General features: G+C 40.8%; 7 protein-coding genes across 10 annotated transcripts; 2 read left to right on the top strand and 5 right to left on the bottom strand.

The window, feature by feature from the left end:
• Nucleotides 1-10,702: 10,702 nt before the first annotated feature.
• lrrc32 (leucine rich repeat containing 32) lies at nt 10,703-21,917 on the bottom strand. Of its 3 annotated transcripts, none has more exons than XM_041052149.1 (3): nt 21,847-21,917; nt 17,677-17,770; nt 10,703-14,784 (listed from the first exon to the last, which is right to left on the bottom strand). In XM_041052149.1, the coding sequence occupies exons 1-3, from the start codon at nt 21,885-21,887 to the stop codon at nt 12,913-12,915; spliced, it is 2,007 nt and encodes a 668-aa protein (XP_040908083.1). In that variant the 5' UTR covers nt 21,888-21,917; the 3' UTR covers nt 10,703-12,912. The 3 variants fall into 3 exon arrangements, with proteins under 3 accessions (XP_040908083.1, XP_040908084.1, XP_040908085.1); XM_041052150.1 differs by lacking the exon at nt 21,847-21,917 and adding an exon at nt 19,753-19,946; XM_041052151.1 differs by lacking the exon at nt 21,847-21,917 and adding an exon at nt 19,847-19,927.
• Nucleotides 21,918-26,707: 4,790 nt separating this feature from the next.
• On the bottom strand, nt 26,708-40,039 carry mpzl1l (myelin protein zero-like 1 like). The gene is made up of 6 exons (XM_041051197.1): nt 39,903-40,039; nt 36,522-36,703; nt 33,520-33,730; nt 31,746-31,875; nt 29,432-29,537; nt 26,708-27,213 (listed from the first exon to the last, which is right to left on the bottom strand). The coding sequence occupies exons 1-6, from the start codon at nt 39,973-39,975 to the stop codon at nt 27,118-27,120; spliced, it is 798 nt and encodes a 265-aa protein (XP_040907131.1). The 5' UTR covers nt 39,976-40,039; the 3' UTR covers nt 26,708-27,117.
• Nucleotides 40,040-44,445: 4,406 nt separating this feature from the next.
• Nucleotides 44,446-62,827, bottom strand: rabep1 (rabaptin, RAB GTPase binding effector protein 1). 2 transcript variants are annotated; one of them, XM_041051408.1, is made up of 19 exons: nt 62,684-62,827; nt 59,906-60,034; nt 59,440-59,643; nt 58,512-58,672; nt 57,754-57,873; nt 56,818-56,953; nt 56,280-56,458; nt 55,527-55,637; nt 54,379-54,840; nt 53,854-53,958; nt 53,619-53,735; nt 51,520-51,618; nt 50,741-50,881; nt 49,025-49,214; nt 48,816-48,827; nt 47,440-47,495; nt 46,710-46,808; nt 46,001-46,117; nt 44,446-45,450 (listed from the first exon to the last, which is right to left on the bottom strand). In XM_041051408.1, the coding sequence occupies exons 1-19, from the start codon at nt 62,727-62,729 to the stop codon at nt 45,349-45,351; spliced, it is 2,586 nt and encodes an 861-aa protein (XP_040907342.1). In that variant the 5' UTR covers nt 62,730-62,827; the 3' UTR covers nt 44,446-45,348. The 2 variants fall into 2 exon arrangements, with proteins under 2 accessions (XP_040907342.1, XP_040907343.1); XM_041051409.1 differs by lacking the exon at nt 48,816-48,827.
• Nucleotides 62,828-63,636: 809 nt separating this feature from the next.
• On the top strand, nt 63,637-72,451 carry LOC121191069 (acidic leucine-rich nuclear phosphoprotein 32-related protein 1-like). Its single transcript, XM_041052131.1, has 5 exons — nt 63,637-63,804; nt 64,584-64,702; nt 68,347-68,395; nt 69,137-69,213; nt 70,849-72,451. Exons 2-5 carry the CDS (start codon nt 64,591-64,593, stop codon nt 71,433-71,435), a joined length of 825 nt encoding a protein of 274 aa, XP_040908065.1. The 5' UTR covers nt 63,637-63,804; nt 64,584-64,590; the 3' UTR covers nt 71,436-72,451.
• Nucleotides 72,452-76,084: 3,633 nt separating this feature from the next.
• vps37d (VPS37D subunit of ESCRT-I) lies at nt 76,085-105,275 on the top strand. The gene is made up of 4 exons (XM_041051839.1): nt 76,085-76,271; nt 81,237-81,408; nt 90,924-91,006; nt 96,342-105,275. Exons 1-4 carry the CDS (start codon nt 76,149-76,151, stop codon nt 96,873-96,875), a joined length of 912 nt encoding a protein of 303 aa, XP_040907773.1. The 5' UTR covers nt 76,085-76,148; the 3' UTR covers nt 96,876-105,275.
• Nucleotides 105,276-109,505: 4,230 nt separating this feature from the next.
• On the bottom strand, nt 109,506-111,784 carry kcnj1b (potassium inwardly rectifying channel subfamily J member 1b). The gene is made up of 2 exons (XM_041051909.1): nt 111,753-111,784; nt 109,506-110,643 (listed from the first exon to the last, which is right to left on the bottom strand). The coding sequence occupies exons 1-2, from the start codon at nt 111,767-111,769 to the stop codon at nt 109,506-109,508; spliced, it is 1,155 nt and encodes a 384-aa protein (XP_040907843.1). The 5' UTR covers nt 111,770-111,784.
• Nucleotides 111,785-113,592: 1,808 nt separating this feature from the next.
• Nucleotides 113,593-120,444, bottom strand: foxred1 (FAD-dependent oxidoreductase domain containing 1). Its single transcript, XM_041050742.1, has 11 exons — nt 120,140-120,444; nt 119,438-119,658; nt 118,691-118,801; nt 118,303-118,421; nt 118,038-118,132; nt 117,223-117,324; nt 117,042-117,118; nt 116,204-116,364; nt 115,298-115,427; nt 115,088-115,192; nt 113,593-114,741 (listed from the first exon to the last, which is right to left on the bottom strand). The coding sequence occupies exons 1-11, from the start codon at nt 120,294-120,296 to the stop codon at nt 114,487-114,489; spliced, it is 1,533 nt and encodes a 510-aa protein (XP_040906676.1). The 5' UTR covers nt 120,297-120,444; the 3' UTR covers nt 113,593-114,486.
• Between the last annotated feature and the right edge of the window lie 673 nt (nt 120,445-121,117).

Below are 121,117 nucleotides of genomic sequence, written 5' to 3'. Positions count from 1 at the left end.
CCTCTGTTTTTTTTTTATATTTGTGCTTCTGAAATTACTAGTTTGCAGCTTCTACGTTCTCTTAATACAACATCCAAGTCCTAATTACCTCAGAGATTTTTCTGAAAGCTTGGACATACGAAAACGTGGCACATCATAATTCCAAAGTGCTTGATAACCAAACAAATGCAGTTGCCTCATGTCCCCCAGAGTCGGTTGATCGAGGCAGTTAAACCCAGATTTAATAGAAATGGAGTTTTCCTGTTGAATCACAGTATTTCTGCCTCTCACAAGACCAACTCTGCAGCCATACAGCTGTAAAAACCTGTGCATGATTGAGTTGCATGGGTGAGGGTTAAATACTGTTCATTGATCATACAGCTCTACATCCATCAAATCTGTCTTTAATTACTTTGAACAACAGACCTTGGTTGAGGTGAGTTGTCCATTTATTTCATTTATCAAACACTTTCTGGATTGTGAAATACTACGTTGGAAATACAGGAGCTTCAAAGAGTCTAAAGCTGAGTTCCTTAAGTACAAGAGAGAAAAGTTTACATAAGTCAGGATGAAAAATCAGCAGCACATAATATTATAAAGCAGCTACATAGGATAGTGTTGTCAGTGGGTCCTTCATCAGTTCAGTGGAAAAGCACTGATGAAACCTTTAAGATGAGTGATGAAACATTTTCAAAGAACAAACACGTCCAGCTGCTTTTGACTCGGAGAGCAGCTATTCAGTGACCTGCTTCCGATGACCCTTGGTTGCGTTACACCAGGAGACAGTGTGTTTGGTGGACTGTTTGCATTGTTGTTAACTATTAAAGTCAGTGGAGCCCCATAGGAAAGATTATGGGCGTAAAGGGCCGGGAAGGAGTTTCCTCCAACATGTCTGTCATTGATCACGGGGGCCGGAGCAGCATTCCTCGAGCTTGAGTTTATTTGATTTCATTTCTTTTTGCCCTTTAGTCAGAGTGACTCCAGGCTTGAACATTTCTTACTTGGAAAAGCTCACTGGTTTTTCGAGTCACTGGTTTCTCTTGTCTAGAAAAAACAGAGAACAGTGCAGTCCATACTCAACAAAACAAAGATGTTTTTTTTTAAAAAATAAAACCACCAGGAAATGTCTGCCATGGGTCGATTATCACTCCCAGAGAGGAGCCACAATGGGTTCTTTATTGTGATTGATTAGTTTGTGTGAAATGTGAGAGTCATGAGAGTCAAACGGGTTTTCTGAGCGTATCACTTGGGGAAAAAAAAGCCTCTTTGTTGGCTTTGAGCTGGAGCTTAGGAGCCGTAATTCAGTCAAAGGTCATTTAAACCTGCATTAATTGATTTTTTGGCCACGTGGGGGCAGTGCAGCAAGCTAAAAGGAAAACATAGACATATTAACGTCTTAAAAAGTTGATATGCTGAATCAGTTGATACCTGCCTGTTTACACACCCGGCAGGTTACGGAGCAACATTAGCATTAATTTGGAGACATGCTTCTGCCCACCTGATGATTATGAGTCCAATATTCACCCTCCTTTTTTCTCTGCTTTGTTCTTAAATAACTGCTTCACTACATTCACCAGCAAGCTGCCAACTTTCTCTGTCTACCATCTGGTGCCGAGCATGAGAATGCCATTAGTTTTGTAGGTGTTTGTTTTTTTGTTTTTTTTCATAAACCAAAGAACTGGACAAATTAAAAGTTTGACTTGATGATGGTGCCAGATAATTAGTTAGGCGATCAAGAAAGTTATTTGTGTTCTATATTTAATCGTAATGCATCTAACGGTATGATGAGCTATTTCAGTCTGGATCACAGTAGTGGAACGACTGATGAACTCAGATTTTGTTTGGGAGACATTTGTGTGGGGAGCAGTTGATCTTGTGACCTCCTTATTTTTAAGATCTGGGTACAGATGACAGTGTATTTGGTGGATTATCCAGAGTAACAGGGAAAATTTCTTCGAAAAGATTTTGAATTTACTGGGCAATATCAGGGACTGATATCTCAAATCTGATATCTGGACAAATTAAACCAAAACTATTTTAACTTTTATGTAATTTTTGGTGAACCTTCCCTTTAAGATCAGTAAACATTTGTTACCTGCTGAGAGAAACTTTCACAATCCTGTCGATCTGCCAAGCAAACGTACGTTAAACTCTCGCCTTGAGCTCAATCGTAGCATAACATGAGTCAACAAATAAACTCTTCAGCATGTGCCTGGACAATAAAATGGGAAATCTGGCATGATATTGTGCTTATCTCACAGCCATATGCCCAAGGTCTTGTCCTGCTCATAAAACAAACAGCCTGACTCTAAACTGAATCAACCTGGGCTCTCAGACACAGTGTTATTGGAAAGACCTCAAAGCAGTTGGAGTAAGTTTGCCTGTTAGTTCTTTTAGCAGAAACAGCAGATGTAGGATGTATGATACCATTGTCCTGAGTGTGTGCTCTGTTTGCATTTTGTCTGCTGCCCTCCCCGATGTTCCAACGCAGGCCTAAAGCGTAACAGCTGTTTATAAGACTCAGGGTATAACAATAACAACAACAGCAGAAAGTTTAATGTAGAACACAGAGAATTAAGCATCGCGTCACATTCATGTAACTATGGAAAATAAACAGTCACCCCTGACCGTTCCCATGGTCCTTGGCGATAAATCGGGAGAGCGAGCACCGTGTGTGGGAGCACTGGGATTACTGTGGATGAATAATAGGATGCCGTCTGCTCTCAGCTCCGGAGATCATGGAGCAAGGCACAGCCAGTCACACATGCAAACACACACAGGTCACATCCATCTCCGCTGATACACTCCTGATAACGGTTTCTTGACTTGAAACACATGGAAACGGGGACTGAATCACTATAACTCACATATGAACATAATCGTTGTCTGCTATGACTTCTGAGCACATCATCTCAGTTTCAGCAGAATAATGGAAAAGATCATAATCTGAATGAAACAGTAGCTTTTTCCATGTTGGCCTAAATAAATTTTCATTGAATTTAGGGCTTCACCTAACAGTTCTTTTCATTATCAGTTGATCTATCTTAGCATGACGAGCTCGTAACTTTGAAAACTCTGAATGTTTTACTAAAGACCAAAGTTATGTCTTCAAATACCACACAAGATAAACATGCAGGAAATCATACCAACTGAGAAGCTGACGTCAGAAACTATTCGGCATATTTGCTTGAGAAAGGACTTAATATGATTTTCAAAATACTTTCCAGTTAATGGATCAATACAATATCTTAGATCAACTCATGGAATAATCAGCTAATTCTTGGGGCTCTAATTCAATTCTCTATGCTATCAGGAAAAACATTTGGTCAGAGAACTACTGAACCTGATAAATTCATTTCATTAAATTAAAAATGAATCAGAATTTTATCGCATTTCTCAAAACTCTGACACGTAAAAACAAAACTACCACCATCGCTCAATTAGTATCTCTAGTATTTGCACATTAATCTCTGAACCAGTAGGTTTTTTTTTCAAGGGTTTCAATTAAAAAGAAACTGAAGAAAAGTTTTCACTTGACAGTGAAATCTGTTGGATTACAGTGAAGGAGGTTTTATGACTGAACATCCCCTTGAAGGACAATAGTTGTTTGAAAAAACACAACAATATTTTTGTTTGTTTGCAGCAGATGTTCAGACAGTTCAGGATAAGTCTTGTTTTCCCTTTCTTCTCACTCTCTTTTCCAAAATTGGTGCGATTTCTCCTCTATGACTAAGTGACCTGCTCCTATTTTGGTCAAGGCTCTTATAAAACATTTTCTTTTATCTCAGCATGACTAACCTATGATAAACACAGGTTAATGTTCATTTATGACTCAACGCCTGGTCACAGAAGAAGGAGAGGAAAAGTGACTGAGGTCTGCTTCCAATTAAGGAACCGCAAACCCTTCCTGAAGGCCTCCGCTGATTCTATCTCTGCTCATCTCATAAACAACGAAGAAAAAAAAAAAAAAACGTGGTGGAATTTTACAAAAAGAAGAACAGGAAAAGTCTGCGGGTCAGCAGGGTGGTACAGCTGCGAGAGCTGGTAGGAGTCCGCCAGAACTTTGTTTTGGGCTACGAAGGGGTGAAGCTACAACCTGGTGTAGACACGTAGACTTCGTAGATTTGAACTGGGAGGAAACCAGTATCCCTTCGGAGGCTGAACGATCTTGACCCCACCTCTCCCTGAGGAAGAGAAGCTTCCACTACTGTCTATTTTTTTTTTTTTTTTTTTACCTTGCCCTGGAGAGGCGATACCGGGATTGAAAAATAAATAAAGTCAAAGTGTAGTAGTCTCATTTGATCTCCCAGTAGATGATTTTCCCGGAACCATGTAAGTAAGAGGGGATATTTGGAGTGTCTCAGTACTTCAGTCATTTGTAATTGGAGTTTGTCGATCTGTCCAGACATTACTCTGTGCTGGCCTCATTGGTCGCCAGGTCAATAGTCTTGCTGTTTTTGCGAGTTGGTTGCAAATAAACACTGACAGGAAGAAGCTGTCACTGTAGTTGTTTAGTCTAATATTTTTGAAGAGCAGAGTAAGTGTGTGTTTTGTCCTGCTACTGGGAACAGGCCTTACTATGGCAGTGTCAACTGGCTCAGCCCAGTGTGTCTGGGAATTATGCAACAACACTGTCAAGGTTTGGATGGGTTTATGCACAAGCCAGCTTTGGTTGGGGTTAAAATATTTACTGCATTAAGGTTAGGAGGCCTTTGTCATTGCAATAATAAACACAATCATGGTCATAGTTAAAAGAAAACTGCTGGATTTGAAGCAATAAACCAACAGTGGAAATGACTGAGGCTCTTTTCTCTGTAGGAAACAGCCTGAGCCCATGTTCAGTGCAGGAAGTCGTAGAATGAAAGTGTTTGGAGGTTCGTGTGGTGAATGGAGGTGTACCACATCAGACATTATTTTTATTATGAATCATGATTTAGTTTACCAGACCAACATGCTCTTCCGCCTAAACACAAACAGAAGTCGACAGAAGTTTGTCAACAGAAGTTTGTTTTTTTTTATGCTCAAAAGACCATTTGGTTGAAGTTGGTTGAAAGAAACCAGTGTTGCACCTTACTCAATGGATGGTGTCATAACAACATCGTGTCACTTCTGTTTTTATTCCTGACAAAGTGGAAGTTGGAAATTAAACAACCATAAACATAATTTGTAACTCCCTTTTAGAAGTTTTCTGATTTGATGCCCATCAAGACGCCATTTGTCATTGTTCTCCAAACAATAAAACAGTTCTCCGTTCTAGCACTGCAGTGGTTAAGGTTTGGTAGGTTTTTAGGCACAAACAACTCAGTTATGGGAAAGATTTTGAAAGAAAATAAGGAGTAAACATTAGTTTCCACCGTCCAGTGTTTTGTTGACCCATTCATCCACCCCAACCTCCTCCCTCTGCGGACTTTGTGGCTCCACAATGACGTCACTATTTCTTCTTCTTTTTTTTTCTCTTAACCGAAAAGCTGCTACAGACGTTTGTCACTTATGGTAAACATCTGTCGTTTTGGGGGTATTTCCTGAAACATGTTGTCATTTTTCTTGTGAGGACCGTCTTGACACACGGCTCATTGCATGGACACAATAGGTGTTTGTCTTGAGCAATGACCGTGCTGTCACTTCTCCGGTGAGGACGGTCTTAAGGGCAGATTTCCATGAACTTTACAGAGCGCATTCGCATTCCCTTGAGGACGTACGCTTTCCATTTTAGACACTCCATCAGCTTGTCTCTGGGGCCTTCATCGGGCCAACTTTGCACACAATATCTCATAAATCTCATTTCATTGGCAGGTTGCCATGACATTTGCTGTTCATGACGCATGAGCCATGATTGGAGGTTGAACGACACTGAAATTCAGTGGTGGGAAGTAACTAAGTACATTTACTCAAGTGCTGTACATTAAGTAAAGTTTAGATCTGCTTCTACTCCGCTGCATTTATCTGACAGCTGTAGTTATCTGTTACTTTACAAAGATTTTTGCATACAAAACATATGCAGATCCTATAGATTATGATGCTATATCTCTATATAGGCTCTCAGATGTGAGATTTTCAGTTTTTTCTGCTGCCGTTTTCATGAGGATCCAAAGGCCTCTGATCATAAGGATGACACTGTGGGACACTTTGCTGTAGGTCATTAGTTACGTAACATGGAAGTACACAGCAGAAGAGCTCCATTTGTTCATTAAAGCTGAGAGCAGACAATTTTCACCGACATAAACAGAGTCTAGACATTTGATTGTATTTATCAGATGTAGGAATCAGTTTCAGATACTAGATAAAAAAGGATGTAGATTACTTCTGGGGTTTCCGGTAGCTACAAACTGTACAGAGAAAAAACTTAAATAAGCAAATTCTCAATTATGAATCTAACCAGAAGGACTGCAGTTGATTTTTTATTGAATTGCAGGAGGTGGTGCCACATGGTTAATGTCTGTAAGGAGCTTCTTAAAATCTCAAGCAGGATCTGCAAATCTCAATCAAACACTTCACTGTGTTTAAACGGTTTCACAGTGATTTAGACTAAACACAAACGCAGACACTGAGACATGTTGACATTTGTGCTATGCTAAAAAAAAAAAAAAAAAAAAAAAATCGGAAAACTAATACAGTGCTTCATTATTTAGACAATAGCCCATTTCCAAGTGAATATTTTGCCAAGCCTCCATGAGATTCCTATTTCTGTCTCAGCAGTGATAAAGAGGCTTTTTTCCCCTTTGATGTAAAACAGGACAGCCCGCTGACAGTTTCCTGTACCACCCTAGTTATGGGGACTGCTGCCAAGAACATGAGGGAGAGGACCTAAATGCAGACACCACTAAACAGACGGATGATGATAATAATTTGTCTTATAATTTGTAATAATAATTTGTAATAATTTGTTTTTCTATCAAGTCTTTTTTCTATTTGGTATTGTTATGTTTATATTGTTTTGTATAAGATGTCCAATGTAACACTGTGGGCCTAGGGAGCACTGCAATTTCAAATCTTGTATATGACCTGTACGTATGGTTTTTGACAATAAAGCTGACTTTGACTAATGTGCTTAATTATCCAAAACGGTGAAAAAAACTCAAGGTTTTGCCTTGAGTTAGGGGTGTTTACAGGGGCAAACCAGGCACAGAGGTAAGCACATAAGAGGAACACAAGGATCGACACAGGAGATAAAACCAGGGGTCAAACACAAGCAGGATCAAAGGGGCAGACAGGAGCTCAGGAACAAAGGGACAAGCAAAGGGATGATGACAGCTGGTACAAAACGGGGCATAACTACAGCAGGAACAGACTCGGGCAAGAACACAGACTCAGGCTCGACAGCAGACAAACACAGACTCCAGGACGAGAACAGACAGAGGACAGGGGAGCAAGAACGGAGGAGCAATGAGGCTTATATACACACAGGTAATAGACAACAGGTGAATCACATAAGGGCAGGGCAGACAATCAACAAAGGCGGGAAACAAGACAAAGGCAGGAAGTTGCCTATGAACACATACACAAGGACCAGGGCTACAAAATAAAACAGGAAATGCAGAGCCAAACCAGGAACAGGGACCAGATGAGAAGAACAGGAGACCTCGGATGGACAGCCCAGAGACAGACAAGTAGAGCAACTTGGGAGGCCGACCAGATGAGAAGAACAGGAGACCTCGGATGGACAGCCCAGAGACAGACAAGCGGAGCAACTTGAGAGGCCGACCAGATGAGAAGAAAAGGAGACCTCGGATGGACAGCCCAGAGCGGAGCAACTTGGGAGGCCGACCAGACAGGAGGAGCCACTCTGGAGGCAGAGCAGTAGGGCAACGGTTGTGAAGGCGAGGTGCTGGAAACGTCCCTCTGAGATTTTGGTCCATATTGACATGATAGCATCACACAGTTGCTGCAGACTCGATTGGATTGAGATCTGGTGACTGTAGAGGCCATTTGAGTCCAGTGATATCACTGTCGTGTTCAAGAAACCAGTTTGAGATGATTTGAGCTTTGTGTCCTGCTGGAATCAGCCATCAGAACATGGGTACAAGAAAATATCCCCCACATCATTACACCACCAGCAGCAGCCTGAACCATTGATACAAGGCAGGATTGATCCATGCTTTCATTCTCTTCACGCCAAATTCTGACCCCACCATTGACAGTTGCAGCTCATCAGACCAGGCAACATTTTTCCAATCTTCTTTTGTCCGGTTTTGGTGAATTCATGCAAATTGTAGCCTCAGTTTCCTGTTCCTAGCCGACAGGAGTGGCCCCTGGTGTGGTCTTCAGCTGCTGTAGACCAGCTGCTTCAAGGTTCAAATTGTTGTGCGTTCAGAGATGCTCTTCTGCAGACTTTGGTTGTAAAGAGTGGTTATTTTAATTACTGTAGCCTTCCTATCAGCTCGAAGCAATCTGGCCATTCTCCTCTGACATCTGGCATCAACAAGGCATTTTTTTTCCCAGAGAATGGCTGCTCACTGGATATCTTCTCTTTTTCAGACCGTTCTCTGTAAACCATACAGATGGTTGTGATGAAAAATACCACTAGATAAGCACTTTCTGAAATACTCCAACCATCTGGCACCAACCACCATGCCACGTTCAAAGTCACTTAAAACACATTTTTTCCCCATTCTGATGCTCAGCTTGAATTTCAGCAGCTCATCTTGACCATATCTACGCCTAAACGTATTGAATTGTTGTGATGTGATTAGCTGATTAGGTATTTGCGTTAACAAGTAGTTGAACAGGTGTACCTAATAAAGTGGCCAGTGACACACGGGTAACAGACAACAGGTGAATCACATAAGGGCAGAGCAGACAATCAACAAAGGCGGGAAACAAGACAAAGACAGGAAGTGGAATAGGAAAAGATACACAAGGACCAGGGCTATAAAATAAAACAGGAAATGCAGAGCCAACCAAGGAACAGGGGATTACAAAGGAACAGAAGAGAAGAACAGGAGACCAGAAAACCAGGAACAAAAACACTGTTACTGTTGTTTTTGTTCCTGGTTTTCTGGTCTCCTGTTCTTCTCTTCTGTTCCCTTGTTACTGGCCCTACTTCCAGCAAAACAAGAACCAAAACAAGAGTAATATGGCTTCCAGGTTTGTGGAATCGGCACCTATTAAATAGGATTTCAAACTAATCTGGAGATTTAACAGCAATTCAAAAAGAACTCCAAAACTTACCCAGGGGGCTGATCATGACGACAGGTCCAAAAAGAATTCCAGCACAATCCTAGATAGCCCAACATTATCCAAAACAGCCCTGGACAGAAAATTCCGCTTCAGTGACTGTGAGGAGAGGTATGGTTAAAAAAAAAACAAACACATTTGTTAGACAGTGAAGATAAATCTTCTCATGCTGAACATTCTCAAACTAGAAGCCTTAATTCAAATATAAACACGGGTGTAAAGCAGGCGAAGAGAGCTGAGGTAGAAAGCTTTCAAATTAAAAGCCTCAGCTCTGAGTGAAAGATTGTCATCAAATGTAAAAATGAAATGGGAACTTTAAAGGCTCAGTTCACACAAAATTCAACAAATGGGCAGTATTGTTAATTTTCACTTTCACACACAAGTAAAGGATCTGCATAATTCTTCCAACACGGTAAAATCCATTTACCTCCAAATCTCACTAATTATAATGTTATGTTTTGTCTGTTTAATCAAAATGTAAAAACCAAAACATAAAAAAGACATGCTGTGGTTTAATGTGGAGTCACAGCACTTGTATGTGAAAGACTTTGTGTTGCCTGGGCGCAGTGCCCTCCTGGGGTCTCTGCTGGTTGCGTGGCAATCTCACAGAGATGATAAGACTCCAGAAAGCAAATAAGCATAATTCCCAAATTACCACACTGTACACCCACATGGTCAGCCTAAATTATGCTGGATTTGGTGGCTGTTTTCGTCACATTAAAGCAGAAGTTCATAACACGATATGACATTTTAACCTGTTTGCATTTGGATGGTCATTGGTCAGTGATAACTGTATAGATGAGGCACTGTAGTATAACTGCAAAGCTACTGTAAAATGCAAATAGCAGAAGTAAAGTATTAACTTGTATTAACTTTGCTCTTGGTAACAGCCTGTATGAGTCGCTCTTCCCATGATGTTAGACACATTTACATACATGATGACAGAAGGGGACGTTTTGTAGATATATTTATCATTAACCCGGTAGATTGTCATGTTTCAATCTTAACCTATATTTACCACGGGAAACCACCACTTTGTTGACTATTTGTGTGCAGCTTTGTGTCGGTAAGCTTAGAAATTTCCCACTTCACATGGTCCACCCAAATGCACCGTCACACAGAAACTGCAACAAAGAAGAGCACCGTCATGTTGTAATATGAACATCAACGTGCTCTGTGCAGTTATCAGCCACTAACATGATCAAATATAGACCTGTGCGTATTTTTGTGTCTGTAAAAAGTCAGAAAACAGAGAAAAAGCTCCATCACAGTTTCCAAGCGACGTCTTCAGATGAGAATCCAACTGGTTCGAATGTACAAGCACTGTACAGCATTTAATAAATGTGATTCACTACAATGTAGTTGTAAGCAGACATTTTAAGTGTTTGTGCTGATGTACAGTATTTGGCAGTTATTATATCTTCTCCTATGAAGACACATTTTATATTATCACAGCTGTACAGCAGCCTCCACAAGAACTATTATAGTCTAATATATTAAGATGAATTAAATAAAATGTAAAATAAGCAGACAATAATCAATGTTGGTGTCAGTGTTCAGAGGTTTATGTGTTCTTTGTCACACAAATAATTTCTCACACAGTGGTATGTGTAGAAAATGTCTTTCATTTGGTACAAACAATTGCTTACATTGTTTACTAAAGTCACACAAATTATTTCAATTGACTTGATAACAACAACAACAATAATAATAATGATAATAATAATAACAATAATAGTTTTACATTAAAATCCTATGAAACTGTGGATCCCAGTGTCGCCCACTACAATACAGCGCTGGAGTTCATATTCATTTATTTATTTAAAACAATAAAATATTGTACTTCTATATCATTGTGTCACAGTTATTAATTTCAGTGCTTAGGCAACCTTTTAACTTCACCCCTAATGGGTATTTTAAACATTGTCATGTCAAATCAGTCAATATTATGTCCAGGGGGAGCACCACAGGCCTGGGATCAGTACAGAAAACACAACTGTTCAAAATATCCAGCTTAGTCTTTATAGTATAAAAAAATAATAATAAATTATATCGACATATGCTCTTGGAATTATAGCATTACTCATGTCTTAGTGTTAACAGTAAGAGAACAAGATACAGAACAAGTCCCACAAATAAAGGCAAATATAAAGTGCAAACTACATAAAGAGTAAAAGGACGGCTTGGACTGCTATAAAAAGTAAAAAATAAAAAAACTCTTTTTAAGTGTTAGTGGGGTCATCACAGATGACTCCCAGCCTGCATGTACGTCTCCACTTAATCATACTTCATTATCTACCTATCATAGTGTTGTGGTCTTTAGTTTTAGCTTAAAGGAAAATTCCACTTATCTCTCTCAGATAATTTTACACTGTTAGTTATCTGAACCAACGCTGACCCCGCCCACTTTTACCTTCATTTACCCTTAAAGGAATAATTGGACATTTTGGGAATTACACTTGTGTTCTTGCTGAGAGTTATAGGAGGAGACTGATACCATTCACGTCTGTACAATAAATTCTAGCTGGTTAGCTTAGCTTAGCTTAGCTTAGCTTAGCTTAGCTTAGCTTAGCATGAAGACTGGAAACCAGGGGAGCTTGGCTCGGTCTCGGGTAACAAAACCCATCTACTGTACCACTGTACCTCTAAATCTCACTAATTAATGTCTTACATCTCATTTTGTTCAACACCTTTTGCATTCTCTTAAAGGGTAAGTTCACCAAAAACACATACTCTTTCTCAACAAACTGTGAGCGATGGGGTCCTATCGAGAATCTTTTTGAGGTACTCTCGGTTAAGGTTCCGTTCAATGTCCTGTGTTTATTGCAACTTCCTGGTTGTTGCTGCATGTGGCCAACAAACAGTCGGACACATGACCCCATGTAAAACCACAACTTTGGTTTCTGTGTGAATCAAACAAATGATGTGTCATGTGTCTTACAGTTTGCCTGAGGTGCTGGCAGAAGGATTTGGTTATCCATATCCAAATCAGTTGCTGTCAGCGTCCCCCTTTTTCCTTTATACTAAGCTAAGCTAACTGGCTCCTGACTGTAGCTTCACATTTAGAATACAGACATGGTACAAATATTCATCTGATCTTCTCACCAAGCTTTCAGCAAGAAAGCTAAATAAGAATGTGCCCCAAAAAAACAATCATTTCATGGCTGCATGTCAGCCTGCTCCATTTAGGCCGATGTGGGAGAGACAGTGATGAAGTGTTTCACTGTGGATTTTCCTTCTACATTCAATAAACTGATGTGCAGCATGTGGCTTGATATTAAAACAAAACATGAAACACTGCCATAATGGTGTGTTCAGACAGAAAGCAAAACTAATTTTCGCCTCACGTCATTTGCAGGACTTTGATCACCGAACACAGCAAAACGGTTCTGGCTTCTGTGGTTTGTCCATTTTACTTTTTCTTCAGAGACATTGTTTTAAGGCACATGTTTTGTGTCTGACAGGTGTCTCAGCCTATCAGTGAACCACTGCGCTTGTTTATTGCATTATCCAGATCACCTTCTTCCACGTTGACCAGATCTGGATTTATTTACTCTATTTAAAAAAAGATGGTAGTGGTAAACCCAAGTCAAATCTTCAAATTGTCCTTTGGGTGAGTCTTTGGGTGACACCACAGACACTACATTCATGTTTCTAAGTTGCACCTGGTTAAAACCACCAACCATCTTGTGAACAGAAACTGGAAAAGTTCCAAATATAAATTTCTTCATTGTCCTGCATGTGCACTGTTCATTCATGTCATGCATTAAAGCTCCTGTTACGCTTTCGTTTCCTTGACTGGCAACATTTAACCAGCAGCCCCGACACGATCATCACAGCTAACAAGACCAGTACAACAATGGTAATATACCCTGAGGTGCCTGATCTGTGACACATTGCCTCGGTCAACTTCTTTATGTTGACCGGCTCCGAAAAGTCCTCATGAACACAGGTCACGGTCCCGATGTCGGGAATGTCCACAGCTGAGCGCTGGACCAGGTGAAAGAAGCCGAGGTTGCTGCAGCAGTTCAGAGGGTTGGAGCCCATGTAGAGGGTTTTCAGTGAGTGCTCCAGAGCGAGCATGGTGCGGTACTCCAGGGTGACCAGTTTGTTGTTCTGCAGGTTTAAGGATTCAATGGAGAACTGTTTGTTCCACATAGGTAGAGAGGTCAACTGGTTGGTGGACAGGTCTACGTGTCTGAGACTCCTCAGCGAGGACAGATCTGTGTTTAACCTGGAAATGTTGTTTTCCCTCAGGAGGAGGTGAACCAGAGAGTCCTCGAGACCAGAGAGGGAGTCTCTGTCCATGTCTAAGCCTGGGTTCAGGGACAAGTCCAGTAACTCCAGAGGGGTGTTGGCAAATGCATTCGCAGGCAGAGTCTGCAGATTGTTTTCAGAGAGGTACAGGAAGTGCAAGTTGCAAACAGAAGAAAAGAAAACACAACCGGGAGGATCCTGCTGATTCCGGTCCGTCAGCACCGGTTCGTACTCCTTTTGCTCCAAGTTACAGATTTTCAGATTGTTCTGCTGGAGGTACAGGTATCTGATACTTGGAAGTCTTTGAAATACTTGATGGTCCAGGGTGGTGAGGCGGTTTCCTTGTAAGAAGAGCTGTTCCAGCGACTGTAGATTGTTTTCCCCAAATGTCAGACTCTGCAGTGAATTATCGCTGAGATTGATAATCTTCACTTTTGGTAGAAGGCCTTCAAATGTGATAGAAAATGAGTCAATGCAGTTATTACTCACGTTCAGGACCTCGAGGGATACTAAACAGCTGAAAAAGGACTCTGGTGTACTTTTGAGTTGGTTGTAACTCATGTCCAGGTATCTAAGGTTATGTAACATAACCTTTCTCCTCTCTTCGTGACTTCCCGAGACGTTGATGCTCTGAAGACGGTTTCGTGAAACATCCAAATACTCAAGCATGTTGGCGCTGGGGAGAAATGGAAAGTAAGGCATTTTGTTTTCACTCAGGTCGAGATAGAGAAGGTTGTACGGATGAGCTGACTGTCTGCTTTGGAAAAGCTCTATGCTGTTCTTGCTCAGATTGAGCACTTTTAAATTATAGAGATTGAAGTCTGTGATGCACGCGATTGAGTTCTTGGACAAATCGAGTTCAGTCAGATGATGCAAGGACTCAAACGCTCCGTCTTCAATCTCCAGGATGACGTTATTGTGGAGGCTGATTTTTTTCAAGGACGAGGCTCCACTGAAAGTATTTTGTGCTATTTTGGTGATGCTATTGCCGCTCAGAGAAAGGTTTGCCAGTGACGGAGAATCAGCCAGGAAATAGTCCGACATCCCTGTGTACAGCCCGTTGCTTGAAAGATCAAGTGACTCTACAGCTGTAAGACGGCCTATGCTGATTTTGGAAAGAGCGTAAACATTCAGATGATTCCTGGACAGATCCAGAACTTTTAGATCAGTCATGTCTTTGAAGAGATCTGGCTGGATGAAGTGGATCTTGTTAGAGTGAAGATTCAGACGATGGAAGCCGGTGTGGTTTGCCAGAGTTTCCTGGGTTAGTTTTTGCACCTGGTTGCGAGAAAGGTCCAGCATTTGGACGCCATGAGGAAGGTTGACTGGTGCACCTCTGAGGCTCCGATCGCTGCAAAATGCATCCATCTGGACCTACGAACAAAGACAAACACACAAGTCTGATTATGTCGGCACTCTGCCAGGATTGCCTGACCATGACAGAACACAGACCAAATGTTTAAACTGGGAAGATTTATGAGTCAGTGTGTCCGCGGCATGTTCTTGGCAGCGTGACAGTTCTGTGAGGTTTGTAATACTGAGTTATTCTAATGACGGAAAAAAAAAAACTTTTGCAATGGCTTTTATCTCTTAAAATTAATTTTAAAAGTTTACTGCTATTTAATGGCATGGCTTTCATCTCCCATCAACCCAAATAAAACCTTTACAAAAAAGATTTTTCAGTTTGAAGAAAACCTCACACCTTTTTTTTTTTTTTTTTTTTTACCGGCCCACAGTTTTCATCGACCTCTCCCCCTATTCTCCTAATAGATTCAAATATTTAGGGTATTGAGTGTAGTTTATAATTGAAGCCATATGGTCACGAGACTCTCGTGTCCAAAAACAGCTCGTAAAACTGTCTCTGTTCTCTGTTTTCTCTCTCAGGCTTGTGTACGTTTAGCTTCTTGACATATTTGTGGTTTCCTGAAAGTGGCATTCCTCGTTTCCTCGCTTACAAGCCGGCAACAAACAAACACACTGATTTATTCCAGGTCTTTTCCTTGTGACTTCTTTAAGTAACAGACGTGATATCAGTGATATCCTCATTGCCTGTGCTGACTGCAACTAAACTTGGGCAATCTGAGCCTAATACTGTAACACAGAGGTCTTCAACCTGTTCCTCAAAGGTTTTTGTTCCAACCAAACAGCAGCACACCAGACTTCACTCATTTAATCAACTGATCTCAGTCTTCAGACAGTTGATTGGTCAAATTGTGTGTTCTTTTTTTTTTTTTTTACCAAAAAAACTTTCTAACCACAGTACCCCCTTTATTCATTCTTCATGGCACCCTCTCTAAATCTGGGAAAACTCGACAGACCACAGCAACACGTGAGGTGACAGTCACAAGTGTTTAGTCACAAGTGACACGACATGTTTAGTCTCTCGGCTCATTTACTGTTCAACACCTTACAGTTTTATCTGAAAGACCACAGTGACTGTGGATTTGTTTGGATGGATTATATATATATATATATATGTTACGATGGACACGTTTCATCAAGAATTGATTATTAAAAATACAGTTTGTTGTCTTTTTATTACACGACAGCAGCATCGACAGCTTTGCCCTTGGCTTTTCTGACATCTCTACAGTTAGACGTTCTGTGCAGGTTTGGTGAAACTCCTTTGCTCGTTGACTTATCCTCACAAAAACCTGTATTATTTGAAAATCGGAAAAGTGGATGTGGGCCCTATATATTTTTGAGGGGACTTCGCTCTTTGCTTTGTCTCACTCACTGTTTCATTGTTCACAGCTGCAGCATAATTTCATTTTGCTGTGTTTTTAATTTGGGGATTTCAGTCTTTGTTGTTTATGTCTTCCCATTTTGACATGTTTGAATGTAAATGTTGCTTTGTTTTTCATGTGGTAAAACTTCATTTCTAAATTACTGTAAAAAACGAAGGGAAATAAATCCTCGGCCTGTGTTTGAGACACCCCAACGTGCTGCAGCGCTCACGTCGGGAAACCAGTGGTTTCAGGGTTTAAGGCACCAACCACGAATTGCAACATCTGTGGTTGAAGTCTGGTTGGGGAACTTTGTTTTTTTTTTTTGTTTGTTTCTCCTTCTTTTTCTTATGATTATTTTGGCTGTTTTACACCTTTACAGACAGCAGAGAAATAAAAGAGAGAAATGACATGCAACGAAGGTCAACAGGCCGGACTCAAACCAGGGATGATGCCGTTCGTGGGAAACTTAACCCAAGAGCAAACAAATACATTACGTACAGTAGACACACCACTAACCACTTGATAAAATCTGTGAAAAAACATGAAGGCGATTCTGCACTGAGCAGAATTCAGCAGCGAAACTCCGACTGATGTGCGGCTGCTTATAGAAATAGTAACCACCACATTAAACAAACATGACGCACTTTTAGTTTCAGGCTATTTTTAGAAAAGATGACTTGAAACAGAGTGGGAGCCAGTTTCAAAAGCGAGGCTCCCGATTTTTTCTTCACTGTCCATGTGACAGTCATGTTGAATTTCAAAGGATCTGTGGGAGGATTCGGACGCGTGCATTACATGTTCAAACCCACACAGATATATAGACCACAGGCAGCCACAGCTGAGTCTGTGGACACTTTTAATCACACCCAAAATCACTTGACAGTTTTTTTTGCCGCCAACTGCTACAACTCTGTAGTGATTCAACCTATAGTTACTGCATGAAAGCTCTTATGTTTTTGAATCGATAAATATTTTCAGTTTGTTAAAGGATTAAAACAAGAACCACTGCAGCCAGTTGGCATGGTGAGATAAACCTGAATCATGATTCAGTAGAAACTCCAAGGAAAAGATTTCATGGTACTATACACAATGACACACTCGAGTGACTGACTGACTGACTGATCTCTGCAGTATGGTGTAATACACAAATACTTCCAGTTTTTCTTCCAGTGAAGCCAAATAAGGTTTCATTGTTCAAAAATTAAAGCTCTGAGGTCTGTTGGCAGCACAGTTCAACAGCTAAAACTAATAAACCAGATCTGCTCAGGTCAAAAGCTTTCAAACAAACTGTCTGCCCATGGTTAAGCTCAAAATACCTCAAGCACCTGATGGATTAGGTGCCTCATCTCAGTTTCCATGAGCAACCCATAAAAATAAACTGCACCCTGTACATATTCAGTATTTATTTAACTGGAAATGTGAGGACTGTGCCCAGAAGAAGCCACAAAACTGAGAAAAACCTGAATTTAAATGCTAAAGTGTCACAATTGAACCACCGCTAGACGTGTGCAGTCTCTGTTTACCAGGCTTTACTTACAACTTGGCATGGAGGGAGGTGTCGGGGAGGACTTGCGGATGCCACCACGCAGCTGACCAACAGCGGGAAGAGCAGCTGGAAGGCGGCCATGGTGCTGCAGCACAGAGAGGCAGAGAGTCCAGATCATACGAGTTAGAAACACATGAATGCAGGAAGCATGCTAAGAGGTGATATAACTTAAAAAGGGAAGGAAGAGGGAAGTAGCCCTACCTACTATGTGACATGCTGACCTATGACAGTGCTATTTATGTCCTGATGTGCAGCACAAAAGGGGTTTTTTTGTTAATTGTATGCACATGTATACAGTATACAGCTGCAGAACTGGTACTACGGAGAAAGGATGACTAAGCAAATGAAGCAAAAATGTTTCCGTTAGTTCTGAGTAAATGTAATCGGTTCAGTTCTGTAGGTTATTGTTTGAAAACAGGAAAAACAGAGACTGTTTTGTCAGGACACGGTGAGTCATCTTTTATGACACTTGCAATTTGCGCCTCATTATTTTGCAGAAACCTACGAAAATATTTCCTGATACGTTCCCCTGAACAGAACAAAACAACATGTAACCTTGTGGGGCAGACAGTGTGGGAGTAATTAGTATCGCAGTAATGGTAAGTACCCTTGGGGATGATAAGCATGTGGAAATGAAAGAGGTACCACAAACAATTAGCGTATAGTGAAAAAGAAAAAAGAAGAAAAAACGCTGTTCATTTCAGTGTTAAAAATGATAAAAGGTTAGTTTAGGTCATGTAAAATGTTCACTACACTCTGAAGTTCCACACATTAAGACAGATTTTCTCTTATATTCTGCGTTCAATAAAGGCATTAATCATCTGATGCTCGTGAATAAATCTTAGCTCTGAGCAGATGAAGGGCACTAAAACACAGAAACATCATTTATCTGCTGCTACTGAAAAACTGCATCTGGATTTCTCTGCAATTAAGAAATAAATGTAAAAAAAAAAGTGTAAAACAAATCAAATAAAGTGGCTTCTTTCTTTTACTGATGTGAAGTCAAATACATAGGGTTTGTCACACAAATTACTTTTAAACATTTTCTATCAGATAAAACACTGTATTTGTTCATCAGCAGCCAGACAGACTCACTCTCTCTCTCTCTCTCTCTCTCTCTCTCTCTCTCTCTCCAGCAAGAAATGGTCTTCCATCTACTGTACTTAATTTATTTTGAGGTACTTCTACTTCACAATTTCAGTTTTATGCCAGTTTTTACTTCTACTGTACTTAAAAACACAATAAACGTGATAAACTAAACAAAACCTTGTCACGTTCCAGATTTCAAAGTTTAATTGAGACATTTCTCCTCTAAACTTTTCACTTGGTTTTATTTGAATAAAACAAACTGTCTGAGGCCAAAAAAGCTTAAAATTATCCAACAGTTCACCAAAAGTAAAGATAAGAGGAAGAAAAATTTAGAAAATGAAAACAAATGTGTGTCAGAACGTTGCTTTTTCTTCTTTCTTCTCGCATTAATCCACTCACAACCCCTCAGATTCATTAACTGAATTGTATATAAAGTAGTTCGAAGTGGTTTCATCTTGAAGAGCTCGAACAGTAAAATGCAGCTGAAGCATTGACGCATCGATATCAACAATCTGCTAAAGACTTGTTCTTAAAGTTAAAGTTCTTGTTCTTGTTCTTCTTAGATTCTACTTATAGTAAAATAATTATCAACTGATAATTTTATATATATATATATATATACACACACACACATATATACATATATATATATAAATCCTTTTCAGACAGGTGAATGTACACGTGTTTACAACCATTAGCAGAAGTATTCAGATCACTTAACAGCAACAATAACACAATGTAAACATACAGAGATATTGCCTGAAATATGTTCTAATCACATGTATTATATGTGAAACCCCTGCAAAGCAGTAATAATAATAGTATATTTAGAATTGTATACGCTGACACTTCTTCCACCACTGCAGTTTATAACCCACAGGAGCATCTGCTCCCACAGTCCAGTCCAGAGCCTCCACAGACCAAACCATACATCAACAGTAAGAAGCAGCACATTTTAAGACAAAGCTGAACGTTTACCTCACTTTCAGCTGATGACTATTTTGGCAGTAAGTCCTAACCATCTTGATTTCACATCCTCAGCGCGCGCACACACACACACACACCCACTCACAGATCGATAGCAACCAAACGAGCACCGCAGGCCAGAAGCTCCTCTCAGCTGACTCTTCCCTCCACATCGCACGGCTGCCGTCCAGCCATCACATCCTGTGAGAATATCCTGCATTGCTTAGCCCTCTTTCCCCCCTCCCACTGTTCTCAGGGAAATGCCTTATAAGGGGATTGGGAAGTCCAGTTGGGCCCCCTCCCCACACACACACACACACACAAACAGCAACCCCAAAAAGCACCTTTCAATCCCAAAGTTGGATGATTTCTTTAGAAATAGTTTTGATGTTCTCACATGCCAATCTCCATTTGGAATTTGGGGTATTTTAATATCTTTGGCCTCAAAGCTAAAAGTTCAAAGCATACTTTGTTCTCCATGAGTGTTTTATCTTTGAATGTGAGAACGTTTAAAAGCAACCTTTTATGGATGCATTTTTTTTTTTGTGATGCTCCACATGTCCACCCAGAGAAAAAAAAAGAAGTCAGCAACAGCAGTTATTGATGGATTTGGAAAGAAGTTGTCCGCCCATCGGAGACATGTGGGTGTGTTGAAAAATCACACATCCTTTTCAGGACTGTGGGAATAAATCGGATTTGTCATGTGGGTTTGCTGTGGTTAAAAATACTGTAAACAAACAGCACTGTAATTATAATGAGAGGGACTAGTTTACACAGACAGACAGACAGACACAGTTTTAAATGACTGTACAACTGTCTGAATGTCTAGACAGGCTGGGAAAGTGAATGAGCAAAAGTGCTCTTTGAGCAAGGAGCTGAACCTCTGACTGCTTTACTGTGCCAACATGAAACAGGAGGCTGAAACTGTGTTTCAAGCAAAGAAAATCTCCTTTTATTTAAGCAGTATTGTGACCTACATACTGTTCATGGACTTGTTTTTAAAGATTCTATTAAGCACAGTAAAACATTTTTAATAAATAATCAAAAATCCTGTTCACACGTGGCATATTTACACAGAAATTCACTTTTCCTGCCTCTTCACTGCTGATTTTTACTCTTGTTCAGTTATATATTGCTTTAATTTCCATTTCTGGCAGATTCACAGTAATGAACAAATGTGTTTGCAGCCAGTAGTGGAAGTTAAACAGTAATAACACACAGAACAAAAATGCTAAATGGAAAAATTTGCATTTAAAGTTTTAACAGTAAGTAAAAGCACAGAAGTATCCAGTATCTGGAAAAGCACCTAACGTATCCAAAAGTAAAAGTACTCATTATGCAGGATGGAGTACTGTGCTGTGGTGTCATTTTAACTTCTCTACATGAGGTTTAGTTTAATCTATAAAATAAATCACATTTTATAAACTTAAAGTCAGAATCTTCTGTAGTAGTGAAGTTACCCTTTAGACTCCATCTCACTGGATTTTCGTCACTTTTCTAGCAGCTTGATATTATTTTACAAATATGTTCACAACCAGCTGCGAAATACGTGTTTTAGATCTTTAATCTGAAAACATTTAATGACTGTATTCGTAACGTGCTGGTTTAATTCCTCTAACAACATCCTGATGACGAGACAGAAAACGGTCCCCATCTTCATCTGATACGGCTGAAAGCTCGGGTCAAATCTAGTAAGTGGACTTTGAGCTGAGACTGTTACTGTTTCCAGACCAATCAATCAACTTTGATGTTTAAACTTTAAGACAAAAGACTCAAGGTGCTGTGGATGCAGTCAGTCAGTTAACAGATCCGTCTCCATGACAACCAGTCAAATTTCCTCCAACATCCAAGATGATGGTGAGGACTGTATGAAATAGCTGAAAGCTCTGGAAAGAGGTAGCAGGTGGCTCCTGCTACCTCACGCAGAGGGGTAAACAGTACAATATTTCCTTCTGAAATTAAGCACAGGAGGAAGTACAGGTACCTCAAAATTAGACTTGCAGTGCAGTATTTAAGTTAATGCCCTTAGTTACTTTTCACCACTGTTGAAGACGAATTTAAACCATAGTAAATAATAAAATAATGGAATAAAGGAGGGAACCTTACCTGCTCTCTGGTGTCCCGTCTCCAGTTTCTCGTACTTTCATTTCAAGTTTAGTTTCACATTCACCATCATGCTTTATCAGTGGTGTCATATATACTGCTCTCTCTCTCTCACACACACACACCGCTTCATATTACAAATAAAGCACACCACATGATGCCTCCCTCGGGGGGATTGTCCCCTTTTGTTTACCGGGATTCCCGGGCTTTTTGTTTCCCTTTGCATGCAGCTCAGCATCATCTCTGAGGGCGTGTGGAGTGTTTTTCTTTTTCCAGATTTTTGTTTCCTGAAGGGAAACAGTGACATCAGTGGGATGTTATTCCAACACATTAATCAGTAATTCAATGAGGGAGGCCAGGAAGGTTTTTACGGATACAAGAGACTGATGTGCACATCTTAACCTCAGGTCAACTCTGCCCCCTGCTGCTCAGACACAGACAATGCAGCATTTATTTATTCACTTATTTTACAGGCAGCTGACTTTGTTTACTATAATTTGACTTGCTGCCTGCTTCTACATGGCTTGTATGTAACTTTACAATCATGTTTTTATGCAGTAAAAAAGTATTGTTACTTATTTTACAAATTAAACATTATAAAATGTGATGCTTTGTTAGAAATTCAACTTCCCAACAGGATATACAAGCAGAGTTGAAACAATTAGATGATAATTGAAATCTAATTGGCAAAATATTGATTATTCAACTATTCCAGCTTCTCAAACGTGAGAATCTTTGAGCGTTTCCAAACATACAGACTTGTGACCTCTTATAAAACAGAAGTGTGTTGTCGGGGCCCCTTGTCGTGTTTCAGGTGTCTAAGTTTCCCTTTAAGTGGCGAGAGGAACAGGAATAGTTTATTTTGGCGTTATCCCGACTGTTTTCAAGGACTCTGCTTAACATACAGCACATTTTGGTAATAAATACTTTAACTAATACTTATGTTTGAACGCAGGACTTTTCCCTTACTTTTCATAATGCTTTTTTTGTGTTTTGTTTTGTTTTTTGTCTTCATCTTACTAAAAGGAAAGATAAAGTGCATAACAAACAGAAAGTTCAACAATCAGAACAGATAATTGGCCAGGAATAGGTTTTATATAAAATTTGAACAGTGGATACAGAGGCGATATTATGTGTATAAAAAAATACATACAATAAAAGGAAAATAAATGAATCTTATCTTTTCTATTTTGAGCAGATGTTCAAGTTAGCTGATGAAATGTAAAAGGCACTAAATGTACAACATTCCAGTTTTAAGGACGTTAAACAGAGGCCAAGGTCATTCAGAGATGAATGAAAATAAAAATAAAAAAAAAACAAAAATCACAGGGCATTTGTTGTCTTTGATATGCAAGACATAGTGCAGATTTTACAACATAACATACCAAACAATTCTCAAATAACACACAACTATTTACCATCGAAAAACACTAAGCACGCACTCTTAAGACTCGTCATGAGTGGAAGCGAACGTCGCGGCGTTCACGTTCACTCGAAACTTTGAGACTCCACCAAACACTGCGCGTGAGCTCGGTCAAATCGGAAATCTTTCATAATTTATAGTTTACATCACGATTTCTACAACAGCACTAAACACGGCAACAAGTCACAAACAGGAGCAAAGCGACCAGCAGTGAAGGTCTGTCGGTATCATACAGGATGTTTTTTCTTTCTCGGTTTGGTGAATACACTGAGATACATGCTAACTAACAGAATAACAAACAGAAACCAACAGAAAAGACTTTAAAGACATTAAAGATAAAACGACACAGCGCCTGCATGGTCTGGAGTCAAAGCCACAGTCAAGTCAAAATGGACTGAATTAAGCTTTTCTTTAGTCCGAAGGTAGAAGGTTTATTAAAAACGTGGAGTGTTCTGAGTAGGGGAGTGTTTATAACGCCACACAGAGACAGTCTGAAATAAGTTAAAGCATAAGTGACCTGAAATAACTCGAGAGAAGCAACTAATTACATTTTCTGACAAGAGTGTAAAGTGAAAAAAAAACAAAACAGAGTTGAGCATTCACGTCCGTTACCTATAAATATTCCTGTTATAGAAAGTTAGGCATGTTAAGGCTGCAGGTTAATGTTAGAATATTTCTCTTCCTTTTTTCATCCATCATCTTTTGCTGATCGTAAGTTGTTAATTCTTTGTGCTGCGTGTTGTTTTCATTATTTTTAAGTTTATTCTTTTTTCTTTGTTGACGGACTTTGAGGGTGAGGCAAAGACACACTCTGTCGTGATCAGGTGTGTCATGAACTTCACAAACTTTTAGTCTTGTAAGGTACAAACTGTGAGCACAGCAGTGTTTAAACACACTGAAACTGGCAGCGGAAGGCAACACAAATCTACATTATCAGTGACATTCACAGTGATATAATCAACTTTAGGACAAGGAAGCAAAACTTTCTGACACAGGTTTATGTTTCTCAAACTTCTTTCCTGTTCCACTAACGGATCTTTTAGATTTAATACGAAACAAGCTCGAGACGTAACGTAACATTAATTTTGTGTTTTGTTTTGTTTTTTCCTGTACGCTCTGTTTGACCGACGAAAGTTTAATTCAAGCCATTTTGAACTAACAGGCTCAGCACTTCCTGCAGGCACCGTACACACCGGAGCGTCCAGAGACAAATGATTAAGACTAAAAAGAGAAAACACTGAGCATGCCACCAACTTCTTAGACCTCTACAGCAAACTACGTTCCTTCACTGGAGAGACATCCACAGCCATACCACACTGGAATGAGTTACAGTAAACAGCACTATATCTTACATGAGCAAGAAATATTTACAAATATTGGTCAACGTGGAAATTTACTGCATTCGGAATCACAAGCTGAAGCGGAAGGCATTTAGACTGGATGCAACACAAATATCATTCTCATAGGTAACCGAACTGTCAACAAACAAAAACATAACATAAATTTGGCTTTTAAATGCTTCAAGACAAAAGAAAATCATAATTTGGAATGCATTTTAAAGCTTACCTAATATTACTGTTCATATTAGATGTTTGGCCCATTATTTAAAAAAAGAGCTTTATATAATATATAGACGGGAAAAAAAGGATGGATATTTTCATAATAATGATTGTTATGTTAGTACATTGCATGCAAACAGTGTATTTAGCATTTCTTGTGTCCATCCAACAACTAAGAGCTTCCCTGTTTTCATAGGAGGACGTATTTCACCTCAGCTGAACATTTTCTTGTAACATGCATGTTTCAAAATTACTCAACACAAACTGCCCAGGTAGTTACCACTAGCAGCAAACTTTTTTTTTTTTTTTGATTCTTTTAAATCAAACTTGTAACCAGGCAGATACAAAAAAAAATCTCCCTGGGTGTCTTTGTCCGTGTGTTCATCTGCTCTTTAAAAAAAAAAAAAAGAAGAAGAAAAGAAATGTGGACAGACACTCAAAGGGACCAAAAAGTATTTTAAAAAAACATGTTCAACTGAGGTGAAAATGAAAAGGGAGGCAGTGTCTTTAAAAAGGTACCATATCAACATGCCAGCACTTTACAGAGAACTGAGGCATTCACAGTAACACGACGCCAGACAGGTTTTTTCTTCTGTTTTACAATTAGTTGATGAGTACCAAATTATTTAGCTCGTAGATGTTATTATAACTGCATGCAAAGTTACTGAAGGCAATGTAAAAGCTAACTCTACATTATTCGCCCCTACAAAACAAAATCACTATGGAACTGTCCAACGTGGGGGGGGGGGGGGGGGGGGGGGCAGTGAGTGAACTGTGGCTGCCGCTCGCTGTTGCACCAGCTGTGAGTAAATTCAAACGTAGCTCAGTTGGAATGTCTTTCAAAAGTCAGACTATAATTTTATAGCAACATGTTTCACCATAACAGTTAGTTACAAGGTCGATTTAAGATGTAAGTAAGTTATTTGCACCTCCCTCCAGCCATATTTTACTAGTAGTAGATGCCTGTAGTGTGGAACTGAGACTGTGCTGTAACAGAAATAAAACCGAATTTAGATGCCAGACAGACTTCACCCCGTCTTCACGGCCATTTTGTCTGTCAACGGACAAAACCGATCAGGAATCTGGTTCTCACATCGAGCGCGATCAGTCTTTACTGTGTGAGAACAGAAGCTGTATGTTCCACTCAGCCAGAACGGCTAGACAGACAGAGACTTATAAAAAAACATCAGAGGGGAATTTTCTTTGATATTTACACCCTCCGCACTCACACTGTTCATCACAGGCTACGCTGCTTCACCTGTATGCTTGGTATTTGGGGGAATTTTCCGCTGCCACCATTATGCTGTTTGTAACAGAAACTTGTCACAGTTTAGGCGTCACAGAGTTTTTCTTTCTCCCCAGAGAACTTGTTAGTAGAAAAAAAGAAAACAAATTACAACAGAGGTGACTGATAAATGAGGACAAAAGCATGCTGCATTATGTAGCCAGCTCACGTGGTAGGAAACGTCGTTAGTAGTCGTTTTTTCGGTTTTCGCATTTTATTTTAATGATGCTCTGAATAAATTGTCAGTTTCTGTAACAAAGCTTTGATTAATGTTTGACATATATATTTGTCAGATATTAGAGTACAGTCAAGAACAATCAAGTAGAGACCAGGGAAACTTTTTCAACGTATTTGAACATGTAAACATTTTCTCCTCTTTGAGACGGGACCTATAAATAAAAGTGATATGCTCAAACAAATGGAAAATGAAACTGGTGTTTTGTTCTCCTTTTCATAATTTAAATAAAGGCAAAGGGCAGATTTGAATCAAATCAAATGTTTGATTGTTCAAATGTGTTGAAAAAGAAAATGTCTCATGACTGTAGCTGTGACCGTTTGAGTCCACTTTATGTTCAAAGCTGTGTTCAGCTGGTGCAACAGCCTGCAGAGCCTTTTTTTTTTTTTTTCAGGCATAAAACAATATTGATTAAAATAAAAAATATCTTTATATGTGGAATGATATCTATGAAGGCCGCCTTGTTTTTTACTTTGTCCCTGTGTTGGAGAACAATTTCAAGGCTTATGTGATGGAGTGATGTAGTGTTCACTAGGTTGTGTCTTAGCGTTTGTGTTTTGTTTTTTTTTTTGTCTTTACAATAAAGCATATGGAGACATTATTTTATCTTATAACAGCATCATGCTTTCAGAGGACAAGAGAAGAAAAAAAACTGCACCGATTATGCCCCTGTCAAAATAATCCCACCCTTCCCAAGAGCAGCTGATAGAGAGGTCTGATACTTTACTGTTTTCCTTTTTTTTTTTTTTTCTTTTGGTCCCCCAGCTCCTCCTCAATTTTTACGAATGTCAGCGTAGACCACTGGCTCCATCTTATGGAACGAGTTTTTGCTGCCTGAGTGATCCAACTGGGCGTATATCACCGGGCCCTGGAACAGAACGAGACAAACCAAAGTGGAAAAGACACGTAGTCAATAAAAGACACAAATATATTCAGATAAATCAGAACAAGACAGAACATTCTGTTTTGACTCTGGTACATCATTTTTGAATTCATGGTTAAAGGTTTACTGCTAAATTATATATCTAGTGACCACAATTAGTAGATTTGGGAGTTTTCCAGTAGAACCTCTGAATGGCGGATTTATGCAGTTTTATGGAATTAAAGAGTTTCTTATAGAGGCGGAGTTTGACATCTAACAGCAAAAAACGCCTTCTCTTGCATATGTGAGGTGCAAAGTAGAGCTGAAGCAATTAGTTTGTTAAGCGATTAGTCGATCTGCATGAAATTAATGGGCAACTACTGTTTTTAACTGTGGGAAAATATGTGTACATGTATATTTGCACTGCATATTCAATTTTGTCCTTCAAAATTTAATCTAAAAAAGTTCCAGTTTTCACTGCTTATTTTTTTATTCCTGTCGTTTGTAAAACACTTTGTAATCTGTAAATGCTATATAACTGACCTTTATCATTATTATTATTATTATTATCAACAAACCTTTTCAGTCATTTTTATGACTCAGAGAGTTTAAAGGAACTGAAACTCCTGGTAAGTTAGGCTTCCTAAGTTATTTCTGCACAGTCGCTGCTGATGTTTGTTTCACTGATTTTTCAACAAAAGGAAAAAGATAAAAACTGACTCAACATTTTAAGATCCCATGACATGGACCCTTGAACTTCCTGTAAAACTTCAGTGGTGACTTCATGATGCACAAGTTTGTAACACAACAGTCCAACCAACAAAGTCACTGCGTGTTTTTCAAAATTCCTGACTTCCTGTCCACCCCCGTCATCTCCATTTACTTCCACCTCCACCCCACTGGTTTACTGATCCCTCGTCTACTGTCCTGCCCCTGTGGCCTGTTTTAAAATGAAATACTTTACATCACAGAAGTAATGATACAGATTCTTAGTTTTTTCAAGTGTGTCATAAAACAATAGCTCTTATACTGTATGTAATTCCTTCCTCTTCATAACAGTCTTTAAAAGATCCCTTCCTGATGAGCTTCCAATGTAAGCGTTGATGCACAAAATCCACGTCCCTCTTTCCGTCCAAAAATACATTCAAAAGTCAATAATATCAAGAGCATATCTAAAAAAGTTTTAGTCTTTTTAGTGAAAAGTTTCCTCTTCGTGTTCCCGTGGACAGCGTTTTCCTTGCTGTGCTGTGGATCTTTTAACAGCCAGTCTGAACAGGAGAACCGACACAGCAGGCAAAACGTGTTTCGATGCCAACATGGGCACCTGATTATTGTTTTTGAATTAAAAAAATTGCCACCTCTGATACACCTTCTATCTTTTACCATGGAAAAGAACTCACACCTTGCGCAACATGAGATCAGGACTGAGCAGAAGTTCTAGGGACTTTGGATGTTTAGATTCTTATCTGTCATGTAAAAATCAGGAAGGCGTCTGATCGGCTCAAAACTCATTCTGCTGAAGGAGAACGAGCCCAAACATACAGCCAGAGTCATAATGAGCTATCTTCAGAGACAAGAAGAGCAAGGAGTCCTGCAGCAGATGGTCTGGCCCCCACAGAGCCCTGATCTCCACATCATGGAGTCAGTTTGGGATCACATGAAGAGACAGAAGACACTGAGACAGACTGAATCCACAGAGGGACTGCCAAATACCTTGAAAAACTGTGCGCAATTGTGCCAGGGAGAATTAGTGGTGGTCTCGCCAAATACTGATCTGATTTACGTTTATCTGAAGACAAATTAATAAAAACTTTTCATGGCGCTGTTTTTTTTTTTGAAAGCAAATAAAATTTGTCGTGCTTCAAACTTTCATGTCGTTTGTCTCCCCGTTCTATTTCTCTTTCGTCCTTATTCCTGCTATTTTTGTGTCATTTTGACGTTTTCTGCCTCCTTTTATTATATTATTTTATGCTGCTTTTTACTTTTTCATAAAGCACCTTGTGACGCTGGTTTCAAACTGCAATATACCTAAACTCTATTATAAGTATTTTACAGGTTATGGTTTTTATGATTGATCTGAACCAAATATTCCTCATTATACTGCATCGGGGATAAAGGCGCATGTTTCCGGTGCGTCTGGACGAACAACAGGGCCACATAAACCCAACACTTTCCCAGTAAAAATGGTGGCAGCCAGTGGATTTCTCCGTCCCCCAGCTCCTACCTGTAGTGGACCCAAAGGAACGGTACACTTGGAGCCCTCCAGGCCAGACTCCACCTTCTTTCGTGGCTGCGGAACCTGAGAGCTCACGCTTTCCAAGGATGTACATCTAGTTTAGGTTTACGATTTGCCATGGTGTCGAGCAATCATTGGTGCACAGTCAACACAAATAATGGGACACAAGACAAAAATCAAACAATGAGAAATGAGCACATGAAACACTGGATGCAAACAAAGTGCACAGCGGCTCCCAGTGGTTTGACAGAGATAATGACAGCAGTGGCAGACCCTGGGAGGAGACTAGAGGTGCACCGATGGGATCTGAAGCGATATCAAACGGGTGCTGACGCAGTACTCGGTCTCAAATCGTAAAATATAGCTCACGTAAAGTTCTCAAATAGTGGCTGGGGCCTTTATTTACCAAAGTGGCAGAGAGCACCAAGCATTTATTTGAGACGGATAAGAAAAAGTAAGTGAGCCCTTTGGATCTAACTGCATTTATGTATAATTTGTCTTAAAATATGGAGGAGTTAATAAACCCTGAGCGCAGTCAATGAAACCGTGCCTCGCTGAAAGGTAGATCTCAGAAGACTTAAGGTCAAAAGCTTCTCAGAGAGTTTAGATATTAATCAGTCCACAGTCGGACAAACTTTTCATAGATGGACACGATGTAGTTCCGTGGGCGCCCAGTTAAGATGACCCCCAGAGGTACGATTATCGATGAGCTAAAAAACAAGCCCAGAGTAACAGCTAAAGGCTTAAAGGAATCACTGCAGCTGGTTAACGTCTCTGTTCGGGAGTCTAATATATGCAAATCATGGTGTGAATTGTTAGTTGCAGCGCTACTGTTAATTGATTAGTCCTCGGATTGAAAATGACATCAGAGCATCCATTAAATTATCCAGTCCACGGACTTTCGTAAAAACAGGTAATCAGTGCACCTCTAGCTAATACACTTTAAAACAGTACGTACAGTGACAGAAGCCGTTTACCTGAGAAACTCGACTTCGGCTACATGAGCGTAATAATGCATTGTGGCTACTTTGTCAACAGTCAACAAACACCTCGACCTGTTTTTGTTGACAAAACAGGTATCATCCAAAAAAAAAAAAAAAAAAAAGGTGGAGACTGAGGTGCATTAGCTTGACAGAAACAGATGAGGAGGACAGTGTTTGGTTTTGAGTGTTAGTGGAAAAGGATGATGGACAATGGCAAGACAACATGCTGGTAAGCTGACAACAAAAGCTAACTGATGCTGTTAATAGAAAGCGTCGTAGGTGAAATTAGTCGTGTTAACACAGTGTCATGGAGGAAAGTGACTGGCACCATTGCAACCAGCAACCCCAAAGATCGCTGGTTCTTCAGCTCACACGCTCAAACCATCCAACAGCCAAACAGGAGCTGGCAGCGCCTTAACGCTAATTTCAACTACTACAGCATCTCTCGCTGTTAGACATGAGCTGATCTAACTGAGATGAACGGAGCAGCTGGAGCATGTGAGGTAGACATGGTCAAACTACCTCAAACATACACAGAAAAACTAGGTCTGGTTTCTGACGATGTCTTTAACAAACATGTTAATAATTAGTAAAAAACACCAGGTCACCCAAACAGCCCGAAACACACACATACAGCTTTTTGTCCACGGGTCAAACACAGAGAGAGTGAACCCTGCTCCCATGCAGAGAGAGTTAGCAAGGTGTTACGGTTTAAATGATTAAATCTCTGAGGAAGTAAAAGATCACCAGAAAAGAAAACAGATTCAGGAAGTCTGCTCAATCACTGAGTCCACTCACCGTACATTTCAACAACAGCAAACATGAGATCATTTCATATGCATCATTCAGGAAAATTCAAATTTTAAATGTTACTCAACCTGGTTTTAACTACTTGACTTCTACGAATGAAACTAGTTAATGAGTGTTATTTTTCAATAACCAAATAGCACCACTTGTCATTTTCCAAGGCAAGGTAAAAAAAAATATCTAGAAATAAATGTCCTCTTAATACTGGAAAAGACATTACATTAAACTGACATAAAAGAACTGGCAGTAAAAACATTTATAAACTGGGTCTGGTCGTGTCACTGACAAATAAATTAATGAAAACTTATGTCTGCTTACAACTGCATTACAGAGTGTTAGAAACCCGTTATTAAATAATTATATGCTGCTTACAAATGTACAACAGGAGGGTTAAAGTAAAGTGTTACCAATGTTCTTATAAACCTCAAATTTCTTTCTGAATCCCATTAATTACTGCAGTAATGTTAATGTCAGTAATCAGCGATAGTGGAGACAAGTAAGACGGCACTCACCCTTCATACTCATGGCGGTTGTGAAGCACCCTCATGACAATGCAGGCACCTACAGCGATGATGATGAGCAGAACTAAAGTACCACAAACTGCTCCGATTATAAGGGCAGTGTTGGTCTGAGGAAGCGATTCTGGACACAACAAACACAACAGAGACAAAAACATCAAGTTGAGGTTTCCAGCAACAGGAAAAATTGCTGCTGTGCAGACGTGTAGCAAAGAGATTTTTAATCTTTCAAACTGATTTCATGTGTTCATCTTTTAAACTGCTCATGATTTTTTTTTTCAGCACAATTTCAGATATATCTGATATAAGTCTGATTTATTATTTTAATTTTAAAATTAATTTAAAACATTTTTAAATGTCTTTCAAAACATATTTTTACGGTCTACAGGCATAAAGCAGGTACTGTGTGAAAGCCCCACGTCAGCACTTTAATTTGGGTTTCTCAGCTTGTCTCCACATGCAGAATAAACAAAACGTAATAAATAATAAAATCGACAAAACGGTTTTAGTTTAGTTCATGGTCAGGTGTGAGGCATCCTCCCCCTCCCAGTTACAATCCACAGCAGGGAGTGTCACTGAGACCTGGCCATCCGGCAATAACAACAGGTCTGTGCGGCCGGAAAAACTCCAAGGAAAAAAAGGAAAGAAAAAAAAAAGTCGTACTCAAACATATTTTGACAAACACACAAATGTGTTCTTTGTTGGTACTGTACTGCTTTCTAGACACAAATGGCTGATACAGAACAAACTCCCACCTGGAGGGCGGAGCTACAAGTGGTGAGACAAAAGATAACAAGCTGTCACATGCACAACATGAATCCAGAGGGTTTGTATCAACATCAGCTGAAAACAAGAATGTGTGTGTGTGACTTCTCTGAGCTGGTACAGGTTTTATATTTTGGGCTCACCAAGTTTGTGAGGAATTGAAATGTTGAACGTTTCATTGGCTGGAAGGTGTGGGTTAACTTTTAATATAGCCCAGGTGAAGACAGCAACATTTAGGCTTAGCTAAAGACGATGGAGCCGGTTTTATTTGTGGTTTTGTAAATTGACTTTAAGGCTTTTTAATACCCCTTAAAGGTCTTTTTTTTTTTTTAGGGAACTGAAACCTTGTTTGTTCACAGATAACATTTAGTTCTGGCAGATGTGGGTCTTTTGTTTCATCTGCCTGATGATCAAGATGTGGAGACGACTAAACTGAAACTGTAAAACGGTTTAAAGGTTTTAAATCCTTTTTGGTTTACAACAAGATTTGAAGCGTGGTGCAGCAACATTTCAAGATAAACCAGGTTTTCATTAATCCTAAGTGGTGCAACCCACCTACTATGCCCAGAACAGCACCCATCCTGTCAATTACATCTGATCACAGTTAACAAATTATAAACCTTACAGTAAAAAGCCACATCGACGGGGAACCGTTCTCTCTTTGCCAGGAAACAGAACAGATTCAGCACAATGAGGCAGACCGCAGGGTCAGACTGCTCTACACAGTGTTTTCTAACAAAGTCCAATCAGCATGTGTGTCTGCTGCACGTGCACAGAGTCAGTGAGTGGGTGAACACAGCTGACAAGAGTCTGGTCAAGGCCACAGTCCTGCTCATACTGTACCAAGAAGCTGGTGCATTTAAGAAAAACAACATCTTTGTGTTCCTCTATTTCTTAACACGAAGGCTCAAACGAAATACTGATTTTCATCATAGAAATAAAAAAAAAAGAACAATAAATACATTTAAATCAGAGTTCAGTTGATTTCAATGTGAGAATTCACCTTTCAGAACGACCCTGAGCTCTGTTCGAGCCGGTGTTCCCGATACGTCCGGTGGGTTCTTCACGTCACAGAAGAAGGTGCCGTTGTCACTGAACTGAGCCGGATTCAGCTGTATCGAGACGTCCCTCTTGTTGACATCTCCAATAAACTGCACTCTGTCTTTGAACTCATTTGTCCCCGGGAATCCTTTCCCATTGGAAAAATAGAAAATCTACAAAGGGAAGGAAAACCAGGTTAAACTGTGTCCACTGGAAACACAGAAGCTTAATGTGAAAACGTCAAACTAAAGCAATGTTGTTAGATGTTATTAGAGATATAAGCCGGTAAAGAGTTAAAGTCTCTCAGAGGACACGTGCATAGTGCGTAGTGCTGGAAACCAGTTCAGAGCAGACCTTTTTTCTGCAAAGAAAATAACTTTAAACTTCCCTTGATGACTTTACAATTTAATTTTTTGGACAAGAACAAATATATATGTTATAATTGATGCTTTTCTTGCTGTATATCACAGTAAACTGAATTATCTTTGGGTTTCGATTTTATTTGGTGGAATAAAGCAAACCTTATGAATGTTTCATCTGTTATTTTGACTTAATCGTTTTAGTCTCACTAACCGATGATAAACTCTGTTAGATTTGCACAGACCAATGTCACAGTCAAAACAATCGGACCTTATGGAGCTTTTTCATGGCAGACATTTAGACTTGTCAGATGTAAAATAACATTAACAATGGCTCCGTTTCATTCAGCTGTGTGTCAGTAAGACATGACAATGTGACAGTGAACCAGCATGAACAATACCAGGAATTGTTCTAACGTGGAGTCACGGCAAAGCATAAAAGTCGACTCACAGGGCCCATTTTCCATTTTGTTGCGGAAAAAAAAAAAACCAACGTCACAATTTCTTCCCTCTTCTTCGAACAGGTTCGGCGCTGTGCTGCTCTACGCTGCATTCTCACACACCTGCTGCTGCCGAGTAAGTGAGCTGAGGGTGCCGTGGTTAAAAATAAAAACATTTGATTTAAATATCCTCCACACTAATCTGGCTCTGGTTCATTCACGGAGACAGAAGCCAGAGTTTTGGCGGAGCCGTGGCCTTGTTACTTTAAGCTGCGTTCAGCTGCGTAAACAGAACTCTAAAGGAGAAGTGATTTCTATTGTAATAATGTGTTTCCCACAGCATGAGAATAACTTTACTCAGCAAAGCGATTCGATGTAACTTTCACATTACAGTAACAGGGAGAACATTAAGAGTGAAACTGTATTATTCATGTGCCTGATACCGTAACAGAAGTACAGTGCACATATCCACCTTTTCAGATCCTACCCGCTTTAATTGGTCTGATTCAGACCACACTGAGAAAACATTCATTCATTTTTTCCCAATACACACAAGATAACTAATACCACTGCAGCAAACAACAGAAAAGTGTTTTCTTTGTGTGAAAACTATCTGCATCCACAGTAGCATTTCCATGTTGTTTTCTCAGAAACGTCAGTCCACAGCGACACACCTGAACAACACAAAAAAAAAAAAAACGGCTAAAGCTCTTCTTCTTTGTCAGCCGTTCAGTTGGCAAACAACGGCTAACATCTGGTAAGGAGTGAGAGAGACGCAGCCCGGCCGACCAAATCATTATTTCATGGTCGTGACACTGTCTGACAAGATCAACGCAAATCACAGATGAATGGCCACAGCTGTGCTGTACAATCGGCTATGTCATCATTTAAAATGTGCGACCACAGAAAAAGCTGGAGACATAAAGTTGTCTTTTTCACTTCACTGCCACACAACAAAGTGAGTCTGTGCAGGCTGCAGACAAAGTCACAACAAATCCAGGTCAATAAAAGGCTGTATTCAGATTAAAATGATCCCAGAGAAAGTTGGACTGCCACACGGCCCCTTGTCCCTCGCTGGACACTTTTCCCTCTACACGCTGAGACTTTTGGAAAAGTTTAGTTTTGGGGGGGCTAAAACTGTTTTAGTCTGGTCGGAGAGAAAAAGATGTGTTTACAAATCTAACCAGCTTAACGTGGACACACTCCCAAGTGTTGACTGCATGTGTGTGTTCTGGCTCAACTACTCTGCAAATTCAAAACCCTGCGGCTATGTCATTATGTTTATGGGACATCACAGCAGACAGGTAGGCCCCCGCCCAGCTTGACTGATCTGTAAACAAAAAGGAGAAGGCCTCCACACCCCACAAACCCTTTGGATTCAGTGCAGCAGGCTTTGCTCTTTAGCAAGAGGCTCTCCTCTTTAAATTTTGATCTGAGTGTACAGTAATTCTCATTTTTTCAGGCGCTTGAGGGCCCCGGATTAGTACAGGCTAATAAAATCACAATCACTCGTGCAATTATTTATTTTCACTGGAGCTGAGACAGTTTTAGCAGTTACGTCTTAATTGTTTGAAAAACACACCAGTGATCAGTCACCGGCTTCATAAATTCGTCTTGCCAAAAACAAATCAATTTAGTTGCTGTGAGTGGGCAACTCAAATATAAACAATGTATGGAAACAGTGCAGCTCGCATCTGAAACCCAGTGTTTACACAGGGCTCTGTGTTGTCAGTCTGTGCTCTCAGAATATGAAATAAACAGGAACACTAAAACAGATCATACGATAAAATTATAGCGCTCGAGTGAGACTGAGACACAATAAATACACAAAAGTAAACACAGCAAATATAGAAATATACAGAGCTAGAGTTACACAAGGTAGAAGAAGCAGTAAGCACAAAAACAACACACAAATAAAAGAAACCATTAAACGTGCAGAGGATTTAAAGTGCCGTTAAAACTGTTTCTAATGTACAGTGCTTCAGAAATGAAGCTGTGACCCACTGTATGCTGAAACCACGTCGTCACAATGAGCACAACCCCAGAGGAAGAGCTGAGGCCTTTCCTCGTGTGTGAGTGCAGATAAAACAATCGCAGGAAAACATCCTGGAGCTGTGGGAGATCTTTCAGGAGCGGATACCAGACACAGGCCAGCGAGGACTTACCACGTACGGAGCCTTGGAGAACTGATTGTCGGGCTGACTCGACTGAAAGCTCCAGGTCACCGAGGTGGTGCTGCTGACTACTTCACTGCTCTTAAAGGTGCATCGAAGGGTTCCCGTGGTGCCGTTCTGCATCATAACTTCAGGGTCGGCAAATATGTCGATTGCCCATGTAGGTTTTGTGACTGGAATGAAAATAAGTTTCCCAATTTAAATTACAAGTGTGAATGCACAGTGGTCTAGTGGAATGGGACACACTGTGGGGAATACTTTACAACAGAACGCAATACAACATCACTGTAACGACAGCCTCTCAATATTATAATAGCCCTGCATTAAAACAGCACAGTGGAGCCGTTTTAATGCAGGGGTGTGTGTTGTTAAGGGACGGCTGAGACCATGAAATATGATCCAGGGAGTCCGGTTTGAGAAACAGATTATTGCATTTAAGGCTTATCAGACACTTAAAACACTGCACAGCAATAAAAAAAAAAAAACCTCATTAAAATTCCCAATGACTTTGTAACTACTCTAATGAGCAGAGTCTGAAGCGTGTGGCTCGTGTCATATCTTTAGATAAGGATAGACGTTTTTAGAAAAATGACCTTATGTTGCTGTTAATTTAATATTGCTGTTTTTTTAGTGGCCTTTGACAAACACCATTTCCCATGAGGCCAAGACGGTTGCAGGCTAAACGTCACGGCTCGGAATAAGTAGTGAGTCCATGAGCGAGTTGAGGGATGGATTGTGATTATTAGTCTTAAAATATGGAAAGTAACCCCCCCCCCCCAGGAGACAGGTGAAATAAATGCTGAGTGTGAGAGATTCTTTTTCTGCCAAATGACTAATTAATTCATCGTTTCAATTCTAATTAACAGCTCTCTGACACAGTCTAATGGCGTTCAGCAAGAATGAAGGAAAAAAGGTTCACAAGTGTAAAAACTGTCTGCACAAGTTAAAAATTCATATGCTTGAATTATCTATGAGGGCGCTGAGGTGTGAATTCATCCCCTCCAAAAAATAGCATTAAGTTATTGTAGCAGAAAGAACTGATGAAACACACGAAACACACACACGAGCATGCACATGCAGTAAAGACGCTGGGGCAGGGGGCTGCCTGGTGAGGCGCCCGGGGAGCTGGGGTAGATCGGTGCCTTGCTCAGGGGCACCACAGCCACGGTCGCAGAGGGAGGGGGGGCACGTCTCCTTCACCACCACCGTATCCGTTTTTTTTGCGCTTGGTCGAGGGATCGAACCCACGACCCTCTGTGTTACTGTGTCCACCCTTTATAATAAGTGACTATAACAGGTAAGCCTGCAACTCATGATTACTTTCATTATGTTATTCTCCCCATAATTTTCTGAGTGATCATTTAGTGTATAAAATGTCAGAAAATAGAGAAAAATGTTCAATAACCTCCCAGTGCCCAAGCTGACGTCTTCAGGTGTCATGCCCTGTCTGTCACAGTGAAAAAATTCAAAACTATTTAGTTTATTATTATATATGAAAGGAAAGGCATCAATTTCTCCCATTTAAGAAGCACAAGACCAGCAAATGGAAAGCAAACAGAAATTATTATTCTATTATAGATCAACTGAAAGATTAAACAACTAATCACTGCAGCTCTAAAAACAGATACTGTGTACGGCACGCAAGAAAAAAATCCCCTCCTCTTAAAGGAAAGAGTTTATAAATAAAAGCAAAAAGTACCAACTGCACAGCTTACTGATTAATAACTTGTGCAGGACAGCTCTGAATGGTGAATGTTTGACAGTGCGCTCACCTTTTTGTGGCCTTAACAGTAGTTTGTAAACTTATAAACATCCAAGTCACAGCTACGGCAAACACAGACATCTTATTTTCACATCCACTTCACACAGCAAGAGGATCTAACAGAGTGGATGTAGATAGTCCCAGCCCTCTGAGACCTAATTTTGTCTAATGAACAGTGACATAGATTTAGACCCCAGCAAATATTGTGCATTAAAAGCAAAAAGACACTGAAAGACAGCAGCCAGTCATGGAGATAATTTCTCAATATGAAACAGAAGGAAGCGTTTGTCATCTGCTTCCTCCAGTCAAGAGTCTGCTGACAGTTCTGTTTTGAGATTCAAAACAGAACATCACCAGTCCACTCCACTTCTCCAAACTTCAGGATATTGCTACCGATTATTTCAAAACATTAACAAAACATTATCCTGCTATTTCAGCAATGAGTCTAGGAAGATGTGTTTATGAAAACTGTGTGATGTATCTGGTTTTAATTACTTCCTAAATCACTCCTCAGTCTAGAGCTAATTCTACAGTAGCTTAGTGATTTGTGCAATTTATGGGTAAAAAAATATATATGTGCGTGTGTTTTTAAAAAGCAGCTATATATATAAGATATTAGAGGGAGCAGCTATAACACAAAGTTATAAGACGAAGCCATTTCCGAGCTTCCTGCCAACATATTAAAGTAAATCTGATTATTTTATGACAAACTCTGGACAAAATCACATGCATGCAGTTGTATTGCTACTTTGATCACTGCGTGCATAATTATATTTGATGGTAACTTTACAGTCTGGGTCAGGACAAGGTTTGCCAACAAGGAAATGAGATGTTATCTTTTGATTTAGACGCTAAGCTATTCAAGGTACCAACCTACAGAGCTGACGCGTTGGCAGTAAAATAGTCGCTGTTAGGTAAAGATACACTGTGCTGTTAATTACTGGAAATAATGTTAACCTGGTGTGCTACTCAGCTGAGCATACGAGCTGACTAGTACACGTATTTCCCGTAGACTCACGCCTGACGAAGCCTTTATTGCAAAATCTGGCACTTAAACGTCGATTTGTTCATCGTCCAAAGCAGCTGAATAGTAGCAGGCATTTGGAAACATATTCTGTATTACTGGACGGTATTCTTAAAATCGGCATACACCCAACACACCCACTGATCCGTATTTCAGCGAAACATTAACGTGTACCAGCCGGTTAGCCTCCTTTCTTCCACCATCCCCTCCAACAGTGTGGCTCTACCATGGGCGGCAGCCACCACTCTTTACCAGTCCTTATCCAGATTTTAGTCAATTTAACTATTCCTTAGTAATTTCTCTCGTTATCCCGTTATTTCGATGCGTGTACAGAGAGGGTTTAGCTAACGTTCCCGAGAAAAACGCTTCAGGTAATTGAATCTCGTCTGTAGCTAAGAGAGTGAACAAAGGTACGTTAATTGGAAAGATTGTGGATAGAGGTTAGGGGTGTAGTTAGGTGTCTCTCGTACATGAGATGCGAGATAACATCGCTAGCTAGCTAACCTGATATCCTGCCTAAAATAATGAGCCCAAAATCAAACATTTCCGAATTGAAATTTAACCCAGCTCAGGCTTTAACACTCACCTAATACAACACAGAGCGTAAATCCAGTGAGTAAAACGCGCCTGCAGATGGTATTTGGCCATTTTGGCTCCATTATGTTGTTGTAAACAGGAGTAGTTCCTCTGCTTTTTTTTCCACCCTCTATCGTCTAAGTCGTTTCTTCTTCGTGGGAAACTGCAGCTGCGTCTACACCGCTCTGACTCCCACTGCTGCCCCCTGCAGGTGTGGCGGCCTCCTGCTGCTGCTGCTGCCGCCTGCGCGGTGCTCATGGCCTACTAGACGCAGGCCCCGGGGCCCCCTGGACCAGAGCCTTAGTACGAAGAAGACTGTAAACAATTCTTTTTGGACAGTTAAACACATGACTACAAAAGAGATGCTAAATTATTTTCTTAAACCATGCAAAAATAGGCGCAAAATAATGACAGTCATTTCCTTCATTAATCGATTGATTCTTTAGTCTTTGATTTGTCAGAAAATATGTTGAGCTGGTCAGGCCATTGTTCTGCCACTTCCATCCACTCTCAGGAAAATCTCTTAAACTGCTGTGAACCCTGAGAGATGTCTTTCACACAGTCTGTGCTTTCCAACAAACTCTTCCAGAAAAGCACGTGACCAGCGTTTGAATTTATGATTTATTTTAATCATGTAAACAAATCTTTAAAGTGTGGCTGCACGTGCAGTATCAGTGGTTTGTTAAAAATGGCCACGTGTTAACCGTTTACAAATCCTCCTCTGACGGCGGGGTGTTAAAACATGAAGGGAAGTGCAAGATGTTTTCATTCACACTCAAGAAGACACGAATTCAGTGGGCAGGACTTTATAGCAAATATTGTTTAAATTTCATTGTATTCATCATTCAGTGTGCTGCTCATGCCTCTCTTTAACATGACATTACAGTTCCTTTTTCTTTTTAATGGATTTGCACCTACTCATACCAGGATTCGACTGATGTGGTTTTCTGCTGACATTTCTGGAGCGCTAACAGCCAATTTTCAGCACTTAAGTTTGACCACTCTTATGATTCAAAAGCCCCTAAAATTACAGCTATTCAAAACTTCATGATTTTACTCTTGTTTTCACAGTAAAACAGTATTCACATCTCAACTGGAGGCTGTAACTTCTGCTAAATATCACTGTTAGCAAATGAATGCATCAGTCTAATCCTAGTGTATATTCAGTGTAAAACATAGAATGATGCTTTCGTTCATCACAGTCAACTGGAACAGAAAAAAGCTGCCTCTGAAAGCTCAAACTGTGCACTCGAGTCAGAATTAAGTGGTAAAAAAAAAACTGTTAAGTGCAAAAGTCAAGTGCAAAAACAAAATCTTGTCAAATTCTTGTCAAATCTCAGTTGAAGTTTTAATATTGGGATTTACTGGAAACAAAACTTTTTTAAAGTGATTTATTGTCAATCCATATGATGCAAGAACTGACCGTATATTACAGCTCAATATATACTCTGAGGTTGTGTAATTTCATGTATAGACAACTATAAAGACTATAGTGAAACAGTTTCAGTAAACATGGGTTACAAAAATTACAAAAAGCACATTTTCCACAAGCCAACCTCTTCAAAAACAAATAGTTATACCTAATATTTAGATTGCACAAAAGAACCTGGGCTTCGAATGTGCTTTATTTGTTGTGAATTTGTATTTATACTAAAAACCAAGTAGTAAGTAGTACACAGTGTGAGCTTTCAGACCATACTCTGTGTCTGTCACACGTTTTCCTCCGCTCTGACCATGAATTCAAAACATTCATCTCGTTTTAACATCGGCTCCAATCATTTTCAGGGAATCAGCATACATTTTGCAAACAATGCGAATGAGATGTTGGATCATTAATTATTCAATAAAAAAACACCTCTTAAGCATGACCACAGTGAATTAGTGAATGTCTGCGGCGAATCTTCAGAGAGGAACCCTCATATTAATGCCATATGGGCCACGAGCAGAATCTGTAATAGACAAGACCTTAAATTAAAGGGACATTAGATGTCACAGATAAAATAAAATTTAAAAAAAAACACACCAAGCCAATGCAATAAGGCCATCAGAGAAAATAATGTCCATAATTCACACTGTAAAATTTCTACTTTAAGTTCACCAGTTCTCAGCATGTGGCCGAACACAAACCCATCAGCCCACAGTCATACAAGCCAAAGACATAGAGTTTTCTGTCAGTGCAACTCAGGCTCGCTTGCCCACACATCCACACTATCTCATAACACATTGTGTGAATCTATCATAAATATCAACTCAAGATATCTACAGTATAGACATATGCAACATAAATGTAATACATGCAAGTCAAAAAAGAAAAAACAAAGATCAACATGTCCTTAAACCATACGATGCTGTTGTATGCATGTACAGTATATGTATGTCTATATATATATGTATATGCTGTGTATTGTATTTGAATTGCAATGCAAAGAGAATCGTTCCTTCCACTTGAGGATTTTTTTTTCTTTTAAACAACAGGAGAAAATTCATTCAGCCTCATATTTTCCATAAAACCGTGTTTGCAGTCTGGTGTGTCCAAGCGTTTCAAATGAGCGCAGAACACTTGAGTCACAATTTTTATTCAAAGCACACCACCACCACCACCACGGATTCCTGGGAAACGGTTCACATAGTCAGAGGTTTGAGGACACTGGAACCATTAATCAGGGTTTTCAAAATCAGATATTTTCTCTACCTGCACATTAGAAAGCAAAGTAGAAAGTTTCACATCGATTGGTGCTTTTTCTCTGGTGCTATTCTTAAACTCATTTTCACTCAGTAGTCTGTGTTTTTCATTCTGTCTATAAATAATCAAAATCGTATTTCTCTGTGCTCATTTTGTCGAAATCATATAACTCTAGGATGCGGTGGCAGCCTGAACATTACACAGGAGGCTGTACAGCAGCTGATAATGTAAAAACCTTGAGTGGTGTAAAAACCTGCGGTTGACTAAACAGGTCAAATATGCAATAAAACCCGACCCAGTACGTGAAGAAGCCACATACACATACGACTTCCTATTGTTCTTATAGTTATTTGAATGGGCAGCCCTGTTTCATTTCTCAAAACGCTGATGCACCAAAAATCCCAGCGTAGCTGCTTAATAAAAGCCACCTGTGTGTTCCTGCCTCTCACTGCCTTAAGATCCTACTCTTAATCAAACTGCCTTAAATTTTAAACATGGGTTAAGGCTCCAAACAAAGCCCTTGTCAGATCATCTAACAGAGTCTGAAACCCCAACAATCGCGTCCACTTTACGCAGCGATTGGCTACGAGTGTGAAAGTCGTGATCGTAGGTAAAGATTTGAACTTCTCTCTCTTCTCCTTCTTGTACAATTTATCCTGTTGAGGCGACAGAGGCGCCCAAAAGACAAGAGACATGGTGGCTTGTTTGAAGCATACCGAGGCCTTCGTGGCATGTTAGCTGTCCAGATTAGTCAACACTTAGGATTGAATGATGCTAAAAATGAACTAGTTTGCACAACATGTAACCCAATCATGTCTGAGTAAGTGTTTCAAAAACAGCCACACATAGACAAGACATAATGAAAAGCTGGTTCTCATTGAGGGGGGGGGGGGGGGGATGTGATAATAGTTTAAATATGGAGATTATGCATATTTTCGCTGGCTCGCCTGGAAGAGACTCGAAACTGTTGCACTCATTTGTTTCAGCTGAAAATGACGGAACAGAAAACATGACAATCGCCATGTGTACGACGAGTGCAACACTACGAATGGAGAGACTATCAGAAAGCTTGTGGAAGAAGACTCACAAAAGAAACAGTTCTCGTAGAGAGATCGGGGAGGCCGTGGGCTGCCTTTCAGAAAATCTATAAACACTTTTGTCTTTAGGCAGATGGCATCTGGCACAATGTGATGCGTTTTGAAGAGAAAGGGAGAAAGAAAAAGTCCAAACCCAGCGTACTTTCTCGGGCAACACACAACTAGCCAATCACTGCACGACGTGGGTGTGAATGTTGGATCGTGAGGGGGGGTGGGGTGGGGGGTTTTCCAATTCTTGTACCACTGTTCTTAAGTGACTTTTGTTTTTCTGCTTTCGGGCGATTCTGGATCATTTAGTTGTTCCAGTTTTCACTCGTTTTTTTTTCCACCAAGCACAGATCTTTCATGGTTTGCCTCTAACGCATTAACCCTGACACTTTCAGGTTGTTTAATCTAAATCCATCAGAAGCTTCATAAATAACAGAAAAGTTCTGTAGTGATGAATTAATCGTTTCAAGACTCGCTAGACACACTAGAAATATGAAACGTCAGTTTTCCTTTTGTTGTGACTTCCCAGTCAGACAGGTATGAATCCGCTCTTCACCTCTTAGGGAGTAGCTGGGTGTTACCCACCATCCCAAGGCGTCCCCTACCACCTACTGCTCTGCATTGGAAACTGGCCTCTGATCTTAGACTGATGGGAAAGAAACACCTTGTGCTCTTCCATTATAGTTTAAAAGCCGCCCACTGTAATTTAAGATCTTTAGAATTTCATTAAGAAAGTCAATTCAAAAAGGCAATAAATAAAAGGATCAAAGTGTGTATTAAAATCCGTTATTTTCCATTTACACTTTAATGTTGACACCTCATCATTTGTCCTTTTCCCCTAACAATTTTCTTTACCTGACACAAACTGGGTTTACTAGTGTTTTCTTGATGATCAAGAAACGAGTGGGAATTTGAAAAACAAAACCCACAACTTTGAACATGACTTAAAAAAAAAAAGACTTCTGTCAGATGTTAAGAGCAAAGACCAAAGCAAGGTACAGCAGGAGGATGTTTAAGAAAAGGAGTGTATTGCTTGCTTTGTGTTATGTTCCTTTTTTTTATATCCTAGTTAGGTTATGTGCAAGTATTTTCCGTCCTTCATTGTGTCTTTATCATAGGTTGCACAAGGTGAAATGAACAGAGCAAGGTGGAAAAATGCCACAGAAAAATAGCCAGAAATGGGGGGAAAAAAAAAAACAAACGGAAAGAACAAGCGAGTGGAACAAGGAAGCGATTATCAACCGCTCTGAGAACAGAAGGAGAAAAATTATGCATCCAATTGTTTTCTATTTACCTGGAAAGAGAAGTTGCAGATGAAAAGTGCTTTAGAAGACGACAAACCTTTTTGGTTGAGCCTAATACAGACAGTCATATCTACAGTAGAAACAAGACGCAGACAGACCCACAGAAAGATGGACTTCCACTCCCCCTGTCCATAGTCAGACATTTAGTTATTTACATTTTTTTTTAGTAGTGTTCTTCTTCATTATTCTATCTGTGGTGTGTTCCATGACTTATAATGTACACAAAAGGCCATGAGCTCCTCATGCCACATCTGTCCTTGTCCTTCCAAACTCTTCCACAGGGGGGAGGTTATGGGGAGGAGGAAGGGTCAGATCAATAATGTTATTGGGCCAGTGATAGAGAAAGAGGGGAATGAAACTGAAGGCAGTTTTCATTCTGTGGTATCATGTCTCTGGAAGCTGGTTGATGTCAGTCAAGTTGGTGTCGTTGAGGATTACTCTGATTCGATCCAAGGAGTCTGCCTGTCGTATTCGCTCCAACTGTACCTGAGGGACATGGACAAACAACGTGTTGGGACACACTCTCTCACTCACAGACAAACAGGGCTGACCAGTTAATTAAGCAACACCATATTACGTTTGCTTTATCTGCTTACTGTTTACTCATATGCTTATTATGACGTTTCTGATTGTTTTCCCAGGTGTAACATTTATTTTGTTATATTTAAACTAATTAGTTATCAGAATTTTGTATATTTGTTCCATATATACATTTTTATTTATTTATTTCAGTTGTTTGTACATTTAGTCACCCGGACATCTGAAGGATTAGGCTCCCATATAAACTATCAAGACTGTTGCCTACCCCTGCACAATGTATGTGTTTAGTAGTTCACAGCAATACAGGTAAATAAAACAACCCATTCCATTTAAACGCTTTGCCTCTCACAAACAAAATGTTTGGCCATCTTAACTGAAATGGTGTTTTTTTTTTTCCAAAGGAAGCAACAATATCAGTGCTTCCATTCAACAGTAAACAAGGCAGACAGCTGTTTATTATGTGTAGACAACTTTGAAACTGTCGAGTCCTCCTTACCTGAAGAGTCTGGGAAAGTTTGACAAAGTCCTTCTGAACCTGTTCACTGACATCAAGCTCTGTTTGCAGCCGCTGAGCTTTGTCTCTCTCATCAAGGACCTGACTCTCTAGTGCACTCTGCAGTGAAAACACACACACACACACACACACACACACACACACACACACACACACACACACACACACACACACACACACACACACACACACACACACACACACACAGAAAAACACACACAGAAAAACACACGATTAGAAAGGCTAAATCGAGCCAGTAAATTGCAATAAAAATTCTTCAACAATTTCAGAACAATTTCAGAAACTGAAACAGTGCTGCTGAATAATTTAAAATGATGTAGACGTGATGCGCATTACTGACTGAATCAATGGTTTGGTGTCATCAAAAGCAGTTTACAAGTGGTTCTGGATGTCCTAAAATGCTGTAAAATATTTACAAGATATATACAAGCTCTCCCTTGCATGGAGAAAACCTCGTGCTTGATGTCATCTTAAACACCAACGGTTTTATTTTAAATCAGCAAATATTAGCTGGAAGATCCTGACAGTAATGTCCTAAGAGCTCCATAACACTGGGACTAGTGTTGATATGACATGTGCTAGGCTCTGATATGATTGCTGATGTTTAAAAGAGTAGCATTTTGGGTAGAGTTTGGTATAAATGCACCTTGAGACAGTGTCAAACTCTGACCTTTGCAGTGGCGAGCTCTTTGAGCTGCTGCTCCAGGCTGCTCTTCAGGCCCTGGATGCTCTCCAGTGTCTCAGTCTTCTCTGCCAGACTGCTCTCCAACTACATACACAAGGTAAGACAATATCAGTACACAAAGATACTAAAAAATAATACTTTCCATCAAGAGATCACAACTGCAGGGAGGGACAGAGGGCAGTGACAGATTATCAGAATTAACATGTGATTTTGGGCCCGGTGTGTCTTCTGTTTAGGGCTCTGCAGGTAATGTGCAAGAAACAGCTGCCTGCAGCTGCTGGAAGCAAAGTTAATGAGAGTCCTGAGTGTGTGAGGGCCATTAACACCAAAACAAGGCTAACACGCTCAGTGGAGCAGAGGAGAACTGCAGAGTCGGGCGATAATTCTCTGTGGTTTAACAATACGAGCTGCCCCTTTCACCTGGAATCATCTGACATATTGTTAATGTAAAAATGTTTATTAGTGCAGCTTCAAAAATCAAGATAAGGAGCAAAGATGACTGGGGCACTCTTAGATACAACACAAGATTTTTTTCATACCTTCCAAGGATATACTGAGTTTTCTTTTCAGAGGATAAAATGACATGTACATCAAAGAGAGCTCATGCATTGGTTACATATGTATAATATAATTTTAAACATGTTTAGAAGTCTTATAACTGATGTTTTTTTCCCCCGCTGAGGTGTAAGACTGCACGATATCAAAGAACGAGTACCTGTTCCTTCTCAGCTTTTATTCGCTCCAGCTCTGTCTTCAAACTGGAGAAAGAAGCTGCGGAGCGGAGACATCATTAGAGGATCATACAGCTCTCATCTGAATCTCAAAGCCCACACATTCCCTCTGGACTGACAACATGACACCTTGAAAATTATTTGGCAATTTATGAATAATGCAACAAAGCTGCACCTTTAGTGAAGGCGAAGCTGCTTTGATGAGAGATGCTGTTTAAAATAGACAGTAAGAGGTCCATATGATGAACCCTAAAAAGCCTAAAAACAAACTGAAGGACCACTTTCAAACCAGCGTTGAACTAAAACATGATCACTAACAACCATGAAACGTGGGGGGAGCTCGGCCCATTGGTCACTTTAAAAGACAAGAGAATTGGTGCCAGTGTTATCGGTGTGTCTCCAATAGATTAATCCAAACGTGTCCAATCCAAATGGTATATTTTTCATTATAAATTCCAAAACTGTGCAATGAGCAGTAGGTTTTAATTTTGATACTAAATATATGCTACAGCTTTTTATTCAAGGAAAACATTTGAGATATTTTTGGTCCCAGCTTTTAAAATGTGAAATTTTCAGATTTTCTGTGTTTCACAGTTCTTTTTTGGGAACAATTCATTAAGATATATTTAAAAAACAATCAACACATTAAAGGATAGTAATTGTTAGTCGCAGCCACAGTTTAAGTGTCATGTTAGTGTTACACACAGAACTACTAACCAAAAACAGAGACAATATGGACACCAAGTCCCTTACATACTTGCAAAGGTGACCAGTGAGCTAAAGCTCTAAACAAGTGAGTGTTGTCCTTTAGTAAACATCAACACATTTGTAAGGTTTAGGTTCTGAGTGCAAAATGCATCAAATCTCACACACACATTCTGTTTTACTAAGCTGCCCATAGGGACGGGTTCCGATAGCTGGATCCATTCTGGATCTGGTTACAAGTTGGTAAAATACCCGGATTCGTTAAGCTCCACGGCCGACGAATCCCTCATTGAATCTTTCATTCTAAAGGATTCAGACTAAATAAGTGGATTCGGAACTGGATTCAGATTCCATAAAATGCTATTGAACCCCATCCCATGCCGCAGCAACAGTGTTACTTGTCAGCAGGACATACAGACATCTTATAATATCTGAATTTACAGTGAAGCATGTTATGACTAATCTGTGGGGTGGGACAACATACAGTAAAGTGAATGATCTATTAAAGCACATTTTAGCCATTTGAAAACAGTTCAAACATATGTGAGGGAAAGCGCTAAGTTGTAGGCTCACTACAGCTATTAGTCTGACAGCTATACCATCAACACACACAGAAAAGGAGTCAAACTGAGCTCGTTCAAAGCGTTTGTCGTACCTTCCAAGATGTCTGAATGACAGTGAGAAGAAACAAAAACAGAAACAGAAGAAAATGTAAAAAAAATGTCCAGAAAATAAAAATACATCTGCTGGGTGCACCCCTGCAGAAGTTAACGAGTTTTTAAAAGTTTGTTTGCAGAAGTGCTTTACTAAAAATGAAAGAAAAAAAAAAGAATTAACAGCTTAATTTGAATATCTGGGTCTCACCTATCTCCTCCTTACAGCCCTCGATCTCCAGCTGCAGCGTGTCCTCCAGGTTTTCCTTCAGACACTGCTCTGCCTGGATCTGCTCCTTCAGAAACAGAATCTCAGCTTTCAGCTTCTCCTCCATGTGATCAGCAGACGTCCGTAACGCCACTGTGTCCTCACGCAACCGCAACACCAGGCTTTGTAGCTCCTGAAGAAGAATCAAACTACATTAGGCATCAACGTGGGAGATCATCATCATCATATAGCACAATTTAGTAAGATAAAGGACAAAGCAAAAGAAAATTAATGTGGAAACAGCTCACAGGAAGGGTTGTGACTTTCTTAAGCTTAAATGATGCCACCTGAAATACTGAATCACTATTTAAAACTAACCAGTAACTTCTAAGAGATTAGGAAGGAAAAAAAAGGCTGGTGCAACCAAATCAGTGCATCACATCTTCATTTATATAATATCTTAATAAATACACGTTTAATGTGAATAATGAGAAGTTTCAGAGCAGCAGCTCTCCCTCATATTTTTCTTTTCTTCATACCGGTTTAAATGTTATGTGTGCAGCTTGTTTAACCACCAACAAGTTGAAAATATCACTGGATCATCTGTGCTGCACCGCCTCCACTAAAGCAAAGGTCTACTCTTTTTTTCTACTGCTGGAGCATACTTCAGCATGAGGGTATGATTAACAACCTGTGGGAGGAGATGTGTGTGTTGGAGGGGAACCTCCTGAACAGCGAGGAGGGCCTTAAGTTGTAAAAACCCATATGATTTTCACCTTATCAGATAGCTCAAAATAAGCACCGGTGCCATTAAAGTCATTACCACTGAGGAAATTAGCCTCTGACCGCTACACCGCAAGGGATTATTTTCTCTATAATTCGGTGTCAGTTTCCCCACTCTCCATGTGGCATGAATGGGGATACTCTCAGACTCTGCCTGCCCAGAGCAGCAGGCTGTTTAGAGACAGATGGACCACACCCAGAAGCATCTCATCAAACAAACACTAAAGCAAGTGTGAGCATGGAAGTCCATGCTTGACCTTGGGATCGGTACAGGTGACAAAATGATCTCAACTCAAGCGCAAACCTTTCAGAGCTTCTTTTCAAGACCGGTTTACAGCTTTTAAAAACACGCGTTCATCGAAGAAGACTGCGAGATGCTGTGAAAAGATGCTTAGAGCAAACAACAGTGCTTTCAGTGTACACATGGACACGTCATGTGAGTAATGTTTTAAGAACATGCTCGAAAAATAAAAGCATCCTTTAAAACTAGCTCCACCTTCAACCAGCCACAACAATGAAATCCTTTATCCTTTATCTTATCTTATTGAATTATTATTGCTTTCTATTACTGCACAATCTTAACTGATCATTCACTCTAATGAATGATAAGGGCCGGGTAAATAAACTATTATTTTTTTATAATATATAATTACAACATCTAACAAAAGAAGACACAGTTCTCAAATGTTGTCTAAGGACAAGAAGCCTGACAAGAACTTTACAGAAAATGTTCATTTAAATCTGAAACTATCTGATCATATAATAAGTAAACAAAGTTATGAATCTGACCAGAATTTTAATGCCTGCTTTCTGTACTTCACGCTGGTGCCAGTGACACAGTTTGGGTTGGTTGCAATAAAGTTTTGTGGCTCAGTACCCAGCCCTTTTACTGATGCTTACACTGAGGCTGAAAGCTGCGATTTGGGTCTCACATACTTGCACAGTACTGGGCATCTGGAAGTCCTCTTGTTGTTGCAGTTCAACGTGCAGCCTGTGTTTTCCCTGCAGGCTCTCGTTGTCTCTCTGTAGTCGGCTTAGTTCATCTGCCACCTGCTCCCTCGACTTCACCAGCACCGCCTGAGACAAACAAACGAAACGAAATCACTCCATCTCATCATGTGTCAGTTTGTTTCCCTTTTTTCCCTCTTGTCATGTGGATCGAGCACCACATCAAAACACGGCGAGGCGTGACTCACCAGCCAGTGTCTCCTTTTGGAGACACACTCCGTCCAATTCTCCCTCTAAAGCTTATATATTTGCTAGGTGCTGCATTATGACTCAATTTATGACGATATTAAGACTCATGTTTCTTTAGATCAAAGCCACATGCAGCAAAAAAAGAATGTCTCATTGCTCTGGCAGACAAGTTTGACATATTTTAACTTAAATGCAGCCAAGAGCTCCAACGTGTCAGCAAATATTTGTGGTAATGAGGAACAGTGACATTACAAAACAGCCACTGCTGCAGTTCCACTTCACCTCCACAAGTGACCGTTTTATTTATTTATTTTAGGTTAGATTTAGATGTGAAACTATTCATATAACCAAATACACACCTAGCTAAAACTATTGCAACAGTCCAGCAACAAATCCTACCCTCAGTTTTGTTAAGATGTTAATTCAGCTTTATGGTCATTTCGATACTGGACTCTGTGACGGTAACGGGAACCAGAGAACAGGCAACATGAGGCTGGGAAGAAGAATATGCTGCTCACCATCTGTTCCTGTGTGTTCCTCTTAGCATCACTGAAGGCTTGTTGTAGTGTGCTGAGCAGCGTTTCTGACTCCTGGACTCTCTGCATGAGGGCAGACACCTACAGCACAACACAGAAAAAAAAAACCCAGTGGAAGTTAACGGTCCCTTGTGCTCTCTGACAACATAATTTGGCTGGTGAATAACTCCGAATTTGAGAGCTCGTGTGTAGAAACAGCTGAAATTTTCACACGACGTCAGTGATGTAGGCCAGCGGCCTCACCACAGTGGTCGTGCTAGAGGTTGTGGTGTTTGGCTAAAATTAATCTGAGGTTTGTGAACTAACAAAAGCCATTTTTCACACTTTGAAACAAAGTGTGTGGCCAACACGGCATTGCGTGCGATGCAGAAAATAATGCAGCTTATGTTGTGACACTGACATTTCGCTCTCAGATGCAGATGATATCGGATCATGAAGCACGATAAAGAATTACTTTCTTGCTCCTGCCAATGGGACTGATGCACATGGCAACAGCGTAGGATGAGGGAGAATCCATTATCACACATTACCAGTGGGCGTGTTGGCGGTTTGTTAGGGAATATTAACAATGAAGGATAATCACATCAGCTCCTCTCGTCCCATCTAAAAGCAGCCCTCTCCCCACTGTGTTGCACTGACAGTGGGGTAATGTTTGAAAAAGCGTTTCCTGGGAGGACAATGGTTATATTCTCCCAGTGCAAATCCCAGTATACAACAGCACAAATCTGCCAGGGCCAAGTTTAATGTACAGCTCTAGAAATATTGATAGCCCAGCAGTCACCAATAAATAATACAAAAGCAATGTTAAAGCTCCCCTCCAAATATGTTTTAAGACATAAAAGACACTCTGCTTGAAGTAATGATTTGTGTCTGATATGGTTTTTTCAACTAAAACTTCATGTACCTTGTTAAAAATTAATGAAATTACATCTAATTCTCATTTAAAAATCCATAATCTATGACTATACACGTTTTTCATTTCAAACGTTTAACAGCTATACACAGCGTGTTTTCCACTTCACCAAAAAAATCCATTCTCAGTGTCTGTACACTTCTTAACAAAAATGAATCCCTTTTCAAGCACAAAGCTCAAGTGACAATTTCTCATAATAATCCTGTGAACCAACAACAAATAATTTACTAATTTTCTGTCAAGTTTTTAGACAAAACACTTAATAAAATAAAATAACCTTCGTTCTCTGGTTAAAGAGTTTACAAGAAAGTGAACAGATTAGCAAAGGATACATAAAAAGGATTTTGTGTGAGACCTATGCAGAGAATGGGAGAGACCTATGCAGAGTTCCACCGTCTGCAGTGACAAAAGCAGCACAGAGTACGGATACACTGTGCACAATGCGCTGTTGAGCTGGTTCAAGTGGGTGCTTTGTCGAACGCACAAAACACTGTGAATCTTGTTACCACCAAATTGCATTGTGCAGCTCCATTACCAGTTAAACTCCCTCTTAATACACCTCTCAGCCCAATGCAAAATACCAAACCAGCGCAGGGCAGAAAAAAAAAAGAACTCACTGTGTCTTTACTGGTAAGATGCACTTACAGTAATGCACCTGCACACAGATGGGCTCCATTTTCCGGCACACCCTTGAAACAGGAAATCAACTCTTTCACTACTGTCAAAACATTATTCTAAAGTACTGAACTCAGTAAAGGCTTCATCTTTTCCACTGAGTCAGTGAACCAGACATAGGCAAACAGCCTTTCAAAGCTTTAATAGACAGTGGCACCAAAAACCAAGCAGGAACCAGGTTTCATGACACTAAAACTCAGTGTTCAACTCATTAGCAAGATGTCAGAGACTTATATCTGTACAGGATTATTTCTTTGATCCAAACCTTTGTGCCTTAAGGTAGTTCTGTATAGTTCATGGGGAATTTAACCCACTGAGACAGATAATAAACACGTAAAGTAGAGAGCAACTCAAATGGCTCATTTTCCTCTAGCCACTGTTCTATGCTATTAAATCTAAGACACACTGAGAAGTCCACACTGTCAGTTGCACATCAAGCACTGAGCCAGATGAATCAACATAATCATTTGTTAACACATCCACTTATACAGACCTTAGCAGCAGTTTCTTCGTTGCCTGATTTGACTGAATCTTCCAAATTCTGTTTCTCAGTCATCGTCCTCTCAAGCTGATCATTGGCCTGACGTAGCATCACCTGCAGTTTCTTCACCTGGAAGAGAGTGAACTCGTTAAATTACACTACCTCAGCTTTATGAGTGGCCTGTCACACCCATGTTACCGACGTTTCTACAATAAAAAGGAAACAAAGCAACACCAAAGACACAAACTTGATCTCGTGTCTCGGCCTCTTGCCCCTGGATGGCCTGCAGCTGCTTCTCGTAGTTGGAGCACATGTCACAGCGTCGGCCGAGCTTCCTGCCTGCGTTTTTCAGCTGGAGATGGACCAACAAGAAAACCACACAACACTCAATAACTATTTAATTAGAAAATGTCTGACACATGACACACTCTTTCACAAAGACCTTTAAATTGAATGTTGATTAATAGTAATTTGACATTTTCTAACCGACATTCATTTTTAAAAGATCGTTAATTAATGAAATGAAATGAAATATCTCTTCTTCCTCAGTCACTAGGACCAAGTACCAAGAACTGACATGTAGGTCAAGTTCTAAGAAGTTAGAAGAAGCCAATATCTGGTCTTGTTTCCAAGGAAAAACAATCACAAAATCATGCTACAATAAACCTCATTTAAAATCAAAACACTGATGTATGTCCAGGACCTTCAGCTCTAACCACATTTTATCCCAGAAAACTACTAAAACTTCTCTGATAAAGCCCTGAGGATGCACCTCTTGCTGCAGCAGGTTCCACTCGCTGTCGCTGACCAGTCTATAGCCTGTGGGCGGTAAGTAGGCAGTGTCAGGGGCGTGGGAGATGCTGGACAACAGCGACGCCGTCTCCTCCTGCTCAGGCGTCATGGCTTTGATGGCCTTCTCCTGGTCCTTAGTCAGCAGGAAGTGGCTCGCCGTCAGCTTGATTGAGCTGATGGACGAGGTTTCGCCAAAACTACTGTCTGTCGCCCCGCAGTCGGCCCCCACCAAGGGCCCAAAGTCCGACTCGTCCAAGTTGCTGGCCGACTTGGCCTTGTGGTTTTGGCCACCGAGGCCCTGCTGGACGGACAGCGAGGAACCGAGGCTGTCTGTCGACTGAACTCTCCGCAGGTTGTCTTTGTAGGGGTCCATGGGGCCACCCGCCACCACGTCAGTGTCTAACGAGTGCATCGAGCCGTGGGCGCTGTGGTTGGCATGGGACTGAGAGAGAAAGAGCAAATAAGGTCTTTAAATAATTAGAAATAACATCCACAAGAAATTATCACTGCCTCTTAATACAGCTGATCCACACATTCAGTTCAATATAAATGGAAAAAATTCAGCTTCAAAATGTTTTATTAAGAAAGAAATAAGGATATTTATTCAATATTCTTTTTTTATATTGTACTGTACAGTGTCTGATCTGCTGAAAGCAACTCAAAGCCATAAAATTATGACATTTTTTATATATAAGAGTAATACGCTTTGGTAAACGTACTTTAAAGGCAGCAGGACAACAGAAGCCTCTTTTGAAATATCTAGCGATGAGATCAAATATTTGCCTCAGTAAGTGGTCACAATTAAACTTTATCTTAAGAACGTAACTTAATTATCTCTCCCATTCTGCCTTTCAATTAAAAAAAGGATTTTTGTATGAAATCCTAGTAACTCAGAGATAAAGACAAAATAGGAAAAAGACTTGTCTGAATTTTTAAGCTGCGGTTTTCAAATCATCACTGGTCCTCAGTTCGTGAATGTTAAAAACACAGTATGCAAGGACAAAAGCGACGGTGCCATCTTGCCTGTTTGAAGATCACATTACTCAAAGGGAATAGAATATGATGCAAGACGATAATGGCCTGCTCTGTTCTCTCTGAGGGACATATCGAGTTACATGATGCTCATACCTCCTCCACGTTCAGCCCGAGGAATAAGTCCTCCAAAGGCTCGGTGTTGTCTCCCCCATCCTCCTCGTGCAGCTCTTTCACTTGGCTCAGCCTCTCTATTTCATCCTCCTCCTTGGACGGAGAAAAAAAAAAACAGGTTTAATCACACGTTTTTTTAATTACTCTTTCTTGGCCACTTAATTAAGCAAACTTATAAATTCTAATGTAATCCAATACAACAGCTACACCACACATTGTTCCCGTACAAAGATCATAATGTTCACTTTTGATTGACACCGTCAGAGATATTAATTTGCAATTCTGCAGTTTGTAGTGCTGTTGAACTGGACTACACTATATTCCAAAGTCTCAACTGTTTTTACTCTGAGCCCCAAACCATAATTCACAATAATTCCCTGTCGCTGATTGTTAAGTTTCCAACAATATGTGTGTGTGCTTTTTCCCCCTACATGTGTCACCTCTGTAACCCTATCGCTGAGTCACTGTGCAGAAGAGAACTGACGAAAAACAGGAAACATTTATTGAAGATTACTCATCGGTTTGTCATCGTTATTCTGGAATTTTTTTTTTCCTTTCTTGTGACAATAATAAGATCATAATTTTTATCACCCAGCCCAAGTAAGATGATTATAATTCTCAGTTGGAAAAACTTGGACCTAAATTATCTGCGGACTGAAGACTGACAAAAATCGCATATTTCCTCCAGGTGTAAAAGTCTTCCTTAAACTGGAGTTGCTGTGAAGTTGTGTGTACCTGGTCTTTCTTCTTCATCTCCTCCACCTGGCGGAGCTGTTCAGATGACAGCACGCTCTCTATCCTCTGCATGTCCCTCATGAGGAGGCGCTGAGACTCCAGGAACTGGTCGTTAGCTCTCTGCCACGTGTGTTTCAGCTGATTGTGCTGCTGCCGCTCCAACTCCAGCTTGTGACAGACTGAGACGCCAAAGAGCAGAGAGAAGCGAAAAGGAGAGCAAAGGTTAAGGCTGCAGTACACGGTGACAGAAACAGTTAACGCAACACTACATGTGAATGTGCCTACAACACACATGACCTAAGTCCTATTTCAAAAATCTGATTTATAGAGAAACTGAAAAAAGAAATGTTTGGCAGATTAAATACATGTCAAATTTACAAGACGCCTCATATCACATTAAGGCACGTGAGACGGAGCAGAGAGTGGAGCTGGTGTAGGCAGCACCATTATTTAAAAGGAAACTACCTGCCCTGCTGACAACTCTACCTGTATCCAACCTTTGTTTAGTCAAAGCACTTTCAGTGAAAACATAAAGTACCCTCATGGAGCTCTTTCCGTAGTTTCTCAGCATCTTCCTGCAGGACAGATTTCTGAGTGTTCAACACGGCCACATACATCTCCAGGTCTGTGCGACACGACTTCTCAGCCTCAAGTACATGATTGAGCTCTTTGACCTGTAAAAGAAAATCAGACTCTGGTTTATTTGGTGTTTTCGGTGGTGAACAGAGAGAGAGACAACAAGATGTAAACACAACACTGACATTAGTTTTCATCCAGAGTCGTGTTCAGCGTTCACAGATCGAGGGTTTTTCTGGGTGGGTAAAATGGTTTGGGGAGGCTTCAGAGGCTTCTTTTTTTTTTGATCCATAAAAAGCCTTCAGACATCTCCTCTGTCCATCTGTATGCTCTTAGTGCGCTCAGTTTTATCAAAATGTGGTTAACACTGCATTGCAGCTACGAGACACAATAGTGAACAAGGCAAATAAAACCACAACCACAATTTTCTGTGAGAAAAGCAACTGCCAACGTTTAACAGCCACTTTTCATGCCTACAGCCGGTGACTTTCGACACTAATTCAGATCATCAGATCGCTGTATAATACTATTAATACTGTAATACTTCACATCTGAGACTTTTTAAAGACCTTTTTATTACCCCACAGAGTTAAATGTAATATCTGTTTCACAATCATAACAGCCAAAGCAGCAGACGAAAAATGAAGCAGAAAAAGGAAAAAAATTAATAAATATTTTACAGCCGTGCTTCTCGGTTTTACATCAGATTGTGTTTCTGAAATCTTTCTGTGCAGTGACACACATATACTGCGGTGGCAGAAAATTTTGAGGGCATAGAAAAGCTTTCTGTTTGTGATATAATGAAAAATTTCAACTTCAATTCACTTAGAAAGAGCAGCTGCCATGTCTAGCCACTATCGTGTCCAGTTAAAATCTTCTTAAGCATTCATTTTCTGACCTTAGAGGCCTCCAGTTCCTTCACCCGCTCCTCGGCTGTCGTCAGTTTGGCTTTCAGGGCTGCGATCTCCTGCTCCATGGGCATCACCACTGAGCGAAGCTTCTCTGCATCCTCCTGGGCCTTTATAGGGTTTTACATTCCCTCATTAAAAATGCATACATGTGCACAGCTGCACAGATTACATATAGTTCTTTCATATGCTTCATTTCCTTTTACAGAAGCAAAAACATGATATAGCAATCTTACAGAAACTGAGACAGCATTTTAGACCAATAACATCTATCATATATGAGAAAAAAAACATAAAATCCTCACATTAGGAAATCTAAATCCATTTTATAGACACTTATTGTTGGCCATGACAATTGTTAAATAATATAAGTATAATATGAGTATCCACCACCAGCAGCCCAAATCTTAAATGCTCCGGTATGAATTTCAATAAGCAGTCCAGCTGGCTCAAGTATCTGGCACATTGTGAGCTGTTCTCTGGCATTCATCTAGTTTTTTTTTTTTTTTTTTCTTGGGGAAATTCAAGGGGAAACACTAGAAACTTGAGACATATCAGCACAAAATATCAGCTCTTCAGCTTCACAACAAAAAGCTCCACCAAACCGTAGAAAATTAATTTGCCAGCAGTGGAGAATATTGTTACAGCTTCATATGCAAGACACACACACAGCAAACGGGATGCAAGTAAATTACCGCAGTAATTTAAAAATAAAAAAAAAAAAAAAAGAAAAAGAAAAGAGTCATACTTTTTTCATTTCATCCTCCAGGTTTTCCTCCTCCTGGCCCTCGGTGAGGCGGCGTCTCAGATCACCCAGTTCCCTCTCCACTGCCTCGCGGTACTGGTTCCACTGGGCTCGCTCCTGCTCCAAGCGCTGGTGGAACTGGACCTCATACTCGCACACTGTTTCTGTTTATATTTAATAAAGCAAAGAGCATACAATATACATATATCACATCATTCAGGCTAGGAAGAAACCTGGTTGGTTTTGTTTTGAGATAGAGAAAAAAAATGAGCACATTATTTTTCATACTTTAAATCAAGATATTTTCAGTTTTCCTTCAATATCCTTTTATCATAAGCACACAGACATCTGTAACAAGTTCACTGCATGTCTCATTGTGTGAGATGGGTCTAATAATCCGGTCTAATCTGATCTAATAATCTTGGTCTGAATGTGAGTCAGACCACACAGTGTCAACCTTAATCCAAGTCAGTAGCTATGATGGACGTCTGGTGCATCGCAGTGATATGAAGTGAAATCAAAACAAAGAAATGTAGACATCCCAGTCACAGTCTCTACGTCACTGTAGAAATCTCAACACGTCTTCGGTTGCCAGCGCTCTTACTCAACCATCTGGAATAGCTGCTTTGGTTGCAGGGACCTGATATTGTGCAGGCCGGTTCACCGTCACACTAGCCTAGTTTCCATCTAAATTTAGCCAAATTTCTAGAAAATCTGAAAAAGCAAATGTAAATCAAAGTGCATTTCTATCCACTACTGCTATGCATTTGCCAGGTACTGATGGAAACTGGACCAAGACTTCACAGTTTGAGTCTGTTGAAAACCCAAGGAAAATTTGGTGTAACTTGATAATGCTCTTTGTTAAATGATACTGCAGGATTAGGAACAGAGGTTTTCACCGCGCAGCACATTTGAGAGCAGCTGGTTTTACCTTTCATGATGGCCTGCAACGAGGCCACCTCCTCCTGCCACTGGCTGCGGACCTGGTCGATGGCTTCCTGCTTGGTGTTTTCCGACACGGTGGCCACCTCTTTGATGGTCTCTATTTCGGCCCGGGCCTGAGCCAGCTGGGTCTGGACAGAGCTCAGCTCGGCCTGGGCGCCATCCAGCGCCACGGTCTGCCTCTTCAACTCCTCTGCAGCGGGAAAAGATGGATCAAAGATGATGGAAGACAAGCAGATGTGCAGAAGTGGCAGATCAAAAAAAAAGTCACACAGTGCTGGCGTATTGTGTTATTGCTTAGGTTTAGATGTGCATTATGAGTATTTCATATAGAGACATCTATCCTCACCAAGACCTTATTACCTATCTGAACTCTCCGTTAATGATTCATCTAGCAAAGATAGGTAGGTACGTAGATAAAATTCAGGGGAGTCAGTATGATTAAGGATCCGTACCTTCCTTCGACAGGTAGAGCTCTTTGAACTTGGCTCGTTTCTGGTTGAACTCGGCCTCCAGCTGCTGCTTACGTCTGATGAACTCAGCCCTCTCCTGCTCCAGAGCTGCCACTCGCTGCTGGAGCACCTCTGCATGTAGGAGGAAGGAAAAAAAGCAAAAACAACGGATAATTACATAGAGTTCACTATATCAGTTCAGTTGAAATGCATTATAAATAAAGACTCAAATACCAAACATGTTGACAATAATGATAAATATTCAGCCATGAGAAAATACGTAAAAAGAATTTTGATAAACGATTAAACGAGGCAAAAATAAAGGCTACCTCAGAGTGGAGATGTTACAAGCCTATCATATGTGCATCATATCAAATCTTGACATTGAACGACAACTGCTTCCCAAAAATTTCTGTTTCTGCATTATTTCCTTGAGGCCCTTCAACACAGATTCAGAAGAAAAATATATGTGTTTGAAAAAAACAAACATTGAATTGTGTTTCAGAAACATATTTTTTCTGCCTTCCTCTGCTGTTAATCTTCTGACAACCTCTGAGATCATCCTATCGTCCTCTTGCAGGGGTCCCAATCCCCAGGTTGGAAACCACTGCTGAAGACTTGGCCAAGTTACTGTGATTGATAGTGAAACCCTGCATCTGCTTGGCCATGATGTCCACATAACTAATGGCTGTTTCTTCCAAACAAAAACACACAAACATCCCTCTAAAGCAATGAAAGCTACCCCCACAGTATTGCGTAATGTCAAATCTCATAATACTAAGGTAGCCAGTCAAGATCGATTTACTATTTTGTTTGGCAATGGACAAAGAAACAGCACTTGTTGCTTAGTAAAGGAAAAGTACAACACAATAAAGAACATAAATAATAAATAAAATAAAAGTTTAAAAAAACTACAGGAATGGAGAAAAAGCCAAATGTGATTTTTATCCAACAGCATCATTTAACGCATTTGTTTCTCTCATTGTAAAAGCTTAAACAAACTAATATATAATGACACTTGTCACCTTGATCTCCCATCACACATGAAGTACACAGGCTTCTGTGATACTGGGACCTCAGTCTTGACTTTCAGGATCATTCAAGCATCAGCCAGAGCAGCTACTCCAACAATATCATTTGTAATAACAACAAATACCAGCGGATTTATCTTCCCACACATATACTTAAAGATTTAGATGGCAGTGAACCTGTCACTTGGCATAAAGCTTGACGATATATTTATATATCTTTTCCTATTGTTGCAAAGCTTAAACCGATTTACTAAAGTCTTCCAAACTGGCTTGAAGTCACAGGTTTTTCCTTCATCTAGTGCAGCTTTCATCTTTCTTTTTCCCTTTCTTATTTAAAAGCAGCGGACCGAGACAAGAGATGATATCCTCAAATGCAAACAGACGCATGGAAACGTTTACCAGCACGAGCAGCAGGGCGGTTCAGCACAACACCACCACGATCGTGTGACAGCTGAACAGTCTCTAAAGCAGAAATTCCATAATCACATATTCACATGTGTTCCGGAGGAATTTCAGCATCGAGTATGTTAAGCTCTTTTGCACCATCACAACTTCAACTCAAAACAAAGGCGTTATTTTTACTCTAATGGTTCAGGTGCATATTTTCTGTCAGTTGTTTGATTAGTGGACAAATTATTAAATTTCCAGGTTCAAGAACCAAACACATCGTCACAACCTGCATTGCACTCTGCTGTCACTCTGCGAAACAGGTCAAGGGTCAGATGCTTTATGTTTGTCAGGGTTTGTGTGAAGATAAAACTCTGTAATGAATCATTCATAGGCATGACACTCACTCAAATATTCAAATGGAGAAACTGTGCACGGCATGAAAATGTTTTGCATAATTTTCTCTTAAAACAGTAGAAATGCCCTTTGTAATTCCGTAAACCCCTCTGTGACATCTACAGACGTCTTGTTTTATAGAGTCTGCAGTCCAAAATCCAAAGATATTCTGTTTACTATCATGTGTAACACAGAAAAGCTTTAAATTCTCATGTGAGACGCATTATTTAATTAAAAAATGACTAAAATGATTAACTGATCATCGAAACAGCTGCAGGTTAGTTTTCAGCTCTGAAACAAATAGTTAATTCTTATACATGTCAGACCCCACAGTCATACTTTCTGCATAATTTCCAAACAGAACTTCCACAACTGCTTCTACCCGCTATATTAATGGGTACAAACTAAGAATGGTTCTTGTTATCTCCCACAATCTTAAATCCGCGCTCACTTAAAGCTACTCACCGAGGGACCCCAGGAGGGTCCCCGGACCCCTGTTTGAGAACCAGAGCCAGAAACCTCCTGCAGGATCAACCTCCTGTGTTATGGTACAGCCCCTGAGTGAGTGTGCAGGCCACACACAGCACGTAGTAATGGACTGATAGGACCCATATGACCCGTGTTAAAGACTGACCAGGCTGGGCCAGGCGAACAGAGGCCAGAGCCGACCTTTAGATCAATTTATTCAGGACTAGCCTCAGCTACGAGCTAACCTGCTAGGTAGTGCGAGTGGTAAACAGAAAACATCGCTAGCTTGGTCATATTTGCATACAATAATTCGGCAACACGAAGCCTTAGTGACAAATTAGCGTGGTGTTAAATGTTCAACGATCCAGTGACAGCCAGTGACACGTCGCCCTGATGATGCTAACTAGCTAATGTTGTCAAGGATGCAGAGGCCGCTGGCTTCGGTGCTCCCAGCCCTCAGCTCCCCCTCCACAAAACTCCACAGACGCGAGAAATTTACCGTCATGTTGGGACGACAGAGGGGATCCCGAGGCCTGCTCGGCCATGGTTTCCTGAGGGGGGCTTGAGGCAATTACCAGGGCAGTGGGATAAGAAGCTAGGAGTGTCCAAGAAAACAGGCTAACATCACAAACTGCTGTGTTAAACTAGCGAGGGGAAAGAGGGCGCTTTCCGGTTAGGTTTTCAAAATAAAACCCAAAAAGGAAAAGAAAGGCAAAAGAACCAAAAAGAGAGGCAAGCCTCTAAAATGAGAAACAAAACGAGTAAAAATGGATGGAAACACCACATAAAGACACAAAACGAACCAAAAGGTGAAATACAATTACTATGAAGAAACGCGAATCGACCACAAAGAGGCAGAAAATGAATATGACTAGACAAAAAGTGACTATAAAGAGACACAAAACGTGCGCTGATATTTTGAAGTCGAAGCGTCTGCTTCCTGTAGTCCGCGTACTAAATTTAACTAGCTTTGACAATTCTGGTTATACCTTTCAAAATAAAAGCTATTTTCATTTCTTTCTTTTTCAGGGAAATGGAAAGTATCAAAGTTCCTAAGTTCTCTTTTTCGACATAGAAACAGCCAGTAGTCACTTATCTTGAGCAAAGCAAACACTGATCAACCATAAAAAAATGAAACTCATAGAACACAATGCACACGAACAAATTATTTAAATAAGCAGCTGCACAAGAGAAAAAAAAGGCGTTTAATCTAATCCCCAGAGTCTACAAAGCGGCAAAACACATAAAGTGAAATTAAAAAGAGGCTTTATTCAATGGAAAATGACACAACATCTCAGAGACTGAGTGGGGAGCATCACCACCGACAAAAGCATGACAAAATCTCTCCCTTCAAGTCCTCACAAAGATATATAGATTTGACTGGTTTGTTTGACTCTCCCAAACATATGCCCACACACACACACACACGCTGCAGTCACTGGAGCATGGCAGAGGGTGGGGATAGAGCGGTCTCAGTCCTCAAGTTCCTTTAGTTAACTAAGAAAATTTGAAACTGTCATGCAAATAAACTACACGATGACTTTTGACATCCACTTTCATCTTCCACTCGCTGAGACGATCACCCTATGTTAACCCAGCCGTCACCTGATCTCTGAAAAGGTAAGGCACATTTTGAGTATTTGGAGGCTGATGTATGGTAAAATAACAAGTAAGACTTTATATGTCTTTATAAGTCTGTCATCAGATTGTTTACAATAAACAACTTTGTAGTGCTATTTAAGATGAACATACATCCGAAAAAAATGTGTACAAAGGAAGGAAAACATAAATATTTACACCTTCATGTGTATCATTGGAGGGGGGCATCACAATGTCCAGCAAAACTGGATTCTGAATCAGCAGTATTTGTCAGGCTGTCAGACAGAAAATGACAGGAAGCTGCTGCAGAGAGAGGATGTGGGGCTTACAGATAAACACAAAAAAAAGAATTTACATCATTCTGTTCACAGAGATAAAGAAATAAACATATATAACGTATTTGAAAGCTGCCCTCCCCCCCTTCACGATCATGGTCAAGGAGAATAATCTGTGAACATTTCGGCTCAGGACAAACTGACTGTCACATCTTGATTGTTGTGCCAGTGAAGAAAAAAGACTTCCTCACAAAAAAGTACCCCTAGAGACAGTCAAGACACTACTTTGATTCTCAGAATGCTAATGTAAATACCAAAATAACCCCAGGACTTAGTCAACGCTTAAAAAGGGGAAGTGGTGAATGGTCTTCTTTTCCGACCTGCAGTGCTGTATACTGAAAAGCAGCGGCTCAGATGTTATCTTGCTATGAAGTGTGAGGTGCTTTATTTCTTTTATTTATTTATGTTTTTCAGCTTTAACATGATGTTTTTGTTTACTTTTTAATCCTCGGCGGCGTTGAGAAGAGTGCCAATGGGTCTTTTACGCAAGTACCTCTGGCTATGGGTGATAGTTGGGACGATTTTTCTGAGTGTCCTGATCTGCCTCATCTTCCTTCTGATCAACAAGTGCATATCCAGGAGCGGTAAGTTGGATCTCCTCTCAGCACGTCTGTCTGTCAACTTGAGGATCGTAAGGAAAACCAAGTGACAAAATGTTTAATAGATACAGAGCATGATGTGAATGTGTGACACTTCTTTTCCTCTACGCCAGCTTGTATAGTGTATAATTAGCACCTCACCAGGGCCAGTGTTTCTCTACCAGACCAGTATTCCAGGCAGTGTGGTTATTACATGTAGGAAGGGAAATTAAATGAACAGAGAATGTTGTAAAGGTTCTGAGGCTCGTGGCCTTTTTACTCTGGAAATTTGGAACCATGACCTTAGTTTTTCTAAAATACTGACCCTGCGCGTCAATAAAGTTTTTGCCATTCAGCATTCAGCATTTTTTATAACTGTATTCCAGCAAAATAAAGAGCTATAAAATGTATTGAAGAAAGCAATCAGCCCCATTACACTCAGATCACATGTGACATTCAGCCTGAACTGAGCAGAAGTTTATGATCTGCTGTGGATTTAAGGAATTCTATTTGTCACATGTCGCACGTCACAGGATCTACATTCACTTTAGTACTGTATGTAAGTACAGTTTCCATTAATTTACTTGTTGTGCTACTTTATCCTGCTACTCCGCAACATATCAGGGGGACTGTATTGTACTTTTACTTTACTACAAATACATTGATGTATTTGTTGTAGATTAACCAGCACTTAAACACTATAAAGTAGTAAAGTAATGCTTATATACTGATGCATCAATAATTATAATTATATAAAATGTTATCCTGAAATGACAAATTTGCTTAACGCATATTTTTAGTTTTGATACATTAAATATATGACATATTGAATATTATATACTCATGTATTTTTACTTGAATGAAATTTTGAATGCATGACTTTTACTTGACAGAGTATTTCTACACAAACAAGTGGAGCAAATCCTGAAAATGGCAGAATCCACTGAACACTCGTGCTTCGCATAACGAGTCCTTTTGTGCAAAAATTCATAAAAGACCTCGCAGAGTAAGAGGAACTACTTAACCATGATCAAAATATATATGGGTTTCAACAATGCTGCCAACAGCTTGTGGCTCATGTGGCGACGTTTTGAGAAATCCACCCTATGTGCCATCACCCTCAGCACGATGTGGATTGAAATGAATTTTGTTTGCCCAGCGCAGCGCAGTGAGAAGATTCCCATTGCTGTTTCTGTGTGTACTGTGCACACACGTCATGTGTTGCTCTTCCTGAGATTTCTTACTTTTTTACTGAAGCTTTCTGAGGGAAGTTTTCTTTATCCAAACGGAGAGTGTAAGAATGCAGGCCGTCGTTGGCTGCATAGACTCAAAGCCCCTTTGAGGCAAGTTGGTAGTTTGTGATTTTGGACCACGTTAATAAAACTGACTTGACTTGACGTCACATGATCTCTCATTACTCAGGAAAAGTTTTTCCTGGAACCATGTCTTTGGCCAAAAGTGGGTCCAGTGAAAACAGTGAAAACTCTGCTGTAGACTGAGCCACAGTTTTTTTTTAATCAGATGCAAAAAGAAAGTGCAACTTGAGTTTGTCTTAAACTTGACCTCAATTGAACTTGACAATACTTCTGTGATCAGCACATACGGTTGTTGTTGCACTCGTACAGTACTTCTCCATTACATGCTGAGTACTAACCACTGTTTCACAGGTTTTTCTACCAATCATTAACAGTTATGCACAATAGTATAATACTAACTGATTATGAAACTACGCCTGCCTTTGTCAGTTCGTGATATGGCAAAGGCAGACAGAGAACGAATGTACTTCTTAATTTATTTATTATAATACATCACAGGTAGAAGTATTCATGCTTAACAATGCATCAGGGTCAAATTACTTTATTACAAGTAAAGGTCCTTCATTCAAAATCCTACTTTTAACAAATTGTACAAAAGTAAAGGTTCTCAATTTGTAATAACATGTACACTGTGACTGATATATTATTATTATTAATTATATTTTTAGATTGAATGAACTGATTAAAATCTGATAGTACTATAGTTTGCTACTACTACTATATAATCTGAGGGGCTGTTTAAGGGATCAATGGGAGAGGAAAGACAAAAACAAAGTTGTGCTTCACAAATCTTTATTTATTTTTAGGACTTTTTGCCAACTTTTTATTTTTCTGAAATATAAATAATGTTATTAATACATTTTAGGCCGTGAAACGTAATAGAGGGGAAATGTGACTTGGGTGGAACCGATAACAACTCATGGCCGTCTGAAACATGACGAAAGGCTGAAACTAGATGCTAGATCTAGAACTACATGATAAACTGTGGAGTTTAGTAAGTCATTACATCAGTAACAGCTGTATTATCCAGTATAATCAAAATGTACTGGTTGACAGTGGCATCTCTGAGAGAAACAGGAGCCACTGACAAATTGAATAAAGCAAAAACAGTATATCATGATCCGCTGTGGCACGCGTTGGTGGGAAGTGATAACTATCAGAGAAACATCACTGACACGGTGCCATAAACCAGTATCAAGCTGCACCAACCTAACATGAAATATTTTGGATTTAAAAGATATATAATTAGATCAGATCTGTAAATATGGAGGAAGGATTTTACTTCATTCTATAACTGTGCGTCATATTTTATAAGCTGTTCATATGTTTTTTTTAATGTAAAATCTTAATCTGTAAAGTATCTAAAACTAAAAGAAACAAGTAGAAAGTCTCATATTTATAATTTCTGAAATGTAGTAGAGTGGAAGCACAAAGTAGCATGAAATGAAAATACTTTAGTAAAGAAGTAGTTACATTCACCGATCAATCGTTGCCTAATGGGCTCAGCGTATGAAGTTGAGCCCATGCATTTCTGCGTGAAAGGAAAATTTAACGTAAGACCTGTGAATACTGGTTTCATTTTCAACAAGAATAACTACCTGTTTTTGAGCAGAATGAAAAGCCAATACATTGTACATCTACGCCACAAATCAAAAGCCAGAACAGGAAGAGAAACCAAAGTGTAACAGACAGACTGTCACTGCAACTGGGAAATTATTACTCTGAGGCGTTCGCTGCAAAGCAGAAGAAAAACTATTATAATTGTATGAATTGCTATTATTAGGGGTGCCCTCTGGATTTGATTAGCTTAGATGAAACTTTAATGATCCCTGTGGGGAAAGCGGGGGCTGCAGCAGCAAAGAGAGGGGCTCCATTATGGTTTAGAGTACGGACAAATGTAGAGAAGATAAAGGGAACGAACTACAACACAACTGATAATCAGAAGCGATAACATGCGGAGATGAAAGAAGATTGTACATATGAAAGAATTCATAATGTATGTGATAAGTAATAACAGCCTGTGTGCAAATGTGAATGTTTATGTTTTCTCATAATTGTGTCCTATTTAAGCTGAGAGTAAATTAAGAACCTCATTATATGGTCTAAAAAAATCCTGTTGTATTTTATTTTTGCCCTAATTTGTAACAACATGGTCCAGACTTGTTCCTGCTCAGCTGTTAATGAGCTCACTGAAGTAAAGGCCCTTTGGTCTTTCATAGTGCTTGAAGACTTGACATTAAGATTTTTTTATTTTTAATTTTATTGAAGAGTTTTCTTTTCTTTCCTTTTTTGCCACTTTAACTTAATTGCCTGTTCTCTCTTGTTTTTCCACAGGCAAGCACAGAATCTCAGAGCTTCAGAAAAGAGCCGTCTTCAGTGTCGAGTAATATATAACTGCATAAATATGGATTTTCTATGACATTTTGGGAAATACACTTTCTTTTTCTTGCTAAAATATAGATAAGGAGACAAATGCCTCTCTTATATCTGTGTATTAAATACAAAACTACAGCCAGGAGACATTAGCTTAGCTTAGCATAAGGACTGGAAGCAGGGGGGGCACAGCTTGACTGTCTCTGTCGATGGCAGAACATTTTTAGTTGTTGAATCTGTGAAACCAAAGTGTTAAAACAACAAACGACAAAATAAAATGGGTATATATGTTTGAAGGGATGAAGAGATCTGGTGTTGGACCAGATGATCTGGGGTGGATTACCTCCTGTGTAATCAAAACTCACCAGAAACTCTGCTTATGTCATGACGTAAACACATATTTGCATCATCCCAGACAAATTGTGTGTCTACTTCTGTCTTTTGATGGACTCTGTATGCAATCAAGCTGCCTCTAAGATTTGCATCACGTTGTGTCTGAATACAGAGTACTAACGTTAATCATGTGAAATCATCACTCAGAATAAACACTGACTACAAATAGCTGTAGTCATAGTTATAAAGTATTTCTGTATATTTTATGAAATCTAATCAAAGAGAGAAGTTGCTGGCTGTAGTATCCATCTTCTCATCTAACGCTCATGTGCATGTCTCCCAAAATGTGGAACTGTTCCTTTAAGGCCGACGTAAAAAAAAAATATTCACTTCAACATTTCTCTTCTCAACTTCTCAGGAGCAACAAATACCAAGAGAGAAACCTCGGCACCAGCACGCCTCCTCTGCCTCCGAGGACACAGTTTCTCACAGCAGGCAAGACTCTGTTAGATCTCTGAATGGATCATGTGACGCAATACTTCCCCCTAAAAACCCCACCCAACTAAACCACACATCTTTACCACATTTTCACAAGAATGAGACACAAAACCTTACACACAATCATGTGACTACAACCCAAAATCTAAAGGTCAAAAACACCCAAACAAAAATGATTATATTTGTAGTATCGCAAAAGTTGGGCTGGACAAACCAAACAAACATGACCGCTGATGACAGGTGAAATTAGGCAACATGAAGGGTGGTGAAGAATAAGTGTCTGTGAACTGGACTCAGATCCAAGACCCAACCACATATTCTAATCAGTGGTGGAGGAAGTTCTCAGATCTTTTACAAAAATAAAAGTACCAATTCCATAAAGGTAAAAGAAGTCAAAGCAGTCAGTCAATCCACTGACTTTTATAACTAAGGTCATTAGATAATCATTCCCTATGCATTAATGAGTGAGCAGCGTTTTACTGTTGTGGTTGGTTGAAGTGCAGCTCATTTTAAATATGTATAATTATTTTCAGTATGGATTGATTAATCAGTTGATCGTTTGCTTTGCATAAATGGAGAAATCTGAAATTACGCAGAACCCAAAGTTAAACCAATAGTTCAAACTTCAAAATGATTAAAATAATGAATAACTAATTAAGGAAAAACGGCTAACTCTGGTGTTTGCAAAGCTGGAACCATGAAATGTTTGGCACTTAATGCAATTAATTTTCTGTTTCAGCTCTACTTGTAAAGGGAAGATTAATCTACAGCAAAGCATCGAACTTTATAAGTTCCTCATATGTTTTGTAATTAAAATCTTTATGAGGTATCTAGTGACTTTAGCAGTCGATACTTCATTATAATTTACCACTACTTCTGATTAAAGCTGAGGTTTCTGAGGCAAAGCTCAGATCAGACTGAGCGAGAAGTGTAGACGGTACCTGACGTAAGAACCGACACAGGATTCACGTGCTTGTCTTGAACCACATAAGAGGTAAAACCTGACTGAGGCACAGTGTGAAATTTTCTGTTAATGAGGGAAATCAGGTCAAACAAGAAAATGACACTAATTTTACAAATCAGACCCAAGTACATTATTTGTTTGGCTGTGTAACTGCGACTGTAATAGCAAAGGCAGCAGCTTCAACAGGAGGAGTAACTAACCTGCAACTATATGCTGTCTGCAAAAATACATGAGTAATTTCAGTACAGTAAAAAACTTTTTTGAGACTGGAGCTTTAAGATAGTTGAAATAAAACTGTGAGAAAACACAGAAAGAGGAATGTTCAAACATATCTTTGTCTTCAGACTGTTGTAACAACATTTGACACTAACATTAGCATTTTAACATTAGCAAGTAGTGAAAAAGAGATGGTTAATGCTTAAGCTATCATTTGTTTTCATGGAGTCAAATCAAATTAAATTGTACGCATCTTTAAAATAAATTCAGTAAATTCATGTAAATGGGAACTTGTGGTCAGAGTTGTATGAGATCATCTCATTCATCATGAGCCAATCAAATTTTAGTCACACTGTCCATTATTGCGTCAGTCTATCACCAAAAAAAACACTTTGTTATGCTCTACAACATTGTAGTGAACTCCTGCCTAAGTGTGAACTTTGTTGTTTCAGAGGCCCAAAGCTATGAAAACCTGGCTGAGGCACCTGAGCTCGAACAAAGCGCTGACGACTACGAGCAGGCCCTGCCCGATTACGAGGGGGTCGAGGACGAACGGGACCATGCCCCCTCTGATTACGAGGAGGTCGAGGACGGACAGGACCAGGCCCCGGATCCGTCTGATTACGAGGAGTTCAAGGACGAACAGGACCAGGACCTGCCCGATTACGAGGAGGTCGACAACGAACAGGACCAGGACCTGCCCGATTACGAGGAGGTCGATAACGACTACGAGCAGGCCCTGCCCGACTATGAGCAGGCTCTGCCCGATTATGAGGAGGCTCTGCCTGATTATGAGGAGGCTCTGCCTGATTATGAGGAGGTCGAGAATGACTACGAGCAGGCCATGCCCGATTATGAGCAGGCCCTGGATGAGCAGCCTGACTATGTGAAGGTGGACGATGAGGTGAAGATCCTCCTTCCTCATGCACCACATGAGCTTCCAGATCCAGCAGACGACAACACCTCCACAGAGGACTACGACGACATCGGAGGGGAAGACGAAAGCCAGGGTGAAGAGGATTACGATGATGTTGGTTGAAACGGGGAGAGAGCAGTAGAGAGACTAACCCCAGTGACACTTGTGATTTTTGTATATCTGGATCCTGCTGAGCAGAGATCAGAACCACTTTGCCTTATCACAGATTTCTTTTTGATCATTTGTATTTTTTTAATGTCATTCATGAAAAGGGAAATAACAGATGAAATTATCTGCATTTCACCAGCTTAAGCGAGAAAAAGCACAAAGACCAAAGTACCGAAGCAGCTGAAATCTGCTGAAGGTGTGAGTGGTATTGAGACAACTGGTTTGGGGTTGAAGAGGTCTGGGTCTATTCACATTATCTTTAGCCTTAACTTATTTTATATGTTGGTATAACTCTAGACAACATTGTTGACAACTAGCACTTAAATGACGTGTTGTATAGTGTCAACAAACCGTGGTGGTAGTAGTTTTTTGTTTGTTTTTGCTGATACATACTACTGCATCTGCTGATCAGCCAGCTGTGGTCTATCAAAACAACTACTTTGTATGTTTCTGATTTAAAAGCTAATCTTTGAAAATGGATAGTGAAAGAAATTTCTTTTAAAATCAATCCTGTGAATCCTCGCGCAGCCATGATGAATCATGCATTGTTTGAAAGCATAAAGCTTCGCAATTCATTCTTTTAAACTACTTTAAGGTGCCAGTATCATCTCAACAGGCGTCCATGATCATTGCTGTAGTCAGAGGTGTTCAGGAAGTTATGTCATGTCCTGCTTATGCACAAAAATTAGTTCCTTTTCAAGGGGTTTTAAAGGTGAGTAGAAAAAGTTTGGCCAAATAATAATGAATTCAAACTTCAGATCCTACTAACAGGTGTTGTCTGTGTATCCAAAGCCTGATGCAGTGCTCTGTTAAACACATCATTAATCCAGAGAGTTACACCAACAGAAGCCTTATCCTTTAAAATAATTCTGTCAACTCGAAGAAAAGAACTTGTGCAAATGTGCAATGTGTCAGTGTCGAGCTTACAAAGTTAAATACTACATTTGTTATTATAAAGATGATTTTTTTTTTATTGGTTCCTTTTGTATAAAATAAGTCTTGCTTTTGCATAATGAATGCCCTCTGAGAAGCGGAGAAGTCACAGGACTTTGTGACGGATGCCTCTTCCCGTCATCTCACACTTCCTGTGCCATCTCCTGTGGATTTGCTTCTAATGACTGATTCTGCGCCTCCTGCATGAACGGACCCTCTTGAGAGAAGCTCATGTGACAGATCTGCTGTCTCCTCTCAGCATCGTGGTGCAGAGCAGCAGTGCTTCAGAAGCAAAGGAATAGTTGTAACTTAGCAGTTTTGCTCATTCACAAAAGTGCATTTATTTATTTTATTTTGTTTTTTTGTGAATTGACAACTAACCCTGACATGAATTTCGCATCTGAAGTTCTCTCCTGGGCACGAACCAATCTTCAACTTCTGCACTGGTCCCCTTTTTTAAATATTTGAAGCTCGACTGAGGCCCACAACATCTTTTCAAAAGCGTCTTTCAGAGTCAGAGCACTACTTAAAAACGTGTCAAAGCTTAAAAACATCCTTTTTAACATCATCTTTAATAGCCCTTATTTGACAGTGAATAGTACATGTTGCGTTCATGGGTATAATTTGCCTTTTCTTCTCTAGCCTTCAAGAGGCTTCTTCTCTAGCCTCTTGATGCCTGTAAATGAATGTTTTCATGTTCTGAGCAGGCTCTTTTAAGAACCTGTGAGTTCACATTTTGTGTATTAAAGCTGTTAAATTATGCAAAACAACATTCTTCTAGATTTCAGTCCAGATGTCCTGCAGCACGTTTCCAGAAGACTAGAGGTCAGACAGTCCATTGGCCGGGTCTGGTTTGAGCTAAAACCACACAGCAAGTATGATGCTTGATGCTTAAGTAAATGGTTTATGAACGGCTAATAAGTTATTAATCAATGTCTGTTCCAACTAGATATTTTATTTTTTTATATGGAGCCAAAAAGATTGGAAATAGCTGGTTTAATCTTTACCAAACCCTGTACTTTACAAGCTTATCATAAGTTTTGATAATGTAAAATCTTACCCTGAAAAGCATCCAGGAACCACACATCAGGTAAAAGAGTAAAAGTACAATGTTTTTCAGTATAAAACCAGAATACACAAATACCAGTACCTCAGAATTATATCTGAGTATATCTTTTGAGCTACCCTCCACCACTGCCTACAATGAATGGATCTGCAGTCTAAATATCATATGGAAATGGTTCAACCCTTTTTGTTTTTGTTACTTCAATCTACATCCATCCTCTGTTCACTTTCTTTTTCCCACTGGTTGCCTCAGGGGCCCCCTGGTGGCTGCGCAGCTCTGTAGAGCCTCTCAGTCAGCTCATACACTGTGTGTATGCCTCAGGCTGGCCGTGCTGAGTCCAAATATTAGATTGTAGACAGGAGGAAAAAATGCACAAAAAAAAAATCACTTGGACATGTTTATTAAAAAACACCCTAAGCCAATAGTTTGGTGACCTACATACGTCTAATAATCCCTCACTCTGACCACATAATAACACACTGTCACTCATCAGCCGCTGCTTCACTTGGTCCTGAGCCGTTTAATGGATATAAGTGGGTTTTGGATGTGGGGACTCTGCCACAGTTCAGGGTTTAGTGACATGAGGGGCTCTCCAAAGAGACGACGCAGGCCAAAACATACATGAACCGTAGGTGAAAGCCTTGTGAAATTTGCACATGAAGCGATTCAAAGACATGAAAGTCAATCGGGCAAAGTGATAATAAAACGTGACAACAATCACAGATTATTTGGTTCTTCCTGTGTTACTCAGCAGCCATTGTCAACCAATCAGTCAGACTTTATTAGTGAGGAAACACCAGACACAAGAGAACAGTTTAAAAATGATCTACCTGGTGGAAGAGTGAACTTACAATATGATGAGAACTGCTTTGGAAACGCTTCACAATTTAACATTTAATGAGCAGTAAACCTTTAATAAATGGTTTAAAATATCGTTTACTTTGCCACAAAGACTTTAATTTTGAAACAAGTAAACCGGAAGTTGAGATAAAGCTGAGGGCACTAACTTGATCCAGACAAAAAGCGACAGTTGTCGACAGTCGCACTCACCGGCCACTTTATTAGGTACCCCTGTTCAACTGCTCATTAACGCAAATATCTAATCAGCACATGACAAAAATTCAGTACATTTAGGCACGTAGACCTGGTCAAGGCGACCTGCTGAACTTCAAACTGAGGATCATGGTCGATGGTGCCAGACGAGCTGGTCTGAGTATTTCAGAAATAGACTGTATAAAACATGGACGTAGCATCCGTGACGTCAGCGATTGTTTTTGGGGAGTCGGTTTTGTGACCAAACCATGGGCATTTGAGCTGCGCCATCTTGGATTTTAGTGGGCGTGTACTTTCCATATTTGGCGGAGAGGCGGTTACTCTACGGGTCAGTCGGGGTCAGCCGGCCGAGAACCCGGCCACTTAGCTCGGAGCAACCGAGCTAGTCTAACACTAATCAGCTAGGCTAACAAGCTAAGCGGCAGCTACACGCAGCTATATCCACCACACGACAGTCCCCGAGACCGACCGGACTAGCTGTCCACTTACAGTTACAGTAGCACACAAACAACAGCAGCCGCTTACTGACAGAGCTGCTCTGTCCATGCAACGTCGGACTTTTTAAACAGAAAAATTGTAGCCTAGTATTCCTGCAATAAACGGACTCTGAGAGCATGGAACACACTGCAACAGCGTTCCTAACATTAGCTGCTCCGGTCCTCTATCTGTATCAGCAGCGACCATAAATCGGCAACACAGCAACTTCGACGGTCGGTTAGTACAGTCTACACTACAACAAGCCATATTGTCACAAAACCTATCCGGACATTGGCAAACAAACACGGACACTGTCGCCCCTGTCAACCACTGGAGGTAGCCGGAGGCCTCTGGATGTAGCCGCCTAGCCCAGCCGATGCTTTAGTAAAGAGCTAACTGCCAGTGCCTGTCTATAGAGCTGTCACTCAACGTAACCACGCCCTAATTTATTTAAGAGTGTTCACGGAGGTGTAAACTATCAATAGAGACCAAAAACAAAAAATGTACCAGGCTGTAAATATGTTTTTTTAGGCTGTAAAGTTGGCTATTTTAACATGGGGGTCAATGGAGAATTGCTCACTTCTGGAGCCAGCCCCCAGCGGCAGCCGAGGGACTGCAGCTTTTTGAACGCGGAAGTGATCCTCACTGCTGAAACCTACAACTCCCCGCTTGGTCAATATGGATTAAAATCTCTGAGAGATGTTTCCAGCACCTTGTTCGATCTACGCCTGAAGAATTAAGAATTAAGGCAGTTCTGAAGGCAAAAGGGGGTCCAACCCAGTACTGTTAAAAATATGTTATCGGAAGAATGTATTTGAAGTAAAACTACTCACTATGTAGATGTAAGTGCTATATTATTAAATATTATTCTTTATTATAGCCCACTCTAAAGCCTTTATGTACTGATGCAGTATCATAAAGCTCCATCTAGCTGAGGGAGAGCTAATTTTACTTAATGACGGTGGTTTTATTTTGAAGGCGGTGACAGGAAGTGCAAGGGCTAGCTGTGTCCCCGGCACTTTACGACGCTGCATGCAGGCACTGGCGGATCGCATCGCATTCCAATGTGAGCGAGATGTAACCGCTGTGCGGACTTCACGTCTCCAAACCGTCTTCAGCCGCAATTTGAAGGATCAAAAATGTCCAGCTCGAAGGAGTCCAGCACTTGTCCCGACGGCTACAGGGCTCTGAGCACCAGTGAGCTGAGGGAGCTTTTACAGGACGACGACAAAATGGACCAGATCATTCGCCTCAATGAGACGGTGGGTATCCTCTCCGTTCCCCAAAGAACCAAAGTGCTGAGAGGAATTTGCGCTGTGTGGACGCTTTATTAAATCTCTTCTTTCATCTTTAACGACGTGGTTCCGTCGTTTCCCCGCTGCACGTTGTTTTTCTCCGTTGCTGAAAATGACCGTTTAGGTGTTTTGGGTCATCACATTTGATGTATATTGTGTGTAACGCAAATCCGCTTTACATGGCTCATCGATTGTCTGCGTGGCGAGTGGTCGGATTTCCAATTCGTTCCCATAAACCCCGGTCCCCTAATATTTGCGGTAATTTATAAGTGGCTGAACCGAAGATAAAACACAAAGGAATTTGTTTTATGCGGTGTGTACGAGTGATTGTTTGAGTCCAAAAGCGTCCTTATTGTGCAGGAATCACCATGTCGTGGTGTTCAAGCCCCCCAAACGCGCCGTTGTGTGGTTTCAGTCCCCACGCCGGACTCCGTTTAAATATCAGGCACTGTAGAGTTTTTCATCTGCCCGTGGTCTTGCACACGAGGTAGAAGATGCCTTGAGAAAGCATTCGGCTTTTTAGGACATACTATTAATTTCGGCATCTCTTCAATACATATACTAACCCCTCTTTATATAAAATTGCAACTTTTACAACTAGTCGTCCACGGTCCTTTTCCCTGACAGGATACTCCGTGTGGCGTTAGCGTGTGTAGTTAAATTAAAATGAAAGTGTACTTTTCTTGCAGTAGGCTGTGTCTTGATGCATTATATTTCTGCCGAATTGAAGGGTGATATTTGAGCTTTACAAAACATCTAAAGGCAGAGCCTTAAATTTGTGCAGCTTTGCGTATGAACATAGTAAATAAAAATTGACAGATTTTTTAAATGGAATTCCACGTGCATTTGTCTCCATGTCTAAAGATGCACGTTTCGGGGCTTCATGATGATGACCGGTGTCAAGCAGTACTTCATCCTCTTTTCTGTCACACACGCCCACAGGCACACACACACACACACACACACACACACACACACACACACACACACACAAACGGTCCAAACTTTTTCATGGGCCCCATTTTCATTAGGTTTGCCTTGGGGGTGCTCAAACAGAAATGAGTCTCTCAGCCAGGACTGAGCAGGCTATAGAATTGCATCTCCTTTTCACAGCTGTGGGTGGGGTGACGACGACAGTGGGTGCAGTGAAACATAACCAGTGTGGGCAAACCGTCATACATTACATGTTCTCCCTGCTGGAACATCCAGGGGGTTAAATAATTAAGAAATTAAACCATTCTTGAAATAACTGGTCTCCACTTTGAGAAGCGCTGAACTGGACCTTTGCATTGCTGATTTATTAAGACAGCAAAACCTGAATGTCTTGTGATTTTTGCTTAGACACAGAAAGAAAGGCTTTGCTTATTTGCTCGGTTCTTGGAGAAGGATGTGACATTTGAAACCTGGCTCTGTGAATGAACTGGGACGATGGAGCCAAAGTGGTTGAATCTCACCAAGAGGTCATACAACTCTCCCCAGGGAGCCGAGCAGAGGGACTCAGGCCCACGATCCAGAGGGCTTGGGGGCATTTTAGCAAGTATTCACCCAGGATCCCATTTATCTGTCACTGACTCATAATATAAAACTTGGGCATTTGCTTCCATCGTTGTGCTCCACATTACTGCAGACAGAATATATCAAAACATGAACCACATGTTGTCGTGGCTGGCTGTTCTGTGGCTGCACAAACTGATGATTTCACAACCCGTCTCTCATCTCCGTATGAGCTCTGGGAGCAGAACGCTTCATTAATCTCATGTTAATGACGAATCTTATGTAAACCACTGAGTTTAATCATTCATAACGATTCATAATCATGAATGCCACAGCCTGCTGGCAGTGTTCTTGTCATTAATAGCTGTCCACGCTCTCACTGTGACCTGAACCGCCAGGTTTGGTTGTCAGTGCTGCAGCAGTCACAGTTTGGCCGTGACCCTTGACAGCTGTGCAGATAAACATCTTTGTGAATCCTCAGAAGGGGGAAACCAGTGTGCAGGTAGAAATCTATGGTTAAAGAACAAAGGGGGGGAAATTCTGACCTCAGATGCACTGCAGCTGCAGGGCTGAGGCTTGAGTGATTCTCAGAATCACAACAACAAAACAGCATTTAGGCAGAGAGTCATTTCAGAATGAACGTGAAACACTTCCTCCTTAGTGCTGGGTATTAAACCTCAGTACATCTTTGGTGCAGACCTAAAGGTGTCTAAAGCACCACATGTTGAAAACGGTCTCGTGCTGAAAGCTGGTATTCAGTGGCTTCTCAGATTCATAGTCTTCTTTGCTAACTGTTGATAAAACAGGCCGGAATTCAGATCTAAATTTTGTGTTGTCAGGCGGTTACATCAATGCTAAGTTCTTGTGTCGCTGCTTGTGTTGGGGCACAGCAACATTATCATGTATTTAGAGTCGTGTTTCTGGCCACCTGATCAGTTTAACTTCAAAATTCCCTCTCTTTTAGCTCTGTTTTTGGTCTCTAGCAACTCCCGAGGTAAATGTTTGACTCTTTAGCTGCTAAATGCCCCACTCTGTTCACCAGCTGGTCTCTAACTGTGTCCGTCTGCTGTTTGGTGCTGAGCAGGTAGTGTGCACTGTGGGTTTACCAAAGCTTTTTGGCTGAAAATAGCCGCCTGCATTGGGCGAAACCGATGCTATGAGAGCGGTGAGAGTGAACCAAAGTGGTTAATTTGTGGGCCAGAAAAACACAATGAGCGGAAAGATGCTAAAGCGCTCTGTAGAGCTGAGAGGAACTGCTGGTCTGTGTCTGGTGGTGATAATTCTAACCATGAATGACCCCTTTCACATTGCACATATTCACTGGGTGCACGATTATAAAAAATATTGATCATAGCTGCTTTAAAGTCACCCGAGATGGTGCAGGGAGAGAGTTATCAAGCTGGCCGTCCACTACACCCTTACAGCTCATATCCCTTCATTTCAGTGCAGGCCTGGTGGAGCGTGGAAGATTCTCTTTCATGGAAAAGTCTCTGCACCCTCATCAGTTTCCTCTGAGACTGACTGTTAAATTGATGCCTTTGGTCTGCAGAAGCCTCATCAGGCCTGAGACTCATTTACGATAAAAGAGAAACACCTATTTGCTGCGTTTCATGTGGTCAGACGCGTCGAGCCGCAGAAAACAACAGCGCTGCTCCTCGTCTTCTCCAGCTCAGAGCCAGAGGCTCCTAAGTGCTCCCCAAGTGTCATTTGTCAGGGATGGTAAACACTGTCAGCAGTGCTTTACAGCCCATGCATCAAAATACAAAAAAAAAAAACCCATTCACTATTCCCCAAACACTGCAGCAGTTGTTGTTGTTTGATGAGCAGACCAGCCCGAGCAGGAAATGGAGTGTCCGTTTTGATTCCTGTTTAAGGAAACGGGACGGATGATTGGGCTTTAAGCCTCAAACGGGCTGTGTCGTCTTTATTCTTGTGAATGAGCAGCAGATCTGTAGTATCTCTTTCTGCACTCGCGCAGGCCTTCGTTTGACTACAGGGCACATTCTGCAAATTCTTCTGAATTTGGGACTCATACATCCTTTTTGATGACCCGTAAAATGCGAGACAGATGCACCGTACAACACTGGACTCAATGAAATGGCCTTCGGGCCCAAAGTGACTGGCTGTTGAAAGAAAGCATTTGAGCAAGAAATGTATCCGGCTGGGCAGAATCGCAGGAATGCTGAGACCGATGGAGCAGTCAAAGAGGATTCGGATTTTCTTGCATTGCCGAACTCACGCTGTGTCAGTGTTTGAGATACTTAACCGTTTCTTTACAGTGATGCTGAGACAGTGTTGTTTGGCGACACTCGAAGGGAGTGGCATTCATTTGAATAATTTACGGGTTTCTTATGGTCTAGTGACAGTGTGACATTCCTCACTCCTCCCTCCATATACACATACCTCAATGAGCACGACGCCTACATTTAACAACATATTGAAGCCGTAAAAGTTCAGAATTGGGGCCTTTTACTATAAATGGTTTTTATTTTTTTACACCATTTTAATCTTTAAAGTTCTAATCCATAAAATTCATAGGATTTGCTGCTTTTCTTTGTGATATCTGTGACTAAACATTATGAATTTTTCTGAAATGACAATTATTTGATGGTTCACAGAATGGGAAAACTCCTGTGGAAGGCCGAGGCCAAGCACTTGTCCTTCTTTACTTGTCGTTCCCCATTCGTCACATATATCCTCCCACAAATCTAACTTTCTGCAGTTGTTCCACTGACTTTGTTTAAGCCGCACCACCGTTTGTTGACAACAAGTTTTACTGAGTTATCATATGCTTGAATATGTCATCAGTCCTTTTTTTTTTCTTTACAAGTACCTGTATTATCTCAGAGAGACTAAACAAAGAACCTGAATGAAAGATTTATGAGGGGTTCTTTGGCTGCATGCAGGTATTTTAGCAGCCCTCTCCTCCTTCAGCACATACTCTACTGTTAACCTTCAGGTGATTCAGTGCTCTCTCAGCAGTAGAAGATAAATCAGTCTGCCAAGTGGCTTTCAAACACACAGAAAACTCCACTCTCATTCAGCCACGATCCCCTCTCAACTCTGGCTTGACTCAGACTGTATGAACTCATGCAGCTGTAGCGGGTCTAACTGTGTTGTGTTGTTTCGGACGCAGGAACCACTGAGACTGTCCTTTTCCTGCGGCTGAAAAGAAACAAAGCATTCAGGGGGTGTCTTCATGCTCTCTCTGTGTTTAACACCATGAGCAGAGTCACTGAACGCACCACGGTAGCAAGCGACGTCTTTTAATCCCAAACCAAAAGATATTTAGTTTATTCTCTTGTAAGAAAAGCATCAAATCTTCATGTTCGAGAAGCTGAAGCTGCAAATATTTGATATTTTTGCTCAAAAAGTGACAAAAACAATTATTTGACTATCAGAATAGTTGCTGATTAATTCTCTGTTCTCTCTGTTCAGTTTCAGGAGCTTCAAGTGGAGAGGGAGACGCTACTGGCCTCGAACCGGAGCTTGGCCGAGGAGAGCCTCGCCCGACGACCCTGCCTTAATAACGGCAAACTCCAACTGGCGGAGAAATACCGGCAACTGTCCAACCTGGCAACCACATCCTGTGAAAAACAGAGTCAGCTTGGTGAGTTTACCCCTAGGCCAAAGAGACAAAGAGGGAACGGAGGTGGGGCTGGTTCTGGACTCACGTAGATAGGATGCCAGTGAACGATTTCTGTCGAGACAAAAGTCAAGAGGAGTGTGGTGGTGATGACAAGGTCACTGGTTCGAATTCCAGGACGGGATGGGTAAATATGTCTTGGCTAAGTGAAAGTGAAGCTCTGAAAAGGCAGGAATTTTTCATTTTTCTGGTGACAGCACAGCTGACTATCACTGTCATCTATGTTTTTTTTTGTTGTTTTTTTTTTTATTTAAATGGCCACACAGCTTTTATAAGACTCTATGGAGACTGCAATGAAAACAAACCAAAAGAAGAAATCACAGAAAGCCCAAGAAAAGGCTGCGTCCTAAACCATTCAAGGTTAAAAGTAATTATACGTGATATCCCACAGTGGCTCCTCATTGTCTTCCCTTGTAATTGCAGTAAGACACACATGCTTCTTTACTGCACCATTAGAGGCATAGAAAGCAAAAGTAAATTTAAATCACTTTTGACTCGCTGTGACACTCTCACTGCTTCAGAGAGCAGCGGAAGTTTCACATCAGAGTGCAGAGAAAGCTTCGGCGCGCCAGTGAGACGAGCCTTCAGCGGCTCAGCGAAAGCCTCAGCATGACTGGAGTTTGGTCATGGGAACGAAATGGAGCATATCAAATGCCAGAAGGAAGCTTGCAGCAGTTGTCAAGGAATTTGCGGGGTGAAAGGGGCCTTGTCTTTGTACGGGCAAGTCATGCTTTTGACGGGGCAGCTATAGGGCAGCACCAGAGGATGCCTTCTAAGCCTCGGCCCTAAATTTTTAAGCCTTGTGGGCACGCTGTAGAAATTCCTCACACTGTAAGAGCCAAGCCTAGAGCAGGTGATAAAATAAATCCCTCTGCATTAATTTCCAGAGGTAATGTCAACTGCTACTTAAATATCACTGTGAGCGTAAGCTTCAATGGAGCGGACCCAGTGCTTGGTTTACCCTCGTGAAAAGCCATTGCTCGATTTGTGCCTCAGCTGCCGGCCAGTGATGGAAGTTGGGAGGAATGTTAAACTTCCTGTCAATGTGTGCGCATTACACAGATGCTGTCCCACCTCCCCAGCGAAGCAGGATGGGCGGGGGTCCTTCCTCTGCAAAACATCTGATTCTCATTTGGTGCAACAAGGGAGAGGGGAGAGGGAAAAAAAAAGGTGAATGAAGAGGGTTTTCTTGAGGCGGCTAATGTTCGCAGAGACAAACGGTGGCGTGGATCGAGGCGGACAGCTGTATTGTTTAATACATCCTGCTGTTTGGTGGACGGATCTGTGACCAGAGAAAGTTGGCAGGGTGTTGTGGTTCCCAGGTGGACTTGAAACCTTGAGTGTTTCTTAACGTCTGCTCCACACAGTTTCTCACAACTATTATTGGCATCTGTTTCTCTTTGCTTCCTCCTGCTGCTTCACTGTTGCTAAACATTGGCTCTGACTTATAAACATTTGAGTATTGATGCAGTGGACTGATGTCTCCTTTTTACTGGTTCTGATTCCCAAACCTGGGATATCAGCTGATACCGTGTACTGTTAAACACCAACACTCCTTTATCCAAATTTAAATTCTCTTTCTAACAAACTGATCAATCTGGTTAATAATTGTTTTGCTTGAGAAATAAAAAAACAACCTGTTGTTTAGGTCTACGTGTGCGAAACAGTTGAACTAGAATAATAAAAAAAAACTTGCACCAGTTCTGCAGGCGGCAGCATTATGCATATCTTAAGGTATGCATGGGCTGTCAGTAGCAGGTGCTTCAGTAAAGTACAGCACATCCACCTTAAAGATCACAGAGCACAGACAGGACAGAAATGAATTCATCTGCACTGTCTGTCTGCAGACGACTGTTAGCTGATGTTAGCGCCCCGGCAGGGACAGGCGGAATAAAGTTAAATCCACACACTCTTCACATCCCGCAGCTAGAGCAGAGATCTCATCAACAAACACAAACAGAGCTCGAATCAGTGTGCAGTCTTTTTTTTGTTTTTTTCAGTCCATGCTTTATCTCGAGATGCAGACAGCCAGAGTCAGCTCACCATCCTGACTCACACCATCCCCGTAAACTGCAGCGGCTCCGTACTGACTCTTAATTATTCACATCACAGAGTTAAAGTGGACATTTTGCACGTCATGCAGCCCAAACTGAACCACTTACAACAAGTAACCACATAACCACATATTTTAGTGAACGACAGGCCAGGCTGAGATTAAAAGCTGCTATGCCGTTACGTCATCCAAACTGTGGCGCCGCTGATCCCACCTTCATGAAGGTTATGATGTTTAGTATTGGGCTGAAACGGTTTTTCAGAGGTGTTAGTGCAACTGCGTGGTCAGTTTGGAGGCTGTAATTTGTGGTGCTGTCGAGCTGTATTGCTTTATACTGACAGGTCATTTATATCAGTGAGATCAAAACATATTTGCAGCAGTAGCGTATAAACACAAGTTCTCGGAAGCAGGGCGGTGGTTTAAAGGAACAATACTCCGAGACGCTCAAACTGATAAAAAGCAGTGTGATTTTTGTTTAGTCTTTTGTTTGGTCTTGAGGCCGACATGTTTTCCTCACTTAAATGGATAATTGGCCAAATGTTGACAATGTTGTCAGATGACTCTGAGATATTTTCAGCACAGCTACAGTTCCTTTAAAAACACAGATACACAGAGTTAAATTGGATGTCACTACTCAAAGAGCAAAGGCTTCTTTCCGGATTTTGAGGTTTGTGTTTATTCATGTAGAAATCCATGTCAAAACTGTAAGAGACGCGCTGCAGCCACAACATACAGTCAGTGTAAGTTATTCTGAGTTATGTCCACATTCACAATCACACATCAGTGTTCACAAAATAAGTGGTTAGTTAGCTGTATTTATATGCCCCATGTGGCCACTTCTGGTTCCTCAGTGGGTGTTGAAAAGCGCTCTGTTACTCTACTGAAGTAGACGTGGGCGAGATGAGGCAGGCTGAAGTAAATTGACCGTTTGCTAAATCCCTCCCCTGAGCAGTTGTCCGCTCATAGCTTGGCGGCGGTGACTCGGCACAGTATGAAGGAGCGTTCAACGGGGCTGCAGTAAGAGAGGCAGTCAGTATACGGACAGCTTGGATGGTGTTTCCAAGACCTGCAGCGTTTCATACTGCATTATTTTGCTGGGTCACAGGTCACATTAAAAACATGATTAGCATGTGTTTGTATTTTAACAGAAACCCAGTGCTAATGCTAGATTTTAAAGCGAAAGCGTTGTTGAAATGAGGCATGACTTTGGCGGCTTTGTACCAACTTTAACACCATTTGTCAGCTCTCTGAGCAGAACGGCCTCGTGTTTGGCTCCTGGCATCAGTTTAGTCAAACCATTGTAGGTAGACTGTGGCGCATCCTTTGATGCTATTGAGTGTTTTCAGCTGTTTGACTGCTGCAGTCTGCTGACAACGGCTAGACCGCACCTTTTGTCGATTACGGTTCTTTTTTTAATCTCCTGTAATCCATGCGCCAATCCATGTTTCACATTAAAGGAGCATGAAAGTGCAGAAATTATGTTGTTGTGACGAAACAAATCATTTTTTAAAAAAATCTAGTTGAACCTTTACCCACTGACCGCACAGTAAATTCTCTTCACACCCACCAGTTCAGCACAAACTTGGGGTCAGCAGCTACTTTTATTAGCGATGTTGGGTGCGGTCATCTGAATGGGATTTTGGGTTTGTTTGTTGTCATCATACCAGATCTAAGTGAATGGGAGCCGTGAGAGAAGCTTTCATGTTCGCTTCCTCTGGGATCGTCTCTATCCGGCACCTCTGTGGCCACAGAACAAAGTGCACATGGTGTCTATAACTAAGCTTTTTTTTGTTTGGGACTTTCTGTATTCGGAGTCGAATAAAAGGATTACACCCTTTTGACTCATGTCATTTGTGAGTTTGAAGGGTGTAAGAGATCTGAGTGTCCCTTCGTGTTTCGGAGTGTGTGATAGGAACTGTGTGCTGTCGGTTTAGACATTTATGAGGTGTTTTACCGTCAGGACAGATTTGCTTTTTGAATCTGTCAGTTAGCTCAGAGCGTGATACATATTTTAGGGGCTCAGAGTGAAAGAAGCGGTGTCAGAGGATACGCAGAGCGGGTAAAGATGCTGAGGGTGTTACTCACGGTTGGAAGCAGTTATCTGAGGTTGGGGTAGAGTTTCCATCATGTAGTTGTGCCTCTCTGTGAACACAAGTGGCTGTGTTGCTTCATATTGCATTCAAATGTCCTTTTTTGTTTCATCGAGTGCCATTACAGGCCGGTTTAAACTGTCCGGTGCAAACTACTGGTTTATGATTAAATATGCTGCAGCTGTACTTTGTGTTTTTTAGTGTTTAATTACCAGATGTCCACAGGCTTACATGCTAAACAAAGCTGGTGTACATGGTGAATATTATGTGTGCTTAACATCTGTTTGTTAGCATTGCAAGCAGCACTGTACAGCCTTGCTGCTAATATGGCTGATGCTCTCAGTTTTTAAAGAAACCTTTCAAAGGGCTTTGAAAGGTTTGTTTTAAGCCGGCGGAGAAAGAATTGCAGTTCAGGGTTTGGCCGAAGCTTGATAGCAAAATAAACATACTTTATTATTTTAGGATTTATGTGTTGATACCGCAGAACAAGCCAATGGCATTGCTCTCTTTTTCCAAATTTAAATACCCTTGATGCATCCCTAGTTTACAGAAAAGAAGCTTTTGAAGGTTTTGTCTTGGCGTGTTGATACGGGGTGTGGTTTGTACGGACACCTGCACAGTGGGGATTAAAGTTTTAACCCTCCCCTGACTGACAATAGAGTCGTGAGTGACATGCATGAAAGCACACGGGTTCTGGCATTAGACAACAGTCTCAAAGACAGAATTAATCATGAGCGGCACTGAACAGGCTGAGGAAAGATCATCAAGATCAAGAAAAAAAAAAGATGTCACGGTGCTGATCATACTGTTTGACTGACAGGTCTCACCGCAGCAGCGTTACAGCGTTCGCCTGAGGTTCCTGAATGAACCTTAAAGCAGCGAAGTGTTATTTTCTGTTTGTAGCACAGACACTAGAAGCTGTGAAGCCGTTATCACGCTTGTGTCTGATCTAACAGGAGGTTGCCAAACTCTGACGTTGTGGTAGAAAGGACAAACATGAGGCTCGAGTGCTGCAGGGGTGTAATTCACTGCTGACTCGCTGGCTAATTTTCAAGCCTAGGATACATCCGTGCCCCGCAAGGCCCCATCTGTAATACCGTGACCTATTTGTGTATAATCAGCAGCAGATCACTCGCCCGGCATGTTAAACTGCATTTCTTCACTTGATTTCTCATAACTATCCGGTACAGCAGAGGGATAGGATAGTATTCATTATTATCAACCGATGGCGTTCATGTTGTTTCCAGCTGGAGCTCCATCGTTCAGTCTTATTGGAATCTAGCAGCCTCTGACCAGAAACGACGCTAGCCAGAGGTTAGCCTATTGTTTAGCTGTCGAAACCACATATTTACTGTTTTGATTCCCTCTCAGCGCTCTCAGTGTCGCTTTCAGCCACAACAGGGAGCCGTTTTTAGCAAAAAAAAAAAAAAAAAAGAAAGCTCTGAAAAAGCCACAGCACGCTACCTGCTCAGCAGCAAACAGCAGACAGACACAGATGGCTGGTGAACACAGTGGAGCATTTAGCAGCTAAAGAAGCAGGTATTTCCCTCAGGAGTAAGCAGACACCAAAAACAGAAATCCTATCAGCTTAAAGGGTCATGATATGTCGGTGTTGTGTTCACAGCTTTTTTTCCTGCTTGCCCCAAGTCGCCCCAAAAAGTTACTGCAGGTTTAAATCGACTGTTCGGTGTGAAAACATCTTCTCTCCAGTGGATACGCAAATTATTATTCAGAGCAGAGTAAAGAGGAACTCTTTAAGTCAGTCAGGTGAACAGCTTTTTCTGCACAATGGTAAGTGTTGCACAGTCTCTACCTGGAAGCATCCACGATGTTACACATGAAAAGGGATGGAAGTGATTGAATGAAGAATGACAATGCCTGATGACGATGATGATAATGATGATGTATGAGATAAATTCAGACCCTGCCTACTTTCACACCTGTGCACACCTGCTCAGCCTCTGTGTAAAGCGGGTGATTGTCTCTTTGCTAAAATTACAATGATCTCACAGCCTTTTCTTTTGAGTCATGTCATGACATGAAGCTAACCTCCGCCTTTGTGTGTATTTATCTGACGCAGTACTGGGTGCACACACAGCTGCGTTTATGGACCAGATTACACCAGACACAGGTGATGATGAGAAGCAGCAGAGGGGGACTGATTTCAGTGCAGTCTTAGACAGTGGTGAATTCCTCCTGTATTGTATGTCAGTGTTCGTTGGAGGACTCTGGTCTCTCTGCCTGGGTCCATTAACATGTTGACATCAGCTGATTGCTGCGAGGTTGCTGCTCAGCACACTGTGCGTTCACAGTAACTGTCGCATCGGTCAGTGTTTCCCACAGCAGTGGTTCTCCGAGAACGCGGTGCAGGTTTTGACTCCGCATTGTCTCAGATCGCTGTGGAGGATTTTAATTGCTGACGCTGAACCTGACCGGGCTCTGACAGTCGAGGCTCAGGGGGGCCTCGGGGGCCTGACAGTCGAGCCGATTATTTTGCCATGGGAACGGTCCGCTCGGCTTTTAATGACCGCAGACCTGTCGAGGCCCAACAGCATGATTTTTGAAACATGTTGGATTTGGTTGGTCGAGTCTTGAGCTGTCGGGAGGAGAAATATTGAACCCTGTCCATCAAACATATCTGTATCACACCACATGATATAAATATCTGAACTGGAGCTAATTATTCTTTTCATTATTAAACCATGAACTTATCAATTTAACTTGTTTAGAAACATTGTTAGCTTATTCACATGTACTTCCCGGCATGCATGAGGTTAAACTTTCCCAGAATTTTTCTGGAAAGTTACATGATGGAGGCGGCCATGTGTTTTTTTTTTTAATACATGTGTCTCTGAGGCGTCACATGGTTTTCTAAATGGAAGCCATGATGAAGATGTGTTCTTGTACGGGAACGAGAAAGAGCTGCCATGAGGGAGAAGGCTTCACACAATAAATGATTAAAGGAAGGACTTTTATAAACTGAAAAATTCAAGTGGAGACAACATACACATCTTAGATACTTTAAATAAAGATTCTGAGTCAGTTAAATCCTGAAGTTTGTTTCCGTGAAATTTTAACTTTTCTTATTTACGGTGCAGAAGGTCAGTGGGGAAAAGTCAGAAAGTCAGAAAGGGGCTTTTTAGGAAACATTTTCCGGTCAAACTGTTGCCCACGCTGAGCCCAGCAGTGTTTCCTTTCCAAAACGGCAGCACTGCGCTCGCCTCGACTCCTCATCGTCTCATTTCTGCTCCCAGGCAAAACGTGTTACTCCATCACTGACACCATTCACTGTTTAGTGCAGCGCCGCGCAGCACGGGCCTCCAGCTCCACCACCCCCACGTCACTCTCCACCTCCTTAAATGTAGGGCACATACAGCTGCTGTAGGAGCATTTGTTTGCCTGGCTGTCACCTCACATTACACCCCCACCTCCTAACATCTGCAGTGTGGGGTCATGAACAAGGCCATTACTTAATGCGTGCTTGCTTTTTACTACAGCAGAGTCCATGTTCACACAGCGATGGCCAGAGCCCTAGAATGATGGATTATTAATGTTGATGTGACGGCATTATAGAAACCAGAATGTACATCGCAGCATCAAAGAAGAGGTTTGTCGCAGCCGTAACGCGTTCTGCTCAGAAACCTTCGTCTCTTTTAAAGTGACTTTATCGCTGGATGAGTTATTTGACTTCCACACCACATTACCCTACTTCACTGACAAGCAGGGAGCATTTAAAGAGAACATCTTGACTGGAATTTCAACTGCCCGCACACATTGTCCATTTTCTCCTTGTCTGTCGAGATGGGGGGGGGGGGGGGGGGGTAGAGATTTCCCTCGAGGCCTTAGAGTTATTAGAGTCATTACCGTGACCTTTATTTGCCCCCCAGTTTCCACTGAACCCAGTCTGACTTGTGGGGGTTAGCGTGGCTGTCACAGCATCTCTTGCAGCGACAAGACACACTTTGCAGTCAGCTGGGTCAAGCCTGCTCATAATGATGACCGACCGCCATCCCCAGGAGGTGAACACATGCCGTGTGCACGCACTGCACTACATACATATTTATCAGGCAGGATGTGCCCATTTCTGCTTGTATCTGTTGGGTGTTGGTTGGACATGGCATTAGTGGCACTTCCTGTATGTAAGCAAGTGTAGTTGTTTTTTTTTTTTTCGTCATTATAACATAAGTAAGCAGGACGCTGAAACTACCAGGAATCCAATTAAAAGCCACATCTTAAAGGATAATTCCATTTTTATTACAACTGGGGTTTTATTTTCCTACTTTCGGCCATCACTGCCTTCATTAATAATGAGACTGTGCCTGCCAAGATAAATATTCTTAGAGTTTCAGTTATTTTTATTTCAATAATAATTATGTTCCTGGGTATTTTATGCTTTTATTAAAGGTACTGTGCTGTGTTGTTCTGTACAGTATTTGAACTGGCACATAGGCGGAATTAGCTGTTAGCCGTTCCATTTTGAAAGTTTTAGTTTTAGAAATGATGATCAGAATTACAAAAATAAAACCCTGGTTACTTAAAAAAAAAGTGGAAAAATAGGCAACATTCAGTATTCATCAGCGCCTCCTCTCAGTTTGCTGACCCAACGTGTCACGATGACAAAATAACTTCTTGTCAATCATCGTGTCACCGCGTGCTCGATCCTGATGTAATGCTGATACGAGCTGGTTTGAATGTTTTGTGGCAGATTTTTATTTGATGCAATTTCTCATGGTTTTGTGAGCTGCTGCCTTGATGCTTTAGTTTAAGGCTCCCTGCATTTTTATTGTATTGACATGGACATAAATAATTCAGATATGGTGTGTGTGTGTGTGTGTGTGTGCACATGAACAATAAGGTCTTGGGCGTTGGTGTTGGCGAGGTACAATGTCAAACTGAGCTCTGTAGAAAGAGCTTGTTGTGCTTAATTAAAGCATTTATCCTTAATTATTTGTTTGTTGGAGTTTTAAAGATTATTTTGCGACAGACAGGAGAAAATCTAAATGGTGTATCTGAGAAAGTAATTTGAGGAGATGGCAAAAATGAGACTCCGAAATGGATTTCAGTTTCGTGGTCAAACCCAAACGAAGACCAGCTTCTCAAAATAGCTCAAAGTTGAATGTGTGCAGCCCCTGTTTTCCCTTTTTTCTAGCCAAAGACTGTCCACCCCATCACCGCCATCTCCTCGTCAGCACATACCCTGAAGGCTCTTTGTGATTTGGAAAATAATTTTCTCTGCTGCGGTTTCTTGGTTACTGGGTTTTTCTTCCAATTCCAGTGAAGTCATACCTCATCTTCCTCCCACCGCATGCATCACTGATGTTTCTTTGTCGTTGCAGAGGCTCATGTCCAGAAGCACGGCCTGCAGATGATGCAGAACCTCCTGCAGGAAGAGGTGGCGCGTGCCGAGGAGCATTCAGAGGTAAATGGACAAAACAAAACAGAAGCAACTGGAGCTCGTTCCTCTTGTTCGCGCTGAGAATAAATCAGTCTTTTCATCACGTTGGCAGCACTGTTGTGGATGGTTCCTGAAAAGCCTGCAGTCTAGCTGACAGCCCACCCACTTCAGTGCAATCTGATCCCTAAAGACATCCCTGAACCCACTTACACCACAACAGCCTCCACAGAAACACTTATATGTACTGTACATGTGCTTTGTCAGTTGTGGGATTTAGCAGCAAATAACTAACACGTTTTCTCTCAGTCACTGTTGACTGCATCTTCGAGCCGAGGTAGATTCCTCTTGGGGATGAAGCGGCATTATTTCAGTTTCCTCCACCAAGGAGATTATGCTTCCACCCGTGTCTGTTTGTTGGCTTGTTTGTTTATTTGTCAGTGGGATTACATAAAAAGTGCTGAACTGATTTGCACCAACCTTGGTGGAGGGATGGGGCGCAGACCGGGGAAAGACCCATTAAATTTAGTGGTGGATCCAGGATTTTTTTTCTTTCCTTAACATTGTGAGATTTTCCACCTTTCCGGTTGTCAATGTGCTGATCACAGATCACAAACCAGAAATATGCAGCCTCATGAATAAAGGGAAAAATGTTCCAAATCGATAATCACGGGGGCCAAACACATCACATGCTCACATGAGCAGCTTAGCTTAGATATTAAATTTTCCTACTTGGCTTTTACATCACAGTGCCAAGTCACAATGAACCCTTAGTGCTGTCTGTCCACGAAGATACTGAAGCTTTGGTTTTATTTACAGAGGTTTTGTAATGTCTGTCTCCACCACAATGTTTAAAGCATTTAACAACTACATTTGGAAAAAAAAAACAAAACTTAACAGCAGCATGTTTTTTTAGGAAACAATGTCCCAGTCACTCTGGAAGGAGTAACAAAACAAAGAGCAGCGCACAAAAGCTGCATGATTCTGTTCACACACTCACCTGCATGTGCTCGCTGACACTCGCCTGTAGGCTCGCGTTGTATAACTTCCATCACAAAACACTGCACTGATCCTCTGACATGCATGTGCCGACATGACAAGTGTGCACACAGGCAGCTGTAGTTAGAAATCTGCTGTGGTTTTTTTTTTCCTCACAATTCCGTCTCGTTTATGAAGAACAGAAATCACTGGACCTCATTCTGTGAGCGCCTTGTCAAGATGAAAAACAGCTTCTATTAATTACGTGTTCCTCTAATATCTTCACAGACACTGTTTATTTTTGACTTAGTTTATGTGTCTCTGAGAGCATCAGTCGTAATCACATGCTCAGTCAGCTCTGGGTGGGTTTTAGGTGGATTTTTCACAAGCTGAGTTATTTATTAATTTTTTTAGCCTTTATTTGAAAGATGAAAGTGCAGAGAGAGAGACAGGAAACATGGGGAGAGAAGGATGACGACGTGATAACGGTCTATGGAACCAAACCGCTGGCTTTTAAGTTTAAAATCACACGTTTTTAGATGGGATGTGCTTTTAGCAGATAGTAACCTCATGTAAACTGAAACTCATCGGTTTACATTACATGATGAAAATTTGATGTCTTCTTCATAAGTCGCTGTAGCTGCACTGCGCTTCTTCTTGCATGTGCACAAATTGTGAGGGATGTGTGGATCGACCAGCTGCACATCGCACACAATGTGTGGCGGAGGATTGGTGGTTGGAAAACAGGATCAGCCAGCTCTTGTTTTCCAAATTTCATCCAGCACATGCTTCTGTCTTTTGAGCTCCCGGTGAATTTACAGCCCATTTGAACCCAGCAGTGGAATAACAGGCTCTGACAAAGCAAACTGTTCTGTAGACAGGTAACTAATGAGTGTAAATACTTTTAGTGGTAGTTGCAGAATGAATGCCAGCCATAAACAGCATCAAAAACCGGGTTTGATGTGGTGAAAATCCAAAGGATTATAACTTTAAACATCTTAAAATGTGCCAGTCATCAATCAAAGACATACAGCGACCTGAGCAGTCAGAGGTTTGGAGGCTAAAGGAGCATTTCTGACGTTTACACTGTGCAGAAAGCTTCAGCTGCTGTCTCACAATAATTCATAGCATTCGCCTCCGTGAGCGTGAGGCTCCGATGCTGTTTAAATCCTACATGTTCCTTTGGCCTTGATCAGGGCAGTGAGGGAGTCTTGTTCATAGATGAAATCCACGCTGCTGCTCCAGGCTCGGATTGATCCGCTCAGCACACCTCCCCCACCTCACAGAGGCTCCGATCAATACCTGCATGACTCAGTCATTAGAGCGGCTGTCCACTGATTGATTAAGGAGCACCAAGCACAAGCCAAACAATCATTTTGTACCTGCTTGTTTATTTTTTTATCTGTAGGATAAATAAACTCTTAACTCTGTAGTTTAACATGATTTCTGGTTACTGCATGTTGAATATTTGACATATTCACTCATTCATGTTGTCACATTTTTTGATTTTATGATGAAATAATCCTTCAGATTTCATCCCCCTGTGAGTGGGTGTACATTTAACCAGAGCTCTTCGATTTAGCAGACCTGAACCAACACAAAGAGAGACTCATCACCCACAGTCTGTGTTCTATGACTATCTGCTCCCCGATCTCAGACACTTCAGATTAAGCCCTCAGAGGGTTTTTACTGGCTCAGTGGAAAACCATCTTGATTTTCTTCAGCAAGACTGACACCAAATACAGCAGTTTCCAAAACATCTTCCTTCAGAATTCAGATATACTCACTGCAGTGGCGCCGTGACCGTGAAAATGTGGGAAAGCGTGTTTTTCCGTGGCCTCCGTGTCAGAAGGAAATCCTTGCCTTTGAAGACTCTGTCCAACATCTTCTCCTTCCGTCGCCTAAAGTCAGACAAGCTTCCTTATTAGGAGGATTCCTCGTCAGGTACCAACATGAACAAAGATATCTGATGTAGGAAACAAAAGTTAAACTTGTTTTTGTCCTCAGCAGTCGTATAAATCCCTCACAGCAGGGTTGCTGCGGTTCACGTCCCGCTTCAGCCTTCAAACAGAGCTCGTTCCGCTGTATTTCTGCAGATATGAGCTGAACTGAGGGCACACAGATCGGTCTGGTTTAGGTTTTAGCTCTGGTTCATAGCCTCATTTTCTCAAGGGTCTGCTGATTTTGTGTTAAAGCGGTTGGATTGCAGCCAAGAGGGGACTGATGTTGTTCCCTGTTGTGGTTTTCATCATTCACACACTAACTGGTTCTCTGCGTTTAAGGCCCAGTGTTTAAAAATTCTCCAGCAGAAATGTTTCTGCAGCTTCCGCAGTTTCTCTTATTTCCTTAATCTCATAAACCAGATTCTCCGTTTATGTGACGTGTCAGTCCAGTCCATTTTCTGTCGATCAACTCATCAATTAATTGACTGTACTGCTTCAGCTGCACTTGCATCTGCCATTTATTCACCTGTGAAGTGAAAATCAGCGAAAGGGCAAGTGCATAATCTTAATAAGCTGCTTCTAAGATATAGTTTAGTAATATTTCTGCTCTGAAGGCTGAGTGAAGAGTCATCTCATCTCATTTGCCTCAGGCCTCTGTCAAAACACTGAAGAAAGAAGTTAATGTCTTAAGATGAAAAAATCCAGTCACGCTTTTTGTCAGACAAACTGCATGACCCAAAGAGAAGTTGATTAGTTGATTAGAATATTCTTCGTATACCCCGCATGAAAATAAACAAGCTCTGCCTGCAACAGCTGTTGTGTATTGGCAGTAAAGCCAATAAATTCACTGCGACCTGAGGTTATTTAATGGCGTCCATGCCAGATGGAGAAGCTCGCACATCACAGTGGGGGGAAAGCACAGTGGGAGGAGAGGTAATAAAGCAGAAACTCCACCAATCACATGATGCGGTTGACCAGGGGCTGTGTGAGGGTTTACACTGCAACAAACATCCGCTTTAACACTTGGTCTCAGATTTAAATTTCATGAAAAGACCAACAATGAACTGATCCTGACCAAGGATCTTCTCTTTGCCTGAAGGCTGATTTTTCTTATTCCTCTTTACCACACACCTTCATTAATGTCCAGAAACTATTAAAAACACAGCAGTGAGCCACACTGTCAGTCCCACATATATGTGTGTGTGTGTTAAATTAATCCACGCCTGAAAAAAAAAAACTAGAGTGCTCAGCTGTTTTAGGAAGTTACTGAGCTTTTTTTGAAAGTGTAACGACACATTTTTAAAGTCTTGCATGTTTTTAAAGATTTGAGTCTTCGGTAGGAATAAATGGGCTTGAGGCTGAGAACCACAAAGAGAAGAAGGGGAAGTCAGAGAGTATTCAGAGACGAACTTAACACGTTCGGTTTTTTGAAAGAGATTTATTGAGGGTGTGAAAAATATAGAATAACACCAGTCTCATTCTTAAAAGTTGTTGGAGCTAGAATGAGTATGTCGAAACAAGACAATATAAAACGGATTTATACACTAGATTTTAGACAATTTACACTTGAACCAGAATTTTATTATGTGTTAATACAGAGCTCAGCCTGCGCACACTGCAGCATGTTTACATCCACAAAAGAAACCAGGTCACTGGGAGAAATCAGGTTAGTGTCCACTGAACAAAACGCATTTGGAGCTGAAACAATCTATCGGCCGATCGACAGAAAAATCGGTGGAAACCATTATGATAATTGATGAAACATTTAAGACTTTTTCAAACAAAAAGACCAATCGTTTGATAGTTTGATGTTTCCGGCTTCTCAGACGTGAGAGTTTTCTGTGTAATAAACTGACTGTTTTTGGGTCTCGGACATTTGAAAACATGATGGTCATTTTTTAATTATTGTCTGACATTTAATATTTAATTATATTCTCATGTGGTAATGAAAAGGTCTTAAAAATCTCGTGTACCTTGGCTACAAGCCTCCCACTTTTTGCCCGTGTGAACATGCAGAATGTAATAAAACTAAAACTAAACTAAATCTGAATCAGATTTGGCCTTAAAACGATGACTGTGGTTTATGAGTGATTTACTCCGTAAATATAACTTCTGCTCTCAATGATCAGCTCAACCAGACGAGGCTCAAACTCGGCTTCTCACGTCCTGGGAACACGTACAGAGACAGATCACACGGCTTTCAAGCTTTGCCAAATGTAACAGTTGCTGCACATGGACCATTGTTAGCTGTGTAAAAAGTTCTTACAGTGAAATATTGTAGCCGACAAACTGTGCCAAAGTTCATGGGTAAACATCCCAGAGCCGATTAAATCCTCTTTATACTTAGAGGAGTTTGTTTGAACGGCTCCCCGCGGTCAGACCTCCCTTTATGTGTTGTCCTGTCTGCTGATGCCGGTTTATTTGTCTGCCCTGCTTCACAGGAGCTGCTGGAGAAGTTCATGGAGGGGAACGTAAGCCTGGATGAGTTCTTGGACTCCTTCCAAAGCTCCAGGAAGACGTATCATGTCCGCCGGGCGCAAGCAGAGAAGATGCAGGAGATCGCTGCCAAGCGGCAGCCGGGCAAAACCAAGAGAGCGGAGGAGAGTAAAGTCCCGGAGGTGAAGAAGGACTCGGAGCTGCCTCAGGAGCCTCAGCGGCCCAACGGCTTCGTAGCCCAAGGACCTTTGAGAGTGTTCCAGGTACGCTACGGCCTCACGCCGGCCATCCTCGTCCCTCATTACCCCGTTTCTCCTCCTGCCTCCGCCCCAAGCCATCAAAGTAGTACTCCCCCGCCAGAGCCCCAGCTGGGACAGACCCACATCCTCAGCCCCAGCGCCCCTCTTTCAGGACACGGCCAGCCGGTCGGCCTCAGAGTCATTGGACAGCTATCGGGGGGATGGCCAGCTAATGGGCGGCCGGTGAGAGTGCAGCAGCTTTACAGGCCGAACCCTCAACCCGAGCCGCCGTACCGATAAGCTGGAGGAGGGTGGGGGTGTGAGAAGGAGGAGGATGAAGAAAAGCCGGTTTTAGAGGTCTTCCAAGACATGGAACCAAACAGTGGCTGTCAATCATGTAAGCAAAGACTGATCCAGAGGCAGGCAGCGCTGCAGACGTCCGTTTCTGTTCTCCATCCATGACGCACAAATTTAACCATCAGAGGAAAACGAGCAGAGCAGAGGTAGACGACAGAGACAGGGAGGTCAGGGGATGGGTTTCGATAGCCGGTTCCATTCTGGATGCATTGAAATACTCGCATCCCTGAAGCTCCGACGCAAACGGGTCTCACATCAAACCTTTTATCTCGCGTTGATCTTTTTCATTAAAGAACAATGGAAAATGTATAGAGAGAAGGAAGTTTGAGACCACAAATCAGCTTATCATTTATTAAACATCATCGTAATTTTAAAAAATTAATTCACAAAGAGACACCACATTTTGCAATTAAAATTTTATTTAGCCAGTTTAGGTCAGACTTTAGTCTAAGAAAAAAGATAATAATCACAAGCCGTTCACAGCTTCTTTTTTTAAAATCAGATTTGTCTGTAGGCGTCAGCTTCAGTATTTGGAGTGGTGAAGTGATTTAACATCTTTGAGTTGTAGTTATTTTATTCTTTACTCACGAGATGAGATTCGATAAGAGATTCAGAAGGATTCAGGCTGTGGATTTGAATTCAGTAAAGTGCTATCGAGCCCCATCCCTAGAGACGACATGAGTGTTTTCATTGTTATTTTTAATTATATTTTTTTTATACTTCACACTGAGGGTCTTAATCGCATCAACACAAAAAAAAGAGAGAGAAAAAAAGGAAAGGATCTCATTGTTCGTTCATACAGCCGAGGACAGCGAGAGGCTTTGTGAGATGCCAGGAGTCATCAGGATGAATGATGACATGAATAAAGTGGCGTTTGATATAAACTCTCGCTGTTTTCCATCCGTCAGATAAAGCACAGACATTCAAACTTGGAGCCATTCCCAAGGTGATGAATCCTGATATGAGATCATCGCAGAGCAAAGTTTAAACAAAGACGCACTGTGGAGCAGAGCAGGTGGTATTTATTAATAATTCCCGGACTATAACCTGTCAATAGCATTTGCAGCGTCATGTGTGTTAGCATCACAGACGATTAGCCCAAAGCCTTCTGCCTTCCTGTGCGATTTCACGAACAGTGTTGCAGCTCGCACACCAGTGAGCAATTTTATTTATTCATGTAAATCCTATTTTAAATGGCTGACTTCAAAGCTTCTTGTTTACCGTGCTAAATGAAGAGCGCCTTCTCCTTTCAAGGCAGCCAGTGTTTTTTATTTCTCCCCCAAACTGAGATGACAGAGTGAGGGGAATTTAATCTCTATGAGAATGCCAACGCTCTGCAAGCCCACAGTCGAATATGAGGAGGTTCTTCTCATTTCGCCCTCCTTTTTCCTCATTATCCATCCTTCAGCATTTAAAGGGAAAAGCTTTGGATTGTAGTTCTAATAGTTCTGCTCTTGAACATACATTTTTCTCATTAATAACTCATATAAGTGCATGCTTACTACAGCTTGACAAAGTACATGAAAATGCCTTTTGCAGGCCAGTGCCCAGTCGCATCTTAGGAAAATATTCTTATGTGTTAGATTTTTATTGTAAAGAAAGAATTGTTCTAACTTAACTTATGTCATTTTCTTAGGAAATATCTTAAAATAAGTGAGAATTGTAAATGGATTTCAAGGCTCTGAGGATTTCCTTAAAAGTTTTTATTTTCATAGTTTTCCATCATTTCTGTCTAACAACACTCAGAAAATAACCGGCTGAGATTAGTGAATGCAGCTACATCGAAAAATGATTAAAAACGATAAAAACGATGGCCAAAACTCTGATAATAAAACCAGTTTATTCCTTAAATTCAAACTTCCTTTAACAGAAAAATAGACAAATACTTTTAAGGTACCTGTTCTTATTATTAAACAAGATGTAAAAAAAAAAATGTTTCGTATCAGGTATAATCCAGTGGGGGCTTTATTATTTTCTGTTTGTTTGTTTTTCTTCAGACTGGATGATACTTCTGAGTCTTCTTTTATCAATATCTTCTGTTTTTGGACTCTTTAGTCCGGTCTAGCCTTTTGATTGTTTTTACTGTTTTGTATGAATATATTAATTTAATTTCATGCCTTCAACCACAGAATATTGCCTACGTTCTCTTACTAAATCATTGAAGGACACTTTGTCTTTTTAAGGTGCACACTGTTAATTTAACAGCAGGAAAAAGTTTTGAGATTTGAGAAATCACTCAATATTTTAACTCACAAATCTGTTTGAGATTTTCTTGCAAGTCTCTGAAAGGAATTGGTCTACATTATGGGAAATATGCTTATTTGCTTTCTCCCCCAGAGTTCGGTGAAAAGATTAATCACACGTCTGTTCAATAAATATGAATTTAGAACCACACAGCAGCACCTCTAAGGCTCACTAATTAACGCTTTATATTTTGTTTGTTAAATCCATACAAAACAACAAAGTGTAAAAAAGACGTGATTTCACAGCACAGGAGTCCCTGCAGCTGCAGCTGAGGATTATTTTCTCCATTGATTATGTGTTTGGTCTTTTAAATGTCAGACGATAGTGAAAAATGTTGTCCAGCACGATTTCTTCAGATGTCTTGTTTTGTCCTTCCAACAGTCCAAACCCCAGAGACATTCAGTTTAATATGATAAAAAAAACAAACAAACAGAAAAGCAGGAAACCTTCATATTTGAGAAGCTGAAATAATGTTATAATTAATGAGCCTTAGAGGTGCTGGGAGATGGATTTCGTCACCTTTGAACAGAGCCAGGCTGTTTCTACTTATTTTAAGTCTTCATGCTAAGCTAAGCTAACAGCTACAGGCTGTAGTTTCACTTTCAGAGTACAAACATAAGGACATAAACTTTTGCTGTAACTGGGCACTGGCTCCAACCAGACATGCAGCTCTGTGTCCACTCAGGGTCTTTAGAAGAAAAAATGCAGTGTCGGTTCTTAACCTGTAGCACAGATGGACCCGGGGACCGCCCCCGACACACATACACACACACACACCTTTACAGGTGCATGCCAGAGAAACTCTAACCATGAACATGACGGTGACACCAAGTCGCCTTTTACATTCCATCGTTGCATTGAGATTTGACCGAATGTTGTAGTAATAATAAAAAGGTTGTGATACTGTCATTGCTCACTTTATTTTACTGGTTTTGTATTTTTCAGCTAATTTCCTAGAAACTTTTTTCATCACTTCCTAAAAATTACCTGGTATTTAGCTGTAATTTAAAAGGATATCACACAAACTAATTATGAAGGAAACGGGCAAAGGGTTATTTGGTACAGTTATCAGCTTATGAAATTATGTTTTATTATTTGATTTATTATTTTATGTTTTTTATATACATTCAAAATTGATACCAAACTTCATAAAACTCCTTTGGTAATTATTAGTCCTTGTGATTAAAGACAGTGTCTGTCATTACTTTTAACCATTCAGCAAAAAAGGCTTTGTCTGACTCCTCCAGTGGTGGAGAACAAGCCCAGATTTCTGTGAGGGTTTACCTGGTGGCAGGTGAGTCCTGTCTCCTTATAAGCACAGCTGGGCAGTGGTATCTACAACTGCTCTTAAGTACTGATGACCGCTTGTTTCCAAAAACGAGAAACAAAAGAACAATCTCATGTTATATAAAGAAAAGCACCTGCTTCCTTTCAACACCTACAGTAGTTATTCGCATCTGATTCAGATGATCAGTCCCATTTTTTAAGTTTAACAGCTGTGTAGTTTCTTTCGGAAATTATATTTAGAAACATATTTCCGTCTAATTTCCATCGACTGGACCTGTGAAATGAAATGACTGTGTGACACAAGAATTAAGAATTGTTGTTGCTCAAAGGAAGCTAAAATGGATATTAACGTCTGTTTGTGAACCATTTTTCAGGACCAAATTTCATGGGCCTTTCTTGAAAACATCCTTGAAATTTATGGCTAAATACCAGCAAAGTTTTATAAAATCATGAGGAAAGTTTCCAGTTGGAAATAGTTGGAAAACAAAAGACCTGTAAAGTAAAGTGTTATGTGATTTTTTTGTAACAGTGCTGTCTGAATCCACCTTAACCAAAATTCATTTTATTCAGACCAGATCATTCATGTAAGATTGGACACTTACGTGTTTGAAATATCCTCAAAATGTAAAGTGCTTGTTTCTGCGACTGTGATTTTGTTTGTCCAGTCTGTTATAATGTGTGTCTCTTTTCTATCAGGGACTTATCCCAGCAGCCTTCTTAAGAAAAAAAAAAGAGAGCAGTAATAAAACAGATAAATTAATGTTGCTCTCAGAACTTAAATTTAAATAAAGTGCGGCCACTCGCTGAGCCAAACGCCTCAAACACTTCAGATGATTTGCATCGCAGTATCTCAGATGAAGGAGCTGAGGCTGCAGGCGCTCGCACCAGATGATTATGAGCGATGTCAAAGCCGATCAGCACTGCACTGAGCGAAGATGAGCTAATAATATCCAAGTCAACTCATTTCTGTCTCTGTGCGGAGCCACATCAGCACATGTGCTCAGCAGCTACACTACAGTGTACATGACTGGATGCACGTGGCTGTCGAAGCCTTTCAGAATAAAGAGAGTTGAAGGAGGGAAATGTCGACGTGTAAGGATTTCTGATCTTTAACCTGATTACACTCAGAGGGGAAAAAATCATTAGCTAATTTGATGCAGCGTTTGTTTGTTTTTTTGAGCGGGGGCCTCATATGTAAATTGTTTGTGGGTTTACAACAAAAAATCGAATAAAATGGTTGAATTCCTCGTATTAAAAGATGTGCATATGAAAGAGCATGACAGCCAGACACAGTAAGGCACAGTTGGTGGTTAAAATGCTTCTCATGCATACTAACTATCATTAGTTCATGTTAAAGGACAAAAGACTCTTGAGTCTTTGGGAAAATCTCTGCTGTCTGTAGCAGGATGTTTAGGAACAAAAGGTTAACGTGTTGTCTGTGTTTAAGTCTGCACAAATCAGTGCTGTGACTCTGAATATATGTTGAAAAATAACTACAGAAAATGATCTAAAAACGCAGCTTTTATATTTTTCAGACACTTCAACCAAAATGCCCCAGTGACGCTGTGGAGTCACAGTACTTTGTTAAAGATGGGGAACGTTTCAGTCCATGGACACATGATGGATGGGCTGTACTTGTCAGCAGTATACAGTATAATACAACTTCTTCTGTATGGATACACTCTGTCAACTCTGTCTAAACCACATACTAATTACTGGAAATAAATCCTTATTTATGTGCTGCACTGCTGTTTAAAATGTGGGTAATACAGTGCTTCACAATAAGTTAAGTGGGTTAGAAATACACAGGAGAAGTCAGAACTGAATAGAGGCAACAACATCTAAAACGTAAATAAAATAAAAATAAAACTCAAAGTAAATTACTGATCAATAGCAAACAAACAGTGGTTCCTAACATGTGGGTCAGGACCCCAGAAGTGGTCACAGGATTAATTTAGGGCTCTTGAGATAATTCAGTTTTACAAATCAAAGATTGTTTACAGGTCTTAGGGAGCACTACTCCTCGACCACATGTCACATCTTTTGTATTTAACTCATGTGGAAACAGACAACAAGACACTGCCGTTTAACAAGCAAGCACCCCTTCAATTTTACTGACCATACAGCAGTGAGCTTAGCCTCAGAGCCTGCACACAGCTCTCCTGAAGCCCAGACCTCAGAGGCTCAGTTATGAGAGGTGGTTCCCGAATGTGCGAGTACCTGTGGTTAACTTTTGCCACATCAGCGAGCCAAGAACGGCCACTAAATTTGAATAAGACAGTAAGAAAGAGGGGAAGAAATCAATCCCATCACTTGAGAACCTGCCCATTAATTCCTTTTCTTCTTCGTAAGGCAAACTATAAAAGTAAAGCTAAAGGCTGAATATCGCATTAGTTAAGATTTACAGAGGCAATAACTGTTCGCCAGGGAAGAGAATAAAAGCACTTATCTTAATGGTGACAGGTGTGGGACTGGAAGGTCACTGGTTTATTTAACTGGTCCAGCTGGGAGAGAAAATCATGGCCAGTCACAGATCCCTCCGTTAAATGTCAGCATGGCAACCTCATCTGTTCTGTGAAGTGAGACGAAAATCAATAAAAAGGCTTCATACAGAACAATTTGTATTTGATTTGGGCTTCAGAAGTCACACCTTTTACAGTGGGGTCTGGCTGAAAGCGTTGACCCCACTGAATAAAGTAAATTATAGACAGCCTTGGGTGCTTCCTATGGGACATTTTAAAACCAGTCTTTAGGAAGCAGCTGAGCAAAAATCATGTTAAAATATTTATATCAAGTACATTAGGCTATACTCAGCTTCTCTCTGTGTGGTTGAGAAGCTGCTAAACCATAAATGTGATGAACATTTTTGCTGGCAGCTAAGCAGCTGGTCGACTGAGACGCTGTCTGAACATCTGATTTACTGAAACACAATGAGCAACAACTAATGTGTGTGTGTGTGTGTGTGTTAAATCTATTCAGTGGCGACATAATTTCAAGAACAATAGCGTATGGGGGGTTGTGCAACAATTTCTTCACTCTGTCTCAGAAGCTTTCACATGCTAGATGATCTCTAAATGTCAAAATCTCTTCACCACAGTCGGGATTTAGCCGTGACCCATGAAGCCAGCCACTAAAAGCAAAACGCAGCTGCTTCTCTCACTTGAATCCATCTTTTTTTGGGACTTTTTTTTTTCTTTGGGCCTGTCACGTTTGTTAACGTAAACTTTAAAGCTCCGTTCTTTTAGCCATGACAGTGGTGTGGCTGTGGGGATGACAACATGTCTGAAAATTTAAATATCTCAGGAACCACACTGACCACAAACCTGCAGACAATTACCACCAAACTCTTTTTTAGCTCATTCCTTGCTTTTGCATACAGCAAATTTACCGTATTGCATTAACCAGCTGATTTCATCAATGCACGCTCTGTTAAACCCACCGCCACAAGGCAGTTAGCGACTAGCTGAGGAAGTAAACACTGTTTCTTAAGAGCCATTTTTTAAAAATTGGGTCAAGAACTGGTTCCAAACCAGCACCAAAAAGAGACTGTACAGTATACTGGAGTTGTATTTGTTGAGTGAACAGAGACATGACATAAAATTAATTCCAGTGTTGCTCTGTGTGTAGTAGGGGTGTAAATAAGGAACTGTTTACAAACACTTTAGCCAAAGGGCAGTATTATGTAAGTACTGTGTCTGTCAGCTTGTTGTGGATCTCAGAGGTGTGCAGCTGAAAACTAGCAGCAGCTGTGATGTAATAGTATATGAGCTTTAATAATATGCAGTCAGATCTGGCAGTTTTGTGTAGAAGATTTATAAAATTTAGATAAGCAGAGTCAAAAATGCTGCTTTGAACAGGCAGACGCAGCGTCGGTTTTATGGGGAACTGAGGGCGGTGAGTGAGCTGCTCAGAATGAAAGCACAGTGGCAGGTCCTAAATGAAAGGTAGCTCCATCAGCTACAGTAATTAATTAATCATTTAATAGTTAATTAAAAGGCAGCACAGTTACTCAGTGGTTATTACAGTTGCCTCACAGTAAGCACAGGAGCAAGTTGCTCATTCTCACTCTGTTAACATGATGTTTCCTCCCTCAGTATTAAAATATCAGATGACTGGTAAACTCCTTATTGCCTATAGGTGTATATAAATACGTTTGACTATTTATATACATAGTAGCATACAGCATTAAAAATTTGAAATTTTCTAATGCTTTAATTTTGAGAGCTAGAGATTCAGTCCTTGTACTTTGGTGCTCCTGTGCTTGTAGCATAGGTGTTAGCATGCTGCTTTGGTTCATTCATATGTTCTCATCCCTTATCAGGTGCTAACTAAAGGTTTTGCCCCCAAAAACTTGTTGTGTATCTTGAATGGTCCTGGTCAGCAGCTTCTTGTATAAAAACTTTCTGGTATAAATCACAAATTATCATGGAATTAATATATATATATAAACAATTCAGGGCACAAACACTGTTTATGTATGAGGCCTTTGTTGTGTAAAACATGATCAATCTGAAGGCTGTGATGGAAATTTCCTAAATGTCTTGTATCTGCGGTCTATACTTTTTCTCTGACCTTAATTAATCCCTTTAAAAGGTTAAATGGAGGCTGCTGGGAAGGTTCTTCTGCATGCTAAGCTTTGTATAAGCAATCTACTAATATGATCATACTGACATATTATCGGGGAAGGCGTTTGGTGGGAAAACATCTCTTCTTCCCACAGTTTGTGTCCTGCCAACACTGCAACATTCAAGTGACCTTAAACATGTTTACATGTGAAATTATTTCCATTTGCTTCCAGACGTCAATAAAATGCATTTGTCACTCTGATTGAACCAGTTTGTCACAATCTTATTTGACTGAAAGAAAAGAATAGACAGACACAAAAACTTCAAATATTTAATTAATATGTTATAATAAAATATAACAGTAAAGAATAACAGTCATTTACTGCAAATGAATTTCCAAGTAATATTAAATATGATGATTTTGTTCATGTGGATCTGTCCAGTTACATTTGAACCCCTAAACTTTGGACACTGTGTTAAAAGGGCTATATCACCCACAGATGTCTGTCCATAGTGATGTAAGCCTACTCAAATTAAAGCTGAGACTTGGCACTTTAATGTAATATCCATTAATTTATTTCAAAGTAAAAGTGCTGAAAAACAGAGTCAGACAAAAAAGTCCAAACACTTAGAGTCTGGACCATTTATTTCCCCCGTCTCCATCACATGGGGGAGAACGTGTGATTGTTATCAGTGCACCAGCCCTTGGCTCTATCAGATTAACAAACACTGCGGTACCTTCCACTCAGTCCTCTCATCTTTATCTGGATTTTTTTTTCTTTTCAGCTGCTTCAGACTCACTGTGCCAATCCCTCTCAACAGTTCTGTTCATTGTTATGCAGATGAAGCCCAGTTAACTCGCCTCTGTAAATCCAAACGGGATGAAAGCTGTTTCAGAAGTCTCTGCCTCACTGACAAAAATGTTAGAGCCAGTCTTAAATGAACAACCTGACTCACGGCTAGAACACCTTCAGAGACCCGCTGCTGCTAAATAAGAAGGTCCATCACTCCAACATGAGGCAGCAGATGACTGTATCAGGGGTTGTTGTGTTGCTGCTGTCTGCTGCCATCAGTAAACTGCAGGGCACTGGGGAAAAATAGGAACATCAAAAGTTTGTAGGCTGAACCTTTTCAAACATGCCCGAGCATATGAAAGAGAGACTGCTGGCAGAACTGGGACAGTTTGGAAAAACATCTTTATTGCAGAATTAATTGTTTATTATAATATTTTTATACTAGTCACTCTAAATCATAGCAGTGCTCTCATGCTCTCTAGTGGCCAGGCCAGCTGTCACCGTTTTTTTTTTTTAGAACTTTTGTGGCATTTGTTTACCGCCTTTATGCAATAGAGACAGACAGGAACTGTGACACACGACAAAAGCAGGCATGTTGTGTTTACATGAGACAAGCTTTATACTGCTGAATCATCAGGACAAGTCCCCACCGCCTCTTACTGGATACTTTTATTCACTTTAAAACAGACAATAGTAAGCAGCTGTGGTAGAAGAGGATCTTTTAAGTAAAAATAGAAATACTGCAATGTAAAAATACTGAAGTTCTGAATTCAAACTGTTACCATCAAAATATGCTTAAAGTATCAAAAGGAACTACTTACTTTATATACTCTTTGATAGTATTACCTATATATATTATTATTATGTTGATATTATGTTATGTTATTTAGCAGATGTTTGTGATGTAAAATACTAATCTTGAAAGTGGAATTACAATTACAGTATCTAATAAATGTAAATGAGTGAAAAGTACAATATTTCCATATGAAATGGAGCAGAAATATGAAGTAGAACAAAATGTAACTTGATTGAAATATTTTAGTATTAGTATTGAATTATATTTTAAATGCCAGAATAACTACAACTACAACAAGCCCTATATGTCACAATAACCTATCCAAACATTGGCAAACAAACACGGACACTACAGCCCCTGTCAACCGCTGGAGGTAGCTGGATGCCTCTGGATGTAGCCACCTAGCCCAGCCGATGCTTTAGTAAAGAGCTAACTGCCAGTGCCTGTCTATAGAGCTGTAACTCAATGTAACTACGCCCTAATTTATGTAAGAATTTTAAGCCTAAATAACACTAAAACGGTTGTGGTACAAAAAAAATCCCCCCCTGCAGTGTTCACAGAGGTGGAAACTATCAATAAAGACCAAAAACAAAAAATGTACCAGGCTGTAAATATGTTTTTTTAGGCTGTAAAGTTGGCTATTTTAACCTGAGGCACAATGGAGAATTGCTCACTCCCAACGGCAGCCGAGGAACTGCAGTTTTTTGAACGCGGAAGTGATCCTCACTGCTGAAATCTACAACTCCCCCCTTGATATTTATGCGTGGAAGAATCTTGTAATTCGATTTCAGACACCCCTAAAGTGGACCATACCATTTTAACCTTTACGTTACGTCAGCTGAGCGTCTGGTCCACCTGTCTCACTCCCATCGTTGCAGTGGCACGGGCCTTTATTTTGAAGTCTGTGCTCCAGCACTGTAGGTTCGTGTAAGGAAATCGCTATTTAGCTTGTTTAATTCACGTTACTTTTTTGCCTTCAAAGTATCTGGATTAGATTGTGTTAAGTATCTACGGATGAACATTAACGTTAGGTAGGTCTCTAACTTTTGCCCTGAGTAACATTTCGGCAGCTAGGCTAAGCTAGCTAGCTAACGTTTAACATTAGCTAAGGTTAGCTAGCTGATAGCGCGCCCATTCATTTCCAGTAGTGGCTTGATATTTCACTACCAATCAAAAGTTAGCTAACACTGGTTTTCAGTCATGAGCAGTAAGCCTTGGGGGGTTCCGTCTGTTTTCATACAGGAGTTTTACCTTGTTGGGTAATTGAATAATATTGAGGTAGTATTGATTGGTGCCGGTGATTGTTTTATCTAACACGAATGATGACATTATTGAATTCTGATTAGATTTCTTTCACAGAGTCGACATGAGCAAGAGGAGAGGATATATCTGGCACTGTTTTGATGCTAAAACAAAGGGTGAGTTGAAACTTGTAAGAACTGGGATTTAAAGATGTTTAATGCCTGTGTTTGTCCTGTAGGCTTAGTGCTGGGCGGAAAAGTATGACTGATGGTGAATTTTACATGTATTTGCTGTTGTATTAAGGAAGAAGAGAGAGGTTAGAATGACATCAGGCAGGAGGAGGTCAAGAGGACAATGAACAGGCAGGATGTAGTAGCAAAGAGGTGAGTTAGAAAGGTGACTGTACTTAATGTATGCTGTTATACGCGATATTTAGGCAAATATTGCTTCCAGGAGCTGTAAGACTTTAATTCACTGCACTGTACACACGTCTGTTTTGTAAACAAGCTGGCTAATCCTCTATTATAACATCAGCAAAGTAGTTCCAATGTATACCTACTAACAATGTATGCAGTGTGTTTGCATTAGAAATCTTGTAATGCTTCTTAAACCCACCTTAGTCCCTCTTAGTTCATCCCTTGGTTAATAGTGAGAACAACACAGTTTCTGTCGGAAGCATCGTGGCCAGAAATGTAAACATGCATGAATGTTTGAAGTCTGTTTCTATATCAGCACAATTCTGGATGTGTAACGCAGGCTTGGTGTACTCCTTAAACATTCTCAGAAACAACATTGCTACACATCAGCCCCAACCTAATGCAATGAAATACAACAGATACAAGAAAAAACTTTTGTAAGGCTTATAAATTCGTGTTTTGTTTTGTTTTTTGAGTGTAATGGATTATTTTTACATTGAAAATATATTATAGACCTGCAAAGAAATAAAAGAAAGATTCATTGTGAAAAAAAAGGTTTATTCCAACTAAAGATGTTACTTTCCCTGAGAACAAGTTTCAGTGTTACACAGTATGATCTACAAAATGTAGACTGGTCACAATTAAAATCATTGCGTTTAGCAGCTATTTTCACAGTTTCCTAATTATCAAGGCACACAAGATGTGTTAACATGACAAAAAACAGCATATAGTTAGCATTTTAGTAGGAATAATGAGAAAACTCAAAAGGCCTGTCCTACTTTTTTGTCCTCCCCGAGCCTTTATAGCACACGGTTTTTCATTATAACTGGCTCAGGCCCTAATCTCCTCAAGAAGTACCCACTGTGCCATCCAGTATTTTACCCCTTTCATTTTCTTAGTGTCAAAACTTCAATCCCTCTTCCTCCGGCTTCCATACATTGCCTAGACAAAGTCACAAGTCGCTTTGATTGAAATGAGCAGCTTAACTCTCGCTCATGTCTGAATTTTTTATCCACACAACTTTTAATGTTTTCACTGATCAAAGCAAAAGAGTTGACAGTAATTAGAATGTTCACTGCAAGAAGCAGCTTGACCAAATATTTCTTTAACAGTACACAGACAGTCTGACTAACTGTGAAACTTTGCTTTAAAGGACATAAACATGTTGACTTTCACCCCTTATGTCCCACATCCTGATTCACTGAATTACTTTCAAGTTCCTTCCCTGCTCACATTTTAGTGATGTCCACAAAATCATGAATGTCAATCACCTGAAACCCCAGGTTGTCAATCCCAGTCTTCTGCTGGTTGTGGCTGTTGTGGTTTCTCTGGTCTGCATTGGTCTCGAAGCAGCGGACGCAGTGTGGCGTTGTGACTCGGACACTTTTGGAAAAGTTTGAGAAATCCACACGATACTTTCCCGTCTTTGTGCGGGAGATGATGGGCAGAAAACTGTACCCCCACTGAATCTCCTGTGGGATGTAGGAGGTTCGGACTTGACAGGAGGAGCTGGTGGACTCGGCTGTCCCGTCCAAAAAGACCACCAACTCAAAGTCCTGCTGCGGGAGAGTGTCAGATGACAGCTCGTAGAATGGGCTCGATCTGTTAATCACGTGGTAGAGCGTCAGAGGGCAAACAAAAAACAAGTTATCTTTGCCAGCGTCAACCATAAAGTCAATGTCCACCTGGTCCAGAATGATGGTCTCTCCATCTGGTGTGGTTGTTGTCCTAAGTAGCTTGCCGTAGATCTGGCTGCCTATTAGTAAGGTCTTTCGCAGGTTGGCCACTCTGATCAGGAGACATAGACTGCCTTTCTTCAAACAGATGACAGCTGTGTTGCTGAAGGTGACAGTCTTTGCCCTTTTTTTGGGTAAGGAGATCTTGGCCAAGATGACCCCACACATGAAACAGTTGATGAAGACTCCAATTAGAGACTGGATGATAATTAGAGCCACCGTGCCAGCACAGTGCCCAGTCAGCGCCCTCCCACCGTACCCAATGGTGGTTTGGGTCTCTAAGGAGTACAGAAACGCTGTTGTGAGACCATTAACATTGTCTATACACTGGATATGTCCATCTGTACGGTTCTGTCCAGTCAGATCCCCGTTGCTCTTTGCGATCCAGTACCACAGCAGGCTGAAAATAAACCAGCTACCTGTGAATGAAGCCACAAACAGGAGAAGAACAAAGCGCCAGCGGATCTCCACAAACGTGGTCCAGAAGTCCACCAGGTACGCAAAGTGGTTACTATATTCAATGTTGCCATATTCAATGTTGCAGCGCCCGTCTTTGGTGACCAGGCGGGTTTTGCAACTTCGGTGTCCAGTTGGATGGATGTGACCCTGAAGCAGCTTGAACATCCTGGAGCTGGAGGGAAAAAAATACAAGATTAGTGCAAAGCTACATGCATGTAATTCACAGCAGGGACATACATAATACCTGTCAGGTCAGTTTTCCCAAAATCACCAATTTACCTCAAGGTTCATTATTGATTTCGGTTCGCTTCTGAGGAATTTGTAGTGTTTGCCAAGGTCTTTTTGCCAGCTGATTTGGGCCCATGATATTCTATATTTTTCTTATTGTCAAAAAATCTCTAGAAAAGATCAAAACTAACAATGGATTGATCCTCCCAACAACAGGCAGAGTGGAGAAGCTGGGATATATTGTAAGATGAACAAATATATACTTGGTTTTGGTCTTTTTACAGAATTTGTTAACAACAAGAACAAGAACAAACCAGAGCATGCAAATGAACAGGCACTAAACCAGTAACATCTAAATTTCCTTATTCATCATTACATTATTATGTGTGTGTTCTGTTCCACGTGGTCCACTCTTAGTGTTACATAACAACGGCTGATTAGATTGAATTGCTTGTTTTGCAAAAATTTGGACTGAATCTTGGAAAAAAAAAAGAAAAATTTTTGGAATAAAGAATATCAGACATTAAAAATAATTTTATTATAATAATATTTTATACCTTTGTTAATAACTGTAATGTTTCACACAGAAGTTAACTTACTAAATTACCTAATCTGAGTCCTCACTACATACATATTTTAAGCCTACTATTTTTTACACCATTTTGTTGTTGGAAAAGCCTGTGCTATTGCGTTTTTTTTCTATTATTAACACTTAATAAGGGTTTACAGAAATACTGTTGCCAGTAGATTCCTTTATTTCTCTCTATTTCTATGTTATACAATTGGCAAAACAATTATTGTACATTCAGTTCAAGACCACAATGCGAAAACTGGAGGAAGAAGCATCTTTATAATTATATGTAATCTCTAAATGATATAAAATATTCAAGCAACTTTTTACTAAGCAGCTGTAATCATGAGGTAAAAACAACATTGTTTGGAATAGATAGACTTTTCGGATCTCAAAACTTCTGAACACACTCAAAGTCTAATTAGTAAAGTTTTACAGCTTCAGTTCTGTAGAAAAAATAGAAGAATCTAGTTTGAACATACCTGCTAACTGAGACCATGGACCCAAACTGCTCACTGGATCTCTCCCAGAACTTCAGACTCCTTTCTTTTAGCAAGTGACCATGGAGGCGTTGGAAAGATTTTAATCCACAGTGAAATTTCCTAATCCCAGCCACATGCCACCATGTACACTGGCTTCATACAGACACAGGAGCCAGCCAGAGAGCTCCCAGTGGGTGTCAGTTTGCGCTGACTGACAGGGCAACTCCCTTCATCACTTCACTTAAAAGTCTAATAATACAACCAGACTTTATCAGCACTGGATTCACGATGGCTGCAGTTCTTGGCTTTGTAAATTTCTGACCAGCTTGAGGAGGGGAATATTCTGGAAGCACAGTTTGGCGAGAAAGCCCTCAGTGCTTTTGTGTGGCAGAAGGTGCATCTATTGTAGGGGGCCAACGTGGCCAGTGCTGCACCCATGCTGTTTTTGTTTTCAACCCTGAGAACATTTGGGATTTGCGTCGGGCCTCACAAAGAAATCCCTCAATTGCTTTTCCCCTGGTCCCCATCCCCCCATTCGAACCTGCAAGGCTGCCTCGCATTTGCATCAAAATGAAGAGCTGCAGGGACAAAGTGTCTTTGCCATATTCTGCTGGCTGCAGAAGGACCATTTTCATATCTGTGGAGCACATTTCCATGATAAGTTATGATATGAGAGATGTCTTGAATTGATAAGGTGCCTCCCAGCGATGGATACAGATGTCATTGGTTGCATGTAAATGATGGAAAGATGGGATGATTCAAGATGCAGACAGTGTTCCTGCTGTATTGATTCAGCTGCAGAGACCGTGCAACAATCTTACAGGCTCCTATAGTGACTGTACGAGTAGTCTCTGAACAAGTGCACATGTGCGTCAGTAAATACACAATCATAAAGCGTGACAAAAGCCTGGTGAGGCAGGTGCTGGTGCGGTTTGTTCATACTTTAGCTATACCTCAGCATCTATTTACGGGAAATCAGAATTACTTATGTACTACTTATGTGTAAGCAAATACAAAGGCTACTCAATTACAGTAAAATGTATATTGCAATTAGTGATTCTAAACCCCCCACGCCCTGCTCAGGGTTGCAAGTATCTCAGTAGTCAGTAAATTTGTAATAGCACTATACCTACTGCACAGCAGCTAAAATGTTTATTCCAAGCCAGAGTTCTCGATTCAAGTAAATCTAATTTCAGTTTTTCAGTTTTATAGTTTTGATAGTTTCATTTTGCGTTTTTGCTGGTGTGCTGCATGCAAGAACTTAAGATGTGGAGGATGTGGTGGAGACAGTTCTCACTGTGTGTGTGTGTGTGTGTATGTGTGTGGGGGGGGGGGGTTTCATGAATTTCTGTTTAGTTGCAAGAGGTAACCAGAACGGTTTGTGTTGTTAAAGCGTGCCCACCTACGCAAAAGGGTTTGTAATTGTTTGTAAAATCCTGAATAAGCATTGTGTTATTCAGTACTGGCAAGTAACAAAACACATTTACTCAAATACTGTAAGTATATTTTATATAAATAAAGTATATTTTTAAGGCATATGTAATTTACTTACTGTCCAAGATTTGACAAAAAGGCAAAGATTAAGGTTGAAAATATTAACTGAGATTTGAGCAGCCGACCCCTAGGTGGGGTCTGACTGTATATAAAGTAGTTAAAACTAGTTCCACCCCATAATTATTTTTACTCGTAGGCTTTTGTAGATTAGCAGATAGCAGGGTCTTGTTCTACAACTATAACTCATCATCTTTCAGTCATAACAGCCACATGTGGTATTTTCATTCCAATTTTCATTCCATTTTAATAATAGCAAGGCTAATTTTTTTACATAGTTTTAAAATAAACAAATTCATCCGTGGTTTCTAAAAATACAGCTCCTAATCTGTTCTCTCTTCTTACAGACGGTTACTGACTTAACATAATCACTTGACTTTCAGACGACATTTTGTACAGTTTGTCTTTGGTGGGTCAAGTGTTTTGATGCTCCATGCCGGTTACTTGATATAAAAAAATCACCCTGGAAATGGCTCCATCTGGTGCACAGATTCTATACAACACTTTAACCCCTGAAATACCTGCAATATTGTATGTTGCCCCATATGTAGTACCCCCCCCCCCCTTCAGTACTTCCACAGCCAGGAATCTGCACTTTCTATATATTACTATTTGTATTATACATTTACAGTCAACTCAATCTGATCTCTGATCTGTGTGAGCAATGAGACCTAGAGAAAACAGGCAATGACGACACAACTGAAGCCCATGGTTTTATAAAAATGTTAATTATTAATAAAAACTGATCACACTCTGTATGAATACACAGCAGTGATTGATCCATAGTGATTCATGAGTAAATCAGAAAAGGTTTGCATCATGATAGAATAATGAATAATAAAGAGTACCAGAATGTAAATCCGTACATTAATAACAAAAAGCTGAACATTGTAAAGCTATTGTATTGGACTGCAGTATGTAGTATGTATACTTAAACTCCCCTAAAAGAAAGAAAGTTGTTGCTGATGTTTCAATTAATATTTATACACTGCAAATGTATTGCACAACAGCATCACACACCCGGCTTTAGTCGAAATCTGAAAAGCAAAGGTCAGGATTCTGGTAATTATTACAGTTTATACTGTAACAAGCATCAGCTCACCCCCCCCCCCCCCCCCTCCATTCATGTTCAGCGTTCAGAATAATGTTCCATCCGCAGCGTGATAGGTAGATTCCAGATCAGCTACACGATGTTCCTTTCCAGCATGGGCTCCTGGGCCAGAATCCGTCTGAAGCCGAGTCCGCTCAAGTCCAGCGTTGTAAAGTTTCCATCCACGATCAGTTCTGCCACAGCGCGACCCACCGCGGGGGAGTGCTGCAGGCCGTGGCCACTGAAGCCGGTGGCAAAGTACATGTTGTTGACCAAAGGGTGCATACCGATGATGCCGTTCTGGTCGAAGGTGTTGTAGTCGTAGAAACCTGCCCATGCACTGGTCACCTGAGGGCAGGAACAAGAGAGCAGGGAACAATGTGATGTTCATGTCACGTTGTTTGGACCGTAATTACAGGCAATTGAGTCGGAAAAATTGTCAGCCTCCTTAGTTGCAATTCTGTGTCAGCGATAGCAGGAGTTTCTGACAGCTACAGTTTCTCCAGTTTGGTGGAAAGTGTCATGAATTTGTTGGCTGAATGGCTTCAAGTGCACCACCACTGGCAGCACATCTAAATAAGAAAATCCTTGAAGAAACACAATGTAGTGCTGGAAATAATTCAGTGAGGTGGACTGCAATACTTGTAGAATGATTAGAATGAAACTTCATTTACTGGCCAGTTATAACACTTACCTTAAGTTTCTCAAAAGCAGGAACACGATGGGCCAACCTGGGCCAAATCTTGTCCTCAAAAAACTGGTGGTCCACCTCCAGGTTACTGGTATCTGGCTCCTCTGCCTGAGGACAGACAAATGGGAAAACCAACAATGAGATCATCTATCAAACTGCTCATTCTTATTTGTAGAAATGGTCAGGGAAAAAAACTTAAGAGACCTAACAAACCTCTTCTGGTGATGCCCCAGTGATGTAGTTCCCTCCTAACCCCTCTCTTCTGAAGTAAACTCCAGAGTAATCAATCAGGAAGGGACTGTCTAGACCTGGACCATCAGGACAGTGGACTACATACACGTACCTGAAAAAGAATTGTACAGGCCTCAACATTAAGTGATATCTTAAAGTTCTTACATACAGTATACTCTTTTAATCCTCTAAACTGTACTTTCCTGCCCTTGAATCTGCTGGCAATGTATTTCATGCTAACATTCAGTTAATTTAAATTTTGTGGTGGCGTTTTTGGCATGAATATAGTCAGAGTTTAAGTGCTTTCCCTGAGGTTTTACTCTTGTCTGAGCAGAAAAGCTTCTACAACAGAATATGGATCATCCTGAGAACTCCTTGAGGCAGCATGAGGAGGGATTTAGTGAAGGTTTTAGAAGCTGGACCTGGCTAACTTGGTGAACCCTGCAGAAACCCTGTGAATACTGTATATGGAGAGAATGACGATAAATTCTACCTTGATGTTTTAGGACAGCGAGGTGTTCGTCATTGCTCTGGCTCTCCGGCAGTGAATTTCAAAATCAGTGACTCTGAGGTTAAAGTTAATGGTGTGTTTGACGGTGTTCAAATCACATTATTTTACCCCTGGCTGGTGTGTTTAAAAAGGGCCACAGTTCTCACACAGTTCATCGGATGTGGAAGAAAACACCCTCAAATTAAAGCTGACAGAACTATAAAGTTAGACACTTTTCCAATTTACGGGAGAACAGAGTCCAGATAAAGCTGTCGGAATACTAATGAACTGCACTGTATGAGGGCCCTAACAACCCCTTCCAAAGAAAACTAGACATTTTGACAGCACTTGGGTTGTTATTTAAAAGGGAAAATATGCCCATTAAGTCAATGACCTACCTTTTCCGAGGCTCAACAGGCAGAGGAATTCCAGCGACAGTGTCTTTAGGGCCCAAGCCAATTCCCAGCATCCCTGCCAGTTTACCAGAAAAGGCTCCCGCTGCATTCACCACAATGGTGCATTCCACCGGCTGGTTCTCCAGGCTGTTAGGCATCTGCACCTGCTCGACACAGAGCCAGTATCCCATCATTTCCAACACTATGCTGCCCCCATGGTAGTTTGTCAGTAAAGCAAAGGACTTCTCAGTCTTTGAAGGCGGATTAACCATGTTAACCCAACCAACACTCACAAGAATCTGACTCACTAGGCTTCAAAGACATGTTACATTTTTCAAGTTTAAAGACACAGCGCTTTCATGTCAAAGCAGCAGCAGCAATTTAAGATATTAAAAAAACAAATTAGCAAGCTTTTTAATCCTTTCTGGATTTCTTTTTTTTTACTAAAACACAGATGTAAGACATTTTTCCAAAGATGCATTATCACACTATATCAACTTATCGATAGAAAATGAAATCAGCAAACTATTCTGATAATCCATCAATTGTTAAAGTGTCAAATATATTCTCTCTCTGTAAACTACATATGTGTCAGTGTCAATAGTCCTGTCAATCAATATGAGAGTATGTTTCCATGTTTTCAAAAAACAACCCGACTGAGGTGTGTTGCTTCACTAAACCTGTTATTTATTAATCTGAGACTGCATAAAGAAGAAAACTGTCCTGACATGTTGGCGATCATACAAATGTTAACTAAACATTTAAAAAAAAAAAAAAGGTGTTCAGTGACATCGGGTTACACTGCTGTGGAAGGTGTAGACAAACTTATAGCCCCACTTACTTTGACAGATTTTATTCTCCTGAATTCCAGTTGTTCACCATCAGCAGATGTCATCATGTTTATTGTAAATTTAAAATCTGTGGATACCAACGAGCAGCTGTTCAAAACAGATCAATCAGCTCAGATTTTTTTTTTCTTTTTCAATCCTTGGATGTTTTGGTGTCAGGAAGCCATAACAAACCTGTGACTTCTCCACAGCACTGGATGACTCCCATTGAGATGGCCTTCCTTCTGAAGGCATTCAGCAGAGTCCAGGGGTCGAACCAGCCCTCGTTCTCCAACCCTGGAGGGCAGGACAAATGGAAATGAAAGTCACTGCTGATGGGTAGGTCTGATATGCACACACATACCAGGCTTATTGGCGTCATAACATGAAGAGAGTCTTGCAGCGATAATGACAAATGCACATGCTGACTAGCTGTGATGAGCAGGAACCTCTGTTCTAAGGGTTCCTAAGGCGCTTAAAGCTTTCATGCTGCTTTTCAGGCAAAGATTTGATGATTTCTGTCCCAAACACAGGCGATGTGTTTATCAAACTAGTGCACCAAGCCAGAGCTGCAGTTTGCATATTTTTTTTTTGTTTGGCATTAGATCTAGTCTAGTCTAGTCTTTAATTAAATCTGATTCTTAGAAAGAAAAACAGAGCAATAATTACCTCTGAACATGGGTAATTATTTTGTACCAAACAAACAGGGAGGGGGGTTGGGGAGTTGTGGCTTGTGTTCATTAAACTTGATTTGAACTTGACAGTGATTGTATTGCACAGTCACCACAGGATACAACTGCGTTCGCCTCCATATCCTGGTGAAACATCAGCATTGGGCTCTTCATTAAGAACCTCAGCACACATTTGCCTTCGCTGATACCTGCTGCTGAAATGATCTAAAACCTAGCTTGACCCTATTTGACAATTTGTCATTTGTGCAGTATTTTATCTAATTCCACACACTCTCTACTCTTACATCTTCAATAACTAACTAAATAGCACTCACTCACCATATGAAGCAAGCACCACACCATCTGTGTTTATCCATGGAAATTTCTCCTTGAGTTGTGTGGGAGAGAGAAGTGAAACTTTGGCTCCAGCGTACCTGGAATTGCATAATGAGATAAAATGATTGATACTTAACTGCCTCCCTAAAGCCTCCGTTCTGCAAATGAAAATCTCCTGCTTGTTTCACTGAATGCAGAAAGTTCTCTGTTTGCACCTTCCCCAGGAGGAACTGATTTTTACTGAATTAAAAAAAAAAAGAGTTACCACCTCTGGGTCCTGTAGTTTTCCTCCATGATGTGAGCCACCTCCTCACTGGCCAGGAACAGATATCCTGATTGGTTGAACTGCAGGTCCACTGGGTCTTCATTCAACACGCCGAGGTGTTCCTGAGAGGATACGGGGGTGTGACCGTCATTTTACATCCCCTGACCTACACAGACAGTTATTTCTACACTAGCAAACTGGAAAAAGCTACAAAACATGTGACAGGCAAAGACAGCAGGGCCTTTAAAGCTGCTCTTGCTCACATATGAACCTAACATACACTCTGAGCACCGTCTGTCACATTTTATGATTTGAAGGACTTCCATTCATTGCCAGTGTGCAGTGAGCTGAGAGAGGCTCCAACAACACCAGAGATGTCAGTGTGACCTACATTGACGTTCCTCATGAAGTCTGCGGAGGCCAGGGAGAGGTTGATGTTCTCCGTCAGGGAGAACTGCTGTCGGATCCCCCCAGCAGAGAGCACCGTGGAGGCCTGGGAGTACTGGAGGGAATCACAAGCAGGAGGAGGCAGTTAATGAGGAACTACGTAAGAGCAGAGGGCTGCTGCACATTATGCTGCTTATCACTGAGCTACTGTCAACACCAAGTGTTTGCTTAAAGTTGTTCGTCCATTATTCTGCGCCTACACGCCCTCTCTTCTCTTTAGCAGCAAATCTATTCCATCTTTGATAGGATTTTTTTTTCATCCTTTATATGACAGCAGACTAATTTTAAGACTCCTATTTAACAATCGATTAAAAATGATTTTAGATTATTTTAAATTAATAGATTAAAGGTGGTCAATCACTTAAAAAATCATAAAACTGTAGCTCAGTCATTTCTTATGTCTGCGCTTGATTATGGGGATATTCTCTAATATCACTCTGCCCCATCATTACTTAAGCAGCTGTGTATCACAGCGCATTACATTTCATCACTAATGATTAATGTTTTACTCGTAACGGCTCTATCACAGCCTTGGATTGACCTCTTGGCTGATAAAAAGGACTAATAATCTGCTGATATCCATCTATACAGCCGTACTGTCACAGCTCCAAACCGACCTCTCATTTAATCCTGTAACTAGAATCCACGATCACACGAAATGGGCTGTAAATTAGGGATGAAATCCCAGTACCGTTGGGTCCCTCTCCACCACGACTACTCTGAGCCCTCCTCGCACCCTCTCCTTCTGCTTCAGCCAGTAGGCGATGGACCAGCCCATCACACCGCCACCAACGATTACAATGTCGGCCCTCTCCGGAGGAAGGTTCGGGTTGATCTCGAAGGGACTCCAGTTGCTCCCTGGCAGCGCGTCAGCCGCCTTCTTCCTCATGGCCGCCAGCTGAGCCTCCAGATCTGAGGCAGAAAATTAGAAATTTTATTCTCCTTCATCATTTTGTAGCAGATGTTGCCTCACACCTTACAACTCAAGAGCTTTTCTGGATCTTCACATACAAATATCCATTTCGGCATACATAGTAATTCACATATTAGAATATATTTTAAATAACTTCCGATGTAAGTGGTCTAAAGGTTTAAGTCGTCCACCAGATGACGTCCTGGGAAGACGCAACGCCCAAGGAGCAGGGGGAACAACTTTGAAACTTTACACTAAGAAATCAAAAACGAGTCTTGCAAGATTATAAGTATGCCGAATTGTCGATATGCTTCTATCAGTTCATCAGAGAGTTTCAGAGGTGACGCACAAGTTGAATATATGCGTGGACAAACAAATCTTCAAGTAATTTGGGGATTTCTTAAGGTAGATCTTATTTACGTGTTCTCGCGTGACTGGCTAAAGGGCACTTATCAGACATTGACCCTTCATGTCCCCTACCTTTGAAGAAGTCATTTCGGAGAGGTTTGCCTGTGCTCAGGCTTTGACGTGATGTTAAATTTCCGTCTAGCCATGTGTGCTGTTCTGTCACCCGTCTGGAGCCAAGTACTCCGGGAGCCGTCCGCACCTTCGCATGCACCCTCCGCCACGCTGACATTGCTGTGGGCTAACGAGCTAGCTTAACGGGCTAAGCGGAGAGTAGCTAAACACCGTGAAAAACAAAACGACAACAGCGTGAACAAACTTGCATGTCTCTGGTGTAAACATGGGCAGCCAAAAATCTGTAATCTGCCAGCGAGGTCAACGAAAAGCTGAGTCAAAATAAACAAGAAGTCGCAGCGACACCGGCTGGACGGTACTATCCTTCAAAATAAAAGCACACGTTTTGATATGGCTTCCCCCATGCGAGCCCATTAATGATAATACATTAAAGGCACAAATTGGAGTTAGGTACACTTGTGAAAAAAAATGTCCATCTTCATTTCTCAGAGCCAAAGGTGACATCTTCAGATGTTTGTTTTGTCCAATTAACAGTCTGAAGCCTAAAGATATTCATTTTCCATTAATGATGTAAAATAGGGGAAAGCAGCAAATTAACACACTGAAGAGGCTTGAACCAGTGAAGGTTTGTCAGGTTTACTTAGAGAATGACTGAAAAGTTTAGTACATTACTAAAATAGTTGCCAGTTAAGTAATTGACTGATTACTGTATTTATTTTAATGGAATACACACACACACACACACACACACACACACACACAGACAGACATATGTATGTAACAGGAGACGAGTCAAAGTCACTGCTGAAGCATGGCGGCATGTTTTCGTTAAAAATGTGTTTTATTTTGAAAACCTCCCAGGGAACATCCGTCACATTCCTGCGAACTTGACCCTGATTAAAAACAGAGGCAGTGGCTTGTCGTGTGATCACACAGGACCAATCAGAGAGGAGGAACAACACAAATATTAAAGAGAGT

The sequence above is a fragment of the Toxotes jaculatrix genome, chromosome 12 (assembly GCF_017976425.1).
Source record: "Toxotes jaculatrix isolate fToxJac2 chromosome 12, fToxJac2.pri, whole genome shotgun sequence".
Lineage (NCBI taxonomy): Eukaryota > Metazoa > Chordata > Actinopteri > Toxotidae > Toxotes > Toxotes jaculatrix.
Note: the sequence above shows the minus strand (reverse complement) of the source record. Positions and strands in the feature narration are given on the sequence as shown.

Coding starts and splice junctions, on each gene's coding strand:
- lrrc32 (XM_041052150.1), bottom strand. CDS start 19,796: ATGGTTAGGACTTACTGCCAAAATAGTCATCAGCTGAAAGTGAG. Junction 17,771..19,752: donor AGTCATCAGCTGAAAGTGAG/GTAAACGTTCAG, acceptor TCTGTGCTGCAG/CACCATGGCCGCCTTCCAGC. Junction 14,785..17,676: donor ACCTCCCTCCATGCCAAGTT/GTAAGTAAAGCC, acceptor CTTTGTTCGTAG/GTCCAGATGGATGCATTTTG.
- mpzl1l (XM_041051197.1), bottom strand. CDS start 39,975: ATGGAGCCAAAATGGCCAAATACCATCTGCAGGCGCGTTTTACTCACT. Junction 36,704..39,902: donor TACGCTCTGTGTTGTATTAG/GTGAGTGTTAAA, acceptor TTTTCATTCCAG/TCACAAAACCTACATGGGCA. Junction 29,538..31,745: donor AACCGCCATGAGTATGAAGG/GTGAGTGCCGTC, acceptor AACCTAAACTAG/ATGTACATCCTTGGAAAGCG.
- rabep1 (XM_041051408.1), bottom strand. CDS start 62,729: ATGGCCGAGCAGGCCTCGGGATCCCCTCTGTCGTCCCAACATGACG. Junction 59,644..59,905: donor GCTCTACCTGTCGAAGGAAG/GTACGGATCCTT, acceptor TTCCCGCTGCAG/AGGAGTTGAAGAGGCAGACC. Junction 53,736..53,853: donor AGGCCGAGACACGAGATCAA/GTTTGTGTCTTT, acceptor ACTCTCTTCCAG/GTGAAGAAACTGCAGGTGAT.
- LOC121191069 (XM_041052131.1), top strand. CDS start 64,591: ATGGGTCTTTTACGCAAGTACCTCTGGCTATGGGTGATAGTTGGGACG. Junction 64,703..68,346: donor CAAGTGCATATCCAGGAGCG/GTAAGTTGGATC, acceptor GTTTTTCCACAG/GCAAGCACAGAATCTCAGAG. Junction 69,214..70,848: donor GACACAGTTTCTCACAGCAG/GCAAGACTCTGT, acceptor TTGTTGTTTCAG/AGGCCCAAAGCTATGAAAAC.
- vps37d (XM_041051839.1), top strand. CDS start 76,149: ATGTCCAGCTCGAAGGAGTCCAGCACTTGTCCCGACGGCTACAGGGCT. Junction 81,409..90,923: donor TGAAAAACAGAGTCAGCTTG/GTGAGTTTACCC, acceptor TTGTCGTTGCAG/AGGCTCATGTCCAGAAGCAC. Junction 91,007..96,341: donor GTGCCGAGGAGCATTCAGAG/GTAAATGGACAA, acceptor CCTGCTTCACAG/GAGCTGCTGGAGAAGTTCAT.
- foxred1 (XM_041050742.1), bottom strand. CDS start 120,296: ATGTCAGCGTGGCGGAGGGTGCATGCGAAGGTGCGGACGGCTCCCGGA. Junction 118,422..118,690: donor ACTTCATGAGGAACGTCAAT/GTAGGTCACACT, acceptor GTATCCTCTCAG/GAACACCTCGGCGTGTTGAA. Junction 117,119..117,222: donor GTGCTGTGGAGAAGTCACAG/GTTTGTTATGGC, acceptor TGGTATCCACAG/ATTTTAAATTTACAATAAAC.